The 144,179-nt window shown below is 43.1% G+C and overlaps 1 protein-coding gene across 3 annotated transcripts; it reads left to right on the forward strand.

Moving 5' to 3' along the window:
- Positions 1-26,080: 26,080 nt before the first annotated feature.
- Positions 26,081-90,309, forward strand: LOC147451487 (phosphopantothenate--cysteine ligase 2-like). Of its 3 annotated transcripts, XM_086520381.1 has the most exons (12): positions 26,083-26,257; positions 26,336-26,399; positions 73,451-73,568; positions 76,436-76,556; positions 86,676-86,720; positions 86,815-86,885; positions 86,972-87,015; positions 87,088-87,147; positions 88,138-88,239; positions 88,326-88,445; positions 89,315-89,549; positions 90,077-90,309. In XM_086520381.1, exons 3-11 carry the CDS (start codon positions 73,457-73,459, stop codon positions 89,531-89,533), a joined length of 894 nt encoding a protein of 297 aa, XP_086376507.1. In that variant the 5' UTR covers positions 26,083-26,257; positions 26,336-26,399; positions 73,451-73,456; the 3' UTR covers positions 89,534-89,549; positions 90,077-90,309. The 3 variants fall into 3 exon arrangements, with proteins under 3 accessions (XP_086376508.1, XP_086376507.1, XP_086376506.1); XM_086520380.1 differs by lacking the exon at positions 90,077-90,309 and having other exon boundaries at positions 26,085-26,257; positions 89,315-89,742; XM_086520382.1 differs by lacking the exons at positions 86,676-86,720; positions 90,077-90,309 and having other exon boundaries at positions 26,081-26,257; positions 89,315-89,742.
- The last annotated feature ends 53,870 nt before the right edge of the window (positions 90,310-144,179 follow it).

A 144,179-nucleotide genomic window follows, 5' to 3' on the forward strand; every position in this document is an offset into this window, starting at 1 on the left:
CCATGGTACTAATGGAGAGATCTTATCACTCGAAGGCTATCCAAGGAAATTATTTAGCTCCTTACAAAAATACAAACAATAATATATCATTTTTGGATATAAGAGTATGACACACATTTTGCTTGGTTGCAAGAAGTTTAATATATATATATATATATATATATATATATATATAGAGAGAGAGAGAGAGAGAGAGAGAGAGAGAGAGAGAGAAATGTGTAGAGATGTGTAGAATTCTCCCTTTAACAATCTTGGTGAAAAACATTGCCCCCTTGTGATGCTTTTGTGATTGATTCCAACCTTCTAGAAACTGACCTAGAATGCCCTTAGGATGTGGGGCAACAACCTTTGCTCTGAATGACCCTCTGAATTGTGGTGTGACTCCATCTTTATACAAGAGATGATACCACAAGGTAGTGGGATGTTCCCCTTAGGAAGATACTCGGCTAGCTTTAAAGAAAGAATTTGCAACGAGTAGATAAAAAAGCTCAATTTAAAAGTGTCTCGCATTCGGATGATCACCCAGAGATAGGCCTTGTGTGGATACTCATCCTGACAAACCCACCTGTTCCAATAAGCTCAAGTTGAGTGTGTATCTGAAACTCGCTTGCAGTCTATCCCCTAGTATCGGTTAAAGGGTGGAGCCCATGACCCCTCTTACCCCAAAGAATTGTTGGGCTATCAAAGTGGATGTGTGGAGTTGCTTATGTGGGGAATCCAAAATAGAAGTAATATAATTTCTACTAAGCTAGCCACACACACACACACACACACACACACACACACACATCAATATTGGCTTTAGTTTTCTTTTTGACTAATTTAAAATCTATTTACACACACTTACTACACTATCTCTTGGAAACCTATCGCTACTGGGAACCTATTAGCCTTTTTTAGTCTTAAACTACTATTATTCGTATGGTAGAAACCACCTCGTGTCAACCAAGTTTTTTTCCTAATTTTTTGGTGGGAGCAAACCTCTATGGTTTGGGTACTAAATTTCTTTCATTGAATCGTGGAACAATTACCCCTTTGCTGTCTATGAGACCCCCCTCTCTATAAACCCTTGTGGGAATATTACCCTTGGCGAGCACTTGGGGTTTGATAAGCTCTGTCATAGTGTGAATACTCCACATTTAACATTTTACACCCCCAAGACGAGTGGGTAATTAACCATTTTTACTAGGCCTTCCATTTCACGCTGTCAGGGATAAATTGTTCACAAGTTGAGCCGGGTCAGCACCGGGCTGCTCGCTATGGGAAACGGTGAGAGAAAGATGCACATCTGAAGAGAATATAGCACAAAAGAACACCTTGTACACCTTGAATTGAATTACTTTATGAACTAAAATCTGAATACAAAAGAAAATAACTTTATCGCAAAAGGCAACAAGTGCTCTTGAACTCGCCGAGACTATGAGCGGAGGTGCAAATGCCAAATCTGTATGCCTCAATGCCCTTCCCTTGCTGTTCCGACCACCTTCACGTGCACTCACTTTGCCCTCGCTTGCTCTGCCTGATCTCAAGGTCCTCTAAGTCCTCGAGACCTTCAACCTTCTTTAGTGTGTGTTGCAACAGTGCCTTTCCAAACACTTCTTCCTTGCTTTTAGGTTGGGTAACTTCACCACAAGAACCACAATAGTCTTGTTAATGTCGTTGACTCTCCGATCAATCACCCGAAAGCTGGTATCACACTGTGGACTAGTTTTGGACTCCTTGTCTCGCCTTCATCACCCTCAAACTCCACATCTATGCTCTCCGAGGACAGTCACTCATCATCACTATCTCCAAGTCTATGTTTCTCTCTCTTGTTGCTTGATGGCCTGCTTTTCTCTTTACAAAAACCACCTTGTCTCCTCCTACAAACCACCTCGCCAGTAATCCGGCTCTGAAGCTTTTCTCTCTGCAACCTCAGAGCTGCTCGTCGCGGACTCTGTTGCCGGCCTCCCCGTCTCCCCTCTCTGTCTCCTCACATTCTCCCTGCCAGCTCACTTTTCTCCTGCAGGTATCTTCGACTGTTCGTAGTTGACGCTTCTGCTGCTCTTGGCCCTGCACGGCCAATCTCTCATGCCCCAGTTGACGTCCGGCCCTGGCACCTCATCAGCTCCTGTCTGCTTAAAACTCTGCCCCTCAGGCCCGCCTCTTGCCATCGACAACAACTCTCCCTCCTCGGGTGCTTTCGGCGCACCTCTGCAGTTGACGACCCCCCCCCACCTCGTTTTTTCTTTATAAGCTTTTTTGTTTTCCTCAAATAGCCAACTTTAATTTTCACTTCATCTTTTAAGAAGCTATTCATATAAAGCTACTTGCTTAGGTGGCTATTACTGGCCTTCCAATTACAAGCATAAGTGTATTGCCTCTACACAAAGACTCCAACTTCACATTCAAACAATCCTCCTTGTCGTCCCTTATTCACTGTTAGTCGCATTTGAAACACTCAAAGACAAGCATGCTTCTTCACCATTATGATGCTCTAAGTCCATATGTTTAGGTCGAGGGTTCTAGCTGTCATCTTTCAAGCACACTTGATGGTCCTCATCCATAACAATTGATGATGAGGTTGTTAGTTTTCTTGGATCTAGATATCCATATTGCAAAGTCTCCCTTGATCACTCTAGAGCCTTTCGCATAACATGATACCATATGGTCCTTAGCTTGTTCTCTCGTAAGGACTGCACCAAAAACTCCACATCTCCAAGCACAATCAATCCTACCAATGCCATGTTTTTCCTTGTTGATATCATGATACTCCATTTGAGGGATGATAATATCCAAACTTGTGTGTCCCGATTGAGATTCTCCTATTAGATGCGGCACATCACGACATCGACCCCCTCTGAACCTGCACATCCTCCGGTATGTGCCAACCATCTTCAAAAATCTGCAAGCATAAAATCTACCCACTACCCACTGTAAGCATCATTTCAACAACCTCTCAAGATGTTGACTTCAGGTAGACATAAACCTCCAGGATGAAAGGGAAAACTAAAATTTTTTCCATCAATCAAGTAGTTCCATCCAATAAAGCATCAGCATGATCCACTGCAAAGTCTGTAATTCTCTTGCCATAACTTGTAAGCATGGAGAACACCACTAGGGTCATATGGTCTATACACCAACCGCCATAAGCCGTTCTCACAACCTTGTCCTCTTGGATCAAATGGCTTCAAATCCTTCATAAACATGCTGATCACATCTTTGTAGCATCCCATATAACCACATGCACCAATGCTTGATAGGAGATCAGAAAACTGAAGAAAATAGGTAGTTACCTCAATCTCTGGCATAGTTGGCACTGGATCGACATCACCCCCTCTAGCATTGGATGTATAAACAAGTAATAAGAAACCATCGCTACCCATACCATCCATATGTACCCTAAAAACTACAGGCAAGTTATCTCTGGTAAGCTTGAAATCCTCTAGAGCCTCGTCGAGGATCTTCACGAGTTCTCTATCAGCTGCTTCTTTTTGTTGCTCTGAGTTGCCTATGAAATGCAAGCCTCGAACGCCCTTCCCATATGGAATAGAAAACTCTCTTAAAGCATCATCCAAAAGAGCAATAAGCTCTAGATCATTCTCAATCGGCAAAGAATCTTGTAAAGCTTGTATACCTTGGTCCACATAAACCTGTAAACTCTCTGTACCTTGATGTAAATAAGTCTTAGCATGCATAGAAATCATCACTTTGGTAAAACACTCTGCATCCTTTTTACTCTCCATCAAATATCGTTCAACCGCATCAGCAAAAGATCTTGCATGCATCTCAAAGATGTCATGAAGCTTCCTAGTAAGAGAATCATGATAATAGATTGGGTTAACAAGAGCATTGTATGACTGCACAATGCCTTCCTGCACCCCCTCTGAACTAATACTAAGCACTAAGTAATCTGTATACTTGGGTGCTTCAAAGTTCACTTACCATCGGTTGGAAGTCAAGATCAAGTGGTGAATCTAGCCCGTTATCCATATGCACATGTACAGGATTGTAATTATCCACTTGTATGAGTCCCTCCGTAGGTTCACCGAGCTCATCTAGAGTGCTCTAATTATACTCCTTCATCTGTGGAGCTTCATCTGGTATAAATAAGCCATACAAATCTTTAATTTCATCATATATCTCCTCCTGCACAACCAAACCATGTACATCTGCAACTTCAATAGATCTCTGCTCTAGCACATCCAAGCCATCTAAATCCTCATGTATATGTAGACCCTGGATAGCATCATTCTTATCCAATGGCATAACTAGACTTGTAGACTATGGAATCCCATGATTTACATAAACCATCTCTACAATCTCTTGATCATCTACAATCTGCAATAACTTGTCATTTTCAAGCAGACACTCGTCCACAACAGCTTCAAGCTTGGCTCAGATTTCTTTACAAACATTTGCATAGGAAGGCACATCAGCATTATCTCTATCGTCATCTAAATCCGCACAAGCATCAATGATTGAAGTAGCTTCCAGGCGAATAGGCTTTGAAAAACTTTCACCAATGGTTTTCATATGGAATTCATTACTTACCCATGTTAGGTTACGTGAAGCATGATCCTCTCGTGCTAAATGTGATACTTGCGAAGCTGCATCTGCTTTAGCTTTTCTTCTTGCTTGAATCTCCTCCCAAAATTCATCATAGCTGATTATCTGCAGTTGATCTCCATCACCTTTACTGAAAGTAACCTGCTTGTATTGACTCATTTTCTCTATTTCCATGGCTATATACCGATCACCCACTTGTATAACCGCTTCTTCAAATTTTACCCAATTATCTGACCAATAAGCTCTTGTATTTAATCACATAATTCTGGAGATACTAACCGGTCAAACTCCTTAATCATATGTTTAGTTGAAATACCCATAAGCTCCATCTCTGACCTGTAGCATGCAAAATATCCATCACTATCATAATCGTCGAAAGTTCCTCTTTCAACATAAACCTTATCCAATGCTTTTGCCACTTTTACTTGCTTCATCTCGGCTTCGTCCGGTCGAGCAAACCCTTGCAATAGATCTGTCTAGCCCAAATCAAATTTCTCATAAGTAACCTGTTGTTGTTGCTGCTGCTGTAAGAAAGCATCAAATAGTTGCATCATTTGCTGCATCATCTCTACTTGAGATGTCGTCGTCATCCTCTTTGCCAAAATTTCCCACCCCGGCTCGCTTCGCGTTGGGTTCACCAAAGATGTCGGAGATAAATTGTTTACAAGTTGAGCCGGGTCAGCATCAGGCTGCTCGATGTGGGAAACGATGAGAGAAAGATGCACATCTCAAGAGAATATAGCACAAAAGAACACCTTGTACACCTTGAATTGAATTACTTTATGAACTAAAATTTGAAGACCAAAAAAAAAACTTGATCGCAAAAGGCAACAAGTGCTCTTGAACTCGCCGAAACTATGAGCGGGGGTTCAAATGCCAAATCTATATGGCCTCAATGCCCTTCCCTTGCTCTTCCCAACCACCTTCACGTGCACTCACTTTGCCCTCGCTTGCTCTACCTGATCTCTGATGATCTCAAGGTCCTCTAAGTCCTCGAGACCTTCCACCTTCTTTAGTGTGTGTTGCATCAGTGCCTTTCCAGACACTTCTTCCTTGCTTTTAGGTTTGGTAACTTCACCACAAGAACCACAATAGTCTTGTTAATGTCGTTGACTCTCCAATCAATCACCCGAAAACTGGTATCACACTGTGGACTAGTTTTGGTACTCCTTGTCTCGCCTTCATCACCCTCAAACTCCACATCTATGCTCTCCAAGGACAATCACTCAGCATCACTATCTCCAAGTCTATGTTTCTCTCTCTTGTTGCTTGATGGCCTGCTTTTCTCTTTACAAAAACCACCTTGTCTCCTCCTACAAACCACCTCGCCAGTAATCCGGCTCTGAAGCTTTTCTCTCTGCAACCTCACAGCTGCTCGTCGCGGAGTCCGTTGTAGGCCTCCCCGGCTCCCCTCTCTGTCTCCTCACGTTCTCCTTGCCAGCTCACTTTTCTCCTGCAGGTGTTGGGGTATAAAGCCCAATGTGGTCGCCCAGGTAAGTGGGCGGGCCGCCAGGTATGTACACATATTCTTTTGTAAAAACCTAATAAGAACTCACTATGCTCTACACATTACAATAGAGCGAGTTCACCATATCGTCGTGCTCTTCTTCTCGCACTCTCTCTCGCGTCGCACTTCCGCTCGTACTCCTTCAACTGGTATCAGAGCTCAGATCGACGCTCGGGGCAGCACTGCAGGAGGCTAGAGTCACCAACTCAGATTGGAGTGAAATTCGACAGGCGAAGACACGGCCCCAAATCTCGTGGGATAGCCCAAAGGGCTGGGTGTTGTCAGAATTTCATTCTGAGGTCATCTCGGCCACCGTTCGGCTTCAACAAAGGTCTGCGCAGGCCATTTTCGACTACGTGGTCTCGACGGGTGCAGATCCGACTCTGCAAATTTGGGGTTTTCGGCCTACGACTGCAGGTGCTGAGGATATCGACACTCCCAGAGTGTTGATTTGTGGCTGTCTACACATCGAAGGACGGCTCACAGTTCTTTGAGGCGTGTCACATACGACACGGGCGCATCTACATACAGACTGTAGGCGACATCCACTAGTTCATCAGGTAGCTTGTGTTTGCTGCTTGATATTCCAGATTTCATCCTGACATTGCAGGTACTTCCACATGGGATGTATTGTCAGAGATGATGTATGTCTGTTGAGGGTTTGCTGGCTGTGAGTCACGCAGCAAACAACCGCCGCAGCGGTTACAGCATATAGTGGGAAATTTGTGGATGTATGACTTTGTGGGAAGTCTATGTACTGTCAGATTTACTGCAGCCTTTGTTGAGGGTCGAGTGAGGTTTTATTGAGCTGGGGGATTCTCGAATGTTGAGATCCTTTCGGTGATACAGGTCTTGGAGCGATCCCTCGAGCACCCTTAGATAGGCAGCTAGGATGTATTGACTGTGAGTTAGACAGTTGGGATTGCATCTTTGCTTTACTGCCGTTGAGGCATTGTCGCAGTCTATGCTTACAGTACAGTGACAGGACAGTGAGAGACAATACAGGTGCAGGACAGGTTTACCCGCAGCTTACAGTGTCAGAGAGACAGTGTTTTTTGAGCTGTTTTTAGTACACCAGAGCCATTTTACAAAGAAGACTCTGCCAAAATTTTTGCAGAATCTGAAGCTTTCTTGGTTCATTTGACAGGATGATATTGGTTCAGAGGTCAGTTTACAGGGGAAACTCTGCCGAATTTTTCCCAGAAAAGTAAACTACTGTGAAGCGTAGCTATGGCTGTTGGATCACAGCACACTGGTCTTTACAATATCAAGAAGCTGGATGGAACCAATTTCCCATTGTGGAAGAAGCAGATTTGGCACGTGTTGGTACAAAAGAAGCAGATAAAACCTATAAAGCTCAAGGGGATAAAACCAGAAGATATGGACGAAGATGAATGGAGCGAAATGGATGAATTGGCACTTTCTACCATTATGCTGACTTTGGCAGAAAGTGTTTACTTCAATGTAGCAGACAAGATGTCGGCTTATCAAGCATGGTTAAAGTTAAGTGATCTTTATGAGAAGCAGAGTGCAGCTTCACAGGCATATTGGCTTAAAAATCTTGTTGACTTGAAGATGAAAGAAGGGACACCTATGTCCAATCATCTGAATGAATTCAACACAATCTATAGTCAGTTGTCAGCTCAAGGTGTCAAGTTTGATGAACCTGTTAGAGCTATGTTCCTGTTGATCACATTGCCGGAAAGTTGGGACACTTTTCGCACAGCTTTGAGTAATTCTGCACCTCCAGATGGTTTGAACATAGCAGGTGTAGAAGGAAGTCTGCTTACTGAAGAAACCAATAGAAAGACAATGGACAAAGGCAAAGGAACAGCCTTAGTTGCCAGGGGAAGGACCAAAGAAAAGTACAAAGGTGGAAAGAGGAATCAGTCTCGTAGCAAGTCCCGCAGTGCTAAAGGCAAGAGTGACATAGAATGCTACCATTATGGCAAGAAGGGTCACATGAAAAGAGACTGCAGAGAATGGAAAGCAGAAAAAGGCAAAGAGAAAGCTGAAGACCATGGTGAGAAGAACAAGTCCTCAGTGAAGATTCAAGAAATAAATGTGACAAACACTGTTGCAGAGGATGACAGTCTAGTGTCAGGAGACATCTACTTCTTGAAGAATACAATGGACTCAGCTCTTCTTACAGCATCTGATGGAAATGCACTGAGTGACTGGATTATAGACTCAAGGGCATCACTTCATGTGTCTCCAAACAAGGAGTGGTTTACCTCTTATGTGACCACTAAAGATCATGTTCGGCTAGGCAATGGGCAGACATGTGAGATCTTAGGTGTTGGAGATGTTCAATTGAAGTTTCAGAATGGCTCTTCTTTCACGCTGAAGAATGTGAGACATGTTCCCGCAATTACAAAGAGCTTGATCAGCACAGGTTTACTTGATGATGCTGGCTACGTCACCACTTTTGGACAGAACATGTGGAAGATATCCAAGGGTTCTATGATAGTAGCACATGGAGTAAAGTCTGGAGGACTTTACATGATTTATGTATCAAATGTCTCTAAAAATGTAATCAATGTAACCGAGCAGCCGAACATTTCTTTGTGGCATAGCCGGTTAGGACATATGTCCAAGAAGGGAATGGAAATCTTGTCTCGTTCTGGTTATTTGCCTGGATTTTCATTTAATGGTTTTGAATTCTGTGAACATTGTATGTATGGTATGCAAACACAGCAGCCACATAAGCATAGAAGCAATAGAAGAGATACACAGTTGGCACTTGTTCATAGTGATTTGTGTGGACCTATGCCTAACCTATCTCTAGGGGGAGCTTCTTACTTTATGACATTTATAGATGATTACTCGAGGAAAGTATGGGTTTACTTTCTCAAGCACAAGGATGAAGCGTTGAGTGTTTTCAAAACGTTTGTGACACTTGTGAAGAATCAGAGTGGCAAGAAGCTTAAATGCTTACACACTGACAATGGTGGAGAGTATGTTTCAAAGGCCTTTCAGGACTTTTGTGAGTCAAAAGGTATAAAACGTGAACTTACTGCTCCTTACAATCCTCCTCAAAATGGTGTTGCTGAGAGGATGAATAGGACCATACAAGAGAAGGTCAGAAGTATGTTGTCTAATGCACAACTGCCAAATGGGTTTTGGGCTGAAGCTGTATCAACAGCTGTTCATCTTGTAAATAGATCTCCTAGCAAGGTTTTGCAGAAGGATTCAGTGCCAGAGATGGTATGGTCAGGCAAAATTCCCTCATACAAGCATCTCAGAGTCTTTGGCTGTGAGGCATATACTCACGTTCCAAAGGAATTTAGGAACAAACTTGAGCCAAAGAGTAGAAAGTGCATCTTTCTAGGCTATGGTTATTCTGGTGAGATGGGGTACAGACTTTGGGATCCCAAATCCAGAAAGGTTGTCCGCAACAATGATGTTCACTTTAATGAATCCAAATATCATTCTAAACCAGAGAAGGTTGAGGAGATTAGAAGAGTTGTCTTCCAAGAAGATGGACCTGCACGTGCAAGAAAAAATGTCAGGGCTCAAGAGGAGCAAGGACAGGATAGAGTGGAACCACAGGTTGTGGCTGAGCCTGAGCCACCTATTGTGCGTAGACCTGGACGTCTCACGCGACCTCCTGATAGGTTTGTTCCATCTATGAACTATGTCATGTTGACTGATTGCAATGAGCCTTCATGTTACAAGGAAGCAGTGAAAATGAAGGACTCCAGGAATTGGCAATTGGCCATGCAGTCAGAGATGACAGCTCTGCATAAAAACAAGACATGGAAGCTAGTTAAATTACCACAGGGCAAAAAGGCTCTACCTTGTAAATGGGTTTACAGGTATAAGATCACCGCTCATGATAGTCAGCCAAAGTACAAAGCCAGGCTTGTTGCCAAGGGCTTTAAGCAAGAACAAGGCATTGACTTTGATGAAGTCTTCTCTCCGGTGGTCAAGATGAATACATTGAGATGCTTTCTTGCATTGGTTGCCATATTGGATTTGGTGTTGCACCAAATGGATGTCAAGACAGCGTTCTTGCATGGTGATTTAGATGTGGAAATTTACATGCAGCAGCCAGAAGGGTTTGTTGAGAAAGGCAAGGAAGATTGGGTATGCCAGTTGTTAAAGAGTCTTTATGGCTTAAAACAATCACCGAGGGCATGGTACCATAAATTCCACAAGTTTATGCTTTCTCAAGGCTACAAACGTAGTGAGTTCGATCACTGTCTATATACAAAGAAGGCTAAGGATGGCAGTTGGCTGATCCTTATTTTGTATGTGGATGACATGTTGATTGCTGGCAAGCACTTGGAAGAAATTTCACCTTTGAAGTCAAAGATGGCAAAATCGTTTGACATGAAAGACATGGGTGAGGCAAGTCACATACTTGGTATGCGCATTGAGAGAGACAGATCAAAGAAGTTGATTTGGTTATCTCAAACAGAGTATATTGACAAGGTTTTGCAACGTTTCAATATGGAGAAGGGAAAGGCATTGAGTGTTCCATTGCCACCATATGTGAAACTTAGCAAACAAGATTGTCCTGTGTCTGAGGAAGAACAGGCTGAAATGGATAAGATTCCATATGCGTCTGCAGTGGGTAGTTTGATGTATGCAATTATTGCTACTCGCCCAGACATTGCATTTGCAGTGGGAGTAGTAAGTCGATACATGTCAAACCCAGGCAAGAAACATTGGGAGGCAGTGAAAGGAATATTGAGATACCTGAAAGCTACAAAGAGTATGCGTATATGCTATGGGAGTCAGGAGCTAAGTGTAAAGGGTTTTACAGACTCAGATTATGCAGGTGACTTAGACAACCGAAGGTCTACGTCAGGGTATGTCTTTACATTGGCTGGTGGAGCAGTATCATGGCGCTCTAGATTACAAGATTGTGTTACTCAGTCTACTACAGAGGCTGAATATGTTGCAGCATCAGAGGCATGCAAAGAATCAATTTGGCTTAATCGACTAGTAACAGACTTGGGAATCAAAGAAGAGATGCCTGTGTTATATTGTGATAGTCAAAGTGCTATACAATTGGCTCGCAATCCAGTTTATCACTCAAAGACAAAGCATGTGGATGTGAAGTATTATTTCATCAGGGAAATGCTCGAGGATAAGCAACTTCAGCTTGTCAAAGTTCACACCACAGAAAATCGTGCTGATCTACTTACAAAAGGACTTCCCTCAGAGAGCTTTGCGCATTTTCACAAGCAGTTAGGTGTAGGGTAGTACATCACCTCTCTACATCTCTTGTATATTAGCTTGTATAGTAGCTTCTCTAAAGTACCACATTGGACTTTAAGTGGGATGTTGTTGGGGTATAAAGCCCAATGTGGTCGCCCAGGTAAGTGGGCGGGCCGCCAGGTATGTACACATATTCTTTTGTAAAAACCTAATAAGAACTCACTATGCTCTACACATTACAGTAGAGCGAGTTCACCATATCGTCGTGCTCTTCTTCTCGCACTCTCTCTCGCGTCGCACTTCCGCTCGTACTCCTTCAGTAGGTACCTCCGCATTGTCTGTAGTTGACGCTTCTGTTGCTCTCGGCCCTGCACGGCCAATCTTTGATGCCCCAGTTGACGTCCTGCCCCGCCACCTCGTCAGCTCCTGCCTGCTTAAAACTCTGCCCTTAGGCCCGTCTCTTGCCATCGACAACAACTCTCCCTCCTCGCGTGCTTTTGGCGCACCTCTGCAGTTGACGACCCCCGCCACCTCGTTTTTTCTTTATAAGCTTTTTTGTTTTCCTCAAAATAGCCAACTTTAATTTTCACTTCATATTTTAAGAAGCTATTCATATAAAGCTACTTACTTAGGTGACTATTAATGGCCTTCCAATTACAAGCATAAGTGTATTGCCTCTGCACAAGGACCGCAACTTCACATTCAAATAATCCTCCTTGTGGTCCCTTATTCACTGTTAGTCGCATTTGAAACACTCAAAGACAAGCATGCTTCTTCACCATTATGATGCTCTAAGTCCATATGTTTAGGTCGAGGGTTCTAACTGTCATCTTTCAAGCACACTTGATGGTCCTCATCCGTAACAATTGATGATGAGGTTGTTAGTTTTCTCGGATCTAGATATCCATATTGCAAAGTCTCCCTCGATCACTCTAGAGCCTTTCGCATAACATGATACCATATGGTCCTTAGCTTGTTCTCTCATAAGGACTGCACCAAAAACTCCACATCTCCAAGCACAATCAATCCTACCAATGCCATGTTTTTCCTTGTTGATATCATGATACTCCATTTGAGGGTTGATAATATCCAAATTTGTGTGTCCCGACTGAGATTCTCCTATTGGACGCGGCACATCACAAAAACGCTCCTCCCTCTCTCCCCCTCTGCCGCACACCATCTGGTGGCGGGTTAAATTTTGCAACGCTACTTTATGTTATTTTCCCTATCCATATCTCTCTCCTACGTATCCTGCTACTGTCTACGCATGGCAACTGAGTGGTGTAAATCCTTGTCTTGGACTGTGGACTAATTGAGTATGCAGATTGTGGGGGATACTCCAGGAACTAGCTCAACCTTTGGGAGCTTCTACAAAAGAAGGTGAGGGTTGTTTTGGCCCCTCACTTAACCTTGATTGCATGGTGTTTGTATGTGAAGAAAAGGAGGGCATTTTTTGTTACTGTAGAGTTAAGGGTGTGAATACTTGGATTTATGGAGTTGGTTGAGCATGACAATGCTTCTCAGGTTTGTGCCTCACCTGGCTTAAGTTTTTCTGCAATTGACGCCTTGTTCTTCACTTTATTGGCTAACTAGTTTAAATTGCCACATTTAACATTTACTGTAATTTTTCTTAAATTAAAGTGAGAGAATGTGTTCCACTGGTTGATAGTTAAACTTGGTACATTCTCTTGTGTCGTTGAAGATTGTACGCTTTTGTAGGTTAATCTGCTATGTCCTTGTTTTTATAAACTTGCATCGTACTTGGGTTTGCCAGTGTTTTTGCACAGACATGTCATTTGGTTCGATGTATTGGAAGCCTAGAGAGCGATTGAGCAATAGCTCCTTCTCTAGGCTTGGTCATATTGACGTAGCTGACCTTACGTTATTGGTTTAATACTTGAGATTATTATGAAAGAAAAGAGAGAGTGGGAGGCTAATATCTGTGATAAAAAATGACTGATTTTTTCTGTTGAACTGAGTAAATTAAACAAAACTTTTGCAACCATGTATCAATCATGTATGATGTAAGTGTTGTTTTCTAGCACTTGTCAATTCTGGTTAACTAGGGAAGGTATTTTTTGGCTCATTCAAAAATTTCTCATCATATAATCGGATTTTTTTATAAAAAAAGAGGGTGACCAGTCTGACGGCTAGGTGTTTTTTGCAAAAATAGCTTAAAGATTTAAAAAATTTATATATATCCATTGTTTAACACCCACCATTGGTGATGTTGGGTGACAAATTACTAATGCATCATTTAGAAATCACCTTGTTGGTAAACTGATATATTCTCATAGAGTGGCTTTAACAAAAAAGTGCTACATAAGCACAGAAACATGTGGGACAAAACCAGGGTTTAAACACTTGGATCAAAAGGGGTAGTGGCCTTTTGATCAAAACTTTTTCTAGTTAAATACTATAAGTTTCTAAACAATTGGGATAATTAGTAACCTTATTTATAACCTATATACTCACTTGAATCTTAAAGGAGTGATGACTTTTTTAATTACAAGCTAAAAAGAACCTGAAAATTAACAAAAGAAAACTCACGTCATACTATAAAGCAACGACTTTATGATTACAAAAAAGACAAAGAGAAAACCACTCTAGAGATTCACAATTATTTTTGGATAGTAGATGGACATGGATAACAACTGATAGGGTTTGTCCACACCTGTAACACTTATTCAAGGCTAAAAAATATGTTTTGTTTGTTTGGATGTAGGTGAGGACTCTATCTTTTCTTAGGATCTTTTTTGGCTTAGCTATTGTCAGCAGTCACTGACATATTTGACCTCTGTCACTTTAGTATCAGTTGTTCTTAAATATCTTACGTACAAATCACTAGAATGATACCTCATTCTTACTACGATGTAAAAAAATGAATCAAAGATTGAGTCGTTTTGTGCTAATCCTTGTACTTTGTCTAAAGCCAGTTGTCTTTTGAGCTGATATGTTCTTTTGTGTATAAGTATTAGTTTAAAAACAACAACACACACACACACACACACACACACACACACACACACACACACACACACACACACACACACACACACACACACACACACATTTTTTTGTTTGTAAATCATGTCGATAGGATTTACAAGTGGGAAACCTCAAAGTGAGGAAAACCAATGAAAAACAAGAGATACAGATAGCGGAGCAAGATGAGACTCCGATAGCTGGAAACAATCAAAGTAGATCATGTAGGCATCAAGAGTAATCTCCCCAACATCATGAGCAAGAGGATTTACAAGGGGTCAACATCAATGCCTTGAGACATTAATGAGTTCCCATGGTGCCAGATAGCCCACAAAACCCAAAATTTGACCCAAGTTAAGAACACTATACATTGAGATTGCAGAGATTGGAGCACCCGAAAAACCATAACCGTCTGTGAAAAATGCCGGAAGGAAAACGTAGTTGAAGACCAGCCCTGACACTTGTTGAATGAAGGCTCTAAAACAGTGACAACCCCACAATAATTGTGGCATAGTCTCCTTAGCTTCTAGGCAACTCAAGCAGCGAGAAGGCGCAATATGCCGCGCATGTAATACACTGCCAAACAGGTAGAGCTCCCACTAAGTAACGCCACAAGAAAATATGTTCCTTCAAAGGTAGATGACTCTACCAAAGGCTAGACAATATTTGTTTGCCACCACAAGGATGACTCAAGAGTGACCACAATTGATTACCATGATGCACAATCCACACATGAGATTGCAAGAGGGCATAGACATCGCCAATTGAAATGCAATCCAATCTGGTAGTAGCAAGGTTCCAATGAGAGAAGCGAGAGTCCACATTTAAAAGAGGAATGGGCGAGTGATCAACAAGCATCCTTTGAATTTCTTTCTGGAAAGGAGAATAGTGGAGACCTAACCGAAAAGGAGAATAGTGGAGACCTAATGAAAAACGGGACATCGCATCACTGAACAAAAGAACATGACCCGTGTCATCCACCACCCGGTGCACCTGAAAGATTCCTTTTTGAGAAAGAAAATACGCTTGGTGAGAAGACCGCTGAACCACAGTGGATGAAAAGGCCCTGCTCCAATGCAAACTCTCCAAACGAAGGGAGTTACCCACAGAGGATTGTCTACCATGCCATGCCAAATGCGAAGTGACATCCTTCCAATCAACAATGAGAGAAGAAGTAAAGGGATAACTAGGAATGCGTCCTTCAAGTGTCCCAAAAGTAATGTCCCAATACTGCCAATGACCAAAAGATGGCGTGACAATATGCATACGCAAATGCCAGACCATGACAGCCCAAGGTTGTTGTTGCTCCACAAAGACTGGCAATAGCATAGCTTTTCGAGCCAGAACATGATGTCACAAATCCAAACTATTCAGCCCTCCAAGCCGCTTGGAAGAACATAGCTTGTCCATAGATAAAAGCCAAAGCTTCCTTCGTGCCAGACGAAGTCCGCTAGAAATGCTCCAAAATACTAAACATAAGGGAGTGCAAGAGTAGCTGAGACTAGGATAACAAAGGCAAGTAAATTTGCACATAAGCCACGAGAATGCACTGGACAATCCGGAGGCACACATGCAATGGCCACGTGGACAATTTCCAATAATTCAACTTGGAATGCAGATGTTGGAGCACCCAATTCAGTTTCTGCGCAGCTAAACATCCCAAGCCAGTCGATAACCTAAGTGGGAAACTATAACGTGTGGAGGAATAATCTCCCCAAGCCACAATATCTTATGCCAATCACACTCTTCCAAAGGTAATAGCTTGGATTTACGAAAATTAACTTTGAGGCCCGTCGCAAATCCAAACAAGTATAATTTGATGTACATCATCATAGTGATCGTGACGCATAAATAAAGAGTCATCCGCATAGCCTTGAGCGACAAAATACTATCCACAAGGTAATGTCAGGCCATGCAATCTACTGGTGGAGGTCAAAAAATCCAAATACATAAGCAAGGGGTGTGTAGAGATTGCATAAAGAAAAGCACTGAGAGGGAATCCCTATCTTAATGAGCATCCCAAAGGCCAAGATTTTGTAAGAGATCCATCCAACAAACCTGCAAAAGTGCTTTACACACACACACACACACACACACACAATAATAGAAAAATCTTAGGGAATTGATTAATTGGTGTAATGATACCCAATTCATGAATTAGAGGTTTTGCTGAAAGCACTTGCAAAAAGCTTCAAAAGCACACAATGATATGATTGCTTGCTATGCATTAAGTTGATGCAAAATGGTACAAAATACCACACAAATTAAGGGGAATGGAGCTTGAAATAATGGCTAAATGTAGAATCCTTTTGGGCAATCACTAATAAATTATCATTGAGGGGGAGAATTGAACCCATCAATGGTATAATTAGAGATGCAATTATAGGATGCAAGAAGAGATTAATGCAAAGCTATGTAAGGAAAACTATACACACACTATGTGAACTTATTCTCTACTACGCAAAGCTCTATTAACCATGATGATTAGTGGCTCATGGAACTAGAACCACGAGCATAATTGCACTTGGTCAATCTCACATATGATGAGAAAGAGTGATTATTAATAACATTAATTTAGGCCCAAATGGATGAGCAATTTACTAAGAATCTTATGGCTTTGAAACCGCTTGTTAGGTTAGGGAGGGTTAATTTGAGTGGCATTTATGATAATTAAGAGAGCAACTAATGAGAAGAGATGTCGTAAAATCTAATATCTAACCAACCCAAACGATTTTCTCATACTAAATTGATCACTTAATGTGGGAGAATAAACGAGAACAAGGGTTAGAATATAGACATTTGCTTTTAGATCTATCTCAACACGAGGCCAATGGTAAAGGGGTCCAAATGTGAGATGGTCTGTCAAAGAGAAAGGCTAGCTAATGGAGCTTAAAGACCTTAGGGTTAGATTCATTAAAGAACTCCAAAGGTTAGTGTTAAAAGGTCCTTTGACCTTATGTAAGCTAGGGCTGAGCTTGAGGTGAGAACCCAGCCCAAGCTTGAGGTGCTTGTCGTGCTTGCTGACTAAGGTGCTTGAGGTGCTTGTCGTGCTTGATGACTAAGGTGCTTGAGGTTCTTGTCGTGGTTGATGACTAAGATGCTTGAGATGCTTGTCGTGCTTGCCGACTAGGGAGCTTGAGGTGCTTGTGGGAACACTACCCAAGCTTGAGGTGCTTTGTCATGCTTGCTGACTAAGGTGCTTGGGGGTAAGGTGTGCAAAAGTCAATAGCTATCCCTACAAGGAGGAGGCGAGCCCTACAAGAGGGGGGTAGAGAGAGAACACACACACACCCTCACACAAAGGCAAGCTTGGTACAAAGAAAGCAAAAGGGACACTTATCAAGCTCCTCCTCATGTTGCCCTCATGGGGTGCCTAAAGCCAATTGGTTGGCCTCCCAAGGGGTCCAATGATAAATTAGTTAATTTAATTAATTATTTTTGCAATTATCAAGTCCTCTCTCTCAAAGGGGAAAGGGGGACACTTGTTCCAAGACTAGCATGCTTGCTTGGTATGCCTCTTGCTTGTGATTGGCTAGGCTTGGAGGGGTCCAATGAGCTTCAAGCATGAGCTACAAGGGGGGTCGACCAAAGCAAGCTAGGGGGTTGCTTGAGGTGTATACTCTCCCAAACACACTCACACACACTCTCATTGTGTGTGGTGCAAAGTGCAAGAGCTTCCTCTCCTTCTCCAAGCAAGTAGAGAGGTTGAGAGCCTACACCAACACTCTTGGCTATGGAATGCAAATCCAACCAAGAGCCATGCTTCAATGCTCAAGCTTTCCATCTTCTCCATCTTCATTACTATGCTATTATGTATGCTAGCAAGAAGAGTGATGATAAGTGAGGAACTAATTATTTCTCCTATGAAATGTTTCTTCTTCCTCTTCCGTACTCTCATTCCCTGCTAGCTCTCTCCACCTTTGAAGGTGTTGGAGGTCTTGGGATAGTTAATGCTTTCCACAAAGTTTATGTTATGCTCGTGATGCATGAAGCTTTCCATCTTCATTGCATCACCTAAGTCATAAGGAACACAAATATTGTATTGTACCAAGTGTCTCTTGATGGGAGAAACTATAATACAAATGCCTATTGGAGGGGGGACTGGCTCCACATGAATCCGGTCCTCAACTGTTGTCATGTTCTCTAAACTCTCTCTCTTTCAAAAGTATTGTTCATGCCAAGTTAACTAAATGCTATGTTTATAATGCTACCATCAATTAATTTCACCGTCTATACTCACAAAGTAATTTCACAGAAGTACTTTCTCTAATTTCCGCTATTCTCTAAGTTAATAGGCCATTTTCATTACATTGGTATCAGAGCATTTGGTTTCTCTTTTCTTGATTAAGAAGAGAGGTCCTTAAGTAGTCTATAAATGGTTGATTTTGTTAATTATGTTAGGGTAAGTGGGACTGGGATCTATTATCGATTTTGTTGAGCCCACTTGTGGGATATGGTGCACACCTCGGGAGCTTTGGACTTAATAATGGGGTCTTTTTAGACTTGCCTACGGCTTTACCATTATTGAGCCATAAGAAGTCCGAAAGGAGCTAGCCCTCGACAATTCTGCAATATTAGACCCACTCCACTACTCTCTATAATTAACTACTTCGAGCCGTGGGTGTCGGTAAGTGCCAATTTTCAAAGGCTAAGAGGAGTAGCAACTAAGGTTTTGAATTGCCAAAGCATACACTAAGTAAGTACTCAAAATTTTGTTAACATGGCTCACAATAACCAAGAGAGTAGAATGAACATTGATAACTTTGATTTTGCACATGAAGCTGATAATGACGATGACCCCATGTTTGTCAATTATCTTGTTCCTAGGTTGCATCAAGCTATGGGCAACCCTGCTTTACAAGCCGAAGTTACTCAACAACTTCGCGCTTATGGGATTTCCCTTCCTCTCCAAGAGGAGAGAGAGCTTAGGAGGTCTCTTCCCCCAAAAGAAGACTCTCTCCCATACAAGAGGAGGAATCCAAAGATCAAGAAAGTAATGAAACTTTAAGTTCCTCTGAAGATGTGGCTCCACGAAGACCACGGTCTAGACGATTGCCAACTCCTCCCAAGAGGAAACGTTCAACCCATAGTTCTTCTCCTCGTCACTCCGAAAGGGAAGAGAGGAAATAAAGGAAGAAAAGGGCAAGAAAGAGGTCACCCTCTTCTCCTTCTTCGTCACCTTCCTCCTCTTCCAATGAAAGCTATGGCCATTCTCCTAGAGAATACAAGAGGGGAGGACATCGCAAATCATACCTTGCATGGCGAAGGTCACAAAAGCTCAAGAAGTTGAAAGAGGGAGGAAAGAGTATCTCTTTTCTCACCTATGATGGCACCTTTGGTGCTACTGACAAAGTGTTGGCCTTCATCCAACAATTTGACGTGGCCTTTGGAGATGAGGGCTTCACGGAGTCCTCCAAGCTACGCCATGTAGCTATGCACTTCCAGAAATCAGCTCATCAATTGTGGGCTAGCCTTCGTGCCAATGGCGAAGCCCCAAAGACATGGAAACTCTATGAGTTTCCATCATGAAGCAATTCCTTGAGAGATGCAAAAGGACAAAGTGCTTACCGAATGGCGTACTTTGAAGCTTCTCTCCCATGAGTCTGTCCACAAATACGTAGACAAGTTTTGGGACTTACGTCTCAAGGCTACTGTCTTGCAAAAGATAGACTTTGTCGAGCAAAACCAACAGTTTTGTGCGGGATTACCTGAAGAGATGGCCGAGTATGTCAACTCTCAACGGCCTAGTTCTATCACCGAAGTAATCCACCACACCATTGTTGCTTCGCGCTTCAACTTCCAACAAGGGGCTAGACAGAATGTCAAGCTCATGGAAAATAAAGACAAAAGTGATGCCAAGGGGAAAACCAATGCCCAAAATTCTTTCCAAGGCAATTTCAACAACAACAATAACAATCGGTCCAAGGAGAAGAGAGTTTACAAAGGTAAAAACAAACTCTCTCCTGAAGAGCTTGAAGATTTTTGCAAGGACCATAAATGTTTTAAGTGTGGAGAGCAAGGACATGGCTATCGTTCTTGCTCCAAGAAAAATGCTCGCAATGAGACTCCTAGAGCTTCCACCATTGAAGCTCCAAAAGAGAATGCTCATTGCAAAGGTGCATCTCTCTTCTATACTTGGGGAAAGGTAAGGGAGCATGATGCCTTCATCTTGTTTGACCCTGGCTCTACTGACAACTTCTTATCAACGGAGTTGGCCACCAAGTTGGACATTCAAGCTTTCGAGATGGAAGATGCTGTAATGGCCGACACTGATTTCAAGGGACAGCAAGCCTCCGTTACTCCCTTGATTGGGAAGTTGAGGCTCCATGTCCAAAGCTATGTCGATAAAGAAGAATTTTTCATCTTTCCTCTCGAACATGAAGATGCTATCCTAGGGGCACCATGGTTCAACCGCATGGCTGCCAACATGAAGTTCCCTGAAAGGAGAATCCACTTCACCCATAGGGGAAAGAACATGTATATAGATGCTAGTGAGTTTGGTCGTACTATACCACTTGTAAATTCACCTACTTTTGATAAATCAATGAAGAGATCAGTTTCTGCATACATGATTTTTGTCAAAGAGTCCCTAAAAGGTCCTAATGTTTCATAAAATGTAAATGGTAGGAATCAAGAAGAGTTAGACTTGTCTAATTTTCTAAAAGGATTCTGAGATGTGTTCATCGATGATATCCCTATGGACTTACCTCCAAAACGAGGGGATGATGACCATCGATTGAGCTCCTACCAGGAAGCTCACTGCCTGAAAAGCCTCCTTATTGAGTTTCTCAAGCTCAACAAGAGGAGATCATGAGGCAAGTACAAGAATTGTTTGACAAAGGGATGGGGAGGCCTAGCTCCTCTCCCTTTTGTTCATTAATCCTTTTAGTGCAAAAGAAAGATGATACATACCGTATGTGTGTGGACTATCGAGCACTAAACCATATCACCATCAAAAACAGATTTCCCGTGCCTTAGGTAGAAGATATGTTTGATAAGCTACAAGGCTCCACCTACTTTGATAGGATTGTCCTTAAAAGTAGCTATCATCAAATAAAGATAGTGGATGAAGATATCCTAAAGACCGCGTTTCGCACAACGTTTGATCTTTATGAACATCTAGTCATGCCTTTAGGCTTGACTAATGCACCAGCCATGTTCAATCAACTAATGGAGAAAATCTTTAGACCCTACCGCAAATTCACTAGAGTGTTCTTTGATGATATCATCATCTACTCCAAGTCTTTGGAGGAACATAAGCACCATTTCCAAGTGATTTTTCAAACATTGAGGGAGAACAAGCTTTTTCTCAACCAAAAGAAAAGCGATTTTTCCTTCAAGAGATTCAATACTTAGGTCATATTATCTCTAAAGATGGTATCCGTAAGAGGTAATAAAAGCATGGCCTAATCCAAGTAATCTACATGAGCTAAGAAGCTTTATTGGTATGTGTGCATACTATAGACGCTTCATAGCAAAATTTTCTTAAATAGCAGGACCATTACATGACCTAACTAAGAAGAACGTTAAGTATTTATGGACTGCTAAGGAGAAAAATGCTTTTGACAAGCTCAAAGAGAAGCTTACTTCCCGAACAATCCTCATACTTCCGGATCTCTCAAAGCCATTTGAGGTCCAATGTGATGCTTGTGGTGATTGCCTTGGAGCAGTCTTGCTTCAAGAAGGGCATGCCATAGCATATGAGAGCCAAAGGCTCAATACAGATGAACGTGTCTTAAGCATTTATGAGAAAGAGATATTAGCTGTTCTACATGTCCTAGACACATGGAAGCATTATTTATTGGGGACTCCATTTATTCTACGGACTGACCACCAAAGTCTCCAGTACTTCATGACGCAAACCAAGCTTTCCGACAAACAAATGAGTGGGCAAATTTTCTTTTGCAATTTAATTTTCATATTGCTCACATTGCTGGTAAGCACAATCAAGTGATCGATGCACTTTCACGACGACCAAAAGTTAATGCGGTGTCTATAGCAACTCACAATGGTCTATCTTCTATGTTAGGTGAGTATGCTACTGACCCTGACTTTAAAGACATAATGTCAACCCTTGCTTTGGGGAAGAAGGAAGAACAATTCACCTTGCAGGATGGTTATCTTCTCCATGGGCTATGTGTTACTCACTCCCTTCGTGAGAAAGTCATGTATGAATCCCATGCTCCTCCCTATGCGGGACATAGAGACTTTCAACCTACTCTCTGAGGAGTAGAAACGTACTTCTATTGGCCTACCATGAAAGTGGACATACAAGAGTATGTTTCAAAATGTGTAGTATGCCGAAAGACCAAGTATGATAGAGGCAAGCAACCTGGATTACTCCATCTATTACCTATCCCAAATTCACCATGGGAGAGTATATCCATGGATTTTAACTTTGGATTACCGAAGCCTATCCATCGGAATACAGGAATATGGACAATAGTCAACAGGTTTAGCAAACAAGCACACTTTATTCCTGTCAAAAAAGACTATTAAGGCACACCAAATGGCAACTCTCTTCATATCACAGATTTTCAACACCATGGATTACCAACATCCATCGTGTCAGATAGAGATCCTAGAATGACTAGCAATTTCTTGTTGGAAAGGTCTCTTGGAAAATGTAGGAACAAGATTGACTTTCTCTTCGGCCTATCACCAACCAATGGATGGCCAAAGTGAGATAGCCAATCTTACGATACTCGATCTACTAAAGACTTATGTTATAGAACTAGATCAACGCTCACAATGGGAAAAGTACTTACCTCTTGTAGAGTATGCCTACAATAATACTGTACATACTTCTACGGGAAAAGCATCTTTTGAAATAATTGAGTGAAGACATAAAAGTCCCTTGCTACTTAAAGCACATAGGAAGATCTTCGTTGCCGATGAGTATAGCCGTGACCTACAAGAATAGCCGTGACCTACAACAAAGGCAAAAAGCTGTTGCTGACAAGCACAGAAGGGCCTTAATGTTCAAAGAAAATGATTGGGTCTTACTTTAGTTTCCTAAGGCTCGATTGAGGCAAACAACGGGCAAAAATCCTACGGGCCATCAAAAGTATTATGTTAAGCTAGCAAAAAGATATTATGGTCCTTTCCAAATCTTGAAACCCATCAATGAGATGGCTTATCAACTCAAGTTACCCAACCATTGGATCATACACAATGCTTTTCATGTGAGCCTACTTAAGCCCTACAAAGGAGAGACACCAAGTGAACCAATTATTGAAGACCCTCCCAAAATCGAAGACCAAGAAGAGGTGCTACAACCCGAAGCTATCCTTTGGCATGAAGACAAGGTACTATGACATGGTAAGATTATCCGATTGTATCTTATTTAGTTTAAAAATTATTCTTTTGAAGATGCTAGATGGATGCAAGGAATACAGCTTAAGGATAGTATGAACCTTGTCAATGCTTACAATGCTACATTAGAGTAAGCAAATGTACAAATTTCTTTCAAATGATCAATGTTTTTGTCTTATAAGACTAATTCTCTTTTTATTGTGCACAAATTTTAATAGTATGCATGCTTAGAATCATGTTTGTGATTACGACGTCCCTCAAACACCAAGTAGAATTTGTCACTCTACTTTGGGAGAATGAGATGGATTAAAGAGCAGACATGCTTGCGACAACTATGTCTCCCAAGCACAAAATGGATTAGTTATCCATCTTGCAAATATGTCATAGGGTAAAAAGGGATCCTCTACTCGCTAAGAAAGGTTGACTAATGACTAAGGCTTTATCTCTTCTACCTTATAGTCGAGGATGACTATGATTTCAAGAGAGAGGTAATGTCATAAAATCTAAGATCTAACCAACCCAAATGATTTTCTCATATTAAATTGATCACTTAATGTGGGAGAATAAACGGGAACAAGGGTTAGAATATAGACATGCGCTTACAAATCTACGTGAGATGGTCTGTCAAAGAGCAAGGCTAGCTAATGGAGATTAAATACCTTAGGGTTAGCTTCATTAAGACCTCCAAAGGTTAGTGTTAAAAGGTCCTTTGACCTTAGGTAAGCTAGGGCTGAGCTTGAGGTGGGAACCCGGCCCAAGCTTGAGGTGCTTGTCGTGCTTGATGACTAAGGTGCTTGAGGTGCTTGTCGTGCCTGATGACTAAGATGCTTGAGGTACTTGTCGTGCTTGCCGACTAGGGAGCCTGAGGTGCTTGTGGGAACACTACCCAGACTTGATGTGCTTTGTCATGCTTGCTGACTAAGATGCTTGGGGGTAAGGTGTGCAAAAGTCAACAACTATCCCTACAAGGAGGGGGCGAGCCCTACGAGAGGGGGGTAGAGAGAGAACACACACACACCCTCACACAAGGCAAGCTTGGTACAAAGAAAGCAAAAGGGACACTTATCAAGCTCCTCCTCATGTTGCCCTCATGGTGTGCCTAAAGCCTATTGGTTGACCTCCCAAGGGGTCCAATGATAAATTAGTTAATTTAATTAATTGTTTTTGCATTTATAAAGTCTTCTCTCTCAAAGGGAAAAGGGGGACCTGTCTCAAGACTAGCATGCTTGCTTGGTATGCCTCTTGCTTGTGATTGGCTAGGCTTGGAGGGGTCCAATGAGCTTCAAGCATGAGCTACAAGGGGGGGTCGACCAAAGCAAGCTAGGGGGTTGCTTGAGGGGTATACTCTCCCACACTCACACTCACACACACTCTCATTGTGTGTAGTGCAAAGTGCAAGAGCTCCCTCTCCTTCTCCAAGCAAGTAGAGAGGTTGAGAGCCTACACCAACACTCTTGGCTATGGAATGCAAATCCAACCAAGAGCCATGATTCAATGCTCAAGCTTTCCATCTTCTCCATCTTCATTACTATGCTATTATGTATGCTAGCAAGAAGAGTGATGATAAGTGAGGAACTAATTCTTTCTCCTATGAGATAGGAGACAACCCATGCCCAACACCTTCGACAACGAGGGTGTTACTTGAAACAAGAGGAGAGACACATTCCTCTTATGTGTCTTTGGGGAGGACTATGACAACCCCTTGCCATACTCATGCATGGTCTTTAAAAAAAAATGAAGCCACTCGTGCATGAATTACAAGTATGTGGCCAACTACCTTGAGATAACAAACTCATCTTTATTAATCATGGTTGTTTAATAAATTTTTAAGAAGAATTGTGTCTAAGTCTCCCTCACATTGTGACAATACATTTGGCCCTCATTCAACGAGACATCAATGACTAAATGCATTAAATACATTCACAAAGTAGCTACATTGGTGCTCCTATCGTATCCATTAAAAACAATCTAGAGCTACCCATATCCTCCTAAAAGTGGTCTCCATGAGAATACACTACGAGAAAATCTCTCGCTCTACTTTTACTGTTCAAAGCCACAAGCTCCCAAGCCTTGATCCTGTTAACATCACCTACCGTCATGCAAATACTGAGTTCTTTCTCCACTATACTACCATATGTTATTCTCATGTTATCAGAATACATTTAGCCCTCATGCAAGAGACCTCATTGACAACATGCATTCAAAATGAAACATGCAGGCATAGGGTGACCGAGTCCTTACTCTACATTCAATGAAAAAGATCACTTAAAAATGTCACAAAAAATTATAGACTTTAGACGAACTAGTCGTGTAGTCGATGAAGGTGGCCGTTGGCTCCTGTAAGTGACGTGTTGCCTTTGAACGTTTCTCACACCTGGATTAAATGCTTGGCCTTGTAGCTATAAGGGCCTGGTCATGCGAGGCTCAATTATTAGTAGGATGGGCAAATAACTGAGCCCCCAATCTGGTCACATGCATCCTACCGAGCGAGCTCAGTTCTACCGAGCCCGACATTTTGTAACTATGCCAAAATCGGCATGGTTGCAAAAGGCTAGGGGAAGTAGTGCCAACTCACTTTTTTTAAGCCTTCGTAAGGAGTTTCTTTGACAGCGGCCAACTCTGCTGAGCATGACACGTCGACTTCTACAGGCTATCTCCAAAAACGAGCTCAGTTGGCGCAGTTTTCAGTGATAACTCCGCCTCGTGTGACCAGCACCTAAGTCGCTTGTGTAGGTGAGGCTCAAAAAATCGTTGTTTTAGTGGCAAGTAAAATATTGATATTTTTATGACATGCTGACGGATTGTATGTAGACGGCGCCGACGACGGGCTGGGTGAATCGGCTAGGCCTCCTCGAGAAGAAGAACTTGATAGCAGGTTGGTGGCTCCCTCTTTCTCTTTTGCAAGAAAAGAGGGCTTGACACTCATGTAGAACTGGTAGTGAAAAAACGCTGAAATATAACAAACCATGGATCAATGATAGAGAGTTACAAAAGATGGGTGATACATGAAAAGCTACGGACAAAGGGCCTGAGCTAGATATCGGACTCTCTGCCGATGTGGCAGGGAGTCACGTATGACGGTAACCGCCACCCTTTTAAAAGGGTTAAACCAACCACCCCCCCCCCCTCCCCCCAAAAAAAAAAAATAAAAAATAAAAAATTTAAACGACATTAATGTTTGAACTCAGGCCCTCGACGAGCATGGTCTATACTCTAGTGGTTTGACTCGTGTCTCTCTTCGTGGGTGCGTGAGATCAAAACCTGCCCATGAACAAATAGACATGTATAACCAATTTTGGCGATTGAACATATCGCCCTTCGTGCAAATGAAGAGCCTTGTGAAAAAACTAAGTACCGAAAAGTGACCTGCTGCACCAACCCAGCAGGTCAACACTATCGCCACATGGACGACTCTCAAGGGTGCCACATCCTTGAGAGTTTGTTATTTAGAGAGAGCCCGGACAAAGGAGGGAAGAAAAACTGTAGCAGAGCTGCAGCAGAAACGTGCCACCCAAACGTTGACGAGAAGGCCAAAAACTCCACCGGAGAACAATATGAGGCTCTGGATCTCCAAGGCCAAAAGATGCACCCTAGCAGAATACGCATCACCACCATCACACAAACTCTAGGAGAGAGACAAGCTCAAGCCACCCTTGGTAGCTATCAACAGAGCTAGGATACTCTTGAACATGTAGAAAGAGGTTGAAGACGAGGCTAGAGCCCACATGCCAAACTACCCCACCACAAGCGCCCACCAAACAGGAAAAAGAACAAAAGCAACGTGCCGCAAAACATGCAGAATAGACAAGTACACACACACCCCACTCAGACACAAATACATATAAAAAACACCCCAAGCATAAGCGGAACCCCCAAGTGCATGCGACGTAGACAAAACAATGACAACCATTCTTGCACGCTCAAAATCATGGAGAAGAAAGAGGACACAATAAATCTGCATTAGAGAAGCTCTCTCTCTCTCTCTCTCTCTCTCTCTCTCTCTCTCTAACGCAGCCGTTTTTTGACCTAGTAGACAGCAGTCCACTCTTTTGATCATAACTTCTTCATCCGAACTCCGATTTGGGTGATCTATAGCCTCAATCGAAGAGCACGAAGTCCTCTACGCATTGATATAAAGACATAAATTTTCAGAGTTATGGAAGGCGTTTCTGTAGCAGCATTTCTGAAGTGAACAGGTTCAACAAAATTGTTTCTCATCTCCTATTTTACATACAATGTCTTCCGGCACTCGCAAGGGTTCTTCTTCTTAAACAAGGTCCACAACCATTGTGGAAAATGATCCAAAATCTTCTAAGTGTGGAGATAGCAACACAACCACCCAACCAACGACATCGGAAACCATGATCATGGCGTACTTGGTATCATTGCAAGAGACCGTAAACAAACAAGGCGAAGACTTACGAGTACTTGCAATGGAGAATGGCACACTAAGGGTACTTGTGGTTGAGAATGAGAATCTCAAGAGGACACTTGAGATGCAAACAACACGTTTGATGCAATTTGAAGAGGAAGTCAAGGAATGTAAACGCTCTCTTGTGGACTTGAATGCTTTGAAGGAGCGGATGAGCAAAGTAGAGCATGACCATGTATTGAAAGAGGAGAAATTTGATACTATGAGCCGGAATGTATGCGACATGAAAAATGTATGCACAAACAAGTCTTGGGCTGATGTATGTGGTAGCAATGTGGTTTCTAATTCCTCACTCATGCAAGCTATGGTTCAAACAAAGAATGTTGAGAATGTGGATGTGGAGGAGTTGAAGGAACGGGAGCGACGTTCCAAGAATATTGTTATTCGTGGAATTCCCGAAGAGAAGTTAGAGACACCTCCTTCTCTAACTTCTCTTGCGATTGTTATTGAAGATTTCTTCAAAACCCACTTTGGCATGTCCGGAGTTATGGTCTATGGAGCACATAGAGTGGGGAAGCAAGGAGCTCCTCGCTCGGGAGAACGGCCAATTTTATGCACCATGCCGGATGAGACCAAGCGAAAGATTATCCTTGATAATAGTTGGATCTATTTGAGGGATACAAAATGTTTTGTATGTGAAGATCGCACTATTAAGCAACAAAATATGCGTCGCAAGGCATATGAGGAAAAGAATAATAAAAACAAGGAGATCTCTCATGAAGAAAATGTGTCCAAGGAGGAGGCAAGTCTCTCAAGCAAATAGGGATGCGTGACCTATGAGACCGAGTTACAATTGAAAATATGCTTTTGGAATTGTAATGGATACCCATGGAATGCGGGGGTTTGCATTGATGAACTAACAAGCAAAGCCGATGTTGTACTTCTTATTGAAACTTGGGAGCATGATACACAAAGGATTAACGGCTTGGAGGATTACAATGTACATTCATTGATGTGGTCAAAGAATCTCAAGCAACGAAGAGGACAAGGAGGGTTAGCATGTATGGTTAAGAAAGGATTGGAAGATTTTGTATCAATTGTGAAAGATGACAAGTACAAACGTTATGTATGGCTGAAAATTATGACACCAAAAAGAGCACCCATTTTTGTAGCCGGTTGCTACATTCCTCATCATGATTCTCCCTTTTATGCTTGCATGGATAGAGATCAACCATTTTCTGATTTGGAAGAGGACATTGCTTATTTCAAAGGTGAAGGTAATGTTATTGTATTTAGGGATATGAATACTCGCACAAAAACATTGCAACATGATACTCAACAATTTGATATGCCATACATTTCAAGGGAGTTGGAGGAAGTTCACTTGTATGATCGTACTTCAATGGATGAGAAAGAGCCGGATCACTGTGGAAAGTTACTTTTACACATGTGTAATAGAACGGGTATGCTCATTGCCAATGGTGTATCTTTGTGGAGTGGAACCAATGGATTTACATGTAGGAGACATAATGGGGATAGTGTGATTGACTATATGCTACTCTCTGAAGCCATCATGTATCGCATAAAGAGTTTTATGTTTGGTCAATGGACCCCGGAATCCGACCATCGCACCTTATGTATTGACCTTTCATGTGGAGAAGCAACTAAGCATGATAATCTCAGCCAAAGGAAAGAGAAGTTATCACTATGTATGGATTTCAAACGGGCACCAATGTACATTGAAATGGTTGAGCAAAAATTATGGATGACAAAGCTTCAATGTGATGCACCATTGGAAACTAAATGGGAAGCTTTCAAGAAAGCTATTTGTTCTTGTGCGGAAGAATGCTTTGCCATAAAGCATCTCCATGGTATCAACAAAGATAGATCACGCAAAAGGTGGTTTGATAAAGAATGTCAAGATGCTCGAAAGTCCTTGATAAAGCTTGATGCAACTATGGACAAAGACAACTATCAAAGTCATTTGCATACATACAAGGCATTGATTCAAAAGAAGAGAAGAAGATGGGAAGTAAAGCAACAAGAATTTCAAGTCCAAGAAAAGGCACATGCATGTGGAAGATTTTGGAGAAACTTGAGAGGCAAGCGGGTTGAGAATTTTGGTAACTTGAGTCTAGTGGATATGTACACACATTGTAGGCAATTATATGAGCAAGCAAATACTGAAAAAATGTCATTTTATGGTTCACTCCCATGTATGCCGTCTTTTTTTTTACTATTGAGGATGTATGCGGTGGGCTTGAAAAGTTGGCCACTCGCAAAGCGGGAGATCTTCAAGGTATCAAGCCGGAGATGATCAAATGGACGGGAGATTTTACCCATGAGTGGATGGGTGATATGTTCAACCTTGCACTTCAACATGGTATGCCTTATGATTGGAGTACTAATTGGGTTAAGCCTTTACAGAAAGGAGGGGATATAAAGAATGTAAGCAACTACCGGACTATAATGATTGGGTCTCTTATGGCAAAGTTGTTTGGGTGCATAATGGAGATGAAATTGAGTGATTGGGCTGAAGAGAATGACAAGCGTGCAAAGGGACAAGCGGGTTTTCGTCGATGCCATAGCACCATTGATCATCTTGTCACTCTTCGTGTTCTCATGGAGGAAAGTCGGTTGAAAGGCAAGCGATTGTATTTTTGTTTTGTGGACTTTAAGAAAGCCTTTGATATGATTCCACGTAACAATTTGTGGAGAAGGATGGAAGAACTCCAAGTGCCAAGTGAGTTTATGCTCGTGGTTTCTTGAATCTATGAGAAGGTGATTTGTCAATTGCGCATGGGAAGAGAAATTTCAGAAATTTTTGTAAGCACTATTGGGGTTAAACAAGGATGTCCATTGTCACCAACTCTCTTTGGTCTATGCATCGATCAATTGGAACAAATGGTACTTGACTTTATACAAGAAGAAGGCATTGAAGAGGTCACTATTTGCAATGCGGTAATCATGCTTTTGTTGTATGCGGATGATGTAGTGCTTCCAGCACACACTTTAGAAGATGCACAAAAGCTTATGGTTGTCCTTGAGAACTTTTGCTTGCATAGTGGGTTGATTGTAAATGGATCCAAAACAAAGGTTATGCTTGTGAAAACCAACCATAAGAAGAAGCCATGCATTGTGTACAACAACGAGACACTTGAAGTTGTTGAGAGCTTTAAGTACCTTGGCCTTGAGGTTCCATCCAATCACAAGTGGCATGAATGTGCTATGCGTCGTTTGGAAGCGGGAAAGAGAGCATATTATGCATTTGAGAACATGTGTAATGCGGGAAACATCAAGTGTTGGGTTCTCAAGAAGTATCTTTTTGATGTATTGGTGACACCGGTTCTTCTTTATGGAGTTGAAGTGTGGGGCGGGAGCATCTCAAAGTCTACTTGGAAAGAGTTTGAGAATGTCCAAAAGCGTTTTCTTACAAACTTTCTCCAAGTTAAGACACAAACACCATATATGCTCCTACTTCTTGAGTCGGGATCTCTTCCAATTGAGGTTATGGGCATGGAAAGGGTTGTGGAGTACATGATAAAGATGCGTCAAAACCCCTCACATCGACTTCCTACAATTGCATGGGAAGCAAGCAAAAAAGTTCAAAAGACGCATAAAAGCAAGATCTTGAGCACGGGATGGATGCAAGACATAAAGAAGTGGTTTGGGAGATGGGATGCATTACACTTGCTACATGATGCTTCAATTGACTCTCAAGTGAATGAAGCTTTTCTACAACGCCAATGTATTACGGCTTGGGAGAAATCCGGTGGGTCACGCTTCATACATTACACCACCTATATTGCCCCCAACTACAAAACCATGTTCTTCGCTGAGAGAGGAAACTGTACTCACACTTACATGCTTGAGCCTATTCCCTTGTCCGCGATACGCACTATCGCAGCAATTCGGCTTAGCTCCCATTTCCTTCGATGTGAGATAGGGCGTTGGGGCAATGGAGAAGAGTCAAATCGATTGTGCACATTATGCTCACTGCAAGTTCGAGAGTCTGAGTACCACACACTACTAGAGTGCTCAACTTTTGATCACATCCGAACTTGCTTCTCTCACATTTTCAACCATAACTTAGACCTACACACTTTCCTCTCCCAGCCAAAGTGTGGGCTCTCCATTGCGACTCTCATCACTACAATTTTGGAGCATCGAGAGTCACTCATCAGCCATACACATACTACATCACATGTAACTTTGGTCCCATAGGTCATATTTGACCTCCGAGGACGATAATAAAATCTATCTATCTATCTATCTCTCTCTCTCTCTCTCTCTCTCTCTCTCTAAGTATAGTGTGAGTGCTAGCTATACATCATGGTGGCATATAAACAAACGTAGTATCCCATAGCACCATGTTATGTGTCTTGATCGAGATTGAAGAATACTGAGGACCGTGCATGTCACGATTTCGTGACTATATTTCACATAATAGAAGCAGGCTTGATGCACATACAAAGATGGACCAGAATGGAGACCCCTATCCTCAAAAGGGTGCGTCTCTTTGCTCAACGGCTACACCTCTTCATCGAATGGCTACACCCTTACATTGAATGGTCATGTCTTTATAGCGACTGTTTACAACTATTGGTCAAAAGTTGTAACACTTAGTCTAGAGTCATGTCTCTTCGTTGACAGATATGCTTCTTGATATGTGTCTTTTCATCTCCTATATAAAAGAGGCTATGTATGAGTTCAATCAATCAAATCAATTAAACAAGTGTTCTTGTCTCTTGGATCTTATTTAGAGATCGGTAGTCTATGCACATTCAAAACGTGCCATCTTTCTTTTGCACCAGTAGAACTTGAGAGTAGTAGGTCGAGCCAAGGGAGAACCGCTGAAGACGAACTTCAGCAAGTGTCAGTTCACCTCGCGGAGTTGCAACAACTTCTCATGCTATTGGTTGTCCAAAAGGTTTTGGACGGAATCAAGAAGCCGCAAGGAACAAATGCCGATAGGCGTCGGAAAAATCCTATCGATGGTAACAACCCGCAGGAGAAAAACTTGGAAAGAGGTGCCAAAGTGCACAAGGGATCTCCGGATTTGGAGCAAATACTCTCCTGATTATATTACTGCTTCCACTTCTCATACATTATCTAAGCCTTCTTCCAAGAAGAGAACGCCTACTAGTTCCCTACGTAATACTAAGGAGAAGCCCAAATTCAAGATGGATAACCGTTAGCGTCACCACAAGGTGTGGGTTTTCAAATGTAGTTGACAGATACTCAGGAAGGAGAGATATCTCCAAGGCACTGTCTTTTATCAAACAGCTTGAAGTTGCTTCTGCCAACGAAAACTTTATTGAAAAATCCAAGTTGCCTCATGTTGGGATGTATCTCAAGGAGACGGCAAGCAACTAGTGGTTAGCCAAGATTCTAGAATGTATACAAGCAAGAACGTGGACTTAGTTCAAATCTGAATATTATGAACAATTCCTTTTAGGACTGGCTCGCCTAGAAGGAACATGAGAAAGTCACGGCTTATGTTGAAAAGTATTGGTTGGTTCTTTTGAAAGTTACACCTTTCATGAAGGTTTCCGACGAGGAAAAGTTACGGAAATTCGAAGAAGGCCTTCAACCACCGCTTCGAAAGAGCATGAAGGTGTATCCCCATGATACCCTTAGCGGATGATGAAGTCGGTAGTCATTATTGAGGATCTACATTCCACTAGTACTCCCACGGATGGAACAAAGCACGTACAGTGCAAGGCAGAGAGTGGTCCGTGATGACCATGGCAACCAAGGCAAAAAAGCGTCCCCCTGAGGACCAGCATCAACCTAAGAAGCTAGAGGGTACTGGAAAATTGCCCAAGTATCTCACGCCCAACCAAGTACAAACCTTCAAAGAGTAAGGAAGGTGTTTTTACTGTGGTGAGAAAGGACACATGAAGACTGACTGCTTGTTCGACAGCAATAGCAGGAACAAGTATCTTCGAAGAAAGAAGGAACCCACTCCATTGAGCTTGGATTCTATTCCTGATGCTCAAGGAAATATGGAAAGGGAAAAAAGAAAGCATCGGTTGCTAAGTATCTCACGCCCAACCAAGTACAAACCTTCAAAGAGTAAGGAAGGTGTTTTTACTGTGGTGAGAAAGGACACATGAAGACTAACTGCTTGTTCGGCAGCAATAGTAGGAACAACTATCTTCGAAGAAAGAAGGAACCCACTCCACTGAGCTTTGATTCTATTCCTGATGCTCAAGGAAATATGGAAAGGGAAAAAGGGAAGCATCAGTTGCTACAGAGATGGGGATTTCGTCAATAACCAGCGGGTATTGATCCTCTATGATCCTGGATCAACTGACAACTTTATCTCATTGGATAAGGTAGAACGCTTGGGCCTCACACCGGCTCAACTTGGAACTTCGGTCACATCTGGATCTGCATTCGAGGGGTTGACAACCAATGCAACTCCCGTGCAAGGACAAAAATCTTCGGATGTCACGTACACATCTAACCCTATGTGCATGTGGACAAGCTACTTCAGGTCAGGGTTCAGTTCAGCTTAGAAAGTGTTCTGGCACCTTTGTGAGCCTGTGTGCAGGCCGTGCATGTCAAGGCACTTAGAGTAGTTGCATATCCTCTGGTTACACACAGCATGATCATCAGAATTACAATCAGTAGCCATCATGAGCATTTTACAGTGCACAGAACCCATTTTCCCTATTTTAGCCATTTTTTAACTTATTATTAATAAGTGACTTTGTTGGGAAACTGGGTAGGGCAATTTGGCTAAGTTAATATATAAGGAAACTAGCACTGGCACTTTCTGGCAGAAGGGGCAGCAGATACCCATCATCTGGCAGTGCACCTTCTCAGCAAGACTCGACAGGACAACCTAGCGTTTTTCAGCCATCAAGACCAGCCTAGCGTTTTTAGCGTTTTGCAGATTGCAGATCAGCCCTGGCGTTAGCAGTTCTCAGCAGCAAGCCTAGCGCTTTTGCAAGTACAAGGTCAGCCTGGCGTTTTTGCAAGTTGCAGATCTCTCTAGTGTTTGCAGATTCCTGGCGACAGAATCAGCCCTAGCATCAGTGTTTTCCATTTTCAGCAGTTAGACACTGCAGATCAAGCCCCAAATCTCGCAGATCTCACCTTCCCGCAGCAGATCCTCGCCGCGTGGTCAGATCAGCCAGCGTTTTTAGTTTCAGCCCGCTGTTCGCAGATTTCAGAATCTGCGTTTTCAGAGCATCGTCGTCGCGTCGTCGCCATCGCTGTCCTCGCCGACACAGTGTTAGAATTCAGTAGATACCAGATTTGCAAATTTCAGCCCCTAGTGTTTTCAGATTTCAACTCGTCTCGTCGCCGTCATCATTGTCGTTGACATCGTCGGCAAGTCCATTGCATCTAGACCATTGTACTAGATTTGTGCAATCAATAGCATAGACCTCTCTCGCCATAGAGAGTGGGGCCTTTTGTCACGTGCATATCTAATCCTATGTGCATGTGAACAAGCTACTTCATGACTAGGGTTCAATGCTGCTTAGGAAGTGTTCTGGCATCTTTGTGAGTCTGTTCGCAGGCCGTGCTTGTCCAGGCACTTAGAGTAGCTGCATTTCCTCTGGTTGCACACAGCATGATCATCAGATTACAGTCGGTACCCATCAGGAGCATTTTACAGTGAATAGAACCCATTTTCCCTATTTTAGCCACTTTCACTTATTATTATAAAGTGACTTTGTTGGAAAACTGGGTAGGGTAACTTTGGCAAGTTAATATATAAGAAAGCTAGCGCTAGCACTTTCTGGCAGAAGAGGTAGCAGGAGTCCAATCACTCACAGTGCACCTTCTCAGCAAGACCAGCGTTTTGGCTCAGGACCAGCCTAGCGTTTTTCATCAGATCAGCCCTGGTGTTTTACAGACAGCAGATCAGCCTTGGCGTTCTTGCAGACCACAGATCAGCCTAGCGTTTTTGCAATTGCAGATCTACATCAGTGTTTTGCAGATTCTCGGCAACAGAACCATCCCTAGGAGTAACGTTTTCAGTTTTCAGCAATCAAACTCCGCATTGCAGTCCCTAAACCTCGCAAATCTCACCTTCCCGCAACAGATCCTCGCCGCGCTATTTGCAGATTTCAGCATCTATGTTTTCAGCCCATTGTCGTCGCGGCGTCATCATCACAGTCGTCACCGACATAGACTCAGAATTCAGTAGATAGAAGATTTGCAGATTTCAGCCCTTAGTGTTTTCAATTTTCAGCCCGTCTCAACGTCGTCATCATCGTCGTCGACATCATCGGCAAGTCCATTGCATTTAGACCATTGTACGAGAATTGTGCAATTAATAGCATAGGCCTCTCTTGCCATAGAGAGTGGGGCCCTTGGAGGAGGGTTGACAACATTCTGGTGTTGTATTCTTCTCTCTCTATCTCTCAGTCTCACCACCTTCATTCACAGTGTCATTCACTTTGTTTGTGGTCATTTGCACTCTCTCATTAAAGGAACGGAAGGCTCTCCCTTCCGTAAGTAAAAGGAACCCTTGAGCACATTTTAGAGCACTCATCTTGAGCAAAGTTCAACATTCACTTCCGTTGCACCTTACATTGGTATCAGAGCTTTGGCAGCGTTTCTGTATCACTCAAGGAAAGAACCACATAATTTTTTGCTTATTGCGGTCGCACGTAACCCAAGTCCTCTTGGGCGTGTCGATTCCTATTCGTGTTTTGAAGAGTGAGAAGAAACCCAAGAAAGAAGGGCTTGTCCGGCCTCCCCTTGTTCCTCTTTTCACTCATTGAGAGCGGACCGTGCACTTAGCGGCCGGCCAATGGACGTGAGGTGGGAAAAAGCAACCTTGGTGTGAGCGCACGGCCGCTAAGGGGTGCGCCCGCCATAGTTACATGGGACGGCGGGTCGGGGTTGGGAACGGGGATAGGACGGCAAAAGTCAGGAAACGAGGACGGGGGTCGGAACGGCAAAAAAAAAGAGAGTTTTTTTGGCATTTTTTGACCCACACACATGCCACACACATAGAGCATCACTTTGACCATAAATTTACACTAAATAGACCAAAGAACACGAGTCATATAGGTGGAAATGTGCTAATAAAACATCGATGATCAATGGATACAAAATGAGAAGTGCATGCCACAAGGGCTCAAGAGTCAAAAAGCCTAAAGGACTTAGGACAAGCCTCAGGCCTCAAGGATAACAAAAAGTACAAAGGGCTATGTAGTAGGTAGAGTCGTAGACTCAAGAGTCTAGACACGAGAGTCGAGTGATCAATGATCATCAAACTCAAGAATTGCTCGCCTGCTGAATCTCCATATCGTCGTCGTAGTCGAGGTCGTCAGCGACGTATGAGGGCTCTGGAGGCTCGCATTGAGGCTCGAAGTCCTCCTCTAGCTCCTCCAAAAGAGTATCGGCCATAGATGGATTCTCTTGTGCCATCTCCCACTCAGTGAAGGGATCTGCCTTGTGTGTGACGCTCTTGGAAGCATGCGCAAGTTAGCGCTCACAAACACCAAACCATTGGCCCTTTGAACCCCAAGGCGATTCCTCTTCTTAGAGGCAATGTGGCTGTACACACTCCATAGTTGCTCTAAGCAACTAGTGGTACATGCTTGGCTAAGGACACGAACAACCAAGCGCTGCAAATATGGGCCATCTCCTCCATAGTCCTCCCACCACAAAACCGAGCCAATCTTGTTGCGATCAAGCTGTGCATCTACACATCCATAGGAGCCCTTCTTTTGCCTATAGTTGAGTAGCTCGTCTCTAATCTTGCGCCTAATGTCACTGCTAGGCTCAAGGTGCTCCAATGCAAGACGCCATCCTTTGCTCACCTCTTTGTCGGTCTCTTGACGCCTTCCCTGAAACTCAGGGTCAAGCACATAAGCTGCCGCATGAAGTGGAGAGTAGTATCCATTCCACCTCGACTCACACAAGCCATGAATCTCCGCATACTGAACAGGGTCAGGCACAAGCTTCTCAAGTGCCTCTATCATCCGATCCATGGCTTCGTAGACTTTGCCAATGCATGGCTGCAAGCCATTCACCACTCGAAGTAGGTGTAGAATAGGCTTGACCATGGCGTCAAGAATCTTCACCTCCTCCCACCAAGCGGCGTCGTCGGCCCATTCTCGGCATTTCAATCCTGTTGCTGATGTAGACTCCGGCATGGCTTGGAACTAGGCCCCTTAAGGCTCCGCCACATGTAGACAAGCGGCCTAGCATAAGCCAATTGAATGCAAATCTTGTCTCTGAATATTTGAGCAAGGACAAGTGGCTCCTCTTTGAGAATTCATGGCGCACTTTTTGATGGTTGAGCACAAAGGAGACAATTCGAGAGGCGTCACCAATGGTGGGTGAAATCCATGACAAGTTCCTGTCCTTCAGGAGGTTATTGAGGCAATGCGCCATGCAAAATGTGACATGGATGCTGGGATACATGCCCTCAATGATAGCCCCGGCTGCCCTATTTGACGCCTCTCCATCTGCAACCATACAAAGGAAATTCTCCGGGCCGGTGATCTCTATGGTGCTTGTCCACTCCGCAGCAAGCATCTCGGCGGCCTTGCCACTATCGGATGCATCATGTGACTCCACAAAGTACATCTCTCCCCGAGAGTAGGCCACCACCCCGTGGATAAACCGCTTGCGGGTGTCGCTCCATCCATCTACAAGGAGAGAGACGCCATTGGTCTCCCACAAATCCTTTGTTGCTTGGGCCGCTTGCTCCACGGCAAGCTTCTCTTTGTCAAGGAGGGTGGTGCGAAGCCTCTCCGATGAAGGTGGCACATAAGAGGAGCCATATTCCCCTATTTTCGTAACCATGGTTCGAGAGTATAGAGACCTATCCACACAAAATAGAGCATGTTGTGTTAGTATGGAGAGTCGAGAGTCGAGAAGTTATAACCCATTATGAATACAAAATGGAAGATTGCAATGTGCATATGCCAAGGGAAACTCACCGCGAAGCATGGAAGGCAATGTGGTCGTGGAAGAAGAATCGGGCAACCGACCTATCCACCTCTTCCTTCAATTTAGGATTCCAATTTATGTTGAGAGTGCTTTGGCGATGCGGAACGGAAGAGGACGGTGTAGATGCATGGTTCTTGAAGCTTCGAGAGATGTCGTCAAGGTTGGCTTCCCTTTGCTCTCACGGTGTCGCCGTGGCGGAGGGATCGACGGCAACAAAACGGCCCCTCTTGGCTGCTTCCACAACCTCATACACCGTGAGCTTCTCAAGAAGATCCAACCTCTTCTCGGGAGCTACATGAGGGCAAAAATTCACCTCATGACCGGGTTCATGAAGATGGGCTCGCACTTTGTTTGAACCACCCGTTCTCTTGTATGGGCATAGCTTGCATGTCCATGGTCTTGCACCGCCACCTTTGCCACGCGTGCTAAAGTGGACTTCATCCCACCACGACCACGTTTGCACGACGGGCCTCCTTCGAGAAGAACCGACTTGAGAAGTGGAGTTGGCTTGAGATGACATGATGGTGGAGAGACTCGAGAGAGTAGAGCTTAGAAGTTAGAGGAGAGCTTGTGTGGAGAGAGAGTAGAGGAGAGCTTCAAAGTGGATAGAAGAGGGAGAGAGTGGAGTGTAGAGCGTACGGGCCATGGCGCGTAGTCATGCTTGAGCCTTGAGCAATGAGGCTATGAGTAGAGAGGAGAGCTTGAGCCTTGAGGGAAATTGGAATAAGTATTAAGAGGCCCAAGGGGGCTTTTATAGCCTCCCAAGGGCCAAGTCCCCCCAAAATATGGCAGTTGGGCTGCAAACAGTCATAAACGGCTATTTAACCCCGCCTGAAAACTGCCGTTCCCGGCTGTCCCCGTCTGACCCCGTCCGTCCCCGGTCTGTCCCTCTGCGACCCGCCCGTCCGGCCAGAAATCCGATTGTCCCAAGGCTCCCCCTTCCGTCCCTGGCGGTTACGGCCGTCCCCCGGCCCTAGGGCCCATCCCCCCCGTCCCCTGTAACCATGGCGCCCGCAGGGAAGAATAGAGCTCAGGTAAGAGAAGATCCTTCTCTAACACAGATTGCAAGCTAAAGAAGAACCTCAAGAACCTCAAGAACTCAAGACCCTCAAGAACTCAAGAACCCAAGAACCACAAGAACTCAAGACTTCAGTGTATGGTCATCACCCGAAGCGGAATGGATACTTCGCATGGAGGTGGCGAAGAAGGATTATCCCCATCAGGAGGTTTTTCCGACCCTCCCCCTTCCCCATCTACGTCAAGGATTGCACCAAATCCTATGGAGGCTTTGGTCAAGAGGATGATGGACATGATGATACAACAAGAAGCGCAACGCGCTGCCTTGGAGCGCGAGCGCGAAGAAAGAAAGGTAGAATTGGATCGTGAACGCGAAGAAAGAACGGCAGCCTTAGAGCGTGATTATTGACAAGATATAGATGTGATTATTCACAAGCATGATGATTTGCAGGATAAAGACGTGATTGTTTACAAGGATGATGGTTTGGTTGATGCTTTTTCTAGTGAAGCTAACCTTATTGCAGATTCAATCAATCACGAAGAACCTATCTTGGCTCTCGAGTCAAGATCTAAGGAACCCCCACAGGAAGTATTGTGTATGCGCATGATTAGTCAGTACGCATTGTTCGAGTGTTTCATTCGTGACGGTTTCTTGTATTTTAGTCACCGTCTTTATGTGTTCCCTTTTCATCGGCATGCCATATTGTACGATGAACACGATTCACTCATGAATGAGCACGGATGTATGCGGATTACTCATGAAAAGATGAAATGTTTGCATTCAAGGAATTCACATTCCATGTCTCTTCCTTGGCATGACACAGTATCCGAAAGAGCACAAGAAGGATTGAGCATCAAGCATCGGCATTTCCATTGTGATTTGCCACAGTTGATAGATTTAGATTAGAAAGTCAATATTCGATCTCACGGTTTGCGTGTGTTTGATAAATGGTTTGGCACTCCGTCACTTTGTTCATCTGCATTGCATGCACAATTTTTCTTGAAAGAATAGTCTTTTTCCAGTCACTCTACATGGAATGGATATGTTCATGTTTTTGTGTTGGAAGTGGTTTCAGGAATTTTCCTCCTCGGAGACTCTTGATGAAGGTGGACCTACGCCCATAGACGCAGTTGGACCATTGAAGCAGCCTCAGATGACTTTGTGTCGCTTTCGGCGCGGCCCAAAGAAGCAAGCGTTGCAAACATTTATGAAGTTCAAGTATCGCACGACCCACGCATCAGAGTGGGCCAGTGAAGAGTCCTTCACAAGCTTCGAGACACTGTTGGCGATCTCCCTCGACGCCATACAGTTCGGTACCAGTACCTCACTTTAAAAGGAGGGAATGTCACGTTCACATCTAACCTTATGTGCATGTGGACAAGCTACTTCATGACTAGGGTTCAGTTTAGCTTAGGAAGTGTTCTGGCACCTTTGTGAGTCTGTTCGCAGGCCGTGCACGTCCAAGCACTTAGAGTAGTTGCATATCCTCTGGTTGCACACAGCATGATCATCAGATTACAGTCAGTACCCATTAGGAGCATTTTACAGTGCGTAGAACCTATTTTCTCTATTTTAGCCATTTTTCACTTATTATTATTAAGTGAATTTATTGGGAAACGGGTAGGGCAACTTTGGCAAGTTAATATATAAGAAAGCTAGCGCTAGCACTTTCTGGCTGAAGAGGCAGCAAGAGTCCAACCACTCACAATGCACCTTCTCAGCAAGACCAGCGTTTTGGCTTAGGACCAGCCTAGCGTTTTTCATCAGATCAGCCCTAGCGTTTTTGCAATTACATATCTACATCAGCGGTTTGCACATTCCCGGCGACAAAACGATCCCTAGCAGTAGCGTTTTCAGTTTTCAGCAGTTAGACTCCGCACTGCAGCTCCCAAACCTGGCAGATCTCACCTTCCCGCAGCAGATCCTAGCCGCACGATCAGATCAGCCAGAGTTTGCAGATTCAGCCCGCTATTCGCAGATTTCAGCATCTGCATTTTCAGCACATCGTCGTCGCGTCGTCGTGTCGTCATCGTCACCGACATAGAGTCAGAATTCATCAGATAAATGATTTGCAGATTTCAGCCCTTAGTGTTTTCAGTTTTCAGCCCGTCTCGTCGTCGTCATCATTGTCGTCGACATTGTCGGCAAGTCCATTGCATTTAGACCATTGTACGAGGATTGTGCAATCAATAGCATAGACCTCTCTCGCTATAGAGAGTGGGGCCCTTGGAGGAGGGTTTGACAACATTCTGGTGTCGTATTCTTCTCTCTCTATCTCTCAGTCTCAGCACCTTCATTCAAAGTGTCATTTACTTTGTTTGTGATCATTTGCACTCTCTCATTAAAGAAACGGAAGGCTCTCCCTTCTGTAAGTAAATGAAACCCTTGAGCATAGATCGGAGCACTCATCTTGAGCAAAGTTCAACATTCACTTCCGTTGTACCTTACACCCTTGGAGGAGGGTTTGACAACATTCTGGTGTCGTATTCTCTTTTCTCTTTATCTTTGAGTCTCAGTACCTTCATTCACAGTGTCATTCACTTTGTTTGTGATCATTTGCACTCTCTCACTAAAGAAACGGAAGGCTCTCCCTTTCGTAAGTAAAAGGAACCCTTGAGCACAGTTCGGAGCACTCATCTTGAGCAAAGTTCAACATTCACTTCCGCTGCACCTTACATTAGTATCAGAGCTTTGGCAGTGTTCTGTATCACTCAAGGAAAGAACCACAAGAAATTTTTTGCTTGTTGCGGTCGCACGTAACCCAAGTCCACTTGGGCGTGTCGATTCCTAATCGTGTTTTTGAAGAGTGACAGGAAACCCAAGAAAGAAGGGCTTGTCCGGCCTCCCCTTGTTCCTCTTTTCACTCATTGAGAGCGGACCGTGCACTTAGGGGCCGGCCAATCAACGTGAGGTGGGAAAAAACAACCTTGGTGTGAGTGCAAGGCTGCTAAGGGGTGCGCCCGCAAGAAAGAGTAGAGCTCGGGTAAGAGAAGATCCTTCTCTAACAGATTGCAAGCTAAAGAAAGACCTCAAGAACTCAAGAACCTCAAGAACCTCGAGCACTCAAGAACCTCAAGGACTCAAGAACCTCAAGAACCCAAGAACTACAAGAACCCAAGTTCCTCGTGAACTTAAGTACCCAAGATCTCAGTGTATGTTCATCACCCAAAGCGGAATGGATACTTCGCGTGAAGGTGATGCGCATGGAGGTGGCGAAGAAGAATTTTTCCCACCAGGAGGTTTTTCCGACCCTCCCTCTTCCCCATCTACGCCAAGGATTGCACCAAATCCTATGGAGGCTTTGGTGAAGTTGATGATGGACATGATGGTACGACAAGAAGCGCAACGTGCCGCCTTGGATTGCGAGCGCGAAGAAAGAACGGCAGCCTTAGAGCATGAGCGTGAGCAAGCGCGCTTGGCGGCCGAAGAAAGAAAGGCAGAATTAGATCGCAAGTGCGAAGAAAGACGGTTAGCCTTGGAGCGTGAGCGCGCTTGGTAGCCGAAGAAAGAGGAGCGGCCTTGGAGTTAGAGTGTGAGGTGCAGAGGGACCAACGCATGCAAAAGTTGGTCCTACAGGTACTCACCTCGAAGCCCGAGCAGGTCAAAGATGTTGGTAGTTCATCAAGTAGCACGAGCAGAGATTCGGACTCCAACAACCCCGTCACTGAGAAGTTGATGTTCAGTAAGTATGATGGTAAGATGGATGCTACTATTATTCACTCTTGGTTGCATCAATTAAATGCTTACTTTGCGACAACTAAAAAGACAGGAAATAGCAAGGTTTTGACGGCAGCTATGTACCTTTCCGGTGATGCCATTAATTGGTACCACGCATGGCAAGAGACACAGTTGACCGCGCACCTATAGGAAGCCGAAGAAGGCGCACCCCTTTCCTTCAATTGGGCCGACTTCCAAGACAAGCTCAAGGCGCGGTTTATGCCACCCCAGTACCTAGCACGATTGAAAGACGATTGGCGCAGTCTCAAGCAGAATGGTATGCCAGTTATGTCTTTCTCTAATCGTGTTTTGCAGCTCAGCACCCAATTACTCAAATCGGATGATGAGCGCAAGGAGGCTTTATGGATTGGACGAGTATATCAAGTATGATGTCGAGGTATTCGAATCAATCGATCTCAACAAGGTGGTAGCGATTGCTCTCGCACAAGAGATGAAGCACAATAAGGGAAAGCCTAAGGAGAACAAGTCGTCTCAGAGTACCTCTCAGACTCCTCAGAACGGTAAGAAGGGTTACTCTTCTAGCCAATCTTCCAATAGTCTTTTGGAAAAGAACACTCAAAATGAATCTAAGGGTAAAGCTATTACACTTGCTAAACCTAAGGTTACCCCATATGAAAAAGCTACACAAGGAATCATAGGAGGATATATCAAGGCAGAAGAACAAGTCATTTATTCTAAGGAAAGTCGTTATCACTGTCACGTCAAGGGTCATTTAAAGAAAACATGTACTAAGATTGAATCTAACGAATCTTAAGAATCCACAAAACCCACATCCTCTATTAATGCCATAAATAAGAACACTCGTGTGTCCCAAGTTTCTCATGATCCTATCATTGATGAGTCTCTCATGAAGTGTTATGGTCATGTGAATGGTCAACACATGGCGGTCTTGTTTGATTCTGGTAGTGTGCATGATGTGATTGGCGACTCTTGTCGAAAGAGCCCGCTTGGAGGTTCGCAAGACATCTCCTTTCGAGGTGTCGGGCTTCGCTCCCGGTATGGACTCTATCATTACAGAAGAGTGCCTTGATGTGTTATTTACGGTTCAACAAGTGTCCTTCCGCAAAAAAATTGTAGTGTCTCCTCCCTCTCATTGATTGGGCGGACAATTTCACTTTCAATGCCAAAAGTGACTCTCCCATTCTCATTCGTGGGGAGATAGTTGTTCATTCTTCACCTCTCATTTCTAATGTGCAGACGAAGTTTGAAAAGAAATAGGAGAAGGAGACTCTCTCAGTCTTTTCTTCTCCAAAGCATGTCACACATGATTTGCATGATAAAGATGTGATTATTCACAAGGATGATGATTTGCATGATCAAGATGTGATTATTCACAAGGATGATGTTTTGCATGATAAAGCTGTGATTGTTCACAAGGATGATGGTTTAGTTGATGCTTTTTCTAGTGAAGCTAACCTCTTGCAAATACGATCAATCACGAAGAACCGATTTTGGCTCTCGAGTCGAGATCTAAGGAACCCACTCAGGAAGTATTGTGTGTTCACATGATTAGTTAGTACTCATTGTTCGAGTGTTTCATTTGTGAAGGTTTCTTGTATTTTCGTCACCGTCTTTACGTGTCCCCTTTTGATAGGCATGCCGTATTGTACGATGCGCATGATTCACTCATGAATGAGCACGGATGTATGCGGATTCCTCTTGAAAAGAAGAAAAGTTTGCATTCGAGGAATTCACATTCCATGTCTCTTCCTTGGCACGACACAGTCTCAGAAAGAGCACAAGAAAGATTGACCATCAAGCATCGGCATTTTCATTGTGATTTGCCACAGTTGATAGATTTAGGTCAAAAAGACAAGTTTCGATTCCATTTTTTGCGTGTGTTTGGTGAATGGTTTGGCACTCCGTCACTTTTTTCATTTGAATTGCATGCACAGCCCTTTAGGAAGAACAATCTTTTTCCAGTCACTCTATATGGAATGAGTATGTTCATGTTTTTGTGTTGGAATTGGTTTTAGGAATTTTCCTCCTCGGAGATTCTTGAAGAAGGTATACCTACGTCCATAAACGTAGTTGGAGCATTGAAGCAGTCACAGATCACTTTGTGTCGCTTTCGGCGCGGCCCAAGGAAGCAAGCGTTGCAGACCTTTATGAAGTTCAAGTATCGCACGACCCACGCATCTGAGTGGGCCGGAGAAGAGTCCTTCCCAGGATTCCAGACATTGTTGGCGATCTCCCTCGACGCCGTACAGTTCGGTACCAGTACATCACTTTAAAAAGGAGGGGATGTCACATGCACATCTAACCCTATGTGCATGTGGACAAGCTACTTCATGTCCAAGGTTCAGGTCAGCTTAGGAAGTGTTTTGGCACCTTTGTGAGCCTGTGCGTAGGCCGTGCATGTCCAGGCACTTAGAGTAGTTGCATATCCTGTGGTCGCACACAACATGATCATCAGAATTACAGTCAGTAGCCATCATGAGCATTTTACAGTGCACAGAACCCATTTCCCCTATATTAGCCATTTTTCACTTATTATTAATAAGTGACTTTGTTGGGAAACTGGGTAGGGCAATTTGGCTAAGTTAATATATAAGGAAACTAGCGCTAGCACTTTCTGGTAGAAGAGGCAGCAGATACCCATCATCTGGCAGTGCACCTTCTCACCAAGACTCGGCAGGACAACCTAGCGTTTTTCAGCCATCAAGACCATCCTAGCGTTTTCAGCAAGAGCAGATTAGCCCTGGCGTTAGCAGTTCTCAGCAGCAAGCCAAGCGTTTTTACAAGTACAAGGTCAGCTTGGCGTTTTTGCAAGTTGCAGATCTCTCTAGCGTTTTGCAAATTTCAGCCCCTAGCGTTTTCAGATTTCAACCCGTCTCGTTGTCATTATCATTGTCGTCGACATCGTTGGCAAGTCCATTGCATCTAGACCATTGTACCAGATTTGTGCAATCAATAGCATAGACCTCTCTCGCCATAGTGAGTGGGGCCCTTGGAGGAGGGTTTGACAACGTTCTGGTGTCGTATTCTCTTCTCTCTCTATCTCTCAGTCTTAGTACCTTCATTCACAGTGTCATTCACTTTGTTTGTGATCATTTGCACTCTCTCATTAAAGAAACGGAAGGCTCTCCCTTCCATAAGTAAAAGGACGCCTTGAGCATAGTTCGGAGCACTCATCTTGAGCAAAGTTCAACATTCACCTCGCTACACCTTACATCAGATTGGCGAGTACAAGGATTGCGCATCCTTTTTGATGGCACCATTGAGGGATGTGATATCATCTTGGGTATGCCCTGTGTCACAAAGTGATGACATGGCATGGCCTAGAAGACAGAAAGGGGCCAAAATCCTATTGAAAGAGCCAGCATGAACAACTTATGGAGCTTATTTGAGAGGCCCAATTTTAAAGAACTCATTTATAAGCTGTACCAACTTATGGTACCCCGGCGGAGGGGTCTAAAACCTATTCAATAAAAGCCAGAGAATCCAATTGCGTAAAAGTTGCTAACATGGCAACACCGTACGGAACCTCCGCGAATCGCGCTGATTGCTGATGTGGCACCGTACGGAACCTCTGCGTTTTACGGAAGCATCCCAAGGAGTGCTTGCTTTTGGGACCAGATGTTTTTAGATTCATGCTTTTCAGGTATTGCTTTTGGCCAAGGGTCTTTAAAAGAGATGTCAGGGCCTCCTGTGCTCACAGATTTTCTTGGGAGCATTGCGGAGAGAGAGGACCCTTGGACATTGTACTTGTTAAAGTTTAAGAATAAAGAAATATTGAGAAGGGGCGCCAGTCTTTGGGGCCAATACTTCTGGGCGCGGAACTCCACTCAAATGAATATCGACCACCTTTCGACGATTCGGGAGAAGAGTATGGTCCGTCTCCACCAACAGAGTACGAAAAGAAAGGAGATGCAGCGTCAACAGCAGGTTGACAATTGTGCTCGACAGATGCTGAAGTACTCCAAGAATCCTCAATACGTGAAATTTTTGGCGAAGCATCCACTTGATGCGGTGCACTCTCGATGGCGTGCCGCCATCCATTCGCCTCTAATGTCGACTTTGAAGAAGAAATCTACATCGGCGGAACCTTGACAAAGGGTGTACTCAGAGGATGAATTTGATGACCATGTAGAGCGACAAGTCAATAGACTCATGAAGACCAAGAGACAGTCGAGGAAGAAGAGTCGAGCAGCAGACTATCCCGGCTACCTGGGTCGCAAAACTACGTTTGAACCCGCCAGTAAATCAAAGAAACGTGTTTGGTTTGCGAATGTTTTCTGACTCCAGTTCATAATCGTCCTCTTCTGATAATTTGGAGAGTTCTTCGTCTTTTGACTCTAGCAATAAGGATAGAAAGGGCAGGACGCGGAGAGAGAAAGAACAAAGGCAAGAAGAAAGCAAAGAAGAGCAGATTCTGCAAAAAAATCTCAGAAGCACTTTGACGGTCCGGATGAGGACTCCTCATCCTTGGAGAGTTTGGTTTCATATGAGCCAATGTATGCAATGAAGAGCAAGTATCTATACCGAGCCAATGAGTACAATTACCTGGAGGACAAGGGCAAGAAACCCAAGGATTTCATGGAGGGTGGGCAGGCTTTAGAGTTTGACACATTTTCAGGCTTTAAGGATACTCACAGAGCCCTCGCTTTTATCTAGCAGTTTGACATTGCTTTTTCGGGAGGGCGCTACTCAGAGTGGCATCCTCTCTCAAAGGGAATGCCCAAACATTGTGGTCTACCTAAGTGCTACGCAGGGAAGCACCAACGAAGTGGCTACAGTGGGTACAGTTCAAGCGGGTTTTCACTTCTTCATGGCTCACCCAGGAATGCGAACAAGATGTTATCACTGCTTGGACTCATTTGAGGATGATTAAGGAAGGCACGCTTGATGTCTATTGTCAGAGATTTGGGATACCTCTTCTTTCAAGAAAATCACCTTCAAGTTGACCGATTTTGCTGTGGACTCTCCAGAGAGATACAGAGTTATTGTCTGCAAAAAAAGTCCGAGTTCATGCAGTGGTTAATGGACCACGCCAAGCAAGGGTTTGCAATGCACGTAGGCAATCTTACTTCTTCTTTAGATAGGCTCGTGGCAGTCCAGACGGGACAAGAATCGATGGACAAGGATCGAACAACGGTAATAGGAAGAAGGGTAAGCAACAGAAAAAGAAACCTTTGGGCCTCGGTTGTCAGTTGACCAACACGTCGAGTACTACAAAGAGGGCAAATGTTATGAATGTGGGGAACAAGGGCATGTGCTTGCTAAGTGCCCCAAAAAAACGTCCAATGATCAAGTAGAGGATAAGCCAGAGAGTTCCAAAGCAGTGGAGAAGAGAGCAAAGAAAGGCAAGACAAATGCAGGACTGGTAGCAGACTTTGTGGGGACCGACCCAACACAAATGGATGAAAGTACGGAGCTTGCATAGCATGGGACAAAGTAAGAGATCAAAAAGCCCTCTTCTTCTTTGATAGAGGAGCTAAGGCCAACTTATCTCGACTGAATTGGCGGCTCGACTTGGAATTACACTAGAGGAAATGGGACCAATTGCCGAGGTAGTTCTAGCGGCACCAGGACAGGATGTTGCCATTACACCTATCATAGGCAAACTTCGGTTGCATTGTCAGGGGTATCTAGGGCACGAGGACTTTTACATCATGCCCTTGGAAGGTTGTGACGTGATTTTGGGAATTCCTTGGTTCCACAAGAACAGTGTTGTGGTCGACTAGAGGGCAAGAAAAGTGACATTGAAGAATGAGAAGGGTAGAGATATATTGCTTGATGTAAAATTAAAGGGCGAGTCCGTCCGACTTGTATCAGCTTCGGCCATTTTGAAATTAATGAAATTCAGTCTGTTTGTTTAGTTGATTTACTTGCATGAGTTAAATGACAATAAAACAGAAAGTTTGTCCGAGCTTGAGAAGGAACGACAATATTTTCTGCAAGCTCAAGCCGATTGCTTCTGTGAAGGCTTACGGGGAGAGTTACTGTCACAAGACGGACACCACGTGCCAATGAAACCAATGGAAAAGAACAGACTGAACAACTTTAAGCACTTCAAATAACAACTGAACTCAAAGAGAGAGAGAGCACACGCGACACGGAGTGATGGAATTCCACCCAAGAGAGTATTGGCCCCAAACCTTGTCGCCCCTTTCGGTATTTCTTTATATTGCTTCAACTGAGTACAATGCCAGTACTCCAATCCCTGCACCTTCACACTGAAGCATGCCAGAGAATGAGGCCTCTGCACATATTTAAAGGCCCTTGGACTTGAGAGGTAGTTATATGAACAGCAGTCAAACTCAAAAGCATCCGGTTCAAAAGCTGCCAGTGCAAAAGCAAGAAAATCTGTATAGCTTTGCCATGTCAGTAGCCAGCGTAAAATGCGGAAATCCATACAATTTGCCACGTCAACAGCCAGTGTCAAATCCCGATATCCGTATAGGCTGCCACGTCAAGAGTCATTGTAAAATCCGAAAATCCATACAGCAATTGCCACGTCATCAAGCTACTTGCAAATTAGCATGTCTGTGTGTGTGTGCGCTGGTCCTGCTTTATTTTAATATCTTAAGTTCACTTGGGCCCCATCGGATGGGGTCCCATCAGCTGATAGGACTTCTTCTTCTACTGCGGCTTGTTCTTCTTAGGGTTTAGGCCCCTCGGCCGCGATCTGCAGGTTGCAGGTTGGCTCTATTCTTTAGTGGCTTGACACGTCAGCAATTTGTGACAGTTACCTCCTCAGTGACCTGAAGATCACACCATTGATGTGATATTCGGCAGCAAGCCACAATTGATGGACTGGATTTTTAGATAGTACAGGTGATTTGTTGGCCCTTTTTTTGATGATATCATCATATTCTCCAAGAGTGAGGCAGAGCACAAACACCATCTGTTGTTACAGGTTTTCCAGGCACTACGGCAACATTGACTGGTGGTTAATGGGAAAAAGAGCGAGTTTTTCTTGCCAGAAACACACTTTTTGGGACACAATGTCTCTGTAGAGAGTGTGAAAATGGACCCAGCCAAAGTTGAAATCATTCGAGATGGGCCAAATTTGAAGAATGTACACGAAGTTCGAAGCGTTTTGGGTTTGAGCTCGTATTACTGGCGGTTCATTCGAAAGTTTGCGGAGATTGCTTCTCCGTTACACATCTTGGGGACCATTTGAGATTGCAATATTTAAGACTCTCAAAGAGTCTAGTGTTGGTACTACCAGATTTGTAAAAGCCATTTGAGGTTTACTATGATGCGTGTGGTCGCAGTCTATGAGCGGTCTCAATGAAGGAGCCTGGAGGGCCATATTGTAGCTTATGAGAGAAGAATGTTCTCGTGACCAGAGCGGGTTGCATAGATTTATGAGAAAGAGCTATTGGCAGTCATCCATGATTTTACTTAGTGGCGCCATTTTTTGGCAAACAGATCCAAGAAGCGTGCTCGTTTCAAGGATGACTTAAATTTTTCTTTGTTTTTAGAGAGTTCCGACAGCTTGTCGTCCTCGAGTTCCAGAGAGGATGAGAAAAGGCGGAAGAAGCGAAGAAAGAGCAAGAAAAGCAAGAAAAGCAGAAAAGCAAGAAAAGGAGATTTCTGAAAATATCTAGAAGGCATGGGAGGCCATCTAGTAGTTTGGAGGAGGAGAGCTCGTCCTCTTCCGACACAGTGAATAGATGAGCAAGAAGACCAAGGAGTTCAAGGAAGGGGGTCAGGCCGTCAGGTTTGGCATGTTTTCGGGCTACCAGGACACCCATCAAGCCCTTGAGTTTGTAGAATAGTTTGACGTCACCTTCTCTGGAGGTTGGTTCACGGAACACTCCAAGGTGCGAAGGGCAGCATCTTACTTAAAAGGAAATGTACAGACATGGTGGTCTACTCTGTTGTAACGCAGAGAAGCACCTGCGACATGGTTAAAACTCAAGAAAATTTTCATGTCAACTTGGATATCAGACGAATATGAAACAGATGTCATCACGGCTTGGCATCACTTGAGAATGACTAAGAAAGATACATTGGATGACTACTGCCAGAGATTTTGGGATACTTATTTGCCAGTGTCTTCGTTTCGGAAGATTACTTTGAGAGACCATATTGAGTGGTTTTCCTGTGGTTTGCCAAAAGAGATTTGAGAGTATTGTCTAAACCAGAAGTTTGACTCTATTCAAAGACTTATGGGACATGCTAAGCAAGGATTTGGAATGCATGCGGGCTCATTGACTTAACATACGGATAGGATAGTATCCACCTCAACAGGGCAAGAGTCTGCCAGTGAAGAGAACGAATCAAGGGAACCGGATGATGGCTCATCACAGGATTCTAGAGCAGTAAGAGAATCAGATGGTAGCACATCTGAGGGTTCCAACGAAGGACACCAGATGATATCGCGTCTCAGGGTTCCGATGATTGAGACAGACGTGCCAATAGACAGGGGAGGCTAGAGAAGCTACCCACAGGTCCCAAGGCACAAGGAAAGAAAGGAAAGGGAATCAATTGGTAGATCAGAGAATTCCCTTGATCCAGATTGAGGTGCCAAGGACACGGAAGCCAGAAGGGCTACAAATAGGTCAAAGGGCACAAGAAAAGAACAAAACTGTAAACTAGGTCCACCGGATACTTTGGTCAAGGGTACTTTTTGGCCCTCGATGCAAAGTGGATGGAGGAAGAGAACCTCTCAAATTCTCTCTCTCTCTCTCTCTCTCTCTCTCTCTCTCTCTCTCGTTGTACCTTGAAGCTTTTGGGCTATTAGTAGTGTCCACTGTCGATGCCAAAAGTTATCGATGAATCAGCAAGGTTGAATCTAGTCCGGTGCGGACTGCACAAGAGGGGAGCCACTCCAGTCTTTTGTCACATATTGCCTAGATTGAATAAAGTCATTAATTTCTTTTTGAGATTTTAGGGTATTTGATGGGCTGACAGTATTTTGCGGATTGACTTTATGAACTGTGTGCACTGAATTGGAAGTTTCCTTGATTGAACTCAAAACATGTGCTCTTTCATGTGTATATTGTTAGAGACATGTAGAGAAAGATGAAATTTCTGCAGCATTTTGTTTGATGAATGATTTGAGCTTAGTGCATCTAAACATCTGTTAGAGATTGGTGAGATTTGAATGTGATAACTAAGTGAATGTGATTTGAAATTAGTGCATCTTGACATCTGTTAGAGATCTGTGAGATCTGGATGTGATGCCTAAGTTAATGAAATTCTAGTGCGTCAAGATCTTGGGAACAAGATGTCTATCTGGATGACATGACTGGATACTGTTGCGAGTGCATGAGAAAAGTTCTGGAAGGATGAAATGGCTACACAATGATCTAGGTGCAACAAGAGTTCTGGACGGAATGAGATGGCTTGATTGAATGATTGAAACACAAGTGTTCATTGTGAACTAAGTGTGTGATTTGTGGACTGCATGCTATGTGGATGTACTGTCTTGTGGGGATGGTCATGTGTCACAAGACGGGCACCACATGCCAATAGGAAAGAACAGACTGAACAAACTTTTAGCACTTCAATAACAACTGAACTGAGAGAGAGAGAGACGACACGCGACACGGAGTGGCAGAATTCCACCCCAGAGAGTATTGGCCCCAAACCTTGGCGCCCCTTTCGATATTTCTTTATATTGCATCAACACAGTACAAGCTGGTACTCCAGACTCTGCACCTTCTCCAGGAAGCATGCCAGAGAATGAGCCCTTAGCACATATTTAAAGGCCCTTGGTCTATGAAAAGCAGTTTACATGAAAAGCCTTCAAACTCAAAAGCTTTTGGTTCAAAAGCAACGCCAAAAAGCTGCCAGCGTAAATCACGGAATTCCGTACAACTTCCACATCAGCACTGTCAACGTGTTTTGCAGAAATCTGCCACGTCAGCACTGTCAACGCATTTTGTAGAAATCTGCCACGTCAGCACTGTCAATGGAAAATCCCAAAACTGCCACGTCATCAGCTGCTACGCATGTGTGGGGGTCCTGCTTTATTTTAATCCTTTATGTCACTCGGGGCCCCATCGGACGGGGTCCCCATAAGTTGGTAGGACTTCTTCTTCTTAGGGTTTAGGCCCCTCGGTCGGCATCTGCAAGTTGGCTCCATTCTTCAGGGCTTTGACACGTCAGTAGTTTGTGACATCTCCCTTTCTCGAAAGAGAGTAATCGTCCGTGATTACTCTCACGTCAGCACTGTCAATGGAAAATCCCAAAACTGCCACGTCATCAGCTGCTACGCATGTGTGGGGGTCCTGCTTTATTTTAATCCTTTATGTCACTCGGGGCCCCATCGGACGGGGTCCCCATAAGTTGGTAGGACTTCTTCTTCTTAGGGTTTAGGCCCCTCGGTCGGCATCTGCAAGTTGGCTCCATTCTTCAGGGCTTTGACACGTCAGTAGTTTGTGACATCTCCCCTTCTTGAAAGAGAGTAATCGTCCGCGATTACAACATATCTATAAAACAACTCAAGTTAGCTCAAAAATTTTCCGAGGGTCATTCCGAGGGACAATCAGTTTGCTCTTTTTGTTAAGGAGTTAGCTTCTCTCTTTGGCTCTTTTGATCAAGGAGTTCGGAATATTAAGGAAAATAGAAGGACATGCACACAATGCAATTTAAACCAAGTGGAAAGCGAGGCCCATGTCACCATCGAGTGCCCAACATACGCACACATCCATGCTGATTTCCCACTGCTATTGCAAGGGGATGTCACCTTTGAGGAGCTTCTCTCTCGGACATACCCCTCCCCAATAGCTTTAGGCATCTACTTTGCCAAAGTATTGGATCATCACACAACACTAACACAAAAGTAAGCTACTAGCCCACTACCCCCTCTACACACATGAGGGGAGCATCTTGTAGATTTTTTTGTGGTCCCATGGGTCATTTTGGCCCCCCGAGGACGTAAATACAACATCATCATCATCATCATCTCTCTCTCTCTCTCTCTCTCTCTCTCTCTCTCTCTCTCTCTCTCTCTCTCTCTCTCTCTCTCTCTCTCTATCGCCCTCCTCTTGTCCTTTTGTCTAGACCGGAACTCTTGATATTCCGGTGTAGTAAAATCAACCATCACACCCAAAACGCACTGATCTTTCACAGGTGTCTTGATGCACTTAAATTACATGCTCAGGCAGATCACAATGCAATACAAATGCTCACATATGCATGTTACAAGACATAGAAACATAAAGCCGTCGATGAACACTCCCCTCGCAAATAACCATCCAGGTTTGGGCCATGAGCTGTTCAACAACTCTCTCATCACTCCTCCCGCAAATAACCTAAAAAGGTCCGGGCCATGAGATATAGAGGCCTTTTACAACCAAACGCTCCCTAGACCGCAGCCTGCGTCATTTGGAGGTGTTGAGAGTAACCACTGCTCAGACTTCTTAATACTCCCCCCGTAAATAACCATGTAGGTCCGGGCCATGAGTAACAACAACAATACCCCCCCCCGAATAACCACAAGGGTCCGGGCCATGAGTAAAAACAACACTTTTCAATCATTCAATACTCCCCCCGCAAATAACCACAAGGGTCCGGGGCATGAGTATGAACAAGCATTCTCAAACATCATTTCTCACTCTCCACCCGGGAGTAAAATCACCAATCATTGAAACCAGTATTAAAACCAGAGTCAAACATTTCAAATCGGCACCAAGACAGGTTCACAATAGATATCATCCATTTCAAACAAATTTCAAACAAAGTTTCAAACAATACTTTCTCAAACAAAGTTCAAAAGTATCTAACTAAAACAACTAGAGAGTTCATTCAGGGTTTTGTTCGGACAACCGAACTTTGAGGACGACTGGCTTGCCCTTCTGCATCACGGTGATGGTTCAGTTTCGAACCTGGAGAATCGCATCATTCTTGTCATGTTAAGGCATGCCTAATAGAACGTCAGAATTGCCCAACTTCATAATGTGGAAATCAGCTTTTCCATGATAATCTTGGATAGTCACTGGAATAGCACCAATGAGTGGTACCACTTTCTGAGTTTGCCCTGTGGCTAGCTCAACTTCAATTTCTCCACCCTCTGCATCATAATCAAAGTTCATCTGCTTCAAGAATTCTGGATGGATGAAGTTCTTTGTAGCTCCCGGGTCAAAGAAACTTAGGGCTTTCAAACCGTTGACTTTGCCATATGCTCGACACAATTCATTTGTACTTTCAAGGCGTATGCCATAGACGCCAGGTACTAATCCAATGGCCGGTTTAGATCGTTTGGCTAGAGATGGTCCTGGGTTTCTGTCGACCGGCTCCGCGGGTCTGTCAGTGCGTGGACAACCAAAATAGTTTTGTCCTGTTTGAAAGTATCCAAAACATTGGCCTTCTTGTAGTAAGGTGTCTCGTTGTTGAGGTGTCAAACGAGGCCTTTGTGGTTGACTTTCACGAGACTCTCGAGAATTTGTTCTTTGTTGGCGAGAGTTGTGGTTAGTGGCTGGAGGTTCTTCTGTGGTAAACTCTAGCTTTCCCTTCATCAGTTTGTAGCCGACCGCGGCATGGTCCATAAGCTCTTGCATGGTAGAGACTTGCTTGGAGAGACAATATTCCTGCAATGGTGATGGTAGTCCAATGGTGTAGCACTCGCACTGGTCCGCCAAGGAAATGAACTTAAAGAAGGACACCGGAAGGTACACGTCGAGAAACCCTTGGTTATAGTCGTCCATGGTTTCGGTGGCAAGCATTTTCAAGTTGTCCCACTCTACCAAAATTCGGACTTCTGCGTGTAAAAACTGTCTTGAAAGCTTGCGAGGTCCCTAGAGCATGCGGTTGTGTCGCGATTGAACTCCACCATTGCATAGCATTATCTTTAAGAAATCCCGCTGCTCGAGAAATCTTGGATTCTTTTGTATAGTTCCCCAAAGCATAGATGTTGTCGAATTGATGTAGGAATTGCAATGCTTTCTTTCGATCTTTCACCCCAGAAAAAGTGAAAAATTTGACTGTCGTGCGGCAATTCTTGAAATCTTTGGGTTGGTCAGGCGCATATCCCGAGTATGGATAATAAGGGTATCCAGGCAGTTGCACTGGATCAGGGTCAGATGGCTGCACCATATTCTTGAAGACTCCCCCGATCGGAACAAACGGCTGAGAAGGTTGTCGGTTGGAAGCTCTCGTACTTTCTGGTGCCGGAGGAGGTACCACTTGGGGCATCAGAGGAGATAACATGTACTGTTGAAAACTTTGCAACATCAGAAGATTCTACTGAGGATGCCGCGAAGTGGCGGCGAAAGAATGTCGTGAAGCTCGTCGAGGAGAAACTGCAAATATTCTGCTGAATCCATGAATGCCATGTCTTGGGTTCTTTATGCCTTATGCCCTGTAAGATAGAGCGGTGAAAATGGGAGCGCGCCCGATGCGCGATGAAGTAAGGGTGGGAGTGGCTAATAAGTCGCGGTCGGCCCCCGAAGATACTTTAAATAAAATTCCAATAGTGTCCGGTTTACTCTATCTGCTCTTTAGTAGGACCGGTTTCAGAAAAGCACACGCCTGATGCTCTGATACCACTGTCACAAGACGGGCACCATGTGCCAATAGGAAAGAACAGACTGAGCAGGCTTTTAGCACTTCAATAACAATTGAGCTGAGAGAGAGAGAGAGAGAGAGAGAGAGAGAGAGAGAGAGAGAGAGAGAGAGAGAGAGAGAGAGAGAGAGAGAGAGAGAGAGAGAGAGAGAGAGAGAGAGACGCGACACGGAGTGGCGGAATTCCACCCGAGAGAGTATTGCCCCCAAACCTTAGCACTCCTTTCTGTATTTCTTTATATGGCATTAACACAGTACAAGCCGGTACTCCAAAATCTACACCTTCTCCAGGAAGCATGCCAGAGAATGAGCCCTTAGCACATATTTAAAGGCCCTTGGCCTATGAAAAGCAGTTTACATGAAAAGCCTTCAAACTCAAAAGCTTCGGGTCCAAAAGCAATGCCAAAAACTGCCAGCATAAATCACGGAATTCCATACAACTGCCACGTCAGCATTGTCAGTGCGTTTTGCGGAAATTTGCCATGTCAGCACTGTCAGCGAAAAATTCGAAACCTACCACGTCATCAGCTGCTACGCATGTATGTGTGCGGGTCTTGCTGTATTTTAATCCTTTATGTCACTTGGGGCCCCATCGAACGGGGTCCCCATAAGTTGGTAGTACATCTTTTTCTGTTATTTGTTCTTCTGAGGGTTTAGGCCCCTTGGTCGGCATCTGCAAGTTGGCTCCATTCTTCAAGGCTTTGACACGTCAGCAGTTTGTGACATCATGGGCATGGTTTGCTTGCTTGAAATGTGAAAGAATGAATCTGATAATAACAAGATCTAGTAGACCAAGACATCCGTGAAAAGATCAGTGTGGTCTAGATGTGATTGCTAAATGGTTATGATGATCAAAATTTTGTATCTAAGTCCCTCGACAAAAATGCGATTGATCAGTGATTGATGTCTTTATAGAAGTGTTGGATTGGTGGAGTCTGGTACATGAGTACGTAGAGTCAGTGTCTACTGAATAAAGTTTCTATCCTCTGGCTATTTTTGGAGGTGTAATCGAGGGTGATTACAATTCTTTCAAGTGGGAAAAATGTTAGAAAGTGATGATGTGGCATGACCAACTGGAAGAGAAATGGCTGAGTGGACAAGAGAAATTGAACCGACCAAGTTGAAGAACTTATGAAGCACTGGTCGTGGGACCCAAAACTCTAAAAGATAGAAGCTTGTACTTTGGGAGAGATTTTCGTAAATCGTGCTGACATTTTGACGTGGCAGGCTGTACGGATTTCCGCATTCGCTACTGGTGCCACGTGGTAGGTTGTTGTACAGATTTCCGCAAATTTTGCTTGCTGCTTTTGGAGAGCCCAACGCTAGCTTTTGGGAGTAGATGCTTTTGGGGGAAGTGCTTTTGAACCTGATTGCTTTTGGGCATCCCTTGTAAGTTTAAAAGAGTCCTTGGGTCTCTCACTCTGCAGAGCATCTGGACGCAGAGTTTGAGAGCAGAGGACCCTTGGGAGTTGTACTTTTCAGTGATCAATAGTAAAGAAATACCGGAAGGGGCGCCAATCTTTGGGGTTAGTGCTTCTGGGCGCGGAACTCCCCCGTGCCGTGTTGACTCTCTCTCTCTCTCTCTCTCTCTCCCCATGAAAGTTCAGTGATTTTGAAGTTTTTGTTCATGTGTTGCTATTGATTTCTTGCTTGGAGTGTCCAAGCCTGTAACAACATCCCAAAATGACGCAACTTGGAACTTTTAGTAAAGTTTCTGTTGGAAAAAGAAACTTTAAAGTGTCTAATAGAAGACAGTGCCTAGGAGATGTCTCTTCGTAACTGTCAACTTGACATCCTTGTCACCGGATTTGAGAACCCGCATCTTGTGGTGACGTTTGTGGTCATCCTTCTTTAAATTGGGCTTCTCCTTAGTATTACGTAGGGAAGTAGTAGGAGTTCTCTTCTTGGAAGAAGGCTTAGATATTGTATGAGAAGTGGAAGTAGTAGGATAATCAGGAGAGTATGATGAAGAAGAGATAGAGACATTCTTGCTTTCATTCAGCACAGAGAGTTCTTTTTCTTAGCCCTTTGTGAGGATTAGTGATGCTAATCCTATACTTAAGACTAAAACTTCACACTTAAGATCAAACTGAGACTCAAGAGACAAGAACATTGATGTTTTGATTGATTGAATGCCTGAAAGCTGAGTACAGTAGGCTCCTTATATAGGAGACGAAGAGTCACAAAATGAAAAGACACGTCTCATGCATAGCAGCTATAATACACATACTTTATTTTCAATACGGGACGTCCCGTATTGAAACGTATACTACGTCATAACATTTTCTATTCTAGCGTTTTTTTTTTCTCAAAAAGGATTCTATTCTAGTGTCTTTTTGCTAGTTGATTAAGTGTGTTTTAGAGCTTCATGGTGCTTGTTTATCTATGCTATGATTAAACATTGAAGAGTCATTGAGGACATGCATGACCCACTTTATTTATCCTTCTTAAAGTATCATATCTAAAAAAGTTGACATATTTAATTTTTGATTTTCAAAAATACGCCTAGTATACGTATTGTACATAGGGTATTGAATGTCCTGTCGCGTACCGTGGCTGCTATGGTCTAATGATGAAGAGACGGCTTTAGACGTAAAGACACATCCTTTGAGACATTTCCTCCTATTTAAAATGAGAGCCTCGGTTAAAGAAATGGCTTCTGATGTTGATAGAATTCTGGAAAAGCGCTGAATCTTCGAATCTTTGAGTTATGTGGAATCTTTGTCTTGAGCTTTTGCTTCTTGCGAAACCTTTTTGTTTTGACTGCTAAATCCGATGTCATTGCATCACTCAAAGACTTTTTAGAGGAATGTGGCTTAATGAGGTTGATTGCAACAAGAGATTGATCTTCAAAATCCTTCATGTAATGTAAGACTTCTGGTTCAAAATCTTCCAATAAGTGCGAGACATTTGGCGAAGAGGAATTCTTCTCAAGCTATTCTTCGGAGGGGGTAACTTCAACTTTACCAATCACCGGAGAGGATTTTTGACTGAGACCGCAATCATCTTCCAATAGTGAATCCCATAATTTTTCAGAATCATCTTCAGAAACTGCCATTTTATGACTAACAATTGGCAGGTCATCGTCCAGTAAAGAATCAAAGAAACCATAATCGTCTTCCGATTTAGAATCTGCTTATCTTTATCTGGTAATAAAGTATCACTTGGAAAAACTTCTTGCTCGAAATCATCTTTGTCTTCATCAATTGATTCAGGAGAAGTTAATGAATTCAAAAAAATTATCAATAATTATTTCTGCATCCACATCGATAATCCACTATATCATGCCGTTTGACTTGTACACGTGAGGCTTGAATAAGTCATTCCACATGATAAAGCCTGTGTAAAATCAATTCACGCCCATCGTTGAACAAATTGATAGTATGTCCTCGAAAACTAATTGCTGGATCATACTGAAATAACCAATGCTGACCAAGAATCATGTCGTAGCAAGATAAAGGCATGACTTTGAAATCCAGTTGATTTGCAAAAATATTGAATATCGAACTGCAACTGTCGAACTGTCTCATAACAACTTAAAATTGATCCATCTGCTAATTCCACATCATATAAGTGAGATGTCTTCTGTGTTGGCAAGCCAAGCTGTTGTTCTGAGTGCTGACGAAGTTATTCAAGCATCCGCTATCCACCAAAACATTGATGGAGCCACCATTGAGAGTTCCAAGAAGGCTCAAAACTTGCTTTGAGAGAGGCTCCAAAACGGAAGAATCACATTGAGCATGCTTCATAAGAATAGTCATATCTGCTGAGACACTAATTGTATTGACCACAAGTTTCCTTTAACTTTAGCATAAGCTAATTGTTCAAAATTCGATGACGTTTTCGTGTTGAAATTTCTTCTCAAATTAGACGGATTTGGACACTCATACTATCTATAGTCACCACCGCAAATTGTACATAATCCATCCTTCTTTGATGCTGAAGGAGAATGTGACGAAGAGCCTTGCCGAGTATCGGAATGCCGATATTGAGAAAAATCATGTTCTTTACCACGATCAAGTGAAACATTTGAAGATCTGCTTTGAGATTTGCGATCTTGAGAGTAAAATCTTGAAGTTGAATAAGGCTTTGTTACGTGTTGCTTGGATTGAGATTGGTGCCGTTGACTTTGGCTATAGCGCTCTCTGCGATCACGCTGTGAAAAGCGAGCGCTGTTTGAAGATCGATCACAAGGCATAAAGTTTTGTGTAGGGCGCCTATTATCGCCAAGACGTTCCACATAGGCATTGCAACATCTAAGGTGTTAGGGTTGTACTTGTGCACATCGTCCTTCAGGGTTGAGACAAGCCCGTCAATGAAACTGTGTAGTTTATTAGAGGGGCTAAGATTCTCTATCTCCACAATTAACTCTGGGATGTAAGTGCCCAAGGAACCAGTCTGGCTCAAGCGTCGAAGAGAGGACCGGGCATGAAAATCCGCATTGGCAGGTTCGAACGCCTTGCGGATAGCGCACCGGAATTTATCCCAAGAAGGTGTGTGCTTACTGTCAACAACCTGTCATTGCCACCAAAGAAATGCTGTGTCCTTGAGCAAAGAACTAGCAAATGCAACTTTTTTACTCTCTACTAAGTCCATGTTGGACAAGTAGACCTCCATTTTGAATAACAATTGGTCCAGCATGCATGCGGATTGAAAACTGAGCACAATAGGCTCCTTATAAAGGAGATGAAGAGTCACAAATGAAAAGACACGTCTCATGATGAAGAGACATGACTTTAGACGTAAAGACACATCCTTTTGGCAAAGAGCTGCAACCATTGCATGAAGGGGTGTAACCAGTCGTGGAAGGAGTGTGGCTTTTGGCAAAGAGGCATGTCTCTAGAGCGAAGAGTTGTGACCTTCCAAGCGTAGGGGTCCTCCTTGGCATGTCACTTCTCTAATCTGCAACTAGGACTAGATGACATGTCTCATGAGGAAGAAACATGACTTTAGACGTAAAGACACATCCTTTCGGCGAAGAGCTGCAACCATTGGGTGAAGGGTGTAACCAGTCGTCGAAGGAGTGTGGCTTTTGGCGAAAAGGCATGTCTCTAGAGCGAAGGTCGTGACCATGCAAGCGTAGGGGTCCTCCTTGGCATGTCATTTCTTGTATCTGCAACTAGGACTAGATGTAATAGTGTAACATAGTCACAATCATGACACCCTTGCTCCTGGAAGGCCGTTTGTTCCGATCTGGAGATCCCTTGTGTGCTTCGGCAGCTCTTTCCGCGTTTTCCTCCTGCAGGTTGTTACCACCGATAGGATTTTCCTAATGCCCATCGGCATCTGTTCCTTGCGGCTTCTTGATTCCGTCCAAAACTTTCTGGACAGCTGGCAGCGTGAGAAGCTGCTGCAATTCCGCGAGTTGAACTCGCACTTGCTGAAGTTTGTCTTCAACGGTTCTCGTTGGGCTCGTCATGGTTCTTTCCGATCCTTCCTGGAATCATCCTCCTTTGCAAAAAACGAGGGGTCATTGAGCACTGATACGAGTGTCACAAACATGAGCGCACACGAATAATCAATAAGCTGAAAATAAATAGACTTTCAACCAAAAGAGACGAGAGAGAAGATCGACACAGTATTGAGGATCAAAAGATGGGCTGGTTCCCCCCCCCCCCTAAAAGAGAATCTTTATTCAGGATGAATCTTGCTACAAGCACAAGAACTAGAGAAACCCTTTCGTTCTAAATCTTAGACTTGATGGTCGGTTCCTTCCTGCGAGGGAAATTCCGAGAGACAAGCTCTCAATTTCTTTTTGTTTGTACTTGTAGCAAAGACTCCGCAGACCGTTCGGAATTTCGTCCCCAGAATTCCTGAGCGTAGGCCGAAGCCTCTTCGCTCCTTCTCCGTGATGGAGTACCTGCAAAAAGCACAAACACAAAAGCGACAACTCGTAGAGCATATTCACAAGCTTTACCTGTCACTCCAAGTACAAAAAAGCGACCTTTGCGACTCTGGACGCGCTCGCTACTGCTGTACCCCCGCTGTGCCATCGCTATATCCCCCCCCCCCCTGCACTGCCCTCCAGCCCCCGTTGCTCCCCCCCGCCGCCCAGCTTGCCTCCTCGCCTCCGCTGGTCGTCCGCGCATTGCCCCCCCCCCGGTTTCGCGTTGCCCCTGCCCGCGCGTTGCAGCCTGTTGCGCCGCCATCCCCTCCCCCCTTCGCCCCCGTCCGCTGTCGCCTGTGCTCCCACCACCCCCCCCCCCCCCCCCCCCCCCCCCCCCCCTCCCGCCCGCCTGCTTTCCTTCTTCCTGGTAGCTTCCTGCAATTCGGCACCTGCAGCACTAAGATTTTTTGGGGCAGTGCTCGGCGCACCCAGTTGCAGAATCTCTCCGCCGCCCTTTTCTTACGCCACAGCAATAGACACAGATGGAGGCTCCAGCTCCACCACAGAGGGACTCGCCCGAAGCCCCCTCGCTCGACCCCGCTGAGCCCACCATTCGACTTGCTCTTTCGTCGACAGAGCAAGCGAGCCTAGCCGCAGAGGTAGAGCGATTGCAGGCGACTTCTGTCATCTGCAAGATTCTCGGCACCCGACCTAGTAGAGGAGAGCTGTGTGACCTTCTCCAGGCCCGCCTTCTCGCAGAGGTGGGCAAGATCTTGGACGTACAGATTCTCGGACGAGGTTACTATCAGATCAAGTTTGAGACCTCCGAGATGGCGTCCAAGGTCATCGCCATGAGTCCACTGACCATCCGAGCAGCACGTGCCCACTTTCGACAGTGGACACATGGTTTCGACCCTACTTCGGATGTTCTAGTAGAGGAGGCAGACATCCCCATCTCGGTCTGCTTTTCGGGTTTGCGGAGGGAGTACTTACCACTTCTATCCAGGATCGGCTCAGCCATTGGGACTGTCCTGGAGACACCTCGTACGGCAGCCTCAGTAGCTGCCAAGGCGGCTGGCATTCCCTCAGTTCGAGTTTTGGTCAGAGACACTCACACGCTCCCGAAGGTTATTCTTTTGCCTTGGGTGAGTGGGGGTTGGCTTAGACAGAGTGTGGAGTATTCGTGCCTCCCGAACCAGTGCTTCATTTGTCGACAGATGGGCCATCTAGCGAAGGCCTGTCCACGGAGGAGGCCTCGACCTACACCACAACCACAGCCCCAGCTTGCAAGGGCTGACTAGCAGCCACAGATAGAGACACAACGCACACATGCAGAACCACCCTCTGAGCCTGGGGCTCCAGCGGAGGAGGGATGGCAGGAGGCCCGTGGTAGATGATGACAAGGGCCACAGCGTCAGCCTGGCACTCAGAGTGACCCTCAGGCGTCTACTCAGCAGCAGTGGGTTCCCACGGGGAACCGCTTTGGTCCTCTTGAGCAGGAGGTCCCTGCTCCAGCCCCCACCTCAGCTTCACCCGCGACAGCCCCTCCCCCCAGAGTTCCCCCCCTCTTCCTCATCCTCCCCCCCGCCTCCTGCTCCCGGCGCCTCTCCCCCCCGCCCCTCTGCCTCTGTCGCCCCCTCCCACCCCTCTTCTCCACCGCTTCCCCCAGCTCCTTCTCCCTCCCCTCCTACTCCAGTTCCACAGTCGACCCAGGGGGCAGGGCCTTCTCCGGCGGCTAGGAGATCTCTTGGCAGCGCCTTTGCCACGAGTCGCCTAGCGAGAGAGGGTCAGCCATTCTTACGGCCCCCTCTGCAGGTACAGACATCTTCCCTTGCAGCTATCTCTCATGGTCTGACGAGCATTGACATCCGGCGCCGATGGGACTTCTTCGACTACGGCTTCGCTCGGTTTCTCGGCGACCCCTCAACAGACCATGAGGCAGCCTGCTTCAAGGTCCATGTTCTGTTCCTTGCCGCTAGGGGGACAGAGGCCTTGGACTCAGCAGTTGGTTTCTCCTTCCCCCTTTGCGGCAGGGCCCAGACAGAGTGGACTCTCGACGCAGTGTTGGGTTGGTTGCAGACATAGGTCCTAGAGTTCTCTCACCACATGGGAGAACTAGGAGTTACAGACATGCTACAGACTTTGTGGCCATTGGCCAAGTTTGCGGTGACACCTCCAGACTCAGCAGGATGTAGGCACATTGTGGTTTACTTCTTTGCTGATACACAGTGCTTGCCATGCTATGTATACATTCATGAGGACTCCTGGATAGAGGAGGTTGCTTTACGTACGGCTCGCTCTGCTTGGGCTTGGGCTAGGCACTCGTTGCACTCACGCCTATCTAGAGGACGCTCGGATGCGGATTACTCCCCATCCAAGCCAGCCTCGAAGATAGCCCGTCTAGCTGCTGCGGCAGCATCTGTGCTCTCTCGCTCCCCATGAGGATCGTCTCATGGAACGTGCAGGGACTAGGTGGGCCCCAGTTTCAGCGTCAGCGGGGCCGACTGCGTCAAGAGCTTCAGCGTTGCCTTGTGGGAGGAGAGATTGATCTCCTTATGCTTTAGGAGCACCATCTGTGTGAGAGCCGCATTCGGCGATGTGGTCAGCACTTGCGTGGACGATATGATACTTTTTGGTCAGCTGCTTTTGGACCTGGAGGCATCCAGGGTGGGTAATGTATGACTATTGCGGACTCATTGCAGCAGGCCATTGTGGGCAGAGGGATTATTGTGCCAGGTAGGGCTCAGTGGATTACTTTGCAGGTTCAAGGTGGCCTAGTGGGTTTCCTGAACATCTATGCGCCCAATGTGGCGAGTGCTCGTGTAGACTTTTGGTCACAGATTGTTGAGTCTCTGCCGCAGGTAGAACATTGGTGCATAGGAGGGGACTTCAACATGTTGGAGGACCCTTCTGACAGGATTGGTGGCAGCCATGCTACTGTGCATGGAGTTGAGTTGGCAGCTTGGGAGAGGTTTTGTATGACTCTGAGGGTCTCGGATGCGTGGCAGCACTCTTGTTTTGTGAGGCCCCCAGACAGTCTTGCCTTATCTCGATTGGACCGCAAAGTGGGAGGAGTGAATCTATCGCGGATAGATCGCTTCTACACTAGTGACCACTTCAGTGAATTGGGAGGGTCTGTGGGCATCCTGGTAGGGACCTCCTTCTCGGACCATACACCAGTGATCCTCACAGTGGCAGACAGGCAGAGGAGTGGGAGCACGATGCTTCGCATCCCAGAGAGGGTCTTGTTGGACTCAGCACTCAGAGAGAGGGTAGAGGCTCTCTGGACAAAGGGCATGGACAGGTAGGATTCTCCTGCTGACAGAGTGGCCTCAGGCCTAGTTCAAATTAGCCATTTTTTTCTCCAGGAGTCTTTGGCTCGCCGGGCTGCAGCGAGAGAGGCGGAACAGTGTCTCAGACAGGACATCGCTTCGTTACAGAGGATGCAGGAGCAGCATCCAGACAGTCCTTGGTTGGAGGAGCAGTTACAGCAGGCTCGACAGGAGCTTGCTAGCACAAAGGAGAGGCGACATGAGTTTGCTTTCCACCGAGAGGCATCTCAGTGGACCCAGGTGGGCGACAGAGTGACTGGTGCTTTCTTTGAGGCAGTGGGACCTCGGTACTCGCATGCCAAGGTCAGTCAGTTAAGGAGGCCCGACGGGTCAGTTGCTTCTGAGCCCGAGGATATGCGTGCAGTTGCTACTGACTTGAACCATGAGTTACTGTATGCAGAGCCCCAGTCAGAGCGTCAGGATGCATGCAGGGAGCAGGTTTGGGCACAGATGCCTTGTCTTGTGACTGAGGAGATGCGTCAGAACCTAAAGCTGCCACTTCAGCTTGAGGAGCTGCACACGGCTCTTAGGGCCCTCCCCCGTGGTAGCTGTCCAGGTGAGGATGGGTTGACTCCCAGTTTTTTCTTGGAGTACTGGGACCTGCTTGGCCCAGATCTCTGTAGTGCTTTTCAGTACATTTTGCACACAGGAGTGATGCCTGACAGCATGAGTGAGGGCCTGATCTACCTCATTCCCAAGGAGGGTGGCTCCTTGGATGAGATTCGACAGTGGTGCCCCATCACCATCCCTAACTCAGCCTACAAAATTCTTGTCAAGGCTATGAGTTTGAGGAATCAGCCACTTCTAGAGAGCCTTATACATGGGACCTAGACAGGTTTTGTCAAGGAACGCAGTATCCTTGACAACATCTTTACTTTTTGGGAGGCTTCTGCCCTGGCACGGCTCTGTGGTGAGGACCTCGTGATTCTTCTTCTCGATTTTGAGAAGGCATACGACAGAGTTGATTGGGACTTTCTAGAGGGCACTCTACACAGGATGGGCTTCTCAGATGCTTGGATCAGAGGGGTGTCAGCCTTGTACAGACAGGCTCATAGTCAGGTACTTTTGGCAGGAGGTAGAGGTGATCGCTTCATGCTTACACGCTCGGTCAGATAGGGCTGTCCTCTTGCCCCCTTCCTCTTTCTGTTCTATGCGGAGGCGATGAGCAGGTTTTTGGTGTCACAGCAGTTTGGTCTACGGGGCTTAGCACTCCCTATTCGGGGAGATAAGCTACTGGACGCTGAGTTTGCTGACGACTCAGCCTTGTACTTAGATGGCCAGGAGGCCAACCTTCACAGATGTGAGAAGGCTCTAGAGACCTTCTGTTGTGCATCGGGCGCACTGATCAACTGGAGAAAGACAGTGGCTTTCTTGGTTGGTAGTGCTCCTGTGCCAGATTGGATGCCAGGAGAGGGTTTCAGGTGGATTCCCCCAGGGACTGCAGTTCGATACTTGGGTTGTCAGGTTGGTTTGGACTTGTCTCCCGAGCAGCAGATTGCTCCCCTTCTCCTGTCTATCAGGAGAAAGTTGTTACATTGGAGCTCAACACGACTTTCTTTGGTTGGCAGAGTAGTAGTTGCCAACCAGGTGTTGTTGGCGACTATGTGGTACATCACTTCCTACTGGATCTTCTCGAGTTCTTGTATCAGCTAGGTAGAGAGGCTGATCAGGAACTTCCTTTGGTCAGGACGTGACACTCAGATAGCCCGAGCCAAGGTGGCTTGGCAGGTCATCACTCTCCCTTGTTCACAGGGAGGGCTTGGGATCATTGATCCAGCACAGCAGAGCAGACCCCTTCTTGGGAAGTTCATCGTCAGAGGACTTCTTCCAGGTGAGGAGCCCTGGAAGGAGTTCTTGCTACGACGACTGCGTGCTAGGGTGCCTCAGTCAGGAGGCCCTTGGCAACCTTCGACCAGATGGATCTTTACAGAGATGTGCAGAGTTGGTTTGAGCAGGAGACTGGAGGACCGCTTCGCTGTGAGTTTGCTTCGATCTTAGGAGCTCTTACAGCGTGGCCTGGAGCAGAGACAGCCGACGTGCACGGAGGAGCGCCTACGGCAGCCCCTCGTTTGGAACCCCATGGTTAGCACTCAGAGAGGCCACTTGGTTGGTAGTCGGCCTCATGTTTCCTGAGGTCCCATGGCAGTAGGTCCAGCGCGCTCTCTAGGTGACTGGCTAGAGTTCACAGGTTTGTCAGAGGAGGTGCAGGGGCTCGAGCTACAGGGCATGAGAGGGGTGCAGAGCATGTGTCAGGACATCTTAGAGTCAGTTCCAGCTGAGTGGCTCACGCCTCTCGAGCCAGTAGCACCCCGGTGGATGGGAGCCTTCACACGACTGGAGGTTCTCATCTCAGTCAGGGCCTGCTCAGAGACTGTCCCAGCCCTGTTCTTCGAGCTTCAGGGTGGGGGACGCCTACAGCGAGTTGCAGTAGAGGCCCCGCAGGTAGCAAAGTGCTGTTTCCAGAGGATCCGAGTAGTGGGCATCTGTGGGAGAACTTGCGTCATAGACCTTGACCCAGCAGCTCTTGAGACTGGACACTGGAGGCTGTGGGCTTGGGAGTGTTGTCCATTGGCACGAGTACAGTGGGATCCTGGTGAGTGGCTATGGAGGGACCCCTTCTCTTCTGCAGACCACCCAGGAGTCCCGTTCTTTCAGTACACTGTTCGACTGGGACGTCATATACTAGCAGCACAGAGAGAGGCCCGCCCCGCTGTAGCACCCGCACCCCAATGGCAGGAGGAGGGTCTCACAGTTGAGTTCTTGGCAGCCTTTTGGGAGAGGTTGTGGGACTCTAGACAGCCGAGGCGAGTCACCTTGTTTCAGTGGCTGGTCGCACACAGAGCTACAGCAGTAGGAAGCTGGCTAGTGCATAGTGGTCTCTCGGCTGCATGTACAGCTTGTGACCATTTGGTGGAGAGTCATCGTCACTGTCTTTGGGACTGTCCCTCGACCCAGCAGGTGTGGCTACGAGTTCTTCGGCTGATGCCTGCTCTCTCCACGGCTCGACAGTACACTTGGGGGGCAGCGGCTTGGTCCAGCCCTCACGGGCCCGGCACTTCAGTTTGAGCTATCTTCCACCAGCAGGATGATAGTGATGCAGGAGGGGCGACCTACACTCTAGCCTGCTACAGAGCTTACTCCCAAGAGTGGTACAGTGAGAGAGAGGAGTGTTGGGAGCTCATCAGTGGCCTGACACTCTTGTTCATCTGGCGGGCCTGCTGTTTCCGCATCTTTGAGGCTCGCCCTGTGCCACCAGCAGAGACTGTTCGTGACTTTTGGCTAGAGCTGATCCATACTCTAAGAGGACAGCTTGAGGGACTACAGGGCAGCTCTGACCGCATGCGGGAGCGCCGCGAGGCTTTCCTTCGACTCTGGCGTCCTGGGCCTTTCTACACCATAGTCCAGGGTGTACTCCGATGGCATTACCGACCACCTGTGTGGCTCTTCCCTCCCCCCATTTCTTGATTTAGCCCTTGTACTTATACTGGTTTTTTCATAGGGAGAATCTCCCACCATGGTTGTTGTAGCCCTCTCTTGAAGAGGTGGTTGTAGCGCTATGGGCAGTTTCAGTAACTAATAGAAGGATCTTTTTCTCGAAAAAAAAAAAGCGACCTTTGCATGTTGATTTCACGCGATCACTTGCAGTTTCTGTCCCCTAGTGCTAGCAATGGCAAGCCTGGCATAAGAGTGGAGCGCTAGGTTGCTTTTATAGTCTCCGGAGGGCAACAGGAATGGCCAACAGATTTCTTGGAGGAATAGCATGGCATGGAAGCACTGGAATAGCAAGAGGAGAGAGCGTGGACTGGCGGCTGTTTTTAGAGAGAGGAGAGAGAGATCGCTTGTGCTATTTTCAGTCGTAAGGTGCAGCACTGGTTTTTTTTTTTATAATAAGCCTTGCTTTTTTAATTAAGTGGCTGCCCACTTAATACCGGTCACTTAATAAAAAATGTTAACATGTTAAAAACTCAATAAGAACTGTGTGAGCTGAAAATTGTTGCTACACAACACTTCCCAGGCGTTTGTGGATGCAACCTCATGCACAGATGCAATGCAGACATAGACATTCTCGTGAGAAAGCATTTGCTTTCCCGGAAGGCACTAAAAGAATATCCTGCTTCTTTTAGAAAAAGCTTCTCAGAACCCATACTTATTCTTTGCTTGTGTCTTTATGGGTAATCCTTTACCCAGTTTGGATTTCCTCCTAGACCAATGGAATATTCCCTATCCGATGTTCCCGTCATGCAACGCATTAGGAATACGCACAGTGGGTGGAAGTATCTCAAAAAAGCCGCGTCTGTAACCCAAAGACATGAGCATGAAGACCATATCTGTAGGTGAACTCTTGTACAGAGAATGTGACTCCGAAACTGCAATAACCATGCAAGTCCCCTATGTCTCAATGCTGCCCCACGATGGTCTCGTACCTCTTGCCAAACCTGATCATCGTGTCCTATGGGGGTCGATGGCTGGGGGTGTGATGAAGCAGCACTTGTATGTTGCCGACCCTGCTGTTGACGCAGTTGATTAGCGTGAGGCTGGCATGTTGAACGCTGTTTCTGACGAGGGAAGGCCATCTCTAGATATCCCATCCAATGGAAAGTCAAAACAATGATTGGGAGGCCTGAGTACTGAACTCTTTGTTTGATCCAACCATTACTAACCATCGGAAAGAGAGGGCATGGATCTTAAACCAAAACCCCAATCCATCTGAAGGAAAATAAAACAATGATTGGGAGGCTCAAGTATTGAATGCTTTGTTTCCGCTTTTTTTGTGGCCATTGTTGCAACTGTCCTCTGGGACTCACATAAATGAGCCAATAAGATCCCCATCGGAGGAAGTATGGGGGGGTTTACATGGCGTAAGCCAAGGAAACAGATTGAGATTGAAAAGTCTGCCTCCTCGGAAGTTCCATCAATTGCATGGTTGAAACCATGGTGCCATCGTTTGAAGTAGGCCTGTGAGGCTTCCATAGCCACAGAACTCATCTGAAGTACCTTGGCCACCATATCGTCCCCTTAAACTCTATCTAGTAGTATCCTTGGCCAAGGATGTGCATGTCGATAAGTTTGCCGACGGCGGCTAAGAGGCTGGCTTGTACCAAATGCCGAACCTCCTCTCCATTGGAGTGGGTGTTGACTATCTTGCAAATGACGGAGGTTGCCTATAGCGGGTTGACATCTGCTGCAAGTCTGGCTTTCTCTTTCAGTGAAAGAGAATGTTGAATGGAAGACTCCACGGGGATGGGACAGGGGGTTGCTATAGAGTCCCTCTGTAGTTGGGAAGTAGAGTCCTCCTGTGTTTGCGATCATTGGCAAAGAAGAGGTTGTGGATGGAGAAGAGTAATGTTTATAAGCGAACGAAATAGAGCGAAGGGTTAGCGGGCGAGGGGATGCAATATGTGGTGCAAATACTGTGAGCGGTGGCAAGGAGGGTAGTGTAGAAGGCAGAGGCGGGCAGTAGAGGGCATTTAGTGGGAGTCACACCGTAAATCATGCCGTGACTTGTGGTGCAATTCCCCGGCCAGTGCACAGAGAGGAGGGCTGTGAGGATGTAGTGGCACAGCAAGCTTGACCTCATATTGCTACCACAATTTGAGTTCTCCCTGTAACACAACGAATAACGAGAAACTATCTGAAGATCTGCAGAGCAAGGGTGTGCAGAAGGCAAATGGAAACAAAAGGATAGGTTGTATGTTGTTAAGGCTGGATAATGAAATGTGACGATGCAGATTTGGGGGCAGATTGTATGGTTATGGCCCAATATGCTAAGTGAAAAATGGCAGCTTGTATGTGCACTTACCGTATGCTAATGGTTAAGGCTCTATGGTGTGTGCGAAGCTATGAAAGAGCAGCCTATGTGCAAGGGGTTCAGATGAAATGGTTATGCAATGAGCGAATGCAAGGAGGATATATGAACTAAGATTGTAATGCAATTGGGTGCACTGAGGGATATACAGACTAAAGTTATAATGCAATTGGGTGCTCACACGCACACAGAACAAGATGGTGGCGAATTAATTTCGAAGGCTGAGGTAGAGAAGGAAGGCTGTGAGGGCTCTTAGAAATCGTCAAGCAGCCCTGCTCGATGTTGTAGGGGGTCTTCTTTAGGCCTGGATTCTTTGAGTGTCTTCAAACCAAAAACACCTTCAATAGAGAGAAAAGAGCTGTGCTTGAGAGAGAGAATTCATCCTTGGTGTTGGAGGATCTTGTACTCTTAATTGTAGCTTTAATCTGAGAGTTATTAGGTGCCTTATGATCCATTCAATGCTTGAATGTTGTCTACATAGTCTTCTCTTGCATATGTTTGGCGTACCTTAAATCCTTGGAATATTCTAGAGAATTAATTAAAGAGATTGTCAAGCTTTGCTTTATTTTAATGTCACTATCCGGCCTTGTCATTTTGAAATGTGTTTCATATGGCTCCACATCACAAACCCCAGTTTTGGAATCCTCTACTATCATTAAGGCTTGTGCATGATTTGGAATTAGGAGCTGTTGTTCATGTTTTGAAACATTGGTGTCATTTGTTGCTCAGTGTGAAATTTGAATTAAGGAGTGATTATCAGAGTTTCAAGTATATTTCCCCTCAACCATTACTCGACAATAGGTGGCTGCAACTATTGTGTGAGTACAATTTTGATCTTAAAGATATGGCTAGAAAAGAGAACAAGGTCACTGATGCCTTGAGTCAAAGGTGCTATCTAGGTCAATAGAATCATGCTTTTCACTTATGTGATATGCACTCCACCTGCACTTCCTCTTCCACAACGACTTCTGCCTCTTCTTATTCCCCTTTGTGATTATGTTGAGGAATCTCCGCCGCGTTGCAAATCTATTATATATGAATACTGGATCAGTGAATTGTCCACAGAAGAGCAATCTACTGAGACTTGATACCACTGAAACCGACTGGCACTCAAACGCAAGTGGCAGATAACTTAAACCACTTGAAGCACAACTTGAAACCGCTAAGATTGAACACTTATAAGAGACAATAGAGAGACTGAGTTCCTCTTTGAGATGTTTCGATATCTCAGGGAGGCGTTCCTCGTAGTATTTTTTTTTATATTGATGTTCAAGCAACATGGTGCAATTGCTTCGCTTGGAGAGGCCATATTAAAATCTAAGTATGACTTGCCCTACTTGTACCACTTTTCCGTTTTGGCTGCAGATTTTTATGTTGATTGTGGTGGGTTTTAAAGTTTTTTAAATCAAACGTTTGCTTGTTTCTTTTATACTCTAGGTATACATGGAGGCAGACTTTCAATTTGGCGATGTAGAGGAACTCTTTAGATCAGCTCCAACACTCAAAGATGAGTTTGTGATTCGAGAGAATCTGGAAAAATTCATTCATAGAAATTGTAAGCTGAAGATAGGGAATTAGTTTTTTTGTATTCATCTTTTTTATAGCTTCAAGTGTTTTTGGATTATATTCTCAAGTTATTCAATCATTGAGTGTGGCAAAGAACTATTTGTTTGAGTGTATTAAAAGGTCTTATTTCTGTATCATCTAAACAACTTCATGGAAACACAAACATAGCTGTAGTACCTATATTATCAAACTCACGTCATTTGTATGATTGTTACAGCCTACAAGTATTAGGTCTATGAGCTGCTATTTCAAATTGTTTTTGTTATTCATATCATTGGAAAATTGTGTTCTAACTTGCAAAAACCTTTTGTATTAAAGGAGGTCTTACCGGTAGGCCCTAGGCTACAATGTCCTTGCTAAAGATTTGTGTGCATTGTTTTTTTTTCCATTTTCGAAGCAACCTCCTCATCTATAGATTGTGCACTTCACTGTCTCTCTTGTGCTTCGGGATGCTCTCCAAAAGGCCTGGCCTCCTCTAACACAAAAAGAAAGATACATGAAAATGTCTCCAATTATATTTTCAACACCTAAGCATACAAAATACCAAGCTGTCGAGCTGTGACGGAGCAGCCATCTTGCAGGGGAGTAGTCACATCCAATATCACTGCATCTCAAATGGAAGAATAGGTGATGTGTGCTCGAAGTAGCAAGGAAATGATCGTTATGTATCACTCCAGCTCTTTAGGATAGTATAGTCCCGCTCCTTTCATTTTTTTTTTTGAATACACCATCCAGTGATACTAACATGCGGATATGAAGAGCACCGCTAGGGGCCCTTACCTTTGGGGCTAGTGATATGCAAGAGGAACTCCCCCTCTCAAGTGCAGGTGATTGTGTTCTCAGTTGGTGAGTCCAAGTTCTGGTATTTTTGTTCTATGTGATTATAAGTCTGTTTCACCACTTCCACCACTAGTCAAGTTTTGCCACTCAATTTCAAAGGTGTCAGAGCTCAGCGAATTGGTTTTCAACCAAGCAATCTGATTCTGCAACTGGTGCAAACTTGCATCGTGGAGGACAACCACAATCTGCATCTTGCAGAGGAAGATGATATAGGAAGAGAGAAGTTGTGAAGAAGTTGAAGAAGGCAAAGAGGAAGAGATTGCACGCGAGAATTATGCAGAAAGAAAGCTGAAGTGAGTTACTTATTGGATCACATGCATGCTGGAATCCACTAAACAAAATAGGAAGGCAACTTCCTTTTTAAAAGGTAATGCATTGCAGTGGTGGTCTTCACTTGTGGTTCCATGGATAGGCCCTAAAGACTCTATTGGGAGTCAAACAACTTTTGTCTTCATTATGGATTTGGGGGAACCACAACCAGTCCAACAGTGAGTTTCCATAGTTAACCATTTTGACCCCCTGGTCAGCATTAGCAAACTTTCCAGGAGGTGGCCGCCTAGTCCGCTGAGCCACCCTCAGATGTCCTGCTACCCTGCCGTTTCAACACGAGCAGCTGGGGGGAGCTCTTTGACTACGACTTCTTGAGGCATCATGGAGACATGGAGGCAGACGCTCAAGCATCTCAGATCAGAGTTTATATTTTCTTGGTGCCAGTCAGGGGAGATGAGTCTTTCGTTGGCCTTGGTCTTCTCCAGTTTCCCATGAGGGTTGCCTTTGGAAATATATAGATAAGTCTCATGCGAAATGTCAGACCATGACATCTCGATGAGTCTAATATGAAATGCTTGACCTATCTTGTATTCTTATGTATGCCATATGTGTACCATCTTGCTTGGGCAAGTTATCTGTGAGCATTGGTGCATGGAGATAGTGTCTACTGGTCAGTGTGGTTGAGTTTTCTTTTTGATAGGTGGGAGGTATGTAACTGACCACTGAGGTGGCACCATGATGATGTGGTAGATGCAATGGTAGTGCTATAGTGGTTGATAGTGTGGTAGCGCATGGAATCTCCCATGCAGATGCTTTTATGATTGCATATGCTTTTTAAGCATAAATCTCAATGTGGATGCATTTTGAGCAGTATGCTATTATTATAGATCACTTGCTGTTACAAATGGGTTTTAGCAATCCTAACGGCTAAAAAAACAAGCATAGCGCTCTGAGTCTTGGAATACAGGCACATTTGTGTGGATTCTCTGAGTTCAGAAATCATGAAAAGAAAGCTATATTGCCAAGGGCATCTACCTTAGGGGCCAATGCCATAATGGTGTATCTTAATTGGAAGCATGAATGAAGAGACCAAAAAACTGTCAGGAGGTGAAAACCATTATGTCTTGGTTTTTAAAACTCCAGTAAAATCTCAAAAGCAGAAGGGATTTAAATAACTAATAGTTGTTGGCATCCACTCTGCCTGGATTATGATAAGCAAATACAGAGATGTATGTTAGTCATTTCTACAAGGTACAAGAAGACCCAGTTTCAAATTTCTCTTTGCAGCTTCTGCAAAGAAAACAAGCTTGAACTTGAGAAAGATTGGATCTCATGATCTTGAAGGCAAAAGACCAGGATAACAGGCTTCTATCTAGAGCACAAAGTTTTTCCAAAGATCAGAAACCACTCTGAGGCACCTACAAGGAACGGAATTGAGCAATGCGTATTTCCTTACAGAACATGAGGATAGGTTGTGACAAAATGTGTCGATATTCTGTCGTGATTTACATTGTTTCTTAGTGTGTCCTTTTCCTTAGAATCTTAGGCTTATTCATTGTAACTCATCCATGGTGTCTATTCAATATGCTTTTCTCAAAGCAGACGTTCATTTTTTGAGTCCTTTGTTTTAGTAGCCTCCTAAGTATCATAAAGATGACAATTCTTAGGAATGGTAATATTGGTATAGATACTGTTTGTATAGAAAAATCACATACTCTGTAAATCACTAACATTTATGAGGAATAGGTGAATTGGGCCGCCGACTTGTATGCATTACATCCGGAGGCACTTCTGCCCCTCTTGAACGCAATTGTGTCCGTTTTCTTCATAATTTCAGCTCTGGGAATCGGGGAGCAGTTTCAACAGAGTAAGTCATCACGATTAACATATTTTCAAATGCCTCGTATATTTTGGAAAGATTCCACTTTTTATTGCATGCTGTTTTCTTGTTGGACGGTGTTTAAGAATTTTTTGCACGCCCCCAAGGTTATCAAGTGGAGACGCTTTGCCAAATTTGCACCTCTTTTTAGATGTCCTTCCTCTTGCTCTTCCTGCCAATGATCCATGTGTAACCTATCCACTATCCATGTGCACAGCAATTGCATATTGTCAGTCTCCTTCTTTACTGCTTGCTGCTAATCTAGAGTTAATACAATTAGAATCTATGTGAAGTTTTCTGCCACAAACAAAGCATTGCCTAAATAGGCCAAAAAGAACCCATGCTTGATGGTTTTTTCTTAGGATTACTTTGTTTGTATTTTTATCCCAATGCGAGAAGAGGGCGGATTCTGCACACAATCTGCAGCTGGGAGAATGGATCAGCTGAGCACATCGTGAATATTGAAAGGCAGGGAGAGGTGATGGACATGTAGGTCCTGATCGAAGTGTTAAAGTTTAGGCATCTCAAGTGAACTGCCCAATGTGATCCCATTATTTAGTTTGGCTTTTAGATATTTATTTTACTTATTTGTTGAAGTCTTGGGTAGGGCAATTTACTGGGATTGCTATATAAGCAACCCCGTGCCTCCATTTTATACACATTCAGTTATTCATTGCCAAGGTTGATTGGTTCATGAGACTCTCTCTCTTACACTCAGAGCCATTATTGAGGAGGGTCGGGCACATGGGAGACGGATGTATTGTTGCTTTGTGGACTTCCGCAAAGCATTTGACACAGTGCCGAGGGCCAGATTGATGCACATGTTACTGCAATTGGGAGTACCCACATAGATCATATGGGGGATCATGGCTTTATACGGCTCAGTGACTGGCCAGGTATGCACCCTTGAGGGGATTTCTGACATTGTTCATTCCACTATTGGAGTGAAACAGGGGTGTCCTTTGTCCCCTACACTTTTTGGTATGTATGTAGATGAGGTTCTGACTACATTGACAGAGAGGGTGATAGAGGCGCTCAGCTAGCAGGGACATGGATCCCTTTATTATTATATGCTGATGATATTGTGTTAATATCAGAGTCGCCAGAAGGCATGCAGAGATAGCTGGATGCATTGCACAACTTTGCAGAGGATAGTGGACTGTCTGTGAACCTTGGTAAAACCAAGGTTATGGTGTTTAACACCACATCACAATGTGTCAAGAGATCGGCACCTACACTCGTATATGGTCAGGACACTGTGGAGTACACAGATGAATATACATATCTGGGGGTGGTATTCATGGGACCGAGGTTTACTCTGAGGAGAGCAGCAGAGACTAGACTGTCCAAAGCCTATGCGGCATTGGGAGGGCTAGAGAGGATGTGTTCGCAGGTTCAGTTTCAAGAACCACGAACAAAGCTATGGCTCTTTGATACTTTGGTTGCTTCAGCTATGCTTTATGGGGTCCAGGTTTGGGGACCATTTGTGAATCATGACAATTGGAGGAACATGGAAAGACCCTCAGTATTTATGATATCCCGGATGATTAGAGCCAAGGCCTCCGTACCACATGCGATTATTCGAGCGGAGGTAGCCGCCCCTCCTATAGAGATTGAGGCTCTTACCAGATCAGTGTCCTTTATGCACAGTCTATGGGATACACATAGAGGCAGATATACTAGATTGGCTCTTGAGTCCTCTAGACAGTTAGCGATGCAGGGAGACGCATCATGTTGGTATGCGCAGATGACCTCATGGTTTCAGAGGCACGGTCTCAGCATGGATAGATTGCCTCCTTTTCAGTATTCCCTGGATGCACCCTCCCTGCCAGTCACACGGACGGAGATCACTAGACTCATTCGTCAGGATGTTATACAGTTGGACACCAAGAGGACATGGGTAGAGCCGATGCAGGAGTTGGGTACGAAGATGGCTTTCTACAAAGAGCATCTTCTCCAACTTTTGGGAGATGGGTTTGTGACTCGTCCGAGCTACATGGACACTCATTTGTCTCATGGTCTACGATGTGCTATTGGTCAGATTCGCACATCCTCACACCAGCTGGAGATTGAGACGGGTAGATTCAGAGGGATACCACCGGAGTCTAGGATATGCCAACTATGCGGTAGAGAGCCAGAGACAGAGCTACACTACATATGTCACTGCACTGTGTATTATGAGATACGAGGGCGCTTCCATTGCTTATTCAGGGAGGGTTTTGGACCCCTAGCTAGAGTCATGAGGTACCAGGATCAGAGATGCCTTGGCTTATATCTACTTGAGTTACACCGACATAGAGATAGTCTGTTGAGAAGACATGGAGTACGACAGTCACAGAGACAGATCACAGACTTCTTTGGATCGAGGGAGCCAAGAGACCAACCACCAGCACAGGGTTGTACCCGCATTCATACCAGAGGTACCCTCATTGACAGGGCCACTGAGCTCGGGAGATCGAGACGACCACGACCGAGACACAGGAGCACACTCCATCGGCGGAGACTCCAACAGAGGATCAGAGGCATTCTAGCACGACACCCAGATTGTCATTGAGGGCCTATTCTACATTTTCACGTTTCACATTTCACACTTCATTTTCAGTTTTCATTTTTTTTTTAATAGAAAAAGATCCTTCTATTAGTTAATGAAAGCTGCCCATAGGGCTACATCCACCTCTGCAAGAGAGGGCTACAACAAACATAATGGGGAGACTCTCCCAATGAAAAAACAGCATATATACAATGGGGCTAAATCAAGAGATGGGAGGAGGGAAAAGCCACACAGGTGGACAGTAGTGCCATCTGAGCACCCCCTGGACCATGGAGTAAAACGGCCCAGGGCGCCAGAGACGAAGGAAAGCCTCGCGGCGCTCCCGCATGCGGTCGGAGCTGCCTTGTAGTCCCTCAAGCTGTCCTCTGAGAGTATGGATCAGCTCTAGCCAAAAGTCACGAACAGTCTCTGCTGGTGGTACAAGGCGAGCCTCAAAGATGCGGAAACAACGGGCCCGCCAGATGAACCAGAGAGCTAGGCCGCTGATGAGCTCCCAACACTCCGCTCTCTCACTGCTCCACTCCTGTGGAGTAAGGTCTGTAGCAGGCTGGAGTGTAGGTCGACCCCCCTGTATCACTATCATCCTGCTGGTGGACCAAGCCGCCGCCCCCCAAGTGTACTGTCGAGCCGTGGAGAGGGCAGGCATCAGCTGAAGAACTCGTAGCCACACCTGCTGGGCCGAGGGACAGTCCCAAAGACAGTGTCGTTGACTCTCCACCAACTGGTCACAGGCTGTACATGCGGCCGAGAGACCACTATGTACAAGCCAGCTCCCTACTGCTGTGGCTCTGTGTGCAACCAACCACTGGAACAAGGTGACGCGCCTCGGCTGTCTGGAGTCCCACAGCCTTTGCCAAAAAGCTGCCAAGAACTCAACTGTGAGACCCTCCTCCTGCCAATGACGTGCTGCAGTGGGGCGGGCCTCTCTCTGTGCTGCAAGTATATGACGTCCAAGCCGAACAGTGTACTGAAAGAAAGGGACTCCTGGGCGGTCTGCAGAAGAGAATGGGTCCCTCCATAGCCACTCACCAGGATCCCACTGTACTCGTGCCAGTGGACAGCACTCCCAAGCCCATAGCCTCCAGTAACCTGTCTCAAGAGCTGCTGGGTCAGGGTCTATGACGCAAGTCCTCCCACAGATGCCCACAACTCGGATCCTCTGGAAACAACACTCTGCTACCTGCGGGGCCTCTACTGCAACTCTCTGTAATCGTCCCCCACCCTGAAGCTCGAAGAACAGGGCTGGGACAGTCTCTGAGCAAGCCCTGACTGAAATGAGAACCTCCAGTCGTGTGAAGGCTCCCATCCACCGGGGTGCTACTGGCTCGAGAGGCGTGAGCCAATCAGCTGGAACTGACTCTGAGATGTCCTGACACATGCTTTGAACCCCTCTCATGCCCTGTAGCTGGACAACCTGCACCTCCTCTGACAAACCTGTGAACTCTAGCCAGTCACCTAGAGAGCGCGCTGGACCTGCTGCCATGGGACCCCAAGAAACATGAGGCCTACTCCCAACCAAGTGGCCTCTCTGAGTGCTAACCATGGGGTTCTAGACGAGGGGCTGCCGTAGGCGCTCCTCCGTGCACGTCGGCTGTCGCTGCTCTAGGCCACGCCGCAATAGCTCCCAAGAACGAAGCAAACTCACAGCGAATCGGTCCTCCAGTCTCCTGCTCAAACCAACTCGGCGCAACTCTGTAAAGATCCATCTGGTCGAAGGTTGCCAAGGGCCTCCTGACTGAGGCACCCTGGCACGAAGCCTCTGCAACAAGAACTCCTTCCAGGGCTTCTCGCCTGGAAGAAGTCCTCTGACGAAGAACTTCCCAAGAAGGGCTCTGCTCTGCTGTGCTGGATCAATGATCCCAAGCCCTCCCTGAGAACAAGGAAGTGTGATGACCGACCAAGCCACCTTGGCTCGGGCAATCTGAGTGTCGCGACCAGACCAAAGGAAGTTCCTGATCAGCCTCTCTACCTGGTTGATGCAAGAACTCGAGAAGATCCAGCAAGAAGTGATGTACCACATAGTCGCCAACAACACCTGGTTGGCAACTACTACTCTACCAGCCAGCGAAAGTCGTGCTGAGCTCCAATGTAACAGCTTTCTCCTGATGGACAGGAGAAGAGGAGCAATCTGCTGCTCGGGGGACAAATCCAAACCAACCTGACAACCCAAGTACCGAACTGCAGTCCCTGGAGGAATCCACCTGAAACCCTCTCCTGGCATCCAATCTGGCACAGGAGCACTACCAACTGAGAAAGCCACTGTCTTTCTCCAGTTGATCAGTGCGCCCGATGCACAGCAGAAGGTCTCCAAAGCCTGCCCACATCTGTGTAAATTGGCCTCCTGGCCCTCTAAGTACAAGGCTGAGTCGTCGGCAAACTCAGCGTCCAGAAGCCCATCTCCCCTTATAGGGAGTGCTAAGCCCCTCAAACCAACCTGCTGTGACACCAAAAATCTGCTCATCGCCTCCGCATAGAACAGAAAGAGAAAGGGGGCAAGAGGACAACCCTGTCTGACCGATCGTGTGAGCATGAAGCGCTCACCTCTACCTCCTACCAAAAGCACCTGACTGTGGGCCTGTCTGTACAAAGCTGACACCCCTCTGATCCAAGCCTCTGAGAAGCCCATCCTGCGTAGCGTGCCCTCTAGAAAGTCCCAGTCAACTCTGTCGTATGCCTTCTCAAAATCGAGAAGAAGAATCACAAGGTCCTCCCCACGGAGCCGTGCAAAGGCAGAAGCCTCCCAAAAAGTGAAGATGTTGTCAAGGATACTGCGTTCCTTGACAAAACCTGTCTGAGTCCCATGTATAAGGCTCTCCAAAAGTGGCTGAATCCTCAAACTCAGAGCCTTGGCAAGAATTTTGTAGGCTGAGTTGAGAATGGTGATGGGGCGCCACTGTCGAATCTCATCCAAGGAGCCACCCTCCTTTGGAATGAGGTAAATCAGACCCTCACTCATGCTATCCGGCATCACTCCTGTGTGCAGAATGTACTGAAAGGCACTACAAAGATCTGAGCCAAGCAGGTCCCAGTACTCCAAGAAGAAGCTGAAAGTCAGCCCATCCTCACCTGGACAGCTACCACGAGGGAGGGCCCTAAGAGCCGTGTGTAGCTCCTCAAGCTGAAGAGGTAACTCAAGCCTCTGCCGCATCTCCTCAGTCACAAGACAAGGCATCTGTGCCCAAACCTTCTCCCTGCATGCATCCTGTCTCTCTGACTTGGGCTCAGCCGACAGTAGCTCACGGTAAAAGTCAGTAGCAACTGCACGCATATCCTCTGGCTCACAAACAACTGACCCATCGGGTCTCCTCAACTGATTGACCTTGGCATGCGAGTGCCGAGGTCCCACTGTCTCAAAAAAAGCACCTGTCACTCTGTCACCCACCTGAGTCCACTGAGATGCCTGTCGGTGAAAGGCAAACTCATGGCGCCTCTCCTCTGTGCAAGCAAGCTCCTGTCGAGCCTGCTGTAGCTGCTCCTCCAACCATGGACTGTCTGGATGCTGCTCCTGCATCCTCTGTAGTGAAGCAATGCCTCGTCTGAGACGCTGCTCCTCCTCTCTCGCTGCAGCCCGTCGAGCCAAAGACTCCTGGAGAAAGAAGTGGCTAAGCTGAGCTAGGCCTGAGGCCACTCTGTCTGCAGGTGGAGCCTGGCTGTCCATGCCCTCTGTCCATAGAGCCTCGACCCTCTCTCTGAGTGCTGAGTTCAACAAGACCCGCTCTGGGATGCGAAGCATCGTGCTCCCACTCCTCTGCCTATCTGCCACTGTGAGGATCACTGGTGCATGGTCCGAGAAGGATGTCCCTGCCAGGATGCCCACTGATCCCCCCAAGTCACTGAAGTGGTCACTAGTGTAGAAGCGATCTATGCGCGATAGATTCACTCCTCCCACTCTGCGGTCCGATCTAGAGAAGGCAAGACTCTCTGGAGGCCTCACAAAGCCAGAATGCTGCCATGTATCCGAGACCCTCAACGTCATACAAAACCTCTCCCAAGCTGCTAACTCGACTCCATGCAAAGCAGCATGGCTGCCTCCGATCCTGTCAGAAGGGTCCTCCAACATGTTGAAGGGTCCTCCAACATGTTGAAGTCCCCTCCTACACACCACTGGTCAACCTGTGGCAAAGACTCAACAATCTGTGACCAAAACTCTGCACGAGCACTCGCCACATTGGGCGCATAGATGTTCAGGAAACCCACAAGGCTACCCTGAACCTGCATAGTAATCCACTGAGCCCTGCCTGGTACAATAATCCCTCTGCCCACAATGGCCTGCTGTAATGAGTCCGCAATAGTCATACATACCCCACCCTGGATGCCTCCAGGTCCAAAAGCAGCTGACCAAAAGGTATCATAGCGTCCACGCAAAATCTGACCACATCGCCGAATGCGGCTCTCAGACAAATGGTGCTCCTGAAGCATAAGGAGATCAATCTCTCCTCCCACAAGGCAACGCTGAAGCTCCTGACGCAATCGGCCCCGCTGTCGCTGAAACTGGGGCCCACCTAGTCCCTGCACGTTCCACGAGACGATCCTCATGGGGAGCGAAAGAGAACAGATGCTGCCGCAGCAGCAAGACGAGCTATCTTCGAAGCAGGCTTGGATGGGGAGTAATCCGCATCCGAGCGTCCTCTAGATAGGCGAGACTGCAGTGAGTGCCTGGTCCAAGCCCAAGTAGATCGAGCCGTGCGTAAAGCAACCTCCTCTGTCCAGGAGTCCTCATGAATGAATACATAGCAAGGCAAACACTGCGTATCAGCAAAAAAGTACACCACAATGTGTCTACATCCTGCTGAATCTGGGGGTGTCACCGCAAACTTGGCCAGTGGCCACAAAGTCTGCAGCAAATCTGTAACGCCAAGTTCTCCCATGTGGTGAGAGAACTCGAGAACCTGTGTATGCAACCATCCCACCATTGAGTCGAGGGACCACTCTGTCTCAGTCCTGCCACAGAGGGGGAAGGAGAAACCAACTGCTGAGTCCAAGGCCTCTGTCCCCCTAGCGGCGAGGAACAAAGCGTGGACTCTGAAGCAGGCTGCCTCGTGGTCTGCTGCGGAATCGCCAAGAAAACGAGTAAACCCGTAATCAAAGAAATCCCAGCGGCGTCGGAGGTCAAAGCCCGTCAAACCACGAGGGATAGCTGCAAGAGGAGATGTCTGAATCTGCAGTGGGGGCCGCATGAAGGGCTGACCCTCTCTCGCTAGGCGACTCGTGGTGAAGGCGCTGCCAAGAGATCTCCTGGCCGCCGGCAAGGGTCCAGTCTCCTGAGCCGACTGTGGTACTGAAGCAGGAGGAGGGGGAGAAGGGGCTGGGGGGGGGGGGGGGGCGGGGGAGAGGAGAAGCGGGGTGGGGCGGCAGAGACATGGGGGGGACGAGGTGGGGAGTGAGCGGTAGCAGAGGGCGGGGGAGGGCATGAGGAGGAGGAGGGGAGATCGGAAGGCGGAGCGGCTGGCGAGGGTGAAGCGGAGGTGGTGGCTGGCGTAGGGGGCTCCTCCTGCTCAAGAGGACCAAAGCGGTTCCCCGTGGGAACCCACTGCTGTTGAGTAGGCACCTGGCCACTCTGAGTGCCAGGCTGTCGCTGTGGCCCCTGGCGTCGACGGCCACGGGCCTGCTGCCACCCCTCCTCCGCTGGAGCCCCAGGCTCGGAGGGTGGCGTTGAATGTGTGCTCTGTGTCGTTGGCTGTGGCTGCGGCCCAGCCTTGGCAGGCTGGGGCTGAGGCTGGGGTGCGGGTCGTGGTCTCCTCCGTGGACAGGCCTTCGCTAGGTGGCCCATCTGTCTGCAAATGAAGCACTGGTTCGGGAGACCCGAGTACTCCACACTCTGTCTAAGCCAACCCCCACTCACCCGAGGCAGAAGGATGACCTTCGGGAGCGTGTGGGTATCTCTGACCAAAACTCGAACTGAAGGGATGCCAGCCGCCTTGGCAGCTACTGATGCTGCCGTACGAGGTGTCTCCAGGACAGTTCCGATGGCGGAGCCAATCCTGGAGAGAAGTGGAAGGTACTCCCTCCGTAAACCCGGAAAGCAGACTGAGATGGGGATGTCCGCCTCCTCTACTAGCACATCCGAAGACGGGTCAAAACCATGTCGCCATTGTCGAAAGTGGGCGCGTGATGCTCGGATGGCCAATGGACTCATAGCTATGACCTTGGAGGCCATCTCGGAAGTCTCGAACTCAATCTGGTAGGACCCCCGTCCGAGAATCTGGACATCCAAGATCTTGCCCACCTCTGCGAGGAGGCGGGCCTGGAGAAGGTCTCGCAGCTCTCCTCTGCTGGGACGAGTGCCGAGAACCTTGCAGATGACAGAAGTCGCCTGCAAGCGTTCTACCTCTGTGGCAAGGCTCGCTTGCTCTGCCGGCGTAAGAGCAAGTCGAATGGTGGGCTCAGCGGGGTCGGGCGAGGGGGCTTCAGGCGAGTCCCTCTGAGGTGAAGCTGGAGCCTCCATCTGTGTCTACTGCTGAGTCGAAGAAGCGGGCGGCGAAGAAGAAACCTGCAAACAAGTCAGCCAGGCACTTTTCAGAAGAGAAAGTGCTGCCGAGCCAGGTGCAGAGGGCCTTCGGGAGCAAAGAGGATGGGGGGGGGGGGGGGGGGGTGATGAGGAGACAGCGAGGGCAAGGAGGGCAGCTGTGCAATGTGCGGGTGCACAAGCAGCAGCGAGCGGGGGGGACTTTGACATGGTATCAGAGCTATGTGCTCGTTGATAGCAAGGGAGGGGAACCGGTGCGAAGAAGAGGATTGGAGCCCTGCCAAGAGCATTCCAAAACGCTGGCGTTTTTGTTGACCAAAGCGGCGTCGACCTTGTGCTCTACCGGAGAGCGTTTCAAAACGCTGTCAAAAACACAACCGTGGAAGGAGACTTTCACACGCACCTATAATCCCTCGGCTCCATTTTGAGGCACCAAGTTCCCCTAAGGGGGGCCTCCCATGCTGCCAAGAAGTCATTAATTCAGATTTGTTTCCCGCAGCAGTTTTGAGCTCCATTATTTTCTTTAGCCTAAACCCTTAAGGGGTATTTCTTCTGCATGTCCCACTGCCTGCAAAAAGCTGAGAAGAAGATAAAACCATCATTCTCAAAACTTTTTAAAGGAGAATATCGAACTCCAAGGTCTCAACCATTGTGAAGAGGTGCTTCACAAAAGTGAAGAGTGACTTCACGTTGGGCCAAAATATTTTTTTTTTCCCCCTTGAGGATTCACTTTTACTCATCTTAATGGCAACACATGCCTTGATTGAAATGTATGCTATATTTGTGACCTTTAGCACCATGCACAAAATTATGGGTTCTAGACACTACCTATACGACGTCATGTATACGGTAAGACCGCCCATAATCATGAGCACACACATGAGCACTACAAACGATATGTATGTGTATTTTACTCCATTTTCCATGTCCATATGGCAGATAACAGTATAGATATATATGCATGTGATATAGGCTTGCTTTTTGCATAATGTATACCATCCGTGCCCTTCATCCAAGAGGGTCTTTTAATGTGCTTTGACTTCTTTTTGGCCTGCCTGAAGTGTTTTTACTGAAACCCATTCATTTTCAGGTATTTCTTGCAAGCAGGATATGCTGTAATTTTTCTTTATAAAAGGTTTGTTAAAGCTTTGGGTCTGCTAAATGATGCTACTTGGAAATTCAATGTGCATAGTATTTTATACAGTTTTTAGAGGTTAATGACAATGCAGAAACTCCAGTCAGCCCTACTGCAGGAGAATAGTAGAATGCTTCAAACCAGATCACAGCTCGAGCGTTCAAGGTATGTTCAAAGCAGAATGTGAAAATTCTTGGAATGTCCACGGCTAAGTCGTTTTTTAAATGTTTGAAAATGTTGCGAATTTTCAGATCGAATAGAATTGATGGAGTGTGCCGTGCAATCGTATCACGAGGTTTGTCTCCCAAATTTTTTTAACCTCCACATTATTCTTTATATTCTGTTTACATGCAGCTTTCTGATGCAGTCAGTAGTCCAAGGCAAACTTCTAGAAGTCTCTTACGAAACAATTTTTCAGTATCTCCAGGTATCATCTTTTTCAAGAAACTTCAGCAACTAGGCTAGGTTAGTTCACATATCTGAGGGCTGCATCCTTAATATCAACTGATTTTTCTATTACATAGCTGCTATAAAACATTTTTTCTTGTTGGAGCACACAGCATCTATTCTTGAATTTGAGAGGTGGTGACGTTAGATGGGAGTATTTTCCTTCTAGATGGCTGTGCTCTCACATCTTCCCTATTTGATGTTTTGTTTGATTATCTGCTTAAACATAATCAGACCTGTTTTCAATAGAAAAACAATTGTCGTGTAAGTTTAAGGAACGCATCCATTAATATTCTGCACCTGCCCCTGCTATTTGTGTGTCCTGCTCTGTGTTCACTCTTGGGCACCGCCCAAATGCTCTAGCCCTGTGGACCTGTGACCACTATACCTGCCCTCCAGCCCGTCCCACCTGGCCACACCCCGGGGGCCACACAAGCGTAATGTGGTCCCTTGCCCAACCTGGAGTTGATCAGATTGCACTGGGTCAATTCATGCAAAAGAAAAAGAATGCAAAAGAGAGAGCAAACATCTGTGGTAAGACTGGATGCCTTCATGATACATTCCGTATGGAGGTGCTAAACAGCAGAAACTGTATTTCCACCCAGGAGAGTTCTTAGTTTGCTTTGCCTCCTCGATTACTCTTTTGCTTCCCAATTGCTCCAGCTACTTTGACTAGGGCCAAGTCTCCTATTTTTTCCTTCCATTGTTTGGTTGTGAAGTCGAGGACCGACTAATGTACAAGGTGAGAAGGCTATCTTCGTTTTGAGGCTCCTGCAAATATGTCCACTTTTTTGGCTGTTAACACAAAATAAGTTGTTTTGCTTGCCTTGTCAGAAAGTCATAGGGTGCCCTACAATCATCCATATTCCATTGCTCCATCTAGTCCAAGAATGCGCTTTTTGTGTCAATAAGCATAGAAGATAAAATTCTCTTCATGTTACACTTGTAATGGCTTGTTGGTCTGAAGCAGTTGTTACGCCTTATTGCGAGAAACATGAATTGTCTGGAGAAGAATGCAATGTTTTATCTTGCAGCAGCAGTTGCAGACTTTTATGTTCCTTGGGAAGCCATGGTAGACTCTAAACACATTTCTCTAGTCATGTTGCAATCTTGATGTACATTAAATGATCCTGATGATGAGCATGATGAACATTATAGGATGAACACAAAATCCAGTCAAGAGAAGGACCATTAACAATACAACTTGCCTTAGTGCCAAAGATGATAAAGGTTTTGAGAAAGCAATGGGCTCCTTCAGCTTTCTGTGTTTCGTTTAAGGCAAGAATAGATAAATCATTCCTTTCCAAGAGTCTTTTGAGTTGCTTCTTGCATATATTACAACTTGGTAGGATGACTACTCCATCAATGCCTTACAGCCTTTGAATAGGTGCTTAATGTAAAAGGATTTTGAAATAGGCAAGGTCCAAGAGATGTGTTATCTTAATAGTTTCCTAGAAATGTTAAAATTATGTTAAGGACTAGCATATTTAATTATAAAAGAAGGGACATTTCATTTGTGTACTAAAACAACAAAAATGCTATGCCTATGTATCGAGGATTGTCCTTTGTGTCGGTTTTCTGCAATGATGGGCAATGGGCTCCTATAGATGTCTGTCTTTCTTTTGAGGTAATAATAGGTGGTGCATCTCTTTCCGAGAGTCTCTTGAATCGTTTCTTGCATAAATTCCATGGATGACCCAGTTTGGTAGGATGAGTACTCCAATGCATAAGTAAAGAGCCTTGGAATAGGTGCAGCATGTAAAAGATGTGTTATCTTAATACTTTCTTAGATATATTCTAGTTATATTAACAACTAGCATATTCAATTATTCAACTATAAAAGAATGGACTGTGCGTAGAACGACAAAAATTCTGTGCCAATGCCTTAAGCGTCATCTTTTGGTTTTTTTCAAACAAGTTCCCTCAAAGCCTGCCTGCCACATTGTTCTTAGGTGTGTTGGATAGTATTGAACTGGAAACCTCCCTTGTTCCTTCACATTAAGATCCTTGTCCTGTTACAACATTTCTACCACATCGTCAAAAGCGTTGATTTGGCACACCTTCAAAAGACCAACTATTGTGTACTATTGAAATCACTAATGTGATGTTTGTTAAACCTTGCGTGCTTATCCTTGGTTGTTTTGTAGCTTGAGACAGATTCAACCATATTGATGAAGAAGGCAAAGGAAGCCCTACACAAGTATAATGTTCATGCAGTGGTTGCCAATGAGCTAACAACAAGAAATGAGAAGGTCATTGTGGTGACAAATGAAGGGGAGAAGACTATAGAGAAAGATCTGGACGTGGAAATGCCATTGGTTCAGTTTTTGAAAGAGAGGCACAGGGAGTTCATTGAATGCAAATAACATAATGAAAAATTTGGTATGCTCAACAATGCCCTTCATACTCCAACCTTTGCGTGCTTGTTTACTTAGAACTAATTTTTCGACAAGATTGAGACTCTCTCTCTCTCTCTCTGCTACAAACGTCACCGTTGTAATGTTTGTTTTTGGTCCCATGGGTCATATTCGACCTCCGTGGACGATAATTGAATCTATCTATCTATCTATCTATCTATCTATCTCTCTCCATTGAAGAGATCTTAGATTATATTGCTAGAGGAGAGGAGCCCCTCTCTTAGGTATTTGGATTGACTATGTAGTTTCGTATGGTATCTCCTGAGTGTAAGGAAGGGGGTTTTTAAAGAGGGGTGCCCCCACTTATTTTCTGAGACCTTTGGTAGGTAGATTTGGGGAGGAGGAGGAGGAGGAGGGGAGGCGGGGCAAATTCTCAAAAGTTTATTAATCTCTCTCAAATTTGACAAATGTCAACTCAAACTTTCAAAATTTCCTAAAACTTTTCCAAAATTTTCGAAATACCCCATATCAATTTCGCATATTTTTTTGCAGCTTTTTGACAAAAGATAAACAAAGGGAATGAAGAATGGAAGAGGATTGTATACAGCCTCCAAGCCATGCAATTTAGGCTATCTATGTGATGGGTTGTCATCTTCTATGGCTAAATATGGAAAGCACTTAGATGTAGGCACCACTCTAGGATTAGAAGGAGAGATGATGCTTTCCACATTGGGGATGCTTAAAGAGCAAAAGTAGGGTGCAAATATGGCATGAGATAATTGTGACAACAATCCAAAAAATATAGAAGTCATTTGAGTAAATGAATCTCTCTCTCTCTCAGCACCACAATGTGGGCTCTCCATTGCGGCTCTTATCACCAGAATTTTGGAGCATCGAGAATCACTCATCATCCCCACACATACTACATCACATGTAATTTTTGGTTCCATAGGTAGATTTAAAACTTTTCATTGAGAAATTTGAAACTCGTATATATATTGCTCAGTGGTCAAGCTGGCTATATAAACATTGTAGAACAGTGGGTATATGATTGCTTTAGCATTTGTAGATAGGGGTTCGGTTAGTGTTATAGGGTTCGTAGATAGGGTTTTTTTTTCTATATGGTTGCATGCAGGTGACATCTCCCATACGTAAAGTGAATCTCTCGGGGTTTTGGATACACCTTTGGTCATATGCAGATGCTATTGTGCTTATTGAAAACTCTACGCAAGGGCTACAGAGACATCTTGGTGTATTACATTTATATACACATGATAGTGGTCTGTCATTGAATCTTGGCAAAACCAAGGCCATGTGTGTTTAATACTAGAGCTCAGTGGGTGACAACATCAATGCCAATATTTTCATAATGGTAGGAGAAGATAGAGCATTTAAACGCTTTATACATACCTAGGAGCATTGTTTACAAGGCCCATCTTCTCTATTGGAGGAGCTGCATGTTGGGAGCTAGAGAAGCCTTTCCTTATTAGTTTAAATTTCCTTTCTCTCTCTGTTGCCCTTTGTTGAATGTCTACATTGCCAACTTGAGAAGGCATACAATTTTTCCAAAAGATTCACGCTTCAATGAAATCTTGTTAAAACTCAATGGCATGTTAGAATAACTCACCATCCAACCCATATTTCCCTTGTAATGTGCCCTTTCACATTAGCTACATCACCCTTGGAAATCTTCTCGAGCACTTGGACTTGAATATTTTCAAAGTTCCTTGCCAGGACATGCCTACTCTTGGACCATCTTCACTCTCTCGGTCGGGTCGTGATATTATTTAACCTTTTTAAAAAATATTTTCCTAGACTATCTTGGGTCTCTTAATCAGATCCTTAAATTCATCGTCTTTAGGCCTCTTGAATGGGTCCTCAAACTCACCATCTTCTAACATTCTCTCTCCCTTCAAAAGGATCATTGTCCTTAATGATCAAAGAAGGAAAATGTTTATGGACAAAATATTCAGACTTTTATGTAGCATTTGTAAGTGTAAGATATTTCCAACAATCAATGATAATGCTTTGGATAACATGGTTTTTTCTTGTCTCTATGATCAGAATTTCTTAACTCCTGCAAGGTAACATTACTATCAATCAAATTTTCATCTTCACAAATAAAACGTTTTGATTTATTGACATGAAATATTGGGCGAATACATTTTGGAGTAGACACTAGTCGATATGCCACATCACGAGGCTTTTTTAATTATCTTCCAAGGACCACAATACCCCGGGTGAAAGCTTGTGATATTTATCAATTGAGACTTAGCTGACACTTGGAGAAACACTCTTTCTCCTTCTTCAAAAGTTCCAAAAGATCGCTTTTGATCTTTATAGATTTAGCCTAGTGAACGACTTGCTGAATTCTTTTCTTGGCAAGAATATCATGCCTTGCATCTTGGTAAGAAAAGGTGCCGTGCTAGGACAACTAGTATGAGAACCTATCATCCCTAGAGCTAGAGGGGTCATGCCATAATTCATCTCAAATGGTATTAATCCTCTGTATCCATGAGGATGAATATTATAAGAAAATTCTATCAATGGAAGGTATGTATCCGAGTCAGTCTGTTTGTGTGAGACATAAGCCTATTACATATCTTTGAGAATTTACTTCACCTCTTTGTTTGACCATTAATCTCTTAGTGATCACCATTACTCATATGAAGAGTGACATCTAACTTGGTACACAACAAAATAGTCATAAGAATTTGACTTAGTTCAATTATTAGCATTTGTTGCACGATGCAAAAACAATGAACATGCCAAGGTATTTGTTGTCTTGGTTATGCTCTGTAACGTGGGGTACTAAAGGAAATCAAGATAGTTCTTCCATATCAAGAAGTAGGAGATGCGCCACTCCTCTAGAATGGCTATCAGGATTAAAAATTTGAAGTTGGTATATAATAGGAAGACTTGCAACATTTGACAGAATCATCGGAGCGTAAAATCTCTGCATACATCCAAGATCACATGAATTTTCATGAGAGTCCACCATTGTGCAATCGACAATATCATTAATGTTTTGTTTTAGACGACTCAAATTCAAATCAGGCAAGTGCATGCAACCAAGTATAGCAATAACAAGCACATTTCAAATGAAATTTGCAAGTGCCATGCCACATAACACTCATTTCAGAGCACATATCTAAAACCAAGAGGAAAAGAAAATGCTTTTAGAATAAATAAGTTGTCCAAGTGTTTGTTACCATATACATGTGGTAGTGATGTGTGTGAACACACTAGGACTGCCGGGGCATTTTTTCCCTCTTTAGAAGGTTTTTTCCCCGTGCATTGTATATACGCCCATCACTCTAGGGCTATCTATCTTTCCATTGCACACTAAGTAACATACTCTTATTGTGTGCTTTGAGCTTCCTTCGTCTTCTCCAAGCTGTGTGTGTTTCTCTGCAACCCTAATTCCAACAATTGGTATCAGAGCAGGTCACGTCCTCCCGGGCTTAGTCGCCAACTGCTCCAGCACACGCTTGCTCACTTTCTCCGATTTCAGTGAGCTTTGGCAATCGTTTGCAGGTCGAAAAATATTTTGGGAAAACTCGAAGAGCTTGGTTTGCTCAAAATTTTGATTTGGGCTCATTTCGGCCTCCGTTTCCACTATAGGCAATACTGCACAGGCTATTTCGTCATTTTGTGCAGAATTTCTGTCAGTGACGTTTTTTGCATAACAGTTGCCTTATAGTCTTCTACAGTTTGTGCTATATAGCACAGGTTGTTCCCGCTCCGTTTCTCCTATTTTCGGGCAGTTTTCACATCAGGTGCAACATTTACCATGGTTGACAACAACAACACAGATGTGTTCAAGATGTTTGCTGCCGAGGACAGGTTGGATGGGGACAACTACCCTATGTGGGCTTATATGATGCAACATGTTCTTGTGTCAAAGGGTGTCTGGAACATTGTGCAAGGCATTGATGTACGTCCTGGTTCTGAGGATGTAGGCGATGTTGAGGATGTTGCAGGTCTTGCTGCAAGGATTGCAGCTGTTAGAGTTGTCTTGCCTACGACAGAACAAGTTCGTTGGGATGTTAAGGATGCACAGGCTCATGCATTGATTGCGTTGTCTGTGAAGCGCACCATTGTTCCTCACATCCGTTCAGCAAAATCTGCAAAACAGGCTTGGGATATTCTAGCAGGTCTTTATGCAAGCCACAATGAGGCTAAAATTGCTTTGCTGCGTAAAGAGCTGGAGTTCAAGATTATGCATGAGGAAGATGATATGGACACTTTCCTTGTTAGTGTCAAGGATATCAATGAGCAACTTATTTCTGCAGGTGAAGTTATTTCAGACAGTTCCCTTGTGCAGACTGTTCTTGTTGCCTTACCAGATTCTTACAAGACTTTTGCTAGTACTTGGAGACTTATGACCCAAGGAAATCCAGAAGTTGTCAAGTTTGATGCATTATGCACATTGCTGTTGCAAGAGTCACTTTCAGGAAAAAACAGGACTAGACAGTGTGCAGTTGAACATGCTTTTATTGCTTCTCAAAGAAAGGGTGGTAACAACAATGCAGCCACTTCTTATGGTTCTGCTGTGAGTGGCAAAAATTATGTTCCTAATGCTTTTGCTGGCAGCAATTCGTCTGGAAATTCTGGTGATAAGGGCAAAAAGAAGATGCGTTGCCATTATTCTAAAGCCAATGATCACTTGATCAAGTCGTGTCCTAAGTTGAAGGCCAAAGAGGCTAAGAAGAAAGAGGGTGGTTCCACTGCAAATGCTGGTTCCACTACAAATGCACCCATTGTTGAGTCTTCTGTGAAAGGAGACTGTGTTGCTGATGTTGATGCAGAATGGGCTTTTAGCGCAGAGTACACTTACAATCCTGCTGTCCATGATGCATGCTTGTCAGTTGCTGTAGATTCATATGTGTGGTATTTCGATAGTGGTGCTACAAAGCACATTACCTCACATCGTGAATTGTTTACCTCTCTTGAGTCTGTCCCTCATGGGAATTCAGTCACTTGTGCCAACAACGCCTCTTATCCAGTTCAGGGAGTTAGAAAGATTGTGCTTAATGCTGCTAACGGTAGTTCCTTCACACTTGTTAATGCACTTTATGTACCTGGGATCAAGAAGAATCTCTTGTCTGTATCCGCACTTGCTAGACTTGGACTTGTAGTCAAATTTGTGGATGACAGATGTACAGTTCATGATCTCAGTTTTGGTGATGAAATTGTTGCATTTGGGCTTTTGTGCCGTGGGCTGTATAAGCTCACTTTGTATGACAAGTGTGGACAAAATTTTGCAAATGCTATTGCAGATTCAAGGGCTATTTCAAATGCAAAACTTTGGCATGCACGTTTTGGTCATCTGAATTTTTCCAGTTTACTGCGTTTGCAGAAATCTGATATGGTTGCTTCTTTGCCGCCTCTTGAAGAACCTGCCAAACATGTTTGTGAAGGCTGTATTTTGGGTAAGATGCAGCGTTCTAAATTTCCAAAGGATGGTTCAGTTCGGGCCACATGCAGGTTGCAGCTTGTGCATAGTGATGTTTGTGGGCCCATGCAAACTCCGTCCTTGGGCAATTACCTGTACTTCGTGACTTTCATTAATGATTACTCAGGCATGCATGGATATTTCCGCTTAAAGCGAAGTCCGAAGTTTTTATGTGCTTCAAACAATTTCTGGCTATGGCTGAAAATGTCTCGAAATGTACTATGGGCACCCTCCGTTCCGATCGAGGGGGGGAGTATATGTCTCATGAATTTAATGCATTTCTGGCTAGTTGTGGGATAAAACACCAATGTACAGTGCCTTATACACCTCAGCAAAATGGTGTTGCTGAGAGGAAAAATAGGTCACTGACGGAAATGGCACGATGTATGGTCAAAAGTCAAGCTTTGCCGCATTCTATTTGGCTTGAGGCCATCATGTGTGCCACTTATGTACTTAACATGTGTCCTACGAAAGATTTGCAATCTATTACTCCATATGAAGCATGGCATGATAGAAAGCCTTCTATTGAGCACATGCGTGTTTTTGGCTGTTTGGCATATGCTTTGATGCCACAAGTGCAGCGCAGAAAATTGGATGATAAGGCTGTCAAATGTATTTTTGTTGGTTATAGTGCTGAAAGCAAAGGTTACAGGTTGTATCATCCGCAAACAAAACGTATTCTAATTTCTCGGGATGTAGTGTTTGTGGAAGATTCTGCTCAGCCCTTGCTGTCATGTACTAGAGACAGTAATGTAAGCTCACATGACATTTATGACACTTTGTTGCCTCTTTTCAGTGGTGGAAATACGAATGTAAGTTCCAATGAGGCAAATGTACAGCCTATGGGGGTTTTTGAAAATGTTTTAGATTAGCCTATTACTGATACAGATGTACATGATGTACTTGATGAGGAAAGGGCTGAAAATGAGCAGGCTAGAGGTATGCCAAAATGGCTGGTGCACACTTTGCGTGACAGTAAATTGGAAGCACCTTTGTCTAGTCGTACTCGTTCAGGCTCTTGCCATGCATCTTATGCATCAGATTGTTATGCTTTGGCTGTGTCTAGTTTACATGATGTTGAGGAGCCTCTGTCTTTTGATGAAGCACATAATTCAGAAAATTGGATGGCTGCCATGCAATTAGAATATGATGCACTTATAGAAAATGACACATGGACTTTATGTGATTTGCCTCCTGGCAGTGGGTTTACAAGTTGAAACGCAAGCCAGATGGTGAGATCGATCGCCATAAGGCTCGACTTGTTGCAAAGGGTTATACACAGCAAAAAGGCATAGATTATGAAGAGACTTTTGCTCCCACTTGTCGTATGACTACTGTGCGTTTTCTATGTGCATTGGCAGCTCATTTTGGTTGGGATGTACATCAATCAGACATTGTTACTGCTTTCTTGAATGGTGACATATTTGAGGAAGTTTATGTAACGCAGCCTTGCAGTTTTGTCATAAAAGGACAAGATGACAAAGTGTGCAGATGTAAGAAGGCTTTGTATGGGTTGAAGCAATCTCCTCGTGCTTGGTATGAGAAAGCTGACACTCATTTGGTTAAACGAGGCTTTCGTAACAGTCCAACAGAAAGCACATTGTATGTAAAGCGCGAGGATGATGTATTTCTCATTGTGGTTCTTTATGTCAATGATTTGCTGATCACTGGACCAAATGAGAGACATATTGCTGAATTTAAGGCTGATTTGAATGCTACTTTCAAGATGAAAGATTTGGGACTGTTGCATCATTACTTGGGTATACAGTTTAAGCAGTGTGATGGTGGTATTGCCTTGTGTCAGAAAAGTTACATAGAGACATTGCTATGTAAGTTTGGACTTGAGGATTGCAAACCTATTGCCACTCCCATGGAAACAGGTTTGAAGTTGAGTCTACATGATGCTGGAGATCCTGCTGATGTCACTCTTTACCAAACTGCTGTTGGCTGCCTCATTTATGTATGCAACACAAGGCCAGATATTCAGTTTGCAGTCTCACAGGTCAGCAGATTTATGCATAGCCCAGGGTCTAAGCATTGGCAGGCTGTCAAGAGGATTTTCCGCTACCTTAGTGGCACTTTACATCTTGGCTTGTTTTATCCCAAGGGGGGATCATTGCCGCCAGACTTACATGCTTTTTCGGACTTAGATTGGGCTAGTTGTTTTGACACGCGAGTGTCCACAAGTGGTTTTTGTTTCATGCTTGGCAGTTCATGTATATCATGGTTGAGCAAGAAGCAACCTACTGTGGCCACTTCGAGTTGTGAGGCTGAGTACAGGGCAGTCTTCACAGCTACGGTTGAGTGTGTATGGCTCAGACGCCTTATGGCTGATTTGGGTGTTGGACAGGACACTGCCAACACTATCTACACTGACAGTCAGAGCGCATTGGCAGTTGCGAGGAACCCAATTTTTCATGCTCACACAAAGCACATTGAGGTGCATTACCACTATGTCAGGGAGAGGCTCTCAGCAGGAGAGATCAGCTTGGCTTATGTGCAAACACAGGACAACCTTGTAGATCTTTTCACAAAGGCATTGTCTTGTGCGAAGCTTGAAGCTTTCCGCAAAGCTTTGGGCTTACTCCCCTTTGTGGACTGATCCTGTCCTCAGGGCATGGCACTTCCCTTTACTCATGTGCCAGCTCTAGTTCACCGCATCACTCCAGGGGGGATTTGTTACCATATACATGTGGTAGTGATGTGTGTGAACACACTAGGACCGCCAGGGCATTTTTTCCCTCTTTAGGAGGTTTTTTCCTCCGTGCATTGTATATACGCCCATCACTCTAGGGCTATCTATCTTTCCATTGCACACTAAGTAACACACTCTTATTGTGTGCCTTGAGCTTCCTTCGTCTTCTCCAAGCTCTGTGTGTTTCTCTGCAACCCTAATTCCAACAGTGTTGAGCTTTCACATTCTTGATCATAGAGATGAGCCATCTTGCTCAGATGATTAACCACAACTAAAATAGAATCCTTCCCTCTTGGAGTTTTTGGTAGGGCTACTATAATATCCAAATGCTTTGCCAATTAGATTTAGGAATCTGTAAAAGTTGTAACAACCTAGGCATCGTAACTCTTTCTACTTTATTAGCTTGACACTTAAAACATTTTGAAATATACCCGTGGACTTCTCGCTTGACATTAGGCTACCAAAATGTTCTCTTTACTAACTATGAAGTCCTGTCTATTCCAGGATAGCCTGCACAAGGACTATCATGGCAATAATGCAAAACTTTTCTCTTATCTTCTGTGCACATGGAACATGAAGTTTCCCTTTTCGTTTAAAAATTCATTTTTCCATATGAAAATTCAAAAACACAATTTGTGTAGAACTACTTGATAAATTAGATAGAACTACATCATCAACATTCACAAATTGTGGATCGATCCTAGATCTTAATAATTGTAAATAAGAATATTCTATATATGCTTCTTTGATTTCTTAAACCAAAGTACTTTGTAACACAATAATGTTTTGCATGATGCATGATAATGCGTTAGTGAAAATATTACCCTTGTCTTTTTATTATTTTGTAAAGTGTGAAAATTTTCCATCAAGTTGACCCATCTAGCTTGATGGCCTCTCAAATTTAGTTGAGTACATAAATGATTTAAGGAATGATGATGTTGGGGGTACCATCATAGCATAGCTCCAATGACGAACAATAATTGTCAATCCGGAGTGGTAAGCTATCCGGCCAGGGCATGGAAACACTTATACAATTAGTGAGATAATCATGGCAACACGAACGATGACTCTATGAGGTGAGATTCTTGGCCTATGGAGGAGCTAAGACAAAAAAATTTGCAATCTCAACATCCACTTCTCTTCACCTCAAATCAACCCAATCCCACACACTAATGATCGCAACGATGCACACATCACTAATCCCATCATGCAACACACTAATCACAAGTGCACACACATAGATCTATCGAGAGCGCTGCACTCCAATCAAACCTACATGCTTATAACAAAGAATAGAGGGAAATCACACAAGATTAGAGTAGGAATAACCACTAATGAGTTACGATCTAGCTAATCAAAACATCATATAGTACAATCACATAGAGAGTATGAGAGAGGCATAGTGAAAGAGAATTAATAATTGATTAGTGTTATTCAAGTCATGAGCAAGGAGAAGCTCAAGGACTCCATAGCCACACAACTCATGAGCTCTCACTAAGAGTGGTCTCAAGAAATGAGGATGAGAACCCTAATTCCATTTACACACTGCCTTATATACATGGGGTAAAAGTGCGCATTGTCCGAGCAAGGCCTTTAGGGCTCCACCAACTTACTGTATCTGTAACCTAGGTCCACTAAGTGATCTATTCTTTAGAGCTTGAAACTCTCATTGAGCTCGTAACATATTACAATTATTACAATGGCTTCAAATAGATCGAAAAATTACAATACATGGCCATTTTGGGAAAGTGTGAAAAATGTGTAACTCCAATCTTCAATACTTCTTCATATTTGTCTTTGATGTGTATTCATATGATGGGCCTTGAACAAATTTTGTTTATTGTCGTTGGCTCAGTTAACATTTCCCTTTTTTGATTTTAGTGCCCGTCCTCAAGCACTATTGAAAAGTGTCCATGGAGACTAGAAGGTTGTTGATTAATTGTCGATGGGATGTATTGTCTTAATTTGTCGATGAATTTTTAATGAGGTTTGTTCTATTGTATCATCTTGAATATCCACCAAAGTTATCTTTGATATGAGAGATGATGTTGCATTTGTCCGTTGTAGCATCATAAAGGCAAGGTTTGCTATTTCTTTACTAAGAGTATGTACAAGAGAAGTAGATAAGTGAGGATCTAAATTAGGGTCTAATAACTGGATGAAAAAAAAAACTCAGTGGGAAAAAAGGATCTCTGGGAAAGGTGCATTATTGGAGTACTTATTAGCATAGGAAATATTAACAAAGTATTGAAGGGATTATTTACTGATTTCTATGGAAATAAGGGGGTGGTAAATATACAAGAGTAGCATTATGGGAAGTTAGTTTTCTTGTTGTAGTCCACTCAAGGTGCATAGGTGGAAGCAAAAAAGAGTGTCTAATGCATATGTCCAATGATGGGACATCCTATATGCATACACATAAATGCATGAAAAATAGTATGTTGTGCAAGAAAGATTTCTAAAGGATTCTTCAGAAAGGTGTGGATATAAAAGCATATGACGTGACTTTACAAGCCAATATCCCTTTAACAAGGGTTGTTGTTGTCAAGGATAGATACTCTCATCTTATTATTCCCTGTGCCTGAGTGTTGGACTCTACATCATTCCACCATGATTAAGTTAATAGACTTCGACTCTTATGCTCATCTCATCTAGGATGAGTGACACAACTTAGATATACTCAACTCTTCTAACTTGAGCGTAAGCCTAATAAATACGACTCCTAGCACATGGTTTATTAAGACTTGAAGCTTTGTGCCTAGTGCTTTGCTAATTTTTTGACTCCTAGCACACGGTTTATTAAGACTTGAAGCTTTGTGCCTAATGAGTGACACGATTTAGATATGCTCAACTCTTCTAACTTGAGCGTAAGCCTAATAAATACGACTCCTAGCACATGGTTTATTAAGACTTGAAGCTTTGTGCCTAATGATTTGCTAATTTTTAGGCTCAGTTGCCTGACTTTGACTATGCCAAAGAGTGTTTTTTGCACCCTCGCAACTTGACTTTTTACATTCTTATGCTTACTACACACATTTCTTCTGGTAAAAATAAGCGTGAATCTTCAAAAAGTGGAGTATTGAAGAACCAAGTTGGCATTGAAGGTTTATTTTTCCATAAACATAAAAAGAAAATTGAATTTTTACTTGAATGTATACCTGAATTTGAAAATGGATCTACAGATCTGAAATCACTTGAAGAAGAGGAGAGTTTACTGCTCTGTAAAAGGGATTTGAAGCCGGATGCAGGTTCATGACCTTGTATAAGCCCCTACAAATGTGGAAGCCATTGGCCCTTTAGACTCACTGGTACTCAATAACATTACAACAGCTTTGGACTTGTGGGATTTTTCAATAATAAAATGGATTTGATTATAATAATTAGGCTTGAAAAAATGTGTCAAGTCCTTCTTGATTCCCTGCTTGATGCTCTTCTTTTTCTCTTGTTAGCTGAGCAACTTACATTTCCCCCCTCCTTGCCTGTGTCGTCCACGACACAACTACTTAGGGTGCTAAGTAGTGGTTGGGTTTTGCATCATTGTTCTCTTTTCTTGATGCTCAAGACCTTGTTGGTACTTGATATGTAGCTCTTTGTCTTTAGTGGACATGAATTGCATGTTGATTGCATTCTTCAACTCCATTGCTGAATAGCTGACAAACCGAGCCTGCAGGTTTGTGATGACAGGGCCAAATATCTTTGATCTATAAGTGAAAAAGCCCATGTAGAATGATTCTTCAAATGTCTGCATATAATATGATGGGAGAAACATGGCCCTTGCATAGAATCCATGAAGGACTTCTTCATCTCCTTGTGTGTGTGTGCATGAGAGAGACAGAGAGAGAGAGAGAGAGAGAGAGAGAGAGAGAGAGAGAGAGAGAGAGAGAGAGAGAGAGAGAGAGAGAGAGAGAGAGAGAGTGCGATTGAGCATTGCGACGACGGCACGGTGGCGGTGAAGCAGTTGAGCGCGGCACAATGTCAGCTCCTTCTTCTTCGGGGTGAGGAATCCTCCACGAAGGCGAGCATAGGGCGGTGAGTGTACAAAACACAAACCCACACACTGTATTTGAAAGAGGTGGATATTTGGTCAATGAAGGATCACAGATATCTCCACCAAACACGAGAATTCCTACGAGAATTCCAAAAAGGGAGCCACCTGGATTCCCTTCTAGAGCAATAACGAGGGATGAAATTATCACAGAGATGGTAGGCATGCCTTCTCAAGGACCAATCTCCAAGAGAACGACTAATCCCTTTGAAGAAGAGCCTAGGCATAGTAGAAGACTTGAAGCGAGAGAAGGATTGGGAGAGTCTATGGTTAGACTTGTAGACAATCAACGAGGTAGACCATCCCAGATCCAGAAATGGGTAAATAGGAAATACACCGGAGATAAAAATCCAAGAGATCACGTAGCAGCTTTCCAAAGAGTAATTAGAGTAGAAGAAGTTTCAAATAAGTCAAGGACTATTTGAAGATGATGTAAAGCCTCAAGCTGCCAGAACATGTGACAAAAAAGTCAAAATCAATGAAAGCTAAAGTCCAGAAGGCTACACAAAGGTCACCACCAAAATCTCCTCCGAAGAGACAGATTTTACCAAAAAGTACAGTGGATCTTCTAAGATCAAAAGTTACTCAAATGCAGACAGACAATGCTCAACAGTTGCAAGAAAGAGGTGCAGTATCACAGTCATACGAGTCAACATCAACGAAAGCAGGTGATCAAGACAAAGCCAATATAGAAAAAGTTCAACCCACAGACACCGCCACCACAAAAGCACTCAATATAGAAAGAGATCTTGAGATGATCCAGTGCAACAAAGTAAAGCTAGATTTCCAGTTAGACAAGAACCTCATGTCCTTTCACACTTGGAAAAAATGTGGCCAACCACAACTAGAAGATGCTCCTGAATTCATTATATCTGGAAACAAACGAGCAGAATTTTGGAGAATCATCTCCAACGCCATTCCAATAGGTCCACAGATCATCATAGCTCAATTTCATGTGGTAACAACAAAAGATGTACCAGATAACATCATATTGGGAATGCCAGTGGCCCAAAAGGTCCTAGAGATACATAGTTCAATGAAGATGCAGACGTCAAAGCAAACAAAGAATGAAGACCAAGACTGGTCACTCATGGATGGCAACACAAAGTCCTCAAGCAGAGTTAAAATGGAGATTGATGCCAAAGCAAAGATTATTGAAGATGATTCATCTCCATCAGACATAGGGAAGAGCTTAAAGCATATCAAGCATCAAGAAGTGCAAGGAAATAGAGCAAAGAGCAACCATAGAAGCTGTTGAGCAAAGAATGCCACCAAGAAAAGAAGTAAAGAAGATCAAAATTGCAAACGCCCAAGAAACAATAGGAAGTCCAAAGATCCAGACATTGCCAGTAGTCGAATCAACCGATGTAAGTCTGAGTGGAACACTGTTGGGGTATAGGCGTTTGTGCCTTGCCTGGCCGCCCAGAGTCTGGGCGCCCACTGACTTGTATACCTTATACATAGCATAAGTGTATAGGGGGCTGCTCACTCTTTTGAGTCTCCCCACCCATATCTGTGTCGTGTGTCTCCTTCTCTCTCTCACTCTCTGTCTGTGGTGCTCACCGATCCCCTTCAATTGGTATCAGAGCGTAGGTGCAGAGGGAGCGCGTGTGTGCACAGTCACGACGACAGTGGAGAGCCAGTTTCATTCCCAAAATTGCGTCCGCGCGCGCGCACTTTCAAGAGTGCAAACAGGGTTTCGACTTCGGCATCGGCAAATTCAGCTTTTCGAGAGCGTTATCAATAGGTGTCTTGGCGTTTTACCCCCCTTTCGAAGCCATTCGAGCCATCAGAAACCTCATTCGAGCTACGGTTGAGGAGTTGCATTTTTCAGTCCTCTTTTGGCAGTTTATGCTGCGTTTTTGGGTCGAAATGGAGGTTTTTGGCATAGCTTTCACACCCGGACTCGGATACATGTGATCCAGGAGTCTACCTTGGGGTTTTGGCACGCTCCGGACGCGCTCGTCATATTAGAATTTTAAAATTCTGAACACTGAATTTTCTACAGTAGCAATTGTTTATTGTGTGTCGAGGATTCCACACATGGTTTGCTCTCAGATGTGAGAGTGATATTTGCTGTAAGTTTCCTCACAGGTGGGAGGATACGATGTATGCCTTATGTGGTTTAATGCTCAGGGAGACTAATGGGATTGCATTTTGATCTCGGCAATGTATGCCTCGAGCATGTTTTTTGGCAGTCACAGGTAGAGAAGATATTTGTGTACTAGATTTGCATGTGTTTGCAATGATGTATGCAAAGTGTGGAGATTGGTGCATGCATTTGGAGTGCGGTTTGATGCGCTTTGGTTGCTCATGGTTTTGAGTGTGCAGTCAGCTTGGTTACTGGTTTTGTGGCCGTTTTACTGACGAAACTCTGGGCAAAATTTTCCCAGGAGTTTTATGCATATCATTTATGCGATCTAGGTAGAGATTGCGGGTTGCACTCAGCATTTGCGTGCGGTGTTCTCTGTAGGTGGGAGATTTGTGCGTGTGTATGCATCGATACCGCACAGTGTGGGCTTGGTGATCAGCTCACCGTTTGACAGGCGTACAATTATCTTGGCACACTCACAGGAGTGAGTATTGTGATGTATGCTTGTGTGGCTACGAGCTAGGTAGCCGGATTCGAGCACTAATGGCTTGAGGTTTTTCAGCAGGTTTCAGCTACAGGTTTACAAGTTTACAGGCAGGTTTGAGGTCTTATTTGGGCGCTGAATTTTCAGCCATTGTTTTCTCTTTGCAGGGGTCCATGTATGGCTCAGTTGTAGGCTGATCTGGGACACGTTTGTGACTTGTTTATGCAGCTGTTTAAGAGCTGAATTTTGGGGCTGTTTTGGGACTGATTTACAGCCATATTTGCACACTTTTGTTGATGGGATTTGAGCCAGTTTAGGGCTGATTTGGCTGACATTTGCTTCTCATTGTTGGTTGCTCTTTTGCGAGCATTATGGCTGATTTTTCATTTGACTTCTAGCGTTATGGTCTGACACAGTTTGATGGTGCAGATTTTGTTGCTTGGAAGGAGCATATGCTTGTTGCATTAACGGATATGGGGCATGATAAACCCTTGCGTGGTTTATCGGCGAAGCCCAATTCTATGCGTGATGATGATTGGCAGGATCTTGATGAGTTGGCAATGTCTACGATTCGTTTGCATCTGGTTGAGTCTGTTGACTGGCACGTCTCGAGGGAGACTACAACTCATGCTTTATGGCAGAGTTTACATGCTATGTACGCGACATCCATGTCTACAGGGGAGTCTAGTCCCACTTCTATGTCCATGGGAGAGATTGATCCCACACACAAGTCTCGACGGCATAGAGACTTGACATGTTGGCATTGTGGACATAGAGGGAACATTAGGCGTCGATGTTTCAGGCGTTTGAGACAACGGAGGCGACAGATACGTGATGCAGATTTGGGCATGACAGATGCTAGTGAGATCAGTATGGTGGTTACTGAGTATGCTTGTGACGGCGATGTCACATTTACATCTAGTTTGTCTTCAGATGATCTTATGTCTACGGATTGCATATCGGATTGCACATTGTCTTCACATTGGTTACTAGATTCAGATGCTACTTTCCATGTCACGTCGCATCGTGAGTGGTTTAGCACGTTTTCTAGTGGAAGACTTGGTTGTGTGCACATGGCTGATGGTGTTGTGTATGACATTGAGGGTGCAGGAGACGTATGTTTGTCCTTGCCCAGTGGTATGAGATTTACCCTGCGTCATGTACGTTATGTGCCAGATCTGAGACGGGATTTGATCTCAGTCAGACAGTTATGGGATAGTGGATGTCGAGTATCGCTGCTTGAGCGATCTTTTGCGATGCGTTTGGGTTCGCTAGTGATTGCGAGAGGTGCCAGAAGTGGTACAGGTTACCCATTGCATGTGGATCACGGGAGAGACAGTGTTGTCTCTGTGATCATGCAGCCAGGTAGAGAGTGAGAGAGCAGGCGAGTCTCTTTTGCTCATGGGTTGCAGGGTAGTGAGCTCGTTGTGCACACAGTTGAGGCACGACTTGAGCAGTCACACAGAGAGGTGACAGAGTCATACATGCATGCTTTGTGTAAGGTCTCTACTTTCAAATTTCACACAAGTTCTATTACGCATTTGAATTTTTTTAACCATCACTCATTATTTAAGATACTCAAGTTCAAATTATGAATCGTAGGTTGAGAAAACTTAGAATTTAAAATTTACGCTACTAAATTCTGACATGTTTAGCTATATGAATCACTAACTAACTTATTGCAAGACTTATTTACTGATTGTAAAATTTTCTTTTACTACTGTAAAGTTAATATAAGACTGTAAAGTTTAACTTGAAAATGTAAAGTAAATTATCATTAAAGAAATAAATAAACTAATTATAAAGACAAAAGAATACATAGGGATGACAAATGAAGGCACATGGATCACATAGGAGGGGACAAAGTGGGACACACTATCACACGGAAAGGAGTGGCCTTATCTTTTGATGATAATGACAAAGTGGTCAAGCTCATGGATACCACAAGGGTACCAAAAACGCGGATATGATTTTTGAAAAAAAAAAATAAAAAAAAAATAAAAAAAATTTTTTATTAAAAAAAATTTAAAAAAAATTATTTTTTTGAAAAAAAAAAGTTGAACGTTTTTCTTTCTGCTATAAATCGAGCATCCATGCTCACACTTTAAACATAGAGATTGCCTCTATAGCGCTCACGAAGTGCTGCCACTTCTCTTAGAGAGAAAGCGTTCACAAACCACTAAGAGAGCAAAAACGCTAGTGGACTAATAAGGTGTGTATTAATTGAGCATTCAATTAGTTTTAAGAAGGATATGTGTGTATGTGTGCTATCTCTTACTCTAATCTCTCTAATAGATTAGTAAGATTCAATTAGTTATGTGTGTGTGTGTGCTATCTATTATTACTCTAATCTTCTAATAGATTAGTAAGATAATTAGCTTTAAGAAGGATATGTGTGTGTGTGTGTTATCTTTTAATCTCTCTAATAGATTGGAGAGATTCAATTAACTTTAGAAAAGATGTGTGTGTATGTTTTCTCTTACTCTAATCTCTCTAAGTATACCTATTCTCTCTAGACTTTAGTACATCTTCCCTATTAACTTATATATTGTTAATTGAAAGTTAATACATAAGAGAACTCATCGTATTCTTATTATACATGATGAAATTCTCATTCACCAATGTTATTGTCAATTAGGTTAAATAGAATTTTGAATAATACTAAAAATTGATTTAGTTGAAGTATAGAATTGAAGTTAGAATTGGATTAGAAATGTCATGCATAAAAGTAATGCATTCCTAAACTCACTCATAATTTACACACTTAATTTTTTTATTAATTAAGATTAGCAAATATTTGGTGTATAGAAATTAGATGTAGAACAACAACATTAAGTGTGAATCCGAGTTGGCGAGGATTCAAATTACAGACTCTCTTTGAAAACAAGGAGATTACTAGGAAAATTGACTAATTTAAAGTTCTAAGTGTATAACATAAGTGTAGTACAAAAAAATGGCTCCAAAGCGTGCTCGAACACAAGGCACTAATGATCATGAAGCTGGTACAAGTAACGGTGGAATCCGTGCGGAAAATGCTATGTCTCCACCAATCGGACCAATCGGAGCTATGGTACAGGTTAGTATTGCAGTTTCAAGTTATGCATCATTGCATATGCGAGACCATAGGAATGTATTATTTACCTTATGAAAAGAAAACACGGACCGAAACCATGGGGCTTAACCCCAAGAAACTCGTCATATGTTTGACAAGTAGGAAAGATTGTCTGCTTAAACTGGTTGCTATAGGAAAGAATGTTTGTCCAAAACCTTCGGTATGGTTTCTCTCAAGTCTCTCTACTTATTAGCGCTGGTATTATGTGGCAGTTGCCGAGGCGTGAGATGACGCCCAGGATGGCACCACTGATGCTGTGGTGGGAGTACACCCAGATTAGCCCAGCTGGATACTGCAGTTTTGTTTTGCTGTGGCGTGAGGATGACGCCCAGATTGGCACCGTTGTTGCTGTGACAGGAGTACGTCAAGATTAGCACAACGAGTACTTGTCGAGTGGTATGGGACGCTCATGAGGACAAGGGTTTTTATGAATAATGTATACACTGATCGGACATAATAGCGCCAATAGAGATTCTTGAGTGAACCTAATCCAAGGGTTGTTGGTTTAAAATTGGACGGCTTCTTGTTTGACTATTGTTTGTAATACTATTTGAAGGGCTGTTTTAACGAACCAGTATCATAAATAAAGTAAAGGAACATGTATGTTTAAACAGTGTGGTAGTAATTAAATAACAAAAGAAGGGTGAGTGTGGTGTGGAAAGTGGGAGAATGATACCTCGACGGTATCATTCTATGGACGGGTGGACCCGATGAGTCGGGTAACTTTCCAACGCTAGAATTTTTTCTTTAGTCATAAATCTTAAAAGAGACAAACCTTGGCGGCTGTGCTTCTGAAACATGGAGAAAAAAGCGCACAGGTTGGTCACTCTAAGATTTATACTTTTAGGTATAATTGATTATAGATAGTTTTTAGATAGGTTTATGGTGGTCACGCTCCGCCATAGCGAGATAGGACCAATCCTTCACTAACGGTTCATGCCCGTGGCTACGTAGTAGCTAAGGCAATGTCCGTTGGTTTTTCCTTATCAGGATTGGAGACCTATCAAAGGTACTCCGCTCCTCTCGACAAGGGGCAGGGACCTCACACTGGTATCAGAGCCTAGGTTAAAGCTTGGGGAGATTTTTAGATTGATGTTTGGATATTGAAGGATGCGAATGTTTGAAATAATAGAAGAACCTAGAAAAATTGTTTTGAGTTTTTATATGGTATTGAAGACTGAACTTTCCTGGTACAGGAAAATGTTCATTCAGCCTACCAGAAATTCCAAGTGTTCACCATCATGTTTGAAAATGCATGCCAATCACCAAATTATCAGTTTCGAAAAAGGGTGATGATGATTTTGGATAGGGTGTTTGCACCACCTATTCCAAGGGTGCATAGAGGGGGGTATCAACTGGAGTCCATCTAGAGGAATCTATACCATCGATGCTGACAAGATATGGTGCATGGATACCAATCTTAAGAAACTTCGTTGGGCAGAGGAGTTGAAAGTCATCGAAGTGTATCTTTTCATTGGTACTAAGAATCAAGATGCTACCATTATCTTGGGAGGAGAAAAGATATCTCAGACTCAATGGGTCTATAACCAAGTTACAAAAGTTATCCATGGTGGTAGGATTCGACCCATATGTGTATCTCGTAGCTTTCAAGGGTCAAAGGAAACTTATTATTTTGATCCTTTAGCCTATCCTTTTGTAGTCACTAAACTCAAAATATAGAGACATTACAATCCTTGTACCTAAAGACTACCAACCTTGGTAGTAAATAATGTGTATATAAATAAAGTTTGGATTAATATTATCTTTTGTTTGTATTATTGTCTAATCAAGTCTTGCCTTAAAGTGGATTAAAGTTAGAGTATCCAATAAAGTTTCACTTAATCTATATTGCACAGAGTGCGGTGTATACATCTCTTCAAGAGAAAAAGCTACTTCTCAAGCAATCTAAACTTCCCTCTTTCAAAGGGGAAGGAGCCCTAGTTGAGCGTGATGTTGAAGTCTGGCTCGAAGAGATGAAGGATTATTTTGTTGCTGTTGGTACTACTCCCGATAACCAGGCAATGTTGGCTATGTTTCGTCTCACGGGGGATGCCAAGCTTTGGTGGAAACAACACTGCAAAGATAATCAAGTAGCTCAAAACACTCAAATTTGGGAAGACATTAAGTATGCTGTCAAAGGACGTTATCTTCCACCTGCACACGAATCCCTTAAGATGAATGAATTCTTCAACTTACGTCAGTTTCATCTTACAGTGGAAGAATACTACTCCAAATTTGTAACTCTTAGGCGCTATGCTCCGCCAATGACCGCAGATCAACAAGTAGCCCGTTTTTGCCAAGGGCTAAATTCTCCTTTAAATACACGTCTAGAAGCCATGAGGCCTGTAAATTTGCAAGATGCTCTTTTAAGAGTTAAACCCTTAGCTAAAGAGATGTCAAACTCTCAAAGGGTACGAAATGGAAATTTAAGGAATGCTGGAGGGAGAGGACGGTCTATGATGTGGAACCAAAGGCAAGTTCACCCCGTTCACCAAACTCATCCAGTAGTTGCAGCTTTAGCAAATGGAGCTCAAAATACAGATCTTAGATGCTATGAATGCAACGAGCTAGGACATTTCAGGAATGTATGTCCTAGGCGAGTCTCCGCAACAAATACACCCAATCAAGCTAGAGGACGAGGCCAAATAATAAATCGTGGAGGAAGAAATGGAGGACGAGGTCGAGGGCGCGGAATGGCTGCCAGAGTCAATGCTATCATAGGAGCACCAACAGTGGGAGACGAACAAGAGGAACGAGAAACTCTACATGCTGCAATTGATAACCCAAGAGTGCATTAGGAGGAGTCCTTACTCAAGACGGAAGGCCTGTAGCTTATACTTCTCGGAAGCTTAGGATTCATGAAGTGGATTATGCTACACATGATTTAGAATTGCTAGCAGTTATTCATGCTCTCAAGCTATGGAGACATTATCTATTGGGACGCAAATTCCAATTGGTAACAGATCACAAGAGTCTTAAGTGGATTTTTACCCAACCTAACCTTAACATGAGACATAGGAGATGGATAGAGCTCATGCACGAATATGATTTTGATATTAAATTTAGACCAGGTAAGGATAATGTTGTGGCAGATGCCCTAAGACGTAAAGCTTTTCTGGGGGCAATTTCCATGGCTAACAACCCTATTCTAGACAAGGTCTTGGATGCCGCTGTCAAAGATACAGATTACCAGATGCTTGCTAGTATCCTACGTGAAGAGAGGGTATCATCAAATCAGCCTAAACCTCTACATTACTCCTTAGAAGATGGGAAAATTTACTATAGGAATCGAATATGCATACCTAAGGATTCTACCCTAAGGAATGCTATCCTATATGAAGCACATGATGGCCCAACTTCAAGACATCCAGGTTATGCCAAAACCATCAATGCAATTCGCAGAAGTTATTATTGGCAAGGTATGAAGGGTGATGTCCTTCGCTATGCCAAGCAGTGTTTGTCTTGTCAAAGGATTAAGGCAGAGAGACTAAAGATGCCAGGTAAATTACATCCTTTAGATATTCATTAGGGGAATTTTGAGGTCACTTTTGTGCCCTCTAAGAATATGTAGAGAGAGAATATATACTTTATTTTAAAAATAGTGAAATGTTTGTAAAAAGGTGAGTTTGCGTCCTTTTTACCTCCACCGAAACATGTCATTGTCAAATCTTTCTAGGATCTTTCGTATTCTAAAAAATACTCCCTCCAAAACTAACGAAAACGTCAGTTCTGGCCCAAAATTCTAAATTTCCAAAAGCTGAAACAAACTTTTTCTGTGTCGTCTTCTTCCTCGTATCTGCACAGCTTTTTCCTATAGTACTATCTCTAACAAATACTGTTAACAGACTTCCATGAGGAAGAGAAGAAGCTTATACCATCTACACATTGAGCTAAATGAAGAATATTGTCCAGTGCGCAAGAGAAACAAATGTGCAGAGGTGTCCTCGTCCATATTTGAAGCAATGCGGCAAGATCAAAAAAATCACATTGATCTCTGGACTGATGGAAGATTGTATCCAGTGGACCCAATGACAAAGAGCACTCCCCCATTCTCAAATTGTTCATCTTTGATAAAATTTGTGGGTGATGGTTAAAGAGGGTTGCTGGGTTATACACAGAGTCTTGCGGCAGAGAGAGATATTCTTAAGTTAGAAGATCATTTGACCAAACAAATGATAAATACTCTTAAACAACAACTTGAGGAATGTAAAGAGAGCAACGAAAAGCTACAAACTCAGCTCAAACAAGCTAGAAGCAAGAATACAATGTTAGGAAACAGACAAAGAGAAAAGAAGTTAAAGAACATTGAAGCCTTGAGACGTGGTGGAGGAGGTTGCAGCAGGAGAATCAAAGCAGCAAGATATTGTTATTTTATATGATTCTGCTTATGTTAGGTTGTTAATCTTTTTGTTAGGTTGTTATGCTTATTTTATATGATTCTGCTTATGTTAGGTTGTTAATCTTTTTGTTAAGTTGTATTGTGATTCTGCTCCACATTATTATGCTTATGTTATTGTTATTATGCTATTGTTCTTTATTAAATGATTAATATTCAGTTAACTTTAATTTAGTTTGTTTATTTTGTTGGTGTCATTTGGACAATAATCAGTTAATTTTGTACCTTTTGATTTAGGACTTTGCTACAACCAAACTCTGCATCAAACATGGAAATGGCAGCTAAACATTATTGTGATGTTTTACCTCTCAAGGTTGCCAAAAAGATTTTCACAGAGAAGAAGTTTAAAAAGGCAAAGGAGCAGTGCATTGAGGGATTTTTGCAGAGCTCTTGCTTGGACAAGGAGGATGTGCAATATACTATGGATAAGGTAGGCATTAGCAGAGATGGTTATAGCAAGCTGTTCAGAAATATGAAGTAAAGGTTAAAGCAATGTAAGGTCAGGTCCTCTTTGCTTCCAAAGCCATCCATTGTGCAGCAAGCAAGGAAAAAGATCAATGAGAGGATAATGGAGATGTTGGGTGAGCCTCACCACATTCATGGTACCTATCATGGTAAAAAGAGGGATCTTCAATTTGACGAGTTCAATAATATTTTCCTTGACTTGAAGACACTTCAGAAGGAAATGATCAGATTCTATGAGCTGGAGCATACAGAAGCAAATGGTGTTGTCAGCTTTGTGATAAAGCTTGATAAATGTGAGATTATTAAGAACAGAAAAATTGAGAGGATTTCCATAACTTTAATGAACAGAGCATTGAAACCGAAGGATACCAAGTACTTCAGCGTGCAATCGGAGAAGAATGTCTGGTGGCTAGGTGCTTTTGAAGTAGAGAGTGAAGACTTTGATGTTCTGGATTGGGTTTTCCATCAAACAACAATACCCGAAGTCATTAATGCACAAGAATTAGGGGAAGAGCTTGAAGTTAAAGGGTTTGGAAGTTACAGGGTGGAATGGCACATGGGAGGAGACCTTAAAACCCTTAAATGTATGTACAATGTCTCCAAAGGAGCTATGGCAAAGAGCCCTTGTCTGTATTGTATGGCATCAGCAAAAGCATGTAATCCTGCAAATTGGAACAAAGCACCCAATAGGCATACTCAAGATCCAAACTTCAAAGCAATTTTAAATATTCCACTTGCTAATGTCCACATATGCACTCTGCATGCTCTTTGCAGAATTGTGGAGAAAATTGTACATCTCTATGTGGGGTTTGCCTGGAAGTTACAGCCAAAAGCAGCTAGAGATGCTGCAATCAAATGTATTGAAACGGTTTTATCAGAAATTGGCCTTCACAGTGGTAAGGTTAAGATTGAAACAAACCTGAAGAGGTCTTCAAATGGAAACAATGTGCCTAGAAAGGTATCTGTTGGTGGTGTGAAGGCCAGAGCTTTCCTAGGGTTTCATGGAAAACTAGGAAAGGTAAATGCCAAGAAGGGTTCATCCAATGTGAAGTATAACCAGTGGAAAGCTCTCCACAATGCCATCAAAGATCATGGTCTTGAAGGTACATCAAGAAACAAAAAGGCAGAGGTATGGGAATCACTAGACAAAGTATTTTCCTACTGTGATAAGACATCCTGGGGAAAAAATGATATGCCAAATTTCAAGAAAGTGCTCAATAACTTCAGAAGTGCAATGAAAGATGCTTGGGATCAGGAATTCACACATTACATGGTAAGTTTTTTATTCCTTTTTAATATGTACATACTTTTAGTTTGGAAGCATATGATTAATCTCATACTTACTAATTATTGACACACTTTTACTTTGCCAGCATATAATTTACAATCACACTCCCTGGTTTGTAAAGAGATGGGGCTTCCTGTCCATATGGTCTACACAAGGCATGGAGAAATCCCATTATCAAGCAAGAACCAAGTTTTTCAAGCATACAAGACATGGAGGAGGTGCAGTGAAGGCAAACAGCTTGCTTGAGGTTTTCCAATGGTTCTATAGACAAATATGGCATAGAACCAGATCAAAAATGACAAAGAAAGCACTACTGAACTCAGATTTAGCAAATGCCTTACACAGGAACAAGCAGAAAAGACAAAATTCATATATTAGTTCATCTGCAAATGAAAAATTCTTACAATGGCTAGCTACAAGAGAGAGACAAGGTAGAAAGTGGGCCAAAGTACAGGTATGAGCAAAGTCAGTCTTTTGATGAAGGTACATCAACTTCACCCCTAAACTTCAGAAACTTCTGCTTATTGTAGCCTATCATTTGTCTCTTGAGGTCCCCAGAGTGGGCAAGCACATAGGATGCCATTGTTGCAAAATAACCAGCTCTAGAACCAGTAAGGCCAGGGAAGAATCCAAAAATTTTGATGGCTTCCTCCTTTTCCACCAATATTAACTTTTCTAACCCTGGAGGAAGCTGATATGAACCAACAACCTTTGTAAGTGCTTTAATTGCAAGCATTGGCAGCAATGGTTCTCTTGTAAACTTGTTATGGAATATAATGACAGTCTCTTTGTTGAGCTTCCCAATAAAGTGTCCCAAGCTCTGGTTCCTTCCTAAATTTAAGGGTCTGGAACCCTTCCCCCTGCCAAGGAATTTGTCTGTGTCCAGTATTTCAATCTGCAAAAATATGTCTTGGTTAATTGTTCAGCACATTAATAAGACAGGGCAAAATGGTCATTAACATACCTTAGGAGACTCATCCTCCTCAAACAAGGCAGGTTCCCATATATCAATGGATCTAGTTGGCCTTACTTCATAATCTCTGGTCTTTTCCTCTCCCATATGCTCTATTTTAAGCCTTTTCTGGATCTCATTGAACTCCTCTTCAGAAGGTACACCCTGTTGCTCATATCTCAGAACAATGTCCTGCACATGCTTTCCAACACTTGAGCTGTCAATAAAATTTTCTGCCTCTATGTCCAAGACTGCTAAGGGGCAAGGTGAGTAATCAATAAATCCTATGTCATTAGATCCCCACTCAGCCAAAACTGCCAAAGCATAATCTTCCCTTAGATAAAAAAGATGCTGAATGTCATTCAGCAAAACATATTCCTTTTTGTTAACTTTGTATGTGGGAAATGTTGCTGTGCAATGCAAAGGATCAACATCTTCATCCTCAATGCCAACATTCTCCACTTTAGTGATGTTTTTTGCTTTAAATTTTGCAATGTCCAGCATCTCAGTGCTTTGTAGCTTCTCTTCCTCTTCATGGAACTCCATCTCTATCTCCTCTTTCTCCTGGTCCTCCTCAGCCTGGGAAATCTGCTTTGGAATCTCTTTGCCCTCTGGTGTTGGGAGTACACTGAAGAAAATGATAAGTCCAAGGTCATAATCCACCAACTGGCAATGCATATTACCATGAAATTTGCAAGGCTTTATGATCTTTTGCCAGTCTGGATGAAGGCTTGACCACTTCTTTGCAATACCTGTCCTTGACAAGCTACCTGCTTTGCATATATCAACAAAATGAACAAGATTGTCAAGCCTGTGATCTCTGATCAATTTTGTATATATCTCTTTCAAGTCACTAATTTGTGTAGAGAAGCCATCCACAAGTGCGTGAAGATCAAAGGCAGCATTAAAAATCTGTTTGACACTTTGAAATCTTGTAAGTTCATTAACTTTGTAAAGAAAAGACATCAGCCTATCATCAGCGGTCTCTTGTATATCCTCTGTATCCATTATGACAATCCACAAATGCTCAGCTGAAAAAGAGAAAAGAGAAGTCTATCAAGACATTAACCACCCTTCTTTATATCAAGTCTACAAACAAATTAAAAGCATAAAATTGTCAAGCAAATTAGGCGCACAAATTAAGCGCAAGCAAAAAAGAATTACATAAAATTGTGACATGCTATGTTTGTCACTTGCTATGCGAACTTTGAGAAGTTAAGAGAAACTCGTCACTCACTAACAACGCGCACAGAGTGACACTTGGTACGCGATTTCCTATTGCTAGGAAGAGGTTGACGTCCACCAAAATCGCGCACGGGTGTCGCGGTGTGTCGCTTGGAGGGTTGGAGGCTTAAATTCGAAGCCTTGTGAATGACAATAAGCAAATCAACGGGTTGGGTAGGTTCCTTTTATGGGCAAAAACGCCACCTCGGGAAGTGTGCAAATCCGTTGCCGCCTCGAAGTTTGGTCCAACGGCTAGTTTTTATGCGCCTAGGGACTTGCGCCATGCACCCTATATAAACATCCTCAGAGCCCAAACTAAGCGCATTTTGAAGGAGGTTTTGAAGGAGGTCCACAACCCAAAACTTCGAGCGCTTTGAGCGTCACACCGTGCGCGATATTCGTAAGTGAGAAGACTTTGCTTCCTTTGTCATTTCGCGTACCGAGTTTCAAAGCAATGTGTTCCACTATGTCCACATATGTGATCATGTTTACGATGTGTACCGCAATGTGTGCCATTATTTTCACCATGCGTACAATATGTGTCTGAAGATGTTTAAGAGGTTTTCACCGCTTGGGATTCCCGTCACCCCGTGCGCGAATTTGGTAAGTGGGAGGACTGTGCTCCCTTCGAAATTTCGCGTACGAAGTGTCACCGTATCTGTGTAATGCTCCGTCACATCGTGCGCGATCACCGTTAGTGTTAGGACATTGGTCCCTTTGTGATTTCACGTACGGGGTGTCATCGCAATGTGTTCCACTATGTACGGAAATGTGTGCCACTAAATATACATTTTGAAGGAGGTTTTGAAAGAGGAAACTTCGAGCGCTTTGACCGTCACACCGTGCGCGATATTCGTAAGTGAGAAGACTTTGCCTCCTTTGTCATTTCGCTTACCGAGTTTCAAAGCAATGTGTTCCACTATGTCCACATATGTGATCATGTTTACGATGTGTACCGCATGTGTGCCATTATTTTCACCATGCGTACAATATGTGTCTCAAGATGTTTAAGAGGTTATCACCGCTTGGGACTCCCGTCACCCCGTGCGCGAATTTGGTAAGTGGGAGGACTGTGCTCCCTTCGCAATTTCGTGTACGAAGTGTCACCGTATCTGTGTAATGCTCCATCACCCCGTGCGCGACCACCGTTAGTGTGAGGACATTGGTCCCTTTGTGATTTCGCCTACGCGGTGTCACCGCAATGTGTTCCACTATGTACGGAAATGTGTGCCACTAAATATATATTGTTTACTTTTTTTTTACTAATGTTTGTTGTGTAACAATCATTCCTATCCCTTTTGAAGATGGCAAGGACCAAGAAGACTACAAGGAAGGTTGATAAGCCGGTTGATAAGCCTCTATCCGAAGATGAAGAAGAAGCTCAGCCTAGCAAAGCTTTAGCTGGTACTTCAAAACCAAAGGAGAGCACATCTCAGAGGAAGGACCCTAAACCAAGTACACCTGACCCTCAACCAAGCAAAAGAAAGACTACACATCAGAGGAAAGCTTTCAAGCCAGTGCAGCTTAAGCCTCTCCTTACAAAGAGAAAGTTCAAGCAGGGGGTCAAATGTCTAAGAGAGATAAGGAAGGCCATAAAGGCCATCAATCTTGCAATTCCCAAACTGCCCTTCCAAAGACTATGCAGACAAGTTGCAGAGGAGTACAAGATTGACATGAGGTGGACTAGAACTGCATTAGCATGTATCCAAGAGGCTTCTGAGGACTTTATGATTGAGCTTTTCCAAGATGCCTATATCTGTGCAGCTCATGCCCATAGGGTTACTTTGATGGACAAAGACATGATCACCCTCTGGAGGCTGAGATACAGGTTTTCAAGAATGTTGGAGCGTGTCCCTATGCATGATATTAAGGCCTTTAATATTCTCAACATTCCTCCATGGAGGAAGCCCAAGGAGCCTGAAGTAGGAGTAGTTGATATTACTGAAGAAGAGGAAAAGGAAAGGAAAAAGAGAGCAAAGGAAGACAAGGAAATTGCAGAGAGAAAGGAGCTTGACCTGTTGGAACCTCAACTAGTGCCCCTCTTGAGGAGTGTCAATCCTACTGGTTTTGTTGTCGCTCTATTCAGTGAGGAGGATCCTAGGGAGGATTACAATTCACTTGACTCTGAGACCTTGGAAATTCTCAAGGACTGGACCAAGGAGATCAATTCTCCACTCCTTATCACATGCCTCAGGTTGTTTTTGTTTTCCTATGTATTTTTGTTTATAGCAAGAACTCTTTATATAAAAATATCTTGTACCAGGTTAATGATGCATACATATGAGCCAGACCTTCAAAAAAAGGTGGAATTTTTAGACCCTTCTATCTCCCACTTTCTCAGGACAGAGACAAATATTAGAGAGCTCACAAAGTGGTTGATTCATGTGGACTTGGAAATCTGTGAAATTTTCTTGATTCCTTATCATGAGAGGTAAGTTTCCTACCTACACCTTGTGAAGAGAATTTACTAATTCATGTTAGAAGGCTAACTGAGGCTTGTTTTTATAGCTCACATTGGAGTTTAATTGCAATTGATATTGTGAAAAGAAAATGCTACTTTGTCAATTCTCTTGCTGGAGTACATGGTCAAGCAAAATTGTAAGTATAGTAGCAGACACATTTTGTAAACCACAAGCAGAACCTCAAGCACATACTTTTAATAAAGAATTTTGGACAGTGTTGCTACAAGATTTATAGAGACACTGGAGAATTGTCCACCCATGCCAAAGATGCTGACTGAAATCCAATTTTCAGTTGTGAAGGTTGGAATTCTTTATGCTTTGTTCACTTCAATGGATTATCCTCAAATATTTTTTCCCATAAATACATGTAATGAGTTGCAAGTTCCAATCCAGCCTGAAAGCCATTCATGTGGATGGAGGGTAGTGACAAATGCCAAGCTCCTCTTGGACTTCATATACTGCAATGACAATCAGAATATAGAAGTATAGCATATTTCATATTTGCTAGCTGTATTTTTTCTCATTTTATTGTTCCTAAAACTTGCTTTCTATTGCCTTGTATAGATCAACAGAGAGTGCTATAGTGAGAACCATGTATGGTTGACAAGAGCAAAGATTATCAAGTATATGATTGAAGCAAATGGACGACTGTAAGAGGTATTTAAAGATGATGATGCTGAAGAGCTAGAAAAGGCAAAGGGGAAAGCAAAACTAGAAAAGGCAAAGGGGAAAGCAAAACTAGAAGAGGCAAAGGGGAAAGCAAAGCTAGAAAAGGCAAAGGGGAAAGCAAAGCTAGAAAAGGCAAAGGGAAGTGAAGAGGAAGAAGAGAGTGGTGAGCAGGAAAAGGCAAGTGAAGAGATGGATGATAAGAGAAAGAGGAAGCAGCCCTCAAGCCCTCCTGCCAAAGATCCCACAAGAAAATCTCCCAGGAAAAAAGAGCCCACTGCAAAAGCACCAACCCCTAGGGACAGGAAAACTCCTGGCAGAAAACTATTCTAGCTTTTTGTAGCCCACTTGTATCAAGCTTCCCACTTGTATCCAATTGTCTATTCTATAGCCCTTTGTATCAAGCTTGTATCAAGCTTTTTGCAGCCCACTTGTATCAAGCTTCCCACTTGTATCTAATTGTAGCCCACTTGTATCAAGCTTACCACTTGTATCCAATTGTCTATTCTATAGCCCACTTGTATCCAATTGTCTATTCTATAGCCCACTTGTATCCAATTGTCTATGTAATTGCAAATATTTGAAATTGAATACATTTTGATCACCTTGTTTTAAGACTCTGTTACAAAATCAAATCATTGAAGTAAAATCATTGATGTTTGGAAAAGTTGCATTTCAATAACAAAATAAAGATCCTTTTAGATCTTTATTTCAATAAGATCCTTACAGGTCATGTGATACAAAACAAGATCCTTGCAGGTCATGTGATACAAAACAAGATCCTTGCAGGTCATGTGTTACAAAATTGCCTTAAAGGATGTTCAAGGCACCAAATGTACAATGCCATCCAAGATGTCCTTGCACTGTAGCCTCTTTTCATTCCTTTTTGATACCTACAAAACAGCCCAAGTTAAATAAAGAACCAATAAGAGAACAAGAGACTTTTAGGGATAACAGTTACCTTTCCACCATTTATTTGACAGCAGAATGTTGTGGGCAATTCAATTTCATCATTTTGCAGGTCCAATCTCAATTGATGTAAGCTACACATGCCTCTTATCTTTACAATTGACAGATGCTCATTGTTTACCCATATATCAATGTCTTCTATTGGGCTGTCAATGAAGTCCTCCATGTCTTGATCAAGTGGAGTTAGCTGACCACCAACATAGTGCCATCTTCTGTAATAAAATGACATAATGAAGTTTTGTGTCCCTATCATGTATTTGCAAGCAATTGAGCCAGCTTGCACATTACAAGTGATTCCATTCACTGTTTTGGTGTTCCAACCCTCATCCACAAATTCAAGTACATTTGCTGAGTCTAAAGTCTTCATTGAAAACATTGTTCTAGATTTTCTGACTTCAGCATTAGAGAAGAAGTCTACAAAAACTGTAATGGGCATGAATATAGAAATTCTACTCTGTTTGCTTGCTATGTTTGCTTTCAAACACTTTTGAATCTCACAAAACAGTTTGCACCTGTAGCCCTCACTTGTATTTGAGCTAGGGAGTGACCATTCTCCACTTTTGAAATCAGGCAAGTCTAGCTTAGTTGTGGCTCCAAGTTCTCCAGTCCTTCTAGGTGGAACATAATAATGGTCAAAGAAGAATATTCCATTCTCTGCCAATGAACCCTTAGTCCTTCCCTTGTATATTTCTTCACCAATTGATCCATGACACACATCCAGAATATTTATAACACATTCTACTGGCTGCCATTCCATAATGTTTGAAGGATACAAATCTGTACAACAAATAACCTTATACAACATGCATTACAAATAAGAATTTAAGTTAAGAGACTTACAGTTTGGTCTATGTAATGACAAAGCAGAACTCTCTGAGTTAATATGCAGATCTTTATGCATGTACACATGCTGCACCAACACCTCTTTGATTGATTTTTTGTTGTCGCCAAAGCTGAAATCTTTAACAATGCCCTTCCATCCCACCAAGAAAGAGTTTTTGGTGGAAGACTTTATTCTCTTGTTCTGTTGCATCAGTATCCACGTTCCTTTGTGTATAGTTATTGGAATCCATTCTCCATTTTGATCAGTTGTGTTGTAAGTGACAATGGCTTCAATGGAAGTTCTTGGTCGTTTTGATCGTGATGAAGATTCCATGGTGAAAAAATAAATGAGCAGAGAAGTCTAGTCTGAGTTCAAGAGAAGAATAAACAGAATGTGCAAAAAACGGTTCAAATCTGGAAAAGATCATGAGATAGAATCCAAACGTTGTTTTATGATGACGACGTGCAAAATGAAAACAATATAATATGAGAAGTACGTCTTTCTAAAAGCGACAGCTATTGAATGCCTTTGCACTTTTACTTGTTTACATTGCTATTTACCAGCTCAAAGTTGCGGTAAAGATAGAATATTTTCTTTTTTTGTGAGTTTTCAAAAATAGAGGTTCCGTAACGGAAGCTCTTCAACCATTGGTTGAGACCACTCTCTCTCTACACGCTAAAAGGCACAAAAATGACCTCAAAATTCCCCTAATGCCCCAAATGAAATGGGAATGTATTAGCATGGACTTTATCACCGGGTTTCCTTCTGTCCAAGCTGGCTATGATTCAATCATGGTCATAGTCGACTTGCTTACTAAAGTGGCTCACTGAATCCCAGTCAAGACAACCTTTACAGCTTCAGATATTGCTCGTCTGTTTGTGAAGGAGGTTTTCAGAATTCATGGTTTACCCAAGAGGATTGTCAGTGATCGTGATGCCAAGTTTACTTCAAAGTTTTGGGTATCATTGTTTCAAGCTATTGGAACCCAATTATGTTTTAGTACTGCTTATCATCCTCAAACTGATGGCCAAACTGAAAGAGTTAATCAAGTAATTGAAGACATCCTTAGAGCCTACTGCAATAGGGAACCTCGCAAGTGGATTCAATACCTACCCTTGGTAGAGTATGCATACAATTCCTCTACTCATAGAAGTATTGGAATGACACCTTTTAATGCTCTTTATGGTCAAGAATGTTTATCACCTCTTAACTTTTCTGACCCCACTATAAGGGTAGAAACCTCAAAGAAAATGCTTGAAGAAATGGAAGCTCAAACCAAAGCTATTCGAAGGGATATTCAAGCGGCTCAAGATCGACAAAAGAAGTACGCCGACTTAAAAAGATCTGATCGGATTTTCAAAGAAGGTGACAAAGTTTTCTTACGAGTAAAGCCCAAAAAGAGCAATCTATCTCTCGGAAGGTATAAGAAGCTTAGCTAACGATATTGTGGACCTTACGAAATAATCAAGGTTGTAAGTGATCAAGCTTATAGACTAAAACTCCCTTCTCATCTCAAAGTGCATGATGTATTTCATGTAAGTCTGTTAAAACCTTATGTATATAACCCTGACCATGTCCTTGATGATGAGCAAATCATTTTACCTGCTTAAGATGTTCTACAACTCCAACCTGATACTATCCTAGAAACTCAAGAGAGAAAGCTTAGGAATAGATCCATCAAAGAACATCTTATCTTATGGAAGGATTTCCCTATAGAAGATGCTACTTGGGAAGATGAGACATCCCTTCTTAAGGATTACCCTTCACTGTTCTTGAGATGAGGACATCTCAAATTCTAAGTTGGGGAGATTGTAAGGTCTCTACTTTCAAATTTCACACAAGTTCTATTACGCATTTGAATTTTTTTAACCATCACTCATTATTTAAGATATTCAAGTTCAAATTATGAATCGTAGGTTGAGAAAACTTAGAATTTAAAATTTATGCTACAAAATTCTGACATGTTTAGCTATATGAATCACTAACTAACTTATTGCAAGACTTATTTACTGATTGTAGAATTTTCTTTTACTACTGTAAAGTTAATATAAGACTGTAAAGTTTAACTTGAAAATGTAAAGTAAATTATCATTAAAGAAATAAATAAACTAATTATAAAGACAAAAGAATACATAGGGATGACAAATGAAGGCACATGGATCACATAGGAGGGGACAAAGTGGGACACACTATCACATGGAAAAGAGTGGCCTTATCTTTTGATGATAATGACAAAGTGGTCAAGCTCATGGGTACCACAAGGGTACCAAAAACGCGGATATGATTTTTGAAAAAAAAAATAAAAAAATAAAAAAATATTTTTTTATTAAAATTTTTTTAAAAAAAAATTATTTTTTTGAAAAAAAAAAGTTGAACGTTTTTCTTTCTGCTATAAATAGAGCATCCATGCTCACACTTTAAACATAGAGATTGCCTCTATAGCGCTCACGAAGTGCTGCCACTTCTCTTAGAGAGAAAGCGTCCACAAACCACTAAGAGAGCAAAAACTCTAGTGGACTAATAAGGTGTGTATTAATTGAGCATTCAATTAGTTTTAAGAAGGATATGTGTGTATGTGTGCTATCTCTTACTCTAATCTCTCTAATAGATTAGTAAGATTCAATTAGTTATGTGTGTGTGTGTGCTATCTATTATTACTCTAATCTTCTAATAGATTAGTAAGATAATTAGCTTTAAGAAGGATATGTGTGTGTGTGTGTGTGTTATCTTTTAATCTCTCTAATAGATTGGGGAGATTCAATTAACTTTAGAAAAGATGTGTGTGTATGTTTTCTCTTACTCTAATCTCTCTAAGTATACCTATTCTCTCTAGTTAGTACATCTTCACTATTAACTTATATATTGTTAATTGAAAGTTAATACATAAGAGAACTCATCGTATTCTTATTATACATGATGAAATTCTCATTCACCAATGTTATTGTCAATTAGGTTAAATAGAATTTTGAATAATACTAAAAATTGATTTAGTTGAAGTATAGAATTGAAGTTAGAATTGGATTAGAAATGTCATGCATAAAAGTAATGCATTCCTAAACTCACTCATAATTTACACACTTAATTTTTTTATTAATTAAGATTAGCAAATATTTGGTGTATAGATATTAGATGTAGAACAACAACATTAAGTGTGAATCCGAGTTGGCGAGGATTCAAATTACAGACTCTCTTTGAAAACAAGGAGATTACTAGGAAAATTGACTAATTTAAAGTTCTAAGTGTATAACATAAGTGTAGTACAAAAAAATGGCTCCAAAGCGTGCTCGAACACAAGGCACTAATGATCATGAAGCTAGTACAAGTAACGGTGGAATCCTTGCGGAAAATGCTATGTCTCCACCAATCGGACCAATCGGAGCTATGGTACAGGTTAGTATTGCAGTTTCAAGTTATGCATCATTGCATATGCGAGACCATAGGAATATATTATTTACCTTATGAAAAGAAAACACGGACGGAAACCACGGGGCTTAACCCCAAGAAACTCGTCATATGTTTGACAAGTAGGAAAGATTGTCTGGTTAAACTGGTTGCTATAGGAAAGAATGTTTGTCCAAAACCTTCGGTATGGTTTCTCTCAAGTCTCTCTATTTATTAGCGCTGGTATTATGTGGCAGTTGCCGAGGCATGAGATGACGCCCAGGATGGCACCACTGATGCTGTGGTGGGAGTACACCCAGATTAGCCCAGCTGGATACTGCAGTTTTGTTTTGCTGTGGCGTGAGGATGACGCCCAGATTGGCACCGTTGTTGCTGTGACGGGAGTACGTCCAGATTAGCACAACGAGTACTTGTCGAGCGGTATGGGACGCTCATGAGGACAAGGGTTTTTATGAATAATGTATACACCGATCGGACATAATAGCGCCAATAGAGATTCTTGAGTGAACCTAATCCAAGGCTTGTTGGTTTAAAATTGGACGGCTTCTTGTTTGAGTATTGTTTGTAATACTATTTGAAGGGCTGTTTTAACGAACCAGTATCATAAATAAAGTAAAGGAACATGTATGTTTAAACAGTGTGGTAGTAATTAAATAACAAAAGAAGGGTGAGTGTGGTGTGGAAAGTGGGAGAATGATACCTCGACGGTATCATTCTATGGACGGGTGGACCCGATGAGTCGGGTAACTTTCCAATGCTAGAATTTTTTCTTTAGTCATAAATCTTAAAAGAGACAAACCTTGGCGGCTGTGCTTCTGAAACATGGAGAAAAAAGCGCACAGGTTGGTCACTCTAAGATTTATACTTTTAGGTATAATTGATTATAGATAGTTTTTAGATAGGTTTATGGTGGTCACGCTCCGCCATAGCGAGATAGGACCAATCCTTCACTAACGGTTCATGCCCATGGCTACGTAGTAGCTAAGGCAATGTCCGTTGGTTTTTCCTTATCAGGATTGGAGACCTATCAAAGGTACTCCGCTCCTCTCGACAAGGGGTAGGGACCTCACACTTTGCTAGTGATTGAGCAAAGCAGAGAGTCAGTTGTGCGAGATACTTCTATGCAGGATAGACAGGTAGAGCGGTCTTGCTCTAGTGAGTCACGATAGGAGGACGTTATGCAAGAGTCTATGCATACGGAGTTAGAGCATGAGAGCTCTAGTGAGTCACATCAGATTGAGTGGTCATGTTTGCAGTGGATGATTGCAGAGGAGACTGAGATGTCAACGATTATACAGTCATTCCTTTCTATGCTCGACAGTGAGCATGGGGATATAGTTGTGCAGGATATGTCTTCCAGCAGACACCTAGAGCAGCTGGTGTGCTCTGAGGTTGCACGACAGGTTGATGCGTCTTCTGTGGATAGTCAGAAGATGCATGTGGCTGACACGCCTTGTCAGTCAGAGATGCCTATTGCCAGGGATATATATGTTGATGCATGCTCTGTAGAGCTAGCAGGGCCCGCTAGCATTGCATCGGCATTTGGTGGTCTCATGTATGAGATGCTGATCTTGAGACCAGATATCGCAGTTGTAGTGGGAGCATTTGCAGTTGAGGTTGTCAGTCGTTTGTTGACTGATGATGGCATAGTGCACGAGGGAGATATGCAGGTATTGCGTACATACGTGCAGTACGTGTGCGGTACGTCTGGTGGTGTATGGACTTACACGGGAGCAGAACAGCCGGATGCACACGATCACAGCTAGCCAGTGGGCATCGGTTGAGAGCGGTTTTCTCTCACCTTTTGTAGTCTTTAGACTAGGTTCTCTTGCTTAAAGGCACAGTCGCGTTTAAGTGGGAGGTTGTTGGGGTATAGGCGTCTGTGCCTTGCCCGGCCGCCCAGAGTCTGGGCGCCCATTGACTTGTATACCTTATACATAGCATAAGTGTATAGGGGGCTGCTCACTCTTTTGAGTCTCCCCACCCATATCTGTGTCGTGTGTCTCCTTCTCTCTCTCACTCTCCGTCTGTGGTGCTCCCCGATCCCCTTCAAACACAAAGTCTCAAACCACGCTCCATAGAGACACATTTAGATCAAGATGAGACCTTGACAAAAGAAAGACAAAAATCTTCAATAGAACCTCCAATGAGAATAGTTGTAGTTCTCAGCAGTACAAAAGGAGCAAGTGTCAGATGCAATTCTCTAGTAGATAAAGAAGCAAAGTGCAATATGGTTGTAGATAGCATCCAAAGAATACTCGAGATCACTCCAGGAAAACATAACAGTAAGGAAATGCTAGGTAAGGTTGTGATCGAAGAAGAAATGGTTGCTACACTTAGCATCCAGAAGCATAAAGAGCAGTAGTTTCAAGAAAAGTCTTCAAAACACATGCATGCAGATATCATCCTTGGACATCAGTGGTTATACCAACACAAGGCCTACAAAGAAGATACAATACTACTACTCTACTTTCCAAGAAATAGCAAGCAGCAGATACAAGTACCGTTAATGCTAGATTTAGAGTTGCAAAAATTACAAGAATCAAAGATAAATCTTATAGACAAAGGTAAAGCTAAAGTGGAACTGCCATCGACTAGCAAAGAAGGTGTGAAAGCGTATACCTCTACATCAAAGAACCCTCATGGATCAACTTCTTCAAGCAAGTCAGGATCAAGTTGGGATTGAAGGTTTCTTTTGCCATACCTGTTTTGTCTTCTTTGAATTTGCGTTTGCGTGTATAGTTGGGTTGTCCTTCTTTGACTCTGAAGACTCCATTGTCTATTTGATTCTCCAATTGGGCATGTTGTAAGAAGTCTTTGTTGTTGTTGTAGTACTTTGTTGGTTGTTGGCCTCTGGCTTTTGACTAGGGGCATAGGTCTTGTTAAGCTCTTGAGATCTTCATGCAGGTCTAGTGTAGTTGCAATTCGCTTGTGGTTGACTGGTAGCCAATTCTTTGTATAACCTGTGTAGAATCCTTGTCCAAGAGGAAGATTCTTTGAGATCCGTCTTTGTTATGTATCCTCTTGAGAGTTGTGGTAGACTTTAGCATCTTTTGATGTTGTTCTGTTGTATACCTGCTTCTTAGATATCCTAAGATATTGTGGAGGTTGATACCTTGTGGGCCTTCTTTCTTGGGAGGGACTTGACATTACTTCTTTAGGTTTAGCATCCGTAGGGGCTTGTACAAGGTCATGAAACTGCTTGAAATCCCTTTTACAAAGTAGTAAACTCTCGTCTTTTTTGACATTGAAGTTGGCTTGAAGAAGTTTTGAAAGCCTGACTTGCTTGAAGAAGTTGATCCATGAGGGTTCTCTGATGTAGAGATATACGCTTTCACACCTTCTTTTCTAGTCGATGGAAGTTCCACTTTAGCTTTACCTTTGTCTATAAGATTTGTCTTTGATTCTTGTGACTTTTGCAACTCTGAATCTAGCATTAACGGTACTTGTATCTGTTGCTTGCTATTTCTTGGAAAGTAGAGTAGTAGTATTGTATCTTCTTTGTAGGCCTTGTGTGGGTCTAACCACTGATGTCCAAGGATGATATCTGCATGCATGTGTTTCGAAGACTTTTCTCGAAACTACTGCTCTTCATGCTTCTGGATGCTAAGTGTAGCACCATTTCTTCTTCGATCACAACCTTACCTAGCATTGCCTTACTGTTCTGTTTTCCTGGAGTGATCTTGAGTATTCTTTGGATGCTATCTACAACCATATTGCACTTTTCTTTATCCACTAGAGAATTGCATCTGACACTTGCTCCTTTTGTACTGCTGAGAACTACAACTATTCTCATTGGAGGTTATATTGAAGATTTTTGTCCTGCTTTTGTCAAGGTCTCATCTTGATCTAAATGTGTCTCTATGGAGAGTGGTTTGAGACTTTGTGTTCCACTCTGACTCACAAATATTGATTGGACTGCTGGCAATGTCTGGATCTTTGGACTTTCTATTGTTTCTTGGGTGTTTGCAATTTTGATCTTCTTTACTTCTTGTCTTGGTGGCATTCTTTGCTCAACAGCTTTTATGATTGCTCTTTGCTCTATTTAATCTGCATTTCTTGATGCTTGATTTGCTTTAAGCTTTTCCCTATGTCCAATGGAGATGAATCATCTTCAATAATCTTTGCTTTGGCATCAATCTCCATTTTAACTATGCTTGAGGACTTTGTGCTACCATCCACGAGTGACCAGTCTTGGTCTTCATTCTTTGTTTTCTTTGACGGATGCATCTTCATTGAACTCTGTATCTCTAGGACCTTTTGGGCCACTGACATTCCCAATATGATGTTATCTGGTACATCTTTTGTTGTTACCACATGAAATTGAGCTATGATGATCTGTGGACCTATTGGAATGGCGTTGGAGATGGGAAGTAAAGCAACAAGAATTTCAAGTCCAAGAAAAGGCACATGCATGTGGAAGATTTTGGAGAAACTTGAGAGGCAAGCGGGTTGAGAATTTTGGTAACTTGAGTCTAGTGGATATGTACACACATTGTAGGCAATTATATGAGCAAGAAAATACTGAAAAAATGCCATTTTATGGTTCACTCCCATGTATGCCGTCTTTTTTTACTATTGAGGATGTATGCGGTGGGCTTGAAAAGTTGGCCACTCGCAAAGCGGGAGATCTTCAAGGTATCAAGCCGGAGATGATCAAATGGACGGGAGATTTTACCCATGAGTGGATGTGTGATATGTTCAACCTTGCACTTCAACATGGTATGCCTTATGATTGGAGTACTAATTGGGTTAAGCCTTTGCATAAAGAAGGGGATGTAAAGAATGTAAGCAACTACCGGACTATAATGATTGGGTCTCTTATGGCAAAGTTATTTGGGTGCATAATGGAGATGAAATTGAGTGATTGGGCTGAAGAGAATGACAAGCGTGCAAAGGGACAAGCGGGTTTTCGTCGATGCCATAGCACCATTGATCATCTTGTCACTCTTCGTGTTCTCATGGAGGAAAGTCGGTTGAAAGGCAAGCGATTGTATTGTTGTTTTGTGGACTTTAAGAAAGCCTTTGATATGATTCCACGTAACAATTTGTGGAGAAGGATGGAAGAACTCCAAGTGCCAAGTGAGTTTATGCTTGCGGTTTCTCGAATCTATGAGAAGGTGATTTGTCAATTGCGCATGGGAAGAGAAATTTCAGAAATTTTTGTAAGCACTATTGGGGTTAAACAAGGATGTCCATTGTCACCAACTCTCTTTGGTCTATGCATCGATCAATTGGAACAAATGGTACTTGACTTTATGCAAGAAGAAGGCCTTGAAGAGGTCACTATTTGCAATGTGGTAATCATGCTTTTGTTGTATGCGGATGATGTAGTGCTTCTAGCACACACTTTAGAAGATGCACAAAAGCTTATGGTTGTCCTTGAGAACTTTTGCTTGCATAGTGGGCTGATTGTAAATGAATCCAAAACAAAGGTTATGCTTGTGAAAACCAACCATAAGGAGAAGCCATGCATTGTGTACAACAACGAGACACTTGAAGTTGTTGAGAGCTTTAAGTACCTTGGCCTTGAGGTTCCATCCAATCACAAGTGGCATGAATGTGCTATGCGTCGTTTGGAAGCGGGAAAGAGAGCATATTATGCATTTGAGAACATGTGTAATGCGGGAAACATCAAGTGTTGGGTTCTCAAGAAGTATCTTTTTGATGCATTGGTGACACCGGTTCTTCTTTATGGAGTTGAAGTGTGGGGTGGGAGCATCTCAAAGTCTACTTGGAAAGAGTTTGAGAATGTCCAAAAACGTTTTCTTACAAACTTTCTCCAAGTTAAGACACAAACACCATATATGCTCCTACTTCTTGAGTCGGGATCTCTTCCAATTGAGGTTATGGGCATGGAAAGGGTTGTGGAGTACATGATAAAGATGCGTCAAAACCCCTCACATCGACTTCCTACAATTGCATGGGAAGCAAACAAAAAAGTTCAAAAGACACATAAAAGCAAGATCTTGAGCACGGGATGGATGCAAGACATAAAGAAGTGGTTTGGGAGATGGGATGCATTACACTTGCTACATGATGCTTCAATTGACTCTCAAGTGAATGAAGCTTTTCTACAACGCCAATGTATTACGGCTTGGGAGAAATCCGGTGGGTCACGCTTCATACATTACACCACCTATATTGCCCCCAACTACAAAACCATGTTCTTCGCTGAGAGAGGAAACCGTACTCACACTTACATGCTTGAGCCTATTCCCTTGTCCGCGATACGCACTATCGCAGCAATTCGGCTTAGCTCCCATTTCCTTCGATGCGAGATAGGGCGTTGGGGCAATGGAGAAGAGTCAAATCGATTGTGCACATTATGCTCACTGCAAGTTCGAGAGTCTGAGTACCACACACTACTAGAGTGCTCAGCTTTTGATCACATCCGAACTTGCTTCTCTCACATTTTCAGCCATAACTTAGACCTACACACTTTCCTCTCCCAGCCAAAGTGTGGGCTCTCCATTGCGACTCTCATCACTACAATTTTGGAGCATCGAGAGTCACTCATCAGCCATACACATACTACATCACATGTAACTTTGGTCCCATAGGTCATATTTGACCTCCGAGGACGATAATAAAATCTATCTAAAATCTATCTATCTATCTCTCTCTCTCTCCTCCCCCCCCGCATATTGACATCAAGGGGAGCAAGCTGAAGTGGGATATAGTGATGTGGGAGGGATAAAGATTATATGCAAAGTAGACAAAACCACTCAAAACGAACATCTGCGTGGATTTTAGATGAGCTCACATCAACTTAAAATGAGACTATAGTGGGAGAATTAGAAAAAGTACAAGAAGTAAAAATAAATAATAAGGGAAATTCTTACATAGGAGGAAAGATTTGCAAACACCAAAAGATGGACGCCATCCATCACCTTTCCTCCCACACACACAAACTTTACATACACACGGTGATTATTATCTCACAATGTAAGGATCTTATGAGTCACAAGAGCTTTTCCTTTTTTAATGTCTTTATGGAAAGATAACCAAAGTGCCCTATAAACAATGATGTATTCAATTTTTCCTACATGTCCTCATTGGCCTCCAAAGGAAGCTAATAGAGTCTTTCTTTCCTATGATGATAAAAGCTTCTCTCTTCTCTACTTATCTTTCTCCTCCGTTCGAGAATACATCACTCAATACTCAATTTCAAACAATGGCTACCAAGTATGACTTTGACCTACAAAGGATATTAATCAAGTTTCCTTCCTTCCTTTCTCTCTTAATGTCTCTGTCCTTCCTCTGAGAATGCGTCATCCCATCCTTGATTTAATACAATGGCTACACAAGATCATCCTTGGTGGAACATCACCAAATTGATTGGCCAACCGAAAGTAGCTTAGATTATTCTTTTGAGTCTCAAAGTGCCTATTCTTCATTCAGTTCTTTTGAGTATGGATACCTACAGAGTTCTATTGATGTGAATTCCTTTAGGGTCTATTCTGTGTTCTTTTGAGTATGGATACCTACAGAGTTCTATCAATTTGGATTCCTATAGGGTCTATTCTATGTTCCTATAAGGAGGATTTGGCCTATACTTTTGTGGTCACACAATTATTCCATGGAAAACTTTGACTACATTGATCTTGGATTTTTATGTATAGGGTGAGCCTCTCAACAATATTAGGCTCAAGTACAAGGTATGGCTATGCATGCACCAAGTGCAATGAAACATATCAAAGTGTTCTTAGGCATTTATCCTTTTTTTGTGGACAAAGAAACCAAGATTTGTCATCAGTATCAGTTTGTAGGTTGAATGAAATGAAACTAGATCCATATAAGCATGATTTGTGAACAACTTCAAGTGTACTCTATGAACTTTTGATTAAGATGCAATCAAGCTAAACTCAACTACTTGTAGGCACACGTTTTCTTCAAACAAGGAGCCCAAAACCAATCTTTATATCTTGGAAAACTAAGGATTACGTATTTGAAGTATGTGTATGCATGTGACCATGCACACATCCCCATTCTTTAGCATGCAGTGTGTTTCCATACAGCTAACAAAATTTGAAAACATGTACCAACTGACAGAGAAAATATAGGAAATCAAGAAAAAAGTAAAGATATCTTGATAATTCATGCAACCAGGCAGTTAGTGATGATAGGAGAAACAACAATGCCCAACATTGCTTCCCTTCTACATTTGTGGCAGTGGTTACCAAACATTGCCTTCTTTTATTTTTGCATGGCCTTTAGACGCCTCTAAAACATGCTCACTTTGACCTTGTCTTTTGCTTGTTGTTGCTTCACTACACCAGAAACATGTCTTGCATACACACATGCTTTTACAATCCAAGTTTCTCTTTCCAATCACTATAGTTTGAGTAGCGCTACCTCTATAAGCTTAAATGACAAAGTCAATGACGTATTTATATGACAATGTGAAATTAATTCTCACTATTCAACTCAATTCATGTCAATTGTGTCACACATTTTATAGTTCAATTGAAATTTCAATGTTCACTATTCAAGCGCTCAATTCCATTCAATGCGTAGTATTTATTATTTAAATAATGGTGGGTTTTGTGTTGGAAGAACAGGTTGACAAGATTCTACATAGTGGAAAAATACTATGGAAATGATACAAATGATGATGCAACAAAGCTATCTTTGAGTGGTTGTTTGGATATAGAGTGTATAGAGATATGTAGCATTAAGCTCAATATATACAATCATGAGCTTCTAAGGTAATCCACCTATCCATCCACTGCACCTCCTTCCCCAACTAATTCATTGAATTACTCTAGCCACAAGAAAATATTGGCATGAAGAGTTGACATGGTTTGTTAACATTGTTGTGAACCAAGATGCTCTACCAATGAGTGTAAGTGCAGATGAAGAAGGAGCAACCATTTTCTCCTTTGACCTTTGCATCAACATTGTTATATTGATGCATGCCTATATCATTCTAAATTAGTTCACAACTACACCCCAAGATGGGCTACCTACCACGCCCAGGGCAAGCCTATGTAGCTTGAAGAATCTTTTGTGGGCTGGTGGGTCTTCTTTCTCTCGCTCCAAGAAGCATATGTGGGTCAATGGAATATGCCTCTTAATATCAAAAGATGACATATATGTGAGTGAAAACGGTAAATTTGATTAGCCATACTTGTGCTGCTTCCTCCTCTCATGAACCAAGAAATAGGTACAACACCATGCATTTCTACAATGCCTCCCTAGTGGGTCATTTATGACAAGTTCTTCCAACCTAGTGTAGATTGGTGGAAGGGCATGAATATTCACATCTAGGGGGATTTTTTCTTGATCCAAGGCTATGCCAATGACATACTGGCAAGCTACATAGCCATCCGACTTGGTCTCACCAAGGTGGTAAGGATTACAACCTATGTAATTAGGCCTCTTTATGTATTGGATAGAACCTTTTCCCATAGGGAAGTGATTTTTCTAGCACAAATTTGAATTTTTTTGGGCTATTGGTTCCAAATTTCACCTTGTGCGTACAAGGAGTATTTAACCCAAAATATACCAAAATATGTATGTTTGGCAAATGATCATCCTTAGTGATTTTTAGATTCCTACATAACTTGCAATAGTAGTCCCTAACATGTTTGCATGCTTCCAAGGAATAGGATATGCTTGAATTTTAAGCTATGCCCTATTTATGAAGAATTATATGTGTAGATCTATTGATAAATTTTGCAGTTTGATGAATTTTTAAGCATCTAAGATGCAATATAAACTCAAGTTTTTGATTGTTCATATGTATTCCATATCATATGAACATTCTTCCTTGAGCTTTGGGGCACCTAATACCCCACGGAGCAAACAATGCAACATTTGGGTTATATGTGGGCTTAACTACAATAATGATAATTTTGAGACATGAGTATTTTTAATTCAGTATTGTTGGACATATGGTGCATAGCTTACATTAAAATTTCATTTAAATTGTACAATTTGTTCATGTTTTGATATCTTTTCAAGGGATTATAAAAGCCACATCATGGAACCCAATTGTTTTAAAACTTTATAATTGTTAAAAAGTTACCCAACCCATTACAGGGAAATAACAGGTCCCCAACTAGGGCATGGAGGCAATAAGGATGTGTCAAATCATTGGAAAACAATATCTTTACGAGATACAATTCAATACTCTCACTCAAGTGATCCCAAATCACCAAAGGCTAGTGAGTCAATTTCTACCATTTCAATGATCAAACAAAATCCAAATGCAACAAAATTTGGGCTTGTAAATTTTGAGATACAACACAAAACAACTTGTAGGCACTGGCCAAGAGATTTGAGAAATAGCATGAGAGAATTACATCAACTTGAAGTGGCTTCACCTATAACATGTAGAAAATAATCAAAATCAAAATGTGACAATGCATATGGGAGAAAAGCGCAAACAAAGCTATATATAGTATTGTACGTTGAACAAAGTTATTCTCATTGATCAATTTAAGGAAAATAGGTTACAAAAGTGAATTTTATACTTTGGTCAAAGTTTAAGATTTTGTCCTTGGCCAAAAGTGACCCAAGACTTGACAAAACGTTGACATAGAAGTGGTAGATACAATCTCAAAGCTTGTAGCCCCGACTCAATGACAAATGGCTCATAATTACATATGTGATAATGAAAAATAAAAAGTTAGGTGGACAAAATAACATACATTTATCATAAACTAGCAACCAAACTGCAAGGGTTCCTTATGATCTTCTCTTATCCAGCATATATTGGCCTTGATCTTTTTCTCTTCATTGTATCTACTTCCATTGCGCCTCCTCTTTTTTAAGGATTGCCTGCTGCAACTCCTTTTCTATCTATGCTCAAGGTTGTTACCATTGCAACTATGCTATATTTTACCTATCTAAGAAATTCCTTAAGCTCATCATGTGTATCTTTCATTGTTGGAGCATCAAACTCTAAAAATTCCAAAACTTTTTTATCTATCAAAGGATTTCATGTCAGCTCTTCCTCAACTATTGGTCCCTTGCCCTTGACATCTTCTTTAGCATTTTGTGAGTGGACTTTTAGATCCTTTCTCTTTTTCTGCAAATTTTGTCCCTAATCATGCATTGGAGGGCTAAATTCTCTATTTGTCTTTGCTTTAGCATCAACTCTGCTTACAATTCTTTGTTCTTTTTCTTAGGGTAGTATTTATTAAGAAAAGGTTGGACTCACATTTGGGCCTTGTAAAGAATGCCATGTCAACATAAAAATGCCATGCCATGAGAATTCCATTTTCTCACTTTCAGGCCCTTTTTTGAACAATCACCCCTCCCCCCCAAAAATAAAATACCATTGTGATCCCAATTTACCACTCATTTTGGAGACTTTCTATAAAAGGTTTGAAAATACACCTCAATATTGCTAGTCATCCTAAGATAGATAGGCAGTTTACAAGTGTTAAGATTTTGCCAAAGAATATTCTACGTGCGTATATTAGCATAAAAAATCCAATTGAAAAGGTTATATATCTCTAGTTGGAGTTTGCTTACCATGAGGCAAAACACATTTCAACTAGGTTTAGTGCCGTCAGGTTCTCAACCTTGATCACCAATTATGGTGAGGTTATCTATTGATGAGAAATGATAACAAGTCACAGACCTAATCTTTGCTACTCAGTTATGTCAGCATGTTACTTTCATGGAAAGTGAGAAGAGGTATTATTTTAGACACTATATTAAATATTGGCCGCCTACACACGACAGTTGCAAAGGGACAACAATGTGGAAAATCAAGATGTTTTTCTTGATTTAATTGAACCTCTTATTGAATCGTGTTTCAATCAAATGTATACCTGGATCCATGGGGGATGCCACTAGAGAAAAATTAGTGTTCTTATGAAGATATCCCCCTTTTTTAAGGATGAAAATGCTTCTCCAAGAGGGGAGTAATGCCAGGCCTAATATAAGATGGCCTCGGACACACGTGCAGTACATGGGGCCTATATCTAGTAGACCAAGGGTCCATATTAGGCATGGTTGGGTTGAGAGTTGCATGGTTAGTCCCCAATCTCTTACAATGCTCACCTATTAGCAGGAATCTCTTTACCTCTTATTCAAAGAAATCTGCACATGCCACAAAGATAGCATCAATTTACCTTTCCATGTCATGTGCTACTAGTGGTAAAATATTGCATATAATCCATCATGCCCTTTGAATGGGAACTACCTTTAGTAAGGGCACCATCACTTGTTGATTAATAAGCATATAAACCACATAGAAAAGCATCAATAACATCATATTCTTCCTATTTTGCAAAATTATCACATGTAGCTACCTTGTTAACATAGGCCCCTGCCCTTGCTCATATGTATCATGTGATACACAAACTGGAAAAACCATTAATCATCACATCAAATTTATGCACAAGTAAAAGAAGAAAGAGGAAAGACTCCAAAGATAGAACAATTGAACACTCTCTTCATAATCCAAAAACTTGGGTCCCTTTTTACAAAATTGGCTTTTATACCTTAGCCAAGTTTGAAAGAAAGAATTTTTGACACAAGGTGTGGGTGAAATGGGGTTGATAACTACATCCGATCACCCACTTTATACATCCAAATGAATAATTTGATACAACAAATATTGGACTTTGGAGGGATTTCCTATCAATAAATGAGGTACATTACAAAAATATGTGGCTCAAATGAACTAAAATGATATTCAAGTTAGCTAAGCACAATGACCCTCTCCTTATCTATGTTGTTTGCATGCATCTTTGGGTGGTGGCATTCATGAGTAATTACGCTAAAATGGTCACTTTTGCTTGAGCGCAAGATGTCGACCAAATTCTGAACCTAGGAATGGAACATTGTGCAAGGGTATTTAAATATAAATAAAGTACATTAAGTGTCTTGACAACCAAAATTTTGTCCATGGCGGATATGTATGTGTAGGATCTTTGGCCTGGTCAATGAGTAATCTTTCTTTGATCTATAACACATCAAGTTTGATTCATGAAAAAGGAAAGGCTTGATGATGCCACTTGTCATTTATTTTTTTAGTTTCAATCATGTCACACTAATAGAATGCAATATTCTTTTTTCCCATTCCATTTCTCACTTCCATATTTTCTATGTCTCTTTAGTGATATTTACCTTTAGCTCCTTTTTTTCTTTAGCACTTAGGCTTTCTTGTGTGATAGAAGGTCCTGCTTAAGCTTCAAGCATTGAGGCTGATGCGCCCAATGACTCTTCTAGGAACATGCAAGAATTGCACGACTTTAGAGTCCCACATGAGTTTCTCTACCTATTCATACCCTCATGCTATTTTCTTTTCCTTGTTGGCTTCTTCTGCCTTATAGAGTGAGCATTAATGTATTGATTTAGAGTTGGTTTAGTAGTTGATCTTACTCGTGATACTTGGACCCCACTTGTGTTAACTCAATGTTAGAAATATCACGTTGTACTTGGATTCTTTGAGTGTGTGCACTTGTGTTGTGCAAAGTGGTAGGTACTTATTTTAGTCACTTTTCTTGTTGCTTTCTTGTTGTAGACAATTGATTCAATACTTTAGTCACACCTATCATCTCCTTGTTTCTGCTCTGATTGTCCTCTTTTGACTCTTGAAACTCCTTTTGAGATTTTTCATTGACCTTGTTATAGTCTTCATTGAAAGGTATTGCTACACTCTAGCCTTATTGTAGTGAAGGCTAAGTGTTTCCTTGATGGTTTGACTCTTGTTTTTCATGGCATATACTTCTTATTTCAATTTATTTACTACAAAGTGTAGATAATTTGCAAAGCCATAAGAGAACATTACCTTCTTCTTGTTCAGTAGTACCATCTCTCTCCTCATGTTTGCTTGTGTCTAGATCATAGCTTATCCTCCTTATGCTAAATTTTTGGCAACTCCATGTCTGTATTTGTTTCTTTAGTTCCTATAGTCTCATGTGCACTATGAAAAATTCAGCAATTTCTAGTGGAGCTTCTAAAGGTGATGCTGTTGTCTTAGAGGTGGTGGCCACTTATGGTATATACTCATCAGTGGGTTTGGAAAATTATGGATCTATCTCCTTGGCTACTTCCTCAATCTTGACTTGAGTGCCCTTGTAATCATCTTCCTCCTTTTGCATGTGGACTCTCTCTCGTTGAACATAAAATGACTCTAGTCTAGCATGTGGATCATCCCCATCTTCTGTACATGGGGTTCTTACTATGCAAAGTCTTATTGGTAGAGTGCAAGGGACAATGGCACGTGCTTGGGGATGGATAGAGCACGGAAGCAGTGGAGACGATGGAGAACCTCAAAAACAAGAAAGCGACTTAAAAATGGGCCTTGCAAGTCACTTATAAAGGAGACAATTAAAAATAGGCCACTTTTATAAAACTTACAAATTTAGCAATGATTAAAATGTAGATGTTCTCTTCTGCAGAAATCTCATGGCTATAATGCATAATATTGCCCCATCCAAACAAATTAGACATTCTCGGATCACAAATTAGACAAAAATGTATCATATTAATATAAGAGTATTACATTGCAATGGAAATTGTTTGCTTGATATGGATACATCTAGAGAAGGTGATGTTCTTACAAAGAAAGGACCCTCTCCTTTCTCTTATGCAGAGGGTTGCCACCAGCTACAAATGAGTAGTCCATCTTGAGCTCAAACCTAAGTGCCAAGTACTCCCTTAGATTTGACATTTTCCAATAGCATTGACGGCCATGTCCCACACTTCCTCTACTTGCACACATGCACTTCAACCTGCTCCACATCTGTGATGTCTGAATCAAGTGCTTCCCATTCACCTCACGTTTGCTTCCACCGCTGATAAGGGAATATAATGGAGATTTGCTGCTCTACAATGTGTTATTGGATGATCATTTTCTCTGTCAAAACCATGCACTTTATGGTATCCCCATTTTGCTGAACAATCTTTGAGTCCCAAGAAGATGGAAGGAAGGCATTCATTATCGTTTCACCCTTAGCAATCCACATGGTAGGCGTGCAATGACCATCGTCTACCTTGAACAAAAAAACAAAAAGATACAAAGGCATAAAAGATGCTAGTGTTGCTCAATGTGACCCGTACTACATGCACTTCATTGCTGTGGGATGGGTTTCTTTATCTCACTCCTATCTTACTGCAAACATAGCCAGAACCACGAACATAATTGTCAATCCATGGGATGACATTGACTCGACTAGTGCATAGAGGCTACAAGAGAGTGTAAATCTCTTGGAAAACAACAGACAACTCGCATCTAACACAAGCTACACTCAAATGACCAAAGTCACCAAAAGCTAGTCGCTAATCGACAAACAAAACATGACCGTTGCAACATCAAATGCATTCGAATGTTACGAGACTTCTAGGACAAGTATGTAAGAACTAAGTACACATGATTATGGTCTCAAATCTCACTTTTGATGAAGTGAAAAAAATGCAATTATTAATAGTAGTGAGCTTTTGACCTAGTCGTTTTTTTATCTCGAATGCATCTAAATGCTTAGCAATGATGCCCCAATATCCACCTATGCTTATTTTGTGATTTCCTAGCTTAGATTCCTACTTATGATGAAATTATTCCATGGGTTGGCGACGCCATAAGCTACAATTTACCATAATATGTTTACAGCAATGCATATTTGCTGCATTAGCTCACAACATAAGTGAGCGCCCTTAGCTCACATTGTGTATTTCTTATTCAAAAACTTAATAAAGTCTTTACAAAGTTGGATTTTATACCTTAGCCAATCTCTAAAATATGCAATGTCCGAGCACCCAAAGCCTTTGAGACTCCATAACTTACTGTATCTGCAACCTAGGTACACTAACTGACCTATTATTTACATCTTGGAACTCTTATTGAGCCCAAAACATGTTACAGCTAAATAAATCAAGAAATTACAATACATGGCCATTTTGGAAAAATGTGAAAAGTGTGTACTTCAATCTTCACAGCTTCTTCATATTCATCTTCAACGTGCATTCATAAGGCTCTTGTTAAATGAAGTTGGCTGTTAACATTCCCCCCTTTCAATTTTAGTACTCGTCCTCGGGCACTGTTGAAAAGTGTCCCTTGAGGCAATGGAAGGTTTTGATTGGTTGTTGATGGACTGATTTTCTTCATTTGTCATTGAATTTGTTGAAGAGGTTCAATTTTCTCCAACATCTTCATTGGTCCAAAGTTGTTTGAAGTGAGAGATGATGTTGCATTTGTCCATTGTAATAGCATAATGATGAGGCTACTGTTTATTTATTATGACTATGTACAAGTGAAGTAGAACAATGAGCATCTAAATTAGGGTCTAATCCCTGGATGACCAAAGGAAAAAACCCAGTGAGAAAAAAGTACCTTTGGGATAAGCGCACTATGAAGTATTGATTATCATGGGAAATATTAATAAAGTACTCAAGGGATTATTTGTTGATAGATATGCAATTAAAAAGGCAGCAAATATGAGAGGGTAGCATAATGGAACATTGGTTTGCCTATTGTAGTCCACTCAAGGTGCATAGGTGGAAGCAAAAAAGAGTGTCTAATGCATATGCCCAATGATGGGACATCCTATATGCATACATAGAAATGCATGGGAAACAATATGCTATGCAAGAAAGATTTTGAGGGGTTCTTTAGAAATATGGTGTAGCTATAAAAGCATATGACATGGTTTGCAAGCTGGCACCCCTTTAAGGATGGTTTTCGTTGTCGAGGATATGTGCTCTCATCTTACTATGCACTGTGTATGAGTGTTGGACTCTACAACACTCCACCATGATTATGTTAATAGACTTTTACTCTTATGCTCATCTCATCTAGCATGAGTTACACGACTTAGATATCAACTCTTCCAACTTTAGCGTAAGCCTAATAACTACGACTCTTAGCACAGAGTTTATTACGACTTGAAGCGTTGGGACTAATGCTTTGCTCATTTTATGGCTTAGCAGCCCGACTCTGACTATGCCAAAGAGTGTTTTTTGTACCGTGGCGACTTGACTTTTTACATTCTAGTGCTTACCAGAAACATTTCTTCAGGTAAAAGTAAGCTTGAATCCTCAGAAAGAGGATTAGAAAAGGAACAAGTTGGCATTGAAGGTTTCTTTTGCCATAGTTGTTTTATCTTCTTTGAATTCGCATTTGCGTGTGTAGTTGGGTTGTCCTTCTTTGACTGTGAAGACTTCATTGTCTGTTTGATTCTCCAATTGAGCCTGTTGTTGTAAGAAATCTTTGATGTTGTTGTAGGAATTTGTTGGTTGTCGACCTCTGGCTTTTGACTAGAGGCATAGGTCTTGTTAATCTCTTGAGATCTTCATGCAGGTCTAGTGTAGTTGCAATTGGCTTGTGGTTGGTAGCCAAATCTTTGTATAACCTGTGTAGAATCCTTATCCAAGAGGAAGATTCTTTGAGATATGTCTTTGTTCTATATCCTCTTGAGAGTTGCGGTAGACTTTAGTATCTTTTGATGTTGTTTTGTTGTATACCTGCTTCTTAGATATCCTAAGATATTGTGGAGGTTGATACCTTGTGGGCCTTGTTTCTTGGGAGGGACTTGACATTATTTCATATGCTCACCTGCAGTTTTGGTACCCATATCTATCTATTACCTCCATAATACTCATGTTCTTTTAAGCTCCATTGGGATGCTATCCATCCCATGTGTTTGTCTTTTTGTGTTGATCTCCCGTCCTTAACCCAAACCGGATCATTGACTTTGACTAAACTGCTCAAAACAAACACTTGCTTGACTATCTTTTGCTTTCTTGAGTACTTTGGCTGAAATGTCTTTGCTTTTCTGGGTGTCTTCCTAGAGGTTTCAGTTGGGTCAGCAATTGACTTGAAGTTTTGAAAGCCCGATTTTCTTGAAGAAGTTGATCCATGAGGGTTCTTTGATGTAGAGGTATACGCTTTCACACCTTCTTTGCTAGTCGATGGAAGTTCCACTTTAGCTTTACCTTTATCTATAAGATTTGTCTTTGATTCTTGTGACTTTTGCAACTCTGAATCTAGGATTAATGGTACCTGTATGTGTTGCTTGGTATCTCTTGGAAAGAAGAGTAGTAGTATTGTATCTTCTTTGTAGGGCTTGTGTTGGTCTAACCACTGATGTCTAAGGATGATATCTGCATGCATGTGTTTTGAAGACTTTACTTGAAACTTTATCTGCTCTTCATGCTTCTGGATGCTAAGTGTAGCAACCATTTCTTCTTCGATCACAACCTTACCTAGCATTGCCTTACTGTTTTGTTTTCTTGGAGTGATCTCGAGTATTTTTTGGATGCTATCTACAATCATATTGCACTTTTCTTCTTTATCCACTAGAGAATTGCATTCCGACACTTGCTCCTTTTGTATTGTTGAGAACTACAACTATTCTCATTGTAGGTTCTATTGAAGATATTTGTCCTGCTTTTATCAAGGTCTCATCTTGATCTAAATGTGTCTCTATGGAGAGTGGTTTGAGACTTTATGTTCCACTCTGACTTACATCGGTTGATTTGACTGCTGGCAATGTCTGGATCTACTCTAAGCTCTTCCCTATGTCCGATGGAGATGAATCATCTTTAATAATCTTTGCTTTGGCATCAATCTCCGTTTTAACTATACTTGAGGACTTTGTGCTATCGTCCACGAGTGACCAATCTTGGTCTTCATTCTTTGTTTTCTTTGACGGCTGCATCTTCATTGAACTCTGTATCTCTAGGATGTTTTGGGCCATTGGCATTCCTAATATGATGTTATCTGGTACATCTGTTGTTGTTACCACATGAAATTGAGCTATGATGATCTGTGGACCTATTGGAATGGCGGTGGAGATGATTCCCCAACATTATGCTCGTTTGTTTCCAGATATAATGAATTCAGGAGCATCTTCTAGTTGTGGTTGACCACATTTTTTCCAAGTGTGAAAGGACATGAGGTTCTTGTATAACTGGAATCTAGCTTTACTTTGTTGCACTAGATCATCTCAAGATTTATTTCTATATTGAGTGCTTTTGTGGTGGCGGTGTTTGTGGGTTGAACTTTTTCTATATTGTCTTTGTCTTGATCACCTGCTTTCATTGATGTTGACTTGTATGACTGTGATATTGCACCTTTTTCTTGCAATTGTTGAGCATTGTCTGCCTGCATTTCAGTAACTTTTGATCTTAGAAGATCCACTGTACTTTTTGGCAGAATCTGTCTCTTCGGAGGAGATTTTTGTGGTGACCTTTGTGTAGCCTTATGGACTTTAGCTTTCATTGATTTTGAATTTTTCGATACCTGTTCTGGCAGCTTCAGGCTTTACATCATCTTCAAATAGTCCTTGACTTTAGGTTTAGCATCCGTAGGGGCTTGCAGAAGATCATTTTCCATTTGCATCACGATATGCATATGCGAGCTTGTCTCATGCAATTGCTTGAGCACTATGGGATTTGTTGGCTTTTGGCTTTGACTCGTGGAGATCAACTGAAACTTTTGTCCCTCAGGATCTTCATAGAAGCATTTTTCTGCAGATTCTGAAGGGATCTGGGTCAGTGGGAAACTTCCAACAACCATATGATCTTTCAATGGTTTTTGCTTTGAAGGGGTCTGCTAGCTAGAAGTTCTTGGGCTTCTAACTGGTGTAGCATTTTCTCGTACTAAAGCTGAGCTTGATGGATTTGCAGCTCCCCCCTTCCTAGGGTGATCACTATAGCCTACTCCATTACGAGAGTTCAAAACTATTTGGCTTTGGTTTAGTCTCACCTTTTGAGATTGTGAAGGCACACTTTGGGTAGCACTGTTGATGTTTGGCATCTGTAGACCTTCTGCATAGTTTCCTATGTATCTCCGTGCAACATGAAAAATTATTCCCCAAGTCAAGCTGTAGATAGCATCATCTTTGCCCTGATATTGTCTATCCCATGGGTCTCCTATGATATGAGCTTTTGTGGTTTCAGATCCAAGGCATCATAGATTTTAGACTCTCGTCTATATCTACGATTATTTTGGTCAAAGTATATGCTCGTTTGGTCACAACATCGAAGTGCTATTTCCGATGGAGGAGAGTTTGGATCTGAACAGTTTTTTGGGTTCACCCGGGTAATATCCTTCAGCTCTAGAGAGGATGGGTTATAATAAATTCTATCCTCTGAAATAAACCATCCTTTTTTATCTATCACTGGACGCACTTCTATGAGCTGGGATATGGGCCGT

This window comes from Adiantum capillus-veneris, chromosome 9, assembly GCF_014529385.1.
Source record: "Adiantum capillus-veneris isolate H3 chromosome 9, ASM1452938v2, whole genome shotgun sequence".
NCBI classification, from domain to species: Eukaryota; Viridiplantae; Streptophyta; class Polypodiopsida; order Polypodiales; family Pteridaceae; genus Adiantum; species Adiantum capillus-veneris.

What these genes read in the sequence shown, in the direction of transcription:
- LOC147451487 (XM_086520381.1), top strand. Translation starts at nt 73,457, where the DNA reads ATGGAGGCAGACTTTCAATTTGGCGATGTAGAGGAACTCTTTAGATCA. An exon ending in TCACAGCTCGAGCGTTCAAG is followed by an intron (nt 86,886 to 86,971) that starts GTATGTTCAAAG and finishes GCGAATTTTCAG; the next exon opens with ATCGAATAGAATTGATGGAG. An exon ending in CTTTCTGTGTTTCGTTTAAG is followed by an intron (nt 88,446 to 89,314) that starts GCAAGAATAGAT and finishes GTTGTTTTGTAG; the next exon opens with CTTGAGACAGATTCAACCAT.